Raw genomic sequence first — 133570 nt, forward strand, 5'->3', positions numbered from 1 at the left:
AAAAAAAAAAAAGTTGAGCAAGTTTTTCACCTAGTGAGTTTAAAATTCAATGGAAATAAGTATTCAATCAGAGTGAACATTAGTCACTGGGTATGCCTTTTTATTTTCATTACGTCATCACAAGAATACATGCAATAGTTATAAATTTCGTGCATTTGCAAACCTGTTTTGATGCTGCTGAGGACACAGTTAACATTCTAGATTGGGGTGCAAATTTAGTGATGCTGGGTTTGCGTTTCTGTTGGACACTGTATTCTTCCAGAAGACATTAATTCTTCTCTTCTGTCTCCAGCAATGTGCTGCTGACAGAGTACAGTAACCGACTCAAAAACAGCAGAAGTTTTTCCTCAGCTTGTGTCTTGGATGGATTGTTTTGAATCAGTAAGAAGGGGTTCTACTGTACTACCTGTAAGTAGATGTCCTAGGTTTTCTAGCACAGATCTATACAGTTCTTTAAATATTTCTTTATATATAAATATATGTATTACAAAACTTAACAAGAAGAATGATTTTTAGGGTGTTTGCTGTATAACTATAGTAATGGTCTTTTTCTAGGGGAGACTCGCTATTTGGTCAGCTCAACCAGTCCTTATTTCAGTCAATTCCAGCCAGCTCAGCGGTCCTTATGCTCACCAAACACAACAAGCAGTAGCAGGACTGCAGGGCTGGAACAGGGGAAGCGCGAGGCTTTCCCTTCAACTGTTGTATTGGACAACTAGTTTGCTAGTTGCTGCAGCTCAGACACTTTTCCCCTGGGTTGTGGGACACTCACCCACACACAGTAGTATACTATGACTCCACCACTTGCTTCGAGAACGACTTCACAGTCGTTAGCTAGCCAAAACCAGGCTTACGCAGCATTTTGGCTGCGGACAAGTGCAAAAGGCCGCGGTTCCGCATCTCGCCCCAGAAAGCGGGCAGCACAGCTCTTGTGGTGCGCTCCACATGGCTACCAGGGCAAAGTGAGAAGCACCACCACGAGAAGAAGCACCAGCCGCCCGTTCAGAGCCGCGGCGGGCGGGGGCTGGGCTGCCGTTCCGCGCCGGGCCGGGGCTCGGTGCCGCCGCGGGCTCCCCTCAGCCTGCCGGCCCCGGGGCTCTGCGGGGGCCGCCCGCGGGGTGCGGGCTGTGCCCACAGCGGCTGCCTGGGGGGGGCTCGGTCCCGAGGCGAAGCTGCTGGCCGAGAGCAGCTGCCGCTCGGTGTCACAGCCCCCCGGCCCGCCGCTGACCCCGCCCTGCAAGGCGCTGCACTTGCTTACAGACGCCCTGCCGAGAGCAACCGAGCTGCCCCTGCGAGCGGCTGGCACGGCGGAAAGCAAATCCTCGCCGGAGGGTACCCGCTGCCGGGGGGCGGGGGGCGGGCGGCGGGTGGGGGGGAGGGAGGGAGGCAGGAGGAGGAAAGACCCCGCTCCCTTGTCCCACCTTTCAGCCCTGCCGCGTGCTCTGCACCCCTTCACTCCGGTAGCGGCTCACTTTCCCGTCGCAGGGAGCGGCTCTGAACACAAGAGGTTAAATCGTGCAACAGCTCATAATGGCTTACTTGTGCAGGGGAAAACCTCCTAAGCTACACATTCACACCACTCGCTTTTTCCCAGTCAAAAAGTGCACTCCTGCAAAATCTCTCCTATTTAAAAAAATATACATTTAAAATTGCTGTTACTAACAGATGCTTCCAAATGCAAACAGAGCAAATGCACCCCTAGTTCCCACAGCAAAACGGAATGCATCATACGGAAAGGATTTAACAGCTTGAGCCACGTGGGTGCTTTTGCATACGGAGGCAATAAGTATGAATGCCCGGGCTGCGAGTGGGCAAAGGGCAGGGGGAAGGGCACCCCGCAGCCGCAGCGAGCACTCCCGGGGTCCGGTGGCGTAAACTGGGCTGTGACCCGGCCCAGTGCTCGCCCAGCCAGTGCACCGCACAGGGTTGGTGGGCCGTTGCTGCCACCTGGCGACCAAAAGCGGCTACTGCACCCGCCCGGTTGGGGGAGCGCTGCTGCTGTGACCCGGCGGCCAAAAATCGGTGCTGCGACGCGCATGCGCGGTGGCGCCTCCCCAGTCGGCGCTGCCGGCCGCCGTTAACGGCACCGCGATCCCGCGCAGCCTGCGGGGTGGTGCCGCGGCGCCCGCTGCTGCCTCCCGGTAAGGAGGCGCCGCTGCCGTCCCCCGAGCACGTTGCCAGAGCGTGCTTGGCACGGGAGTACGGAGCTGCCGCGCCGTTGCAACCCCGGGACAAACGCAGCCCGCGGGTGCTCGCTGCTGCAACGGCCCCGCCCCTGGCGACAAGCCCCCACCTGGGGACCGCGGGGTGCAGAGCGGCTGCGCCCCTCCACGGTTTAATTTCCCCCCCACTCGGACACGCTCCGACCGGGACCGCGACCGGGACGCCCGGGAACGGGACCCCCGCGGCTCGAACCGAGACCGCGACCAGGACGCCCGGGAACGGGACCCCCGCGGCTCCGAACGGGACCGCGACCGGGACGGGGACCGCGACCGGGACGCCCGCGGCTCCGACCGCGACCGGGACCCCCAAGGCTCCGACCGTGACCAGCACCCCCGCGGCTCCGACCGGGACCTAGACCGGAACTCCCGCGGCTCCGACCAGGACCGCGACCGGGACCTCCGCTGCTCGGACCCGGACCGGGTTCAAGAACCCGGCGACGGGACCCCTGCGGCTCATACCAGGGATCGGGACCGAGACCCCCGGAACCGGGACCCCCGCAGATGGGAGCCGAGACCCCGGGCACCGGGAGCCCCGCCGCTCGGGACCGAGACCCCGGGCACCGGGAGCCCCGCCGCTCGGGACCGGGACCCCGGGCACCGGGGACCGGGACCCCTGTGGCTAACGACCAGGACCGGGACCCCCAGGATCGGGATCCCCGCGGTACAGGACAGGGACCCCGGGCACCGGGACCCGCGCAACTCGAGACCTGGACCGGGACAGGGACCCCACAGACGGTGACGCCCGCGGCTAGGGACTGGGACCAGGACCCTCGGAACCGAGACCCCCGCGGCTCGGACCAGGACCGGGACCAATACCCCTGGACCGGGACCCCCGCGGGTCAGACCGGGACTAGGGCCAAGGCTCCGGGACCGGACCCCCGCGGCTTGGACCGGGACCGGGATTCTCGCAGCTCAGGACTGGGACTGGGACCACCGGGACCCACGTGGCTTGGACCGGGACCGGGACCAAGACCTCCGGGGCCGGGACCCCCACAGCTCGGGACCAGAACCGGGACCCCCAGGCCGGGACCCTTGTGGCTTGGGACTGGGACCGCGAACGGGATGCCCAGGACCGGGAACCCCGCGGCTCTGACCGGGACCGGGACCAAGACTCCTGGGACCGGACCCCCGCAGCTCGGACCAGGGACTGAAAAGGGGACGCCCGGGAAAGGGACCCCCGGGCCGAGACCCCTGTGGCTTGGGACCGGGACCACGAACGGGACACCCAGAACCGGGACCCCCGCAGCTCCAACCGGGACCGGGACCCCCATAGCTTGGGACCGGGGCCAGAATCGGGACCCCGGGGACCAGGACTCTAGCGGTTCGAGGCCGGCACCAGGACCCCTGAGACCTTGACCCCCACGGCTAAGGACTTGGACAGGGACCCTGGGGACCGGGACCCCCACGGCTCAGGACCAGGACCGGGACCCCCAGTCCGGGACCTCTATGGCTTGGGACCGGGACCGCGAACGGGACGCCCAGGACTGGGACCCCCCCGGCTCTGACCGGGACCGCGACCGCGACGCCCAGGACCGGGACCCCCAAGGCTCCGACCGGGACTGAGACCAAGACTCCTGGGACCGGACCCATGCAGCTCGGACCAGGGACTGAAAAGGGGACGCCCAGGACCGGGACCCCCACGGCTCTGACCGGGACCCTCAAGGCTCGGACCGGGACCGGGACCAAGACTGGGACCGGACCCCCACAGCTCGGACCAGGGTCTGAAAAGGGGACGCCCGGGACCGGGACCCCTGCGGCTCCGACCGGGACTGCAACCGCGACGCCCGGGACCGGGACCTACGCAGCTCGGACTCAGGTCTGGGTCCGGGAGCCTCGGCACCGGGACCAATGCGGCTCGAACTGGAACCGGGACCGGGATCCCCGTGGCTCGGACCCGGACCGGGATCAAGAACCTGGGGACCGGGACCCCCACGGCTCGGACCGGGACCGAGACCAATACCCCTGGGACCGGGACCCCCGCGGCTCGGACTGGGACTGGGGCCAAGAATCCTGGACCAGACCCCCGCGGCTCGGACCAGGGACCGGGACCCCTGCGGCTGGGACCGGGACCAATACCCCTTGAACCGAGACCCCCACGGCTCGGACCGGGACAGGGATCCCCGCGGCTCGGATCAGGGCCCAAGACTGGGACCCCCGCGGCACAAACGGGGACCAGGACTGGGACCGCCAGAACGGGGAATCCTGCAGCTCAGATCAGGGACCAGGACTGACTGGGACCTCCGAGGACCAGGACCCTCTGCGTCTCGCACCAAGACCAAGACCTGGAGCCCCGGGACCGGGACCCGCACGGCTCGGGACCGGGTCTGGGTCCGGCACCCCCGCAGCTTCAGGCTGGGACCGAAACCAGGACCTCCAGGACCGGGACCACCGGGACCGGGACCACCGCGGCTTGGGACAGGGACCCCCGTGGCTCGGGATCAGGACCAGGACAGCCGGGACTGGCACCCCTGCGGCTCAGGACCGGGACCTTAGCGGCTCAGGCCAGGACCGAAACCAGGTCCGCTGGGACTGGGACCACCGGGACCACTGCGGCCTGGGACAGGGACCAGGATCCCCACGGCAGGGACCGGGACCCCTGCGGCTCGGGACTGGAACTGGGACCGGGACACCCATGGCTCAGGATATAGACGACCGGGACCGGGGTCCCGTGCGGCTCAGACCAGGACTGCGACTCCCAGGACCGGGACCCCTGCGGCTCGGGACCGGGAGCAGGACAAGGACCCTCGGGCTCGGACCAGGACTCACGGGACTAGGGCTCGAGACTGGGACCGGGACAAGGACCCCCGGGCTCGGACCGGGACTCACGGGACTAGGGCTCGAGACCTAGACTGGGACCGGGAACCCCGGGATAGTGACCCCTGTGGCTCGGACTGGGCCGGGACCGGGAACCACAGGGCTCAGACCGGGATCGGGACCAGGACTGGGACCCCGGGACCGGGACCCCCGGGACCGGGACCCCCACGGCTTTGTTAAATGAATTGTAAAGGCAAACCAGCTCGTTTTGTCATGACTTGTGGAAATGCATCCGTATCCTGTGCTGACGTGCTGTTTTGTTTTGCTGCAAACCACACAAGTCTGCATCTAGAGAGGACAACGTATTAGTCATCACCAGTGTCCTTACACAGCCTCTTCACAGCCTCACTGCCGGGACTGCAGGCGTGCTCTTGCCTTTTCCAGGCATCCGAGTGATGGGTTTTGCCTCAATATTGCCTCCACAATATTTTATTTTTCTCAGTATTTTCAGATGACTCCTAATATAGTTTCGCATACGAAGCACTTTACTCATTTGTGTAAATCATTAAAAACAAAAAAAACCCACCCACCATGAACAGTGTATCTATGTATTTTGCCACAGTGCAGGTATGTTTTTTAATTATAATTTCCAATTCAGTACCAGGGTTAGTTTAAATAATTTAATTCCTCTTCTAAATGCTTTACCAAAACACATAGAGCAGGGGTCCTCAAACTACGGCCCACGGGCTGGATACGGCCCCCCAGGTTCCTCAGTCCGGCCCACCGGTATTTACAGACACACGCCCGCCGTAGAACCAAGAAGCCAAGAAGCCGCAGATGACTGCCTGCCCCTTCATCCATGCCGGCCTCCGTAGCCCGCCTCCTCCTCCTCCTCCTCTGCGGTGCGCGGCGGGCGAGAGGCGCGGGCATCTCCTCTGCCGGGCAAGCTCAGCCGGCAGCCTCTGCACTGCGAGGCCCAGCCAACTCGGGTGAGTCGCCAGAGCCCCGGCGCGGCAAAGTCCCTTCAGTCCCTTCTGGCCACCCTGTCCGGACTGCGCGGCCGGGCTGAGGAGGGGGGCGGCTCCCCCGTCTCTCCCTCCCTCCAGCTCCCGGGCAGGACAAGCAAGCCAGCACCAGTGGGAAGCGCGCGCACCAGCATGGCAAAAAAAAGAAAAATTGAATCCGAGTGCGGGGTGTTCCAAGAAATGTGGACTTCTGATGTCAAAAAAAAGAAAAGTTGACTCCGAGTGTGGGGTGTTCCAAGAAATGTGGACTTCTGATGTCAAAAAAAAGAAAAGTTGACTCCGAGTGTGGGGTGTTCCAAGAAAAGTGGACTTCTGATTATTTTTTCACGGAGTACAAAGAAAGAGCTGTTTCAGAGCCCAGAATTCAGTGCCTGTGTTCAAGGAATACAATTTGCATCGACACTACGAAACTCAACATAAAGATAAATATGATTCTTTGGTCGGACAAGTAAGAAAAGATAAAATATTAAGAATAAAACATGGATTGACAACTCAGCAAAATACTTTTGTGAAGCAAAAGCAGCTCAATATATCATCACTTCGAGCAAGCTATCAAGTTGCCAAGCTCATAGCGTGCACTTGCAGAGCATTCATAGAGGGAGAATTTGTTAAAGAATGCCTTCTTTCTGCGGCTAAAGAGATGTGTCCAGAGAAGGCGGATTTATTTAGTACAGTGAGTCTTTCAGGACCTACAATTACACTAAGGATTGAAGAAATGGGGGAAAATTTGAATCTGTAGTTGCAAAACTCCTCAAAAAAACTTTGCTATTTCTCATTGGCACTCGACAAAAGCAATGATGTTCATGATTCTGCACAACTTCTAATTTTCATTTGTGGGACAAATGATTCTTTCGAAGTCACAGAGGAGCTTGCTGCACTGAAAAGCATCAAAGGAACAACTATAGGAGAGGATATCTATGAGAAAGTTTGCCAGACTATGAATGATTTGGAGCTGGACTGGGGTAAACTATTCAGTGTGACAACTGATGGTGCTCCTAGCATGGTGGGGTCCATGAAAGGAGTGGTTTGCACACATTAACAAAGAGATGGACAAACGCAACCATTCACATCCAATAGCCATAACACTGCATCATCCACCAACAAGCCCTGTGTTGTAAATCACTGAAGCTGGACTCTGTCATGAAAATTGTGGTTTCTTGTGTTAACTTCATTAGAGCTCATGCACTAAACCACAGACAGTTTCAGGAATTTGTCTGAGCTAAATGTTGCCTATGAAGGTATTCTGTACCACACAGAAGTCTGTTGGCTGAGTCGAGGGAGAGTTTTGACACGATTTTATGACTTCCTTCCACAGGTTTATGATTTTGTGCTTTCTAAAAACAAAGAAGTACCAGAGCTCAAAGATGCAGAATGGAAATGGCACCTTGCGTTTCTGACAGATGTAACAGAGCTACTCAACAATTTCAATGTCCAACTTCAAGGAAAGGGGAAGCTCATCTGTGATATGTATTCACATGTGAAAGCGTTCCAAGTCAAATTAGACCTGCTCATTAACCAAGTAAAGGAGGAAAACTTCTGCCATCTCCCCACAACTCAAAACCTGTCTGCAGAAAAACCAGCAGTTGCATTCCCAAACAAAACATGTATGGATGTACTAGAAATGTTGCAAAAGGAGTTTCAAACTAGATTTAAAGAGCTTCGTCTCCATGTACAGCACATACATCTTATCCAGAACCCATTTTCTGTTGACACTGAAACTGTTGATCTGATTTACCAAATGGAATTGGCCGAACTACAGACTTGTGACTCGCTGAAAGATACATTCAAATCAAGCAGCCTTACTAATTTCTATGCATCTCTCCCCTCAGAGACATATCATAATCTCAGGAACCACGCACTCAAAATTGCAACCATCTTTGGCAGCACCTATGTCTGTGAGCAGACTTTTTCCCGAATGAGACATCTGAAATCTCCAATCAGATCCAGACTAACTGATGAACACTTGCATCACTTGCTACGACTAGCAGTGACAAATATGGAACCTAACATCTTACATAGCTCAGGCTGCTATGGCTCCTCTACAACTGCTAGTACAAAGCCTAAAGAGATGAAACATCCACCACTTCCAAGCACAGACACCCTCATGGCCCTGCCTGTCTGGCCGCGGCACTTACAGCTTGTCCACCCTCGAGAAGCCGTGTCCCCAACAGCCACCCAGCGCCAGCCCCGCTCCAACTGGCCGCACAGGGAGCGGAGCATGTGCACAACGCCTGGGGGTGCCGTTGCGCCGGGCTCTGCCCTCCGCCCCGGGAGCCCCGCACCCTGCCCCGGGGAACCCCGCACCTTGTCCCCGGGAGCTTCGCACCCTGCCGCGGCGAGCCCCGCACGTTGTCCCCAGGAGCTCCGCATCCTGACCCTGGCGCCCCGCACCCTGTCCCGGGGAGCTCCGCCCTTCTCCCCCCGCCCCTCCGCTTACCGCGCAGAGGCTGCCCGTTGCCGTGGCGACGTGCCCTGGGACCCCTCGCGCTCGCGGGTCCGCCGGGAGGGGGACGGCCAGGCCGGGCCGGGCCGCCGGGGCCCGGGATCCCACGCGCGGGCGGCCGGTCCAGGCCAGTCGCCCCGCGGAGCGGAACCGGCATTCGGAGGCGGGGCGGGGACGGGCGGCGGGCGGAGCGCGGCGGGCCCGCCAGGGGGCGCGCGCCACCGGCAGCTCCCCGCCCCCGACGCCCCGCGGGCGGGCGCCGCGTCACCGGCTGCGCCCGAGCGTCAGAGCGCGGCGCCGCGCGTACGATGGGCCGCGGGCGGCCGGGCGGCCCGTGCCCCGCTGCCGTGAGTGATCCCCGGGCGGGCCCCTCCGTAGGCGGGGTCCCGGCCCGGGTGGCGGGGCCTGGCCTGGCTTCGGGGGGCGCGGGGGGAGGTTGGGACGTGAACGGGGCTCGGCGGCGCCGGCGGGAACTGCCCTTCCCTGCGCTCGGAGCCCCCCTGGCGCCGCCTGGCCCCACCGTCCCGCCCCGGCGGGCCCGGGCGCTTCTCGGCCCGCGGTGTCGCCACGGCCTTGCGCCAGCGCCGTGTCCTCCTTGTCCCCCGGCAGGTGCAGGGCACCAGCGGCAGCAGCGCCCTCAGCAAGTGCTCGGCGGCGGCGCGGGGCTACATCCAGGACCGGTTCCTGCCCCTCCTGGTGGGGCGGCGGCGGCGGCGGGCCCCGCTTGTCCACCGGTGAGGAGCGGGCGCGGCGCGGGGTGCCCGGCTGGCGGCTGCCGGGCCCCGGTGCGGGCGGCCCGCAGCCTCCCCTGCCAGCTGCGGAGGGGCTCCAGCGGCTCCCCAGGCTCCTGGCGCTTCGGTTGGAGGCACAACTCCATGAAATGCGTTTTTAGGACACGGTGACAGAGTGGCAACTTGCCGAGCACTGACTTTCAGTGATGTCACCTTTTTAGACAGTATAATTTTACATGGCTTACGGGCAAAAATTGAAAGCTTTGTCCTGAGTGAAATGTGTCACCGGACTGGTCCCTAATTCCAGTATTCAATGCTGCTGAAAACTGCTTGAGGTCTGAAAACTAACTTACCAAAAATCTTAGCACGTCAGTAGTTTTCTCATTAATTCTTGTGATAAATAACTTAGTCCCAAAATAGGATTACAATCAAAGTTTGCAATTTATTAAGCAAACAGGCAAGCAAACAGCGCTGGGTGCGCCAGGAGTCTCTGCTTCACCAAGATGCACTCCATACAAAATTTATTTTTGGTTTATATTTCCTAAACTAATACATATTCATAGCTATTTCTAAGAAAGGTTTGGTTTATGTAAATGGATCCTTGGAATAGGCGTGTACTTCATGGCACATGCTCTTTCTGTCTCTGAGGGTCTTCTTAACCCCTGTCTGGCGGTCGGTGGATGAAGTCAGCAGTCTTCCTCGGCTCACCCTTAGGATGACCCTAGATTTTACGCATGCGCCCTGTAAACTTCTCTTACTTAACACTGTGCTGTTAGCAGCTCAGCCTGCATATCAGGGTGTGTAACCAGATGTCCTTTGTAAGGTACAGGAACTAGGTATGTAGCCAGGTGTTCTTTGCAAGATACAGGAACTATATACATTGATCACTCTGTTTTTCTTAAGCGTGTGGTTATACAAGGGTATGTAAGACAGAAGGTTACATTTCATCGTGCGGTCCAAGCATTGTTCCATATCGACACGAATCAATTGAACACATTTCACAATTCTCAAGAACATTGTAATTTGGTAAGGTATTTGGTGGCTCAGGGTAACAATATTATCTTTTGAGTCAGTGGTATCTTACCAGTAGATCTCTGGAGCTTTGCAGGATACAGGCATGAATGTTTTAATGTGTATGTGTGGAGGGTTCTATGCTGATATGGTAGTGGAGTTTACTTAATACAAGACTAATAGTTTAATGCAATCAAATGGCTGCCCATTGCCAAAGGAGTTTCATTGTGAGGGGCGAAAAAAAAAGCAGTATTCGTGTGGAAGCTTGCAGGCCTATGGAAATGAGTGTTGCTCACCAGGAAGCTGAGCCTGTGTTGACTTGTTGCATGACATTGGCAAGCCAAACTAAATACTAAATTCATAGAGTTAAGTATTGCAGTTGTCAACACTGTCATAATGAGTTCTGGGACATCTTAGAAAAGCTAGTGAAATCTTTAGCCCTTTTGAGGTGTGGGGACGATAACATGCTTGTTAAAGGGGTTGATAGGAACTGGTAAGCCTGGTGGGGATGTGGTGAAACTAACTAAAAGACAGTGCCAAGGAAAAAGAGGTGCTAGTCGTGCTGGACTAGGCAAATGGTAAATGCTTTCCAGGAGTTAGACTTACTTAGTTCCATTCATTCAAAAACCAGAGAATTCAAAGTAATCTCTGCAAGGTGTATGACTAGGCATAATCAATACAGAATTTCATTATAATGTTTCGATAGTTTAAAATTTAAAATGTGGTTTAACGTTACTCTTAATTGAGTATAACATTGAGCAGACATTATCATGCTTCAGTTATAGATTTTTTTTCCCCTTTGCACTGAGTCTACTGATCACATGCTTTGAAAATCCTTCCCTGACTTTGCTTCTCTTCCTTTTTTGTTCCCCACTCACTGCATTTGCACACACTGTCATTCGTTTTGATATACCCAATAGCCCCTTCTAAGTAAAGGAGTTAATTTCATATTGTTATGGCATATGATTTGGGGCAGGAACTGGCACTGGCCACCCACATTGCAGAGGAGCATCCTGACTATATGGATTCATACTTTTTCACCCAGTGATGACTGATTTATGCAAAATGGAACAGGTCCAACTAGGATGACTGCATGTTTTCTCTGGGTTATCCGTAGTCTTGTTGGTTAGTACACTTACTGAATACAGGAGATCTGTATTTATTAACAAGCTCTAGATATGACGTCATCAGACATCTTGCGGTGCAGTTCTATCAATGTGGGGTTACTGGGTAGAGAAAAAAAGTTTTTTGAAATGCAGGGTGCCAGTGGTGGAGAAATAGGGTTCTTGGACAGTGATTACAACTGAATTTCTTTCCACAGGGGTTACTACATCCGTGCCCGTGCTGTAGATCACTGTGTTCAAGACTTTCTGCTGAAGACCCAGAGGTACCCTAGGACACAGGTACATTTTCTCTTTCTGGGTGTACTGGCAGTTTCCACTACATGTGTGAAAAGACTTTTTGGGATCTTGGCACAGCAGTAGCATACTAGTGCATCTGTTCGGATCCTTTCCCAGAAGAACTCAGAGAATTTGACTGGCACTACTGTGACTGTCCATTTGTCACTTTGTCAGAAATATCTGGGAGGGGGCAATACCTACACAAATTTCTTCTACCTCGTGCAGGGGATTGCCTGATTTTGTCACTATAGATGATGTTATTGAATATTTTTCACACCTAGATGCTCAGGATGCTGCTAGAGATGAGTATAACTTTTTCTGATACTTTCTCTGCAGATCCTGTCTTTAGGTGCTGGCTTTGACTCCTTATACTTCCGTTTGAAGGACGTAGGTCTTCTGCATCACACTGTGGTATACGAGGTGGATTTCCTGAACGTGGCATGCCAAAAAGCTGCTCTGATCAAAAGAACGAAAGAGTTGTCAGCACTGGTGGGAGATACCGGAGGGGAAGGATTAGGTATGGTATTTATGGAAGGTGTTCTGGATGCTAAATGTTTAGAAGAAGCAAACAGAACTTCAGCCTTTAGAAAGTGAGGTATAATGGTAGAGGAACTACAAAGTTGTAGACAAAAAGCATGGTTTTGCTGAAAATTTTTGGCACAAACAGATAATTTGTAAGCATTGGGAGGTGAAAAGAAGACATGTAGGTGCTGGAATGGATTTGTCAGGAATGGATTATATCAAACCAAGTTCAGTTTCTTTCAGTTACAGTTTCTCAAGTACTGCATCTGGCTTTGGGATCTTTAATACAAAGGCAGTGGCATGTCCAGTGAGAGGTCACAAGAACGATAAAGTGGTGGAGCACATGACATACGAGGGCAGGCTGAGAGAACTGGGTTTGTTCAGCCTTAGGAACTGAGGTGAGGCTTACTGCAGTCTTCAGCTGTCTAACAGGAGAGGAGAAAAAAGGTGGAGCCAGACTTTTCTTGGAGGCACAAAGCAAACAGTCAAGGGGCAATTGTTGCAAGTTGTAGCAAAGGAAATTTCAGTAATGTGTAATGAAAATGTTTGTTTCTTGGGTTTTTTTCTGCCACATGAGTAGTAAAAAATGGGAACAGATTGCCCAGAAAGGCGGTAGAATCTCCAGCTTTGGACATAGTTAGAGCTTGACTGGACAAAGCCTCCAGCAGCCTGATACAGGTAACTGCTGTGAGCAGGGAGTTGGACTAGATGACCTTCAAAGGCCCCTTTCAACCTAAATTATACTGTGATTTATGGCCTTTATGGGTAGGAGAAAAGGTATGACTCTTGGGTGTATGGAATGTAATAAAACATCAGTTGTTATGTTACCTGCCTTTTTTTTTTCTTTTCACTCTCCAAGGCAGGAGAAAAATGAGCCTTATGAAACTACCATAGAATGTAAGTAAAGCTGAAAGGATTATTATGCCAGCTAAATACTAAGGGGCAATTCAGTGGAAGAATGGAGGAATGTAAAGTATGGGGTTCGCCAGAGATTTCTCTTGCATCTGATTTCCTTCAAGGTTTCCGTTAATGTTCTAGATGATATGCTGTAGTAGGTGAAAATGTAATAAACCAGCAAGAAACAGGGAGAGCTGAATATGGTGGATGAGAGTAGGATTTTGACAAAGTACATGAATGGTCTGGAAAATCTGGAATGAGATACAGTAGGGACAGTAATGAAATACAGTAGGCTGCTATGCTTAGACTGTAATGGTTAGTTTAAATACAGATGGAAGACAGCTACAGAGACAGGTGCAGAGCACAAGTCCCTGGCTGCCATGAACATCTGAGTAAGTCTTTGTGAGTAGCTCTTCCATGAGCTTGCTCAGTTTCGTCCTGAATCCATTCTTGTTTTTGTGGTTGGTTTTGAATCCATTCACTGGCAGCATCCTGTAGCAAAGAATTGTGTCCATACCAATAATCTTCAACTACTTCAGCTGAAAGGTAGGTGTCAAAAGAGTTGGGAATATCCTATTTTCTGTGCCCAGAGGGCAGGAAGCGATGTGTAGATCAGTTAGTTTTCAGAAGAAGTTAATAGGGAACATGGAGATGGGCTTCTAGAGAAGGCTGTTTTGCCTCCAGTAATGAATGCCTTTGAGAAGTGTAATTAACAGTTCTCAGGACAGGTGTAGTTGTTGGATTGCACTGGTACAGAGACATAGAGTAGGTAATTTCTAAAGGTACTTTACAGTTTGTTTCTGATTTGGTTTTGGTTGAAACAGCTTAACAAGCTATAGCTTACGGAGTACAGAGGTATGGTATTATAATCATAGAATCACAGAATGGCTTGGGTTGCAAGGGTCCTGAAAGACCCCCTGCCACGGTCAGGGACGTCCCCCACCAGCCCAGGCTGCTCCCAGCCCCGTCCAGCCTGGCCTTGAGCCCTGCCAGGGATGGGGCACCCACAGCTGCTCTGGGCAGCCTGGGCCAGCGCCTCGCCGCCCTCACGGGGAAGGGTTTCTTCCTTATATCTAATCTAAATCTAATGCTTACAAATCATAAATTGGAACTTATTTCTGAGAGCAGTGATCTGGAAGACTAGTATTGCAGGGAGCTAGCATGTGCTGGTTCAGGATTCAATGCAATTTTACAGAAATGAAATCTTTAAAAAACAAACCTCAAAAAACCCTTGAGAATTGTTTTATGGTTGTTAGGCAAACCATTCAAATTCTGTCAAAGCAATGGTACTTAGCTTAAACTGAAAGGTCTGTAAATGAGAGCCCTTCAGATTTGATTCTGAATTATAGTGGCTCTATAAAAATGTTCTTAAAGTAAATATGATAAAGTTTTGTTGTTATACTAAATGTGATAATTCTGTGAGACATCTATAGGTGAAATTTGCATTAAGAATAATGGAGTTTTCAATCTGCATTTAATGGATTGCTTCTTGACACTATCCCTTTATGGTTCATTTAGTGATGGGGATTTTCTTGTACATGTCCCAGAGAAATTGAGTTGATGGGCACAGGCTTGTGAGCGATTGCCTGTGGGGCTGATATTCCTGTTTGTCCCCTTTGGTCTCAGTATTGTATCAGCACTGTAGTGAGGCTGGATATTTTTTGTCTCCCAGGAGTCATTACCTTTTCTGGAGAGGATTATAAATTACTGGGAGTGGATTTATCAGAGCTGTCTGAGCTGGAGAGAGCCCTGGAGGAAGCAGGACTGGACAAGGAAATTCCCACCCTCTTCATAGCAGAGGTGGTGCTCACCTACATGGAAAACAGCAGGTCAGTTGAGTTATCTGCTGTTAACTAGGTGGTAAAATGAAAAGAACAAGCTTCTTTTTATGTACGCCACTCATGGCTGGGAGACCTGCTGTCTTGTAACTAAAGCTTCAGCAATTCTGTGGAAGTCCCAAACAGCTCCTTACATCATAATTGTGATGGGATAATTTGTGTCCGTGACATCCTAAAAGGGAGGAAAAATAAGAAGAAAAACCTTGAACAAGTGATTTTGAGGTTTTTGTTCTGCTCATCCCCTGAATTCTCTGCACAGATGGGAGAGGAGAGGTTCATAAGTTCCCGGCACAGGATTCTCTTTGGTATATTACCTGTGTCAGGATGCCTTAGTAGCATGCTTTATAGTGTTGCAGGAAGATAGATTTTGTCTGCCCCTCAGTGATTTAATTCCTTGTACACGATCTGCCTGACAGGTCAGATGCCTTGATTCAGTGGGCAGCAGAGCATTTCTCTCAGGCATGCTTTCTGCTGTATGAGCAGATGCACCCAGAGGACCCTTTTGGACGTGTCATGCAGCAGCATTTTAGCCAGCTGAACTCTACACTTCATTCTTTGTCAAAGCACCCTGATTGTGAGGCACAGCGGAGGCGCTTTTTGGAAAAGGTAAGTACCTGCAGCTCTAAGGAACACATGAAGTGTGTCTTATCTGGGAAAGATTGTAGCATTAAATAATTTTGGAAGTCATCAGATGTGTCAGTTATGGGTTGAAGAAGACAGGGACACTGCCTTCTGTAGTAGCATGACTAGTCATTTGAAGGTCTTTCCAACCAACTTGCAGTCTACTTTCTGGTATGGCATTAAGGCAAGATGGATTCCTCTGAGGCTTTTGATACAAAAAAATTTAAGTTCTTAGGAGCTTTACAGGTAAGAGATCTATTCTCACTAGACTCTAGGCTGCTGTTGTTCCAGCTAGAGAGTCTTAAAGGCCCATGCGGATGTTTAATTTAGGGTCTTCATTTTCTTGTGAGAAGTGAGTTTATCCTTCCAGAGCTAATAATTTTGAGGGATTTCTCTTTTAGGGTTGGACTGAGTGCAGTGTCATGGATATGAATACGTTTTTCACCTGTTGTACTCCAGAAGATGAGCAGCAAAGATTGCAGGCTCTGGAGCCTTTTGATGAATATGAGGTAACCCTTCTTTATTCTGAACACCAATGACCTGGTGTTGATATGATGAGGTGTCTGCAACTTCTTATGGTCATAGTTCTGTACAAGAGTTGCTGAAGCATAGGTGTTCATGGAGGCAGAAAGGATGTTGAATCAGGCAGTTCACGCAGAGCCCGCAGGAAGCTCCACTTGACGCTGGGTCAGGTAGCACTGGAAGCAGACTCTTGCTTGTTCCTTCCCCAGTGAGCGGTCTCTTAGGGAGACAGCCTTAGCATAGCAAACTAGCTGGTGGTATAAAAGGTGCTGTTGATGCTAAAAGTTTGCATGGGTTCAAGGGGCAATTATTTTAATGAAAGAGAAGTGTATTGAGGATTACTGAATAATATAAAAATAAACCTGTTGTGAGTTTCCTGACTGCAAATGGTTGGGAGCCTTCCTGGGGGAAGTAGTTGTACTTGTCCTGCTCTTCTGTGTTTCTGTAGGCTATTACTGTTTGTCATTGTTGGACTCAGGTTACTAGTTTCAGATGTTTTTTTGGTCTGATGTTGTGCAGCCATTTCTATATTAATGACTGAAATTTAACTATGACTCTATTCTTTGCCGTTTTTGTGTTAACTGCTAGCGAAGTCTGCAACTATTTCAAGTGTAGAAGAGAAGTCAAAGATACTGAGTAACTTCAAGATAAAGATCCTGTAGGGCACTTACTAGAAGTTTCCCTTTCAATTTTGTGATTCTCTGTTTATAATTCTCTCTAGAAATCGAACAGTATGAAAACCAAGTTAGCATGCTTGCATTTATTTTTCCAACATGGAGGATCTGCTCTACTACATTAATGCAAAATTGATCACTGAAAGATGCTGGCAGATTTGCAAAGTGGTGTAGAAATGCCTGCAAGAATTACTGTAGATCAAGACAATTGCTCATACAGTGAGAAAGAAAAGACATTTTATCATTTTTTTATAGAGGAGGTTTACACATACGCAAGTCCGAGCTGAAAAATGTGCACAGGAGTAAGATATGTGGTAACAGAGAGCTCTACAATTAGCCTGTGAGGTAAAGTAAGGTCCAGGTCTTACTATAAACAAGCTTTATCGAATTAGGTAAGAAATGTAAAATATACACTTAGTGCTGAGGACAATTAATTTTTAGAATAATTTGCCTAGGGGTAAATAGTGGATTCTTCAATTCTTCAGTATTTACATTAGTTTTTGGATATCACTTTTCAAAAGATGCTTTTTACTTTGGTAGGTGTTTGGGCAGTGATGCTAATATTGTGGTTTCTTGTGCCTTTTAAATTCATATTTATGCCTTCTAGTCACATAGTTGGCTGAATATATCCCACCCCATGGGAATGAACATACTAAATTCCCTGATGTCCGTAAAAGCCGGGGTGGACCCTAGTGTTGCTCCTGACTACCTGTGCAATCCTCTTGCTTGTGCTTCTGCCTCTGAATGATTCCAAGGCCAGACTGGAAATCGTATTTATGTATCATTGGCCAGCTGAGACCATATTGCACCTTTGAACATTTGCAATTTCTTTGGGATCACTTCTGTTCCGTGACCTTTAGGAAACCTTAATCCCTCTGGTATACAGCCCTCACTCTTTTCTGTGATCTGAACTGGGAAGCATAAAGGGAAGCTGATTCCAAAAAAAGAAAAAAGTTCCTCATGCAACATGTAATTATTCTATGGAACTCCTTGCTGCAGCAGCTTACAGATGATAGAAGTTTATGTTAGAGTTCAAAGAGCAACTGAATAGATTCATGGATGGGAAATCCATCAAGGATTGTTCTGTACAAAGACTCAGCTTCTTGCTTAGAAAATCCCTGAGCTGTACATTTTTGAAGATTGAGGTGAGGAAGGTATTTACACACTTGCTCTTTCTCAGATTCAGCTTTAGTCTCCTGATTTTGGCCACCATTGGAAACCTAGGCTAGGTTTTGATCACCCTGACCGTTCTGAGGTCCTTACTATTGCTTTAAGATTTTGAGGAGGATTGTTTGTTTTTGTTTTTTTTCTTTGGGCTTGCTACAGGAATGGCATCTCAAATGTTCCCATTACTTTGTCTTGACTGCGTCAAAGGGGGTGGAACCTTCCTGGACACCATTGTTATCCAATATGACAGGTACATACTGACTGGTTTTCATAGTATTCTTTTATCTCATGCAGGCTTCACTGAGAGATTTTAGGAGACAGTAAAACCCTGGAAGGAACAGATGGGATGCTGCCATCTGAGTAGCTTTCTCCATCCTTCTAACAATGGTTCTGCTGTCCATAGTGAGGCCAGGGCCACCTCCTGACTCTAATGGTTCTGATCAGTTTCATTCTTGTAGTTTATTGAACCTTCCAGTCTGAACAGCTCTTCTTTCTGTTTACATGTGGGGCCTTCCAGTGCATGGCTGCAATGCCAGTCTACCATGATCCTCCTCCTATTTTTGGTATCCCACAGACTCTCCCTTTTCAGTTTATTCCTGCTTGCCTCTATACATGGTCCTCTGAGCCATTCTATCCTTCCAGCTTCCAAAAGGTTGTTATGTTTACTTACTGCACTATCAAAGTATCATCCAGCAGAGCATTCAGGAGCATGTCATGAAGTTTGTGCTTTGTTTTGTTATCCCCTGTGGGTGGAATTGCACATGTAGTATTTCTGTTTTTAAAATGTTTTTAAATCCGTACGTTGCTTTTTTTTAGGTGGGAGAAAAGTGGTACAGTTAGGGAAAAGCCAAGAGCAAGACTGTGTTTCTGTGATTAAAAGCACTTGGCAGCAGTAGCAATCTAAGAAATACCTGCTTTTGGCTGTTTGCTTCCTTTTTGAGGGTGGAAAGCAGAAGGTTATTTTTAAGCTGTTTCACATCACTAGTCTTGTTCACAGTATAGCACCACAAGTAGATCTGTCTGTAACTGAAAGTCAAAATCCATGTTCTAGAGAGCAGGAAAAGCAGCTGGAAGAGGATAAGGCAGGATGACGTTCGTTAACCTAACAAGGCCATTGTGTTGTGTCTTGATTCGATCTGAAAATGTGTAGTGAAATTGAAGCTAAATGGATGTGGGTGTGGTTAAATATATTGTGTGATTGTCACTAGTCCTTATATTAAAACCTTAAAAGCTCCTAAATGCGTAGGCTCTATCCTTAAGTTAAAAAAAATCTGGCATTTGCTTAACTGACATGAGTACAGTGAAGACACTTGATTCATTAGAGACAGGAATAGGGTCTTTCTGCTGTTGACTATTGTATTGAAAACTGATAGCAGGGGGTTTGAAAGTCTGGTAAAGTATCCATTCTTAGATATTTTTTTACTGGGAATGGCAAAAGGTATGTCTCAAATACCAGTATGTGCCCCCAACTATCCTATCAAATAGATCTGGGTCCCTCTTCAAGAGAGTTGCAAGTACTAACTAAGCCTTCTAAACAGAGCACAGTAAGTATATTTTCTGAAACGAAAACCCCCATCAGTCTTTAAAAAAATAATCTGTAGAAAGACATATAAGTCCAAGAAGATGTAATTTTTTATTTCATCAAACAATAGAAAGTCTTGTACTAAGCAGCATTCAGTAGACACAATTTTTCTGGGTATGGCGTACAAAAAAATAGACTGAGAGCTGCTTTTCCCGCACCTCATCATCTCTTACAACACAAGAGTAAGGCACTTGCTTAAAACAAAGAAGACACAAATTTGAAAGTCATTAAAACAATTTGTACAATTTTTGCTAGAGTCCTGTGTTTAAAGCTTGTTTCACACTAAGGGATGTAGTATTTAGAGAGAAGGTATCTAGATAACTGAAAATATTCTCTTATAGTAGGGCTGTTGGAATTAACAGAGATTATTCCTCATGCTTTAGAATTGTATTTCAGTGCTTTTTTGAAGGTAGGATCCAAATCTATCAAGAAACTTTGACATCCAGCTTCCGGGTCTTTGTCCTTTGCTATTCAACTAGCCAAATATTGTCTTCATCAGAAAGGTACTCCCTTTGAAGGTATTGCAGTGATTCCTCTCTTGCTACAGCAGTTTAGGATACTGCAGTCTCTTAATCTTACTTCCACCCCATTAAAGCAATCTCAGAACTGTGTCAGGAGTTGAGGGAGCAGTAAACAGAAGTAAAGCTGGCACAGTGGTAGTTCCAACCATTACAGCTTTATTTCTAGGGCATGTCAGGTTGTCTGTGTCCTCTGTCAAATTGCTTCACAATTTTTTTTTCTTGAAAAGCTGTACAGACTTGCTCAATCTCTCATTTAAAACGTAGTCCTTGATTCTTGTTTGTGCATAAGTTCTTTGATTCTCTTTGGCTTGCAGTTCCTCATCATGAGGGTCCTGTCAGGATGGCTGGGAGTATCACTGCAGCAGTGTGTGCAATGCACTCTGAAGTTTCTGGCCTGAGACGTTACGGTCACCACTCTGTTCTTATAAAACCCAATGTGGTTCTCACCACTGGAGGCTTTGGGGAGGAGGATGGACAGCACTGCCGTATGAGAAATTTTCATGTGCTAATTAAGCATGCAGGCTACTGGAAAGCTGGCTGCGTGAAAAAGAAAAACCCTGATAAAAAATGGGGTGAGTTCCCATACTGATGGCAAGTATGTGGAAGTAATTTTTGTGCTAACAATGAAATAACGTCTAGTGGAAAAGTGATGTCACAGCATGGTTATGCTGGCAAAGACATCTGAAGGTTCTGAATGCTAAGTGCCAGGTCCTGCACTTGGGTCATAACAACTCTGTGCAACACCACAGGCTTGCGGAAGAGTGGGTGGGAAGCTGCCCAGCACAGGAGGAGTGCTGGTCGACAGCTGGCTGGATGTGAGCCCCCAGTGTGCCCAGGTGGCCAAGTCAGCCAGCAGCATCCTGGCTCGTGTCAGCAGCAGCATGGCCAGCAGAGCCAGGGCAGTGCCTGTCCCCCTGTACTCGGCACTGGTGCGGCTGCACCTCGAGCCCTGGGGTCAGTTTTGGGCCCCTCACGGCCAGACAGACAGACATTGAGGTGCTGGAGCGTGTCCAGAGCCAGGCAGGGGGCTGGGGAAGGGTCTAGAGTACACGGCTTGTAAGGACTGGCTGAAGGAACTGGGGCTGTTTAGCCTGGAGAAGAGGAGGCTGAGGAGAGGCCTTGTCACTCCCTACGACTACCAGACAGGAGGCTGTAGGCAGGTGGGGGTTGGTCTCTTTTCCCAGGTAACAAGTGGTAGAATGAAAGGAAAGGGCCTCAGGTTGCACCGGGGAAGGTTTAGGTTGGATGTTAGGAAACATTCCCTGAAAGAGTTGTCAAGCACTGGAACAGGCTACCCAGGGAAGTGGCTGAGTCACCGTCCCTGGAGGTATTTAGAAAGCATGTAGACATGGTGCTTAGGGATATGGTTTAGTGATGCAGTTGGACTTGATATTAACGGTCATTTCCAACCTAAATGAATCAATGATCCTATACATTTCATGGGAGAAAGACCAGTGTGACCTGTGATGTTCTGTATCTCCACAGATGAGCGGTTGTACCATACTGTGTCGTGTCTCTCAAACAGCCTGGCCCTGGTAGTAGGAGGACGAACATCCCCAGCGAGTGCAGGCTTGGGAATGTTGTGGCTAAATTTCCCTGAAACCTATAATGCCTCTGACCTAGGTGATATTACAGTGGACCTTTTAAGTGTGCAGCCTGCTGCTGAACCAGCTGCTTTGCGTTGGAGACACAGTACAACTGAAGTAATGTTCAAAGGTAAAAAGCCTGGAAAGAGTGGAAATGGCTGAAGGTATGCAGAGGTATAGAAATTCCAGAATACATGGGGTAGTCCTGGCCAGAGAGTGAGGTCTAAAAGGCAAATTGTCATGATATAACCTTACTTTTTATGTAGTACAGGCTATGCAGTTAATGTTGGTGCATTGTATTCGTTTGAAACAATAGCTTTTTGCTGAACATTTCCGAAAGCATATGATCTTGATAGATTCATCACCACTTTAGAGAATCCAGTTACGTTTTGTAAAGGTTTTGTTCCCGTGGTGATTTTTTTCCCCTGGGCTTAAAAGAGTCAAGGCTTAAACTTCGTGTGAAAGTATTCTTATCATATCCACCCTGTTCTTGTTGTGCCTTTTTGTTTGTCAAGCCCAGAAGTATATCTGAGAGGCTTTGCTAAATCTGACAAAAGGGACAGACTGAGTAGTCTCAGCTGAGTTTCATGAACCGAGAAACTGAACTGCTTGATCCAATGATTTGGCAGGATTTCCATTATCTATGCCATTAATACATGGTCAATTCATTACAGAACCTATATGACAGATACCTTGTGATAATGACATTTATTATAGATGAGCTGCAATCTTGTTAGTTTTCCAGATGCAAGGCAGGAATCAAAAAATAGAAATGACTGTATAGTGCTGAAAAAAAGTTCATTAATGCATTTTTTAAAAGTGCTACGATACACACTTGCAACTGCAGTTTGATTGGCTCTGCTCTCACAAACATACCTACCACAAATGAAAAGACTCATTTCCAGCTGTTCCTGTTTAAGATGCAGGATGTGACCAGACAGGCCTACTGACCAGCAACCTGCTTACATGTCACTAGCCCTTTTTATCCTTTTATCCCTCTGTTTTCCTGTGTTCGTACCTCCACAAATCATTGATATCCATCCCTTTTCCTGCCTCTGATTTCTCTCTTGAGTACCCGGTAAGTCTTATGCAAACCCCAAAAACTCTTTCCCTGCATCATATAACATGTCCCATACCCCTGTAGGCAGTACCCACCTCCAGAGAGTTGCTCCTGTTTGCTCATTTTGATGAGTTTCACAGCTGGTAATGGGGCTGACAGTTCCCTTTGGACAGCTCTGGGAGGAGCTGGGACATATCGTCTGATTCTATAAGCATGTGAATTGGGGTTCTCTTGCCTGCACACCTGCTACTGCCTCTCTGTGCCTCCTCTTGTGTGTGAGAAAATGAGCCTTTTATGGCTTGATTGCTCTCCTGGAAGCAGCTGAGGCAGGATATTATTTGGGTTCTGCCACCTTGTTTTGCCTCTGTGCTCCTCTGACTGTGCAGGTGAGCTTTTTAGCATGTAACCTAGCACTGCAAGTGAGTGAGGCTTTGTATAAACAGATGCTTATAAGAAAAGCAAGGCAAATGTTAAGAATTCTTAGTGTTAAAATAATTGCTAGTAAAGGAACAAAAACCAGAATGGAGAATACTGTTCTGCCGTTATGTAAATCATAGAATTGCAGAATGGTTTGGGTTGGAAAGGGACCATAAAGACCATCCAGTTCCAACCCCCCCTGCCATGGCCAGGGACACCTTCCACTAGACCAGGTTGCTCAAATCCCCATCCAGCCAGGCCTTGAACAGTGCCAGGGATGGAGCAACCACAGCTTCTCGGGGCAACCTGCCCCAGTGTCTCGCCACCCTTATAGTAAAGAATTCCTTACTTACTCCAATGTAAATCTACCCTCTTTTAGTTTAAAACCATTACCCTTTGTCCTGTCACTACAGGCCGTGGTAAAAGTCTCTCCCACTCTTTCTTATAAGCCCCCTTTGAATACTGAAAGGCTGCAATAAGGTGTCATGGGAAAGCCTTCTTTTCTTCAGGCTAAATGACCTCAACTCTCAGCCTTTCTTCACAGGAGAGATGCTCCAGCCCTCTAAAAATTTTTGTGGCCTCCTCTGGACTCACTCTAAGATGTCCATGTCTGTCTTGTGCTGGAGACCCCAGAACTGGATGCAGTGCTCCAGGTGGGGTCTTACCTCCCTGGACCTGCTGGCCACACTTTTTTTTTGTGCAGCCCATGGTACAATTGGCTTTCTGGGCTAAAGGTGCACATGGCTGGCTCTTATTTAATTTTTAATCAAACGGTATCCCCAAGCCTTCCTTTGCAGGACTGCTCTCAATCTATGTATCCCACAGCCTGTATTGATACTGGCAGTTACCCTGGGCCATGTGCAGGACTTTCTCATGGCCCTGTTAAGCTTCATGAGATCCATATTGTCCTACTTCTTAAGCCTGCCAGTAGAAAAGAAATTAAAAGAGGCTTTGAGATTTCTTCTTGACACTTGAAATATGATAATTTCCTCTTTTGTATGCTACATTACCCAGTGGTAAGTAGAATTGAAACCTAGGGACATAATCTGTTCTGGAAGACTGGGTCTTGAGATCATTTATGGCTAAAGTTATTCATGCTTGATCACACCAGAAAGAAGTTTCAGAACTTCCTCTCTGAAGGATAATATTTTAATTTTGGAGCATTATGGAGCAGGATCCCTAGCTCTTTATCCAGGAGAAGTGCCTCAGAAGAAATGTTACTCTTCTAGTAGCAACTGGCAAATATTTAGTAGTTCTGAATAGGTCTAGAATCAAGCCCTGCAATGGCATGCTGAAGGTTTGTTTAGTAAAATATATTGACTGTACGGGGCAAAAACTTCAGCGCTTATTAGCAAGTCAGTGGTGTGTCCTAGTGGAATTCAGGGAGCGAAAGCTGTCCTTTCTTCAACTGTTCCATTCTCCACTAGCTGGCAGGGAGCTATTGAAGGGGAACACCAGGGGAATTGTTAAGCAGTCATTAGTCTAGTCTGGAGCATACTTTGAATTTGTGGAGCAGTGTTAATTAACACTGTAATGTAATCTAGAGTTCAGCCTTCCAGTCAAAATTTTATATCAAAGAAGCAACTGCTCAATGGGTAAATAAAATTTTATAAATGATACATCGGTTTTTGTTTTTGTCGGACTGTATTGCATCATTTTATTTTTGCCCTGATTTTGCTTTGTAGCTGAAGTGACCAACAATTGTGTTATTTACCCAGTCCATTACGAAGAAGTAAGCTGACAGTACATAGTGCAGTTAACACACATCCTTGACAGCTACCAAGAGTACTTTTGCACACTTTGTACTTCCTTTGTGAGGCTTCTCCAGATTAACTCCTACACACTTAAGTTACCATTATCTCCCTTTTGCAGGAACAAATACACGTTCTTGTTGCCTTATGAGGATTTATCTGTTTTCTTGGGATAAACAGATGTCATTGTGTTGCTATGATTTATGTATTTAGGGTTTTCTAGTTTTATTAGTTCTACAGGTGTAATCTTCCCATTGCCTAGTTTTCATTCCTTATGTCCATTAGGTATATTAAAAAACATGCTTTCTCCTTTTGGTTTTGAGACTATAGTGTATGATTTCCATTCAGACTTTACATATTCAGAAACTACATAATATAAGTGGGTGATGGGGGTCTTCTTAATGACCACAAACATGAAAAATGTTAATAAAAATATTTAGTCTTCCATGTGTCTTATAAAAGATCTAGATAGAAGAGTAATTCCTGTATCTTTGAAACAATTTCTTGCATTTATTGCTAAAGTCTGGAAATGTTTGTCGGATTGCGATGTCTTAATATAAATAGTATGTAAAACTACTGCCTGACTGCATTAATTTCTGTCTTTGGTCAGCTTTCCTTCTACACAAACGTAAATTTTTGCTTTTGTGACATACCAAATTCTAACTTCTCTTTTCACCTCCTTGTCTTTTTCCATAGGTGAGAAGTATCTGTTTCTGTATGGTGGCCGCTCTGCTATGGAGCCTGTGCTAGGTGATTGGTATTTCCTGCACACTCAAGAACTTTCCTGCACTGTGGTAAGAACTTAGGGAGGCCCTGGGGAGTAGAAGTTGCCTTCGCATCATAGGTGCATGCTGCTGTATTGGAAGCCCAACTAAATCACAGTGGTATTACCATACTCAAGTGGGTGGCACTGGCAGTACTGTCACACTCCACAGTGATTAGAGTTAGAGCTAATGTGTAAGCACCTTGCTCTTTAACAGAATACAGTCTTCACAGAATAGCTGAGATTTGAAGGGACATCTAGAGATCACCTAGTCCCTCCCCCTTGCTTAAAGCAGGTCTAACTAGAACAGGTTGCTCAGGATATTGTCCAGTTGGGTTCTGATTATCTTGGAAGATGGAAACTCCACAACCTCTTTGGGCAACCTATTCCAGTGCTTGACCACCTTCATAATAAAATGTGAGGAGTTTTTATCTTTAAGTGAATATTTTTGTATTTCAGTTTGTGCCCGTTGCCCTGTTGCTGGATACTACTGGGAACATTCTGTCTCTCTCTTCTTTCATTTCTCCCACTGGGCATTTATGCATGTTGATGAGATTTCCCCATGAGCATTCTCAGTCACCAAGGCAAGCGGCTCCAGTGCCGACACAGTCTGTTGTGGATGCTGTAGTGTGTGGTGCAGGGGAGGTTCCTGAACTGGGAAAACCTCAGGGGAGTGCAGAGATGGGGGCCAGGAGCAACTGCGGCCAAGCCCCCCACACCTCTAAAAGAAACCCCTGGGGAGCACTAGGACCAGGGCAGGCAGACAGGGCCTGGTGTGTCAGCCAGGGCGTGTCATGGCGGTTTGCATGGCAGGGTGCTGTAACTTGGCTGGCTCGAACAGGGAGCCGTGGTACCTGTCTGGTAGAAGGCTATGTCTGCAGCTGACACGGCTTCCCAGGCAGAGCTTCCATGGGAACATGCTGCTACCCAGCCGTCAGGCTGCAGGGTGTGCCCCACTGTGGTACCAGTCTACTGGAATCCTACCTTCCCTGGGACAAACCTGTCAGGCAGACAAGACACGTGATATGGAGGATTCCCTGTCCCCTCTGCCCAGCAGATTTAAGGGACAGAGGAGAACAAGTCTCTTAAACCAGTGGTGGGCTCTGGGACCTCCAGAGCCTACTGTTGGAAGACCATGACTGGAAGAATGATGAACTCCCAGCTGACTCTGAATTTGTTCCAAGACTTGCTGCCTCAGCTGAATGCGCGTACATCTATGAGGCCAATGGGATTCATACGAGGGTACTGAAAGAGCTGGGTAAAGATATCACAGGACCTCTTTCCATTATTTTTCAACAGTCTTCAGTCTAGAGAGGTCCCAGTCGACTGGAAGCTGGTGAATGTCCCAATTTTCAAGAAGGATAAGAAGGAAGACCCTAGTAATTACAGGCTTGACAGTCTCACTTCATTGTCTAGTAAAATTATGGAGAAGGTTTTTCTGGGAGTTATTGAAAAACATGAGAGACAGTGCAGTCATTGGTCATAGCCAGCATGGGCTCCCGAAGGGGAAAGCCCTGTTCAGGTAACATAATTTCCTTTTATGACAAGGTCACCCTTCTTGTTGATAAAGGGAAACCAGTAGGTGTGGGGTTTTTGGATTGTGGCAAGGCTTTTGATACTGTCTCTTGCAGTATCCTGGACAAAATGTCCAGCATACAGTTAGACAAGCCCATAATATGATGGGTGAACAACTGCCTGACAGGTCAGGCTGAAGGAGTTAGTAAATGGAGTTACGTCAGGCTGGCAGCCACTCACCAGTGGGGTTCCACTGGGCTCAAGTATAGGGCCAGTGCTCTTTAATGTTTTTATAAATGATCTGGATGCAAGAGTTGAATGTACATGAAGTAAGTTTGCTGATGATACCAAATTAGGAGGAGCTGTGGATTCCCTCAGGGACAGAGAGGCCTTACAGAGAGATCTGGATAGACTAGAGAGCTGGGCAATTGCTAGCCATATGAAATTTAACAAGAGTGAGTGCCAGATTCTGTACATAGGATGGAGTAATTCTGGTTATACATACAGACTGGGGGATGAGAGGCTGGAGGGCAGTCCCACCAAAAGAGATCTGGGGACTGGGTTGATTGAACGTGAGTCAGTGGTGTACCCTGACAGCTAAAAGGGCCAACTGTGTCAAGCACAGCATAGCTAGCTGGTCAGGAGGTGATTGTCCCACTCTACCCTGCACTGGTGCAGCCCCACCTTGAGTTCTGTGGGCAGTTTTGGGTGCCTTTATTTAAGAAGGACAAATTAGAGTGTGTCCAGAGGAGAGTGACCAAGATGGTGAAAGGTCTCGAGGGCAAGATTTATGAGGGGTGGCTGAGGTCACTCGGCCTGTTCTGCATCAAGAAGAGAAGACTGAGGAGTGCCCTTATTGCAGTCTTACAGCTTCCTCAGGGTAGGCAGTGGAGCAGAGAGGTGTTGACCAGTGACAGGACATGAGGAAACAGAATGAAGTTGCATCAGGGGAAGTTCAGACTGGACATCAGGAAAAGGCTCTTCACTGAGAGTGGCCAGTCACTGAAGCAGGCTTCCCAGGGAAGTAGTCACAGCACCAAGCCTGTCAGAGGTAAAGGAACATCTGGACAATGCTCTTAGTCATATGGTTTAGTTTTAGATACTCCTGTGAGGAGCAGGGAGTTGGCCTCAATGATTCTTATGGGTCCTTTCCAACTTGAGATACTCTCTGATTCTGTGGTTCTATGATTCTTTCCTTGAAGGCAACCAACATGGTGAAAGGCATGGAGTGCAAGACGTGGAGATGCATGCTCACATACATGCAAGGTTCAGGGAAAATACAAACACACAAGTCTGCCCTCCAGCAGCTGGCATCCAGACACATGAGTGCCGTAATCCGTGGTCTTATTCTAGCTGCTGATGCTGAGCTTCTCACTTGATTCAGTTGCCCCAGTCACCCAAGCAGTTGCCTCTGGGACATGCACAGGTCCTGTGACCTGTGATGGTCTTGTCTTCCACTCATGCCACAGGCCCAGGAGTGCTTGCATTCCCAGTTTGACTCGTTTGTCCCAAATTCACTCACACTGGCCCCTCCAGTAGCTGGCACTCTGGAGGCAAAGTCTTTGAGAGGCATGAAGATGCTCTCAGGATCTGTGGCCCCTCCAACTCCTGATGCTGAGGCTCTTGCTTGCTCTAGTTACTGGCACAAAAGGCCCAGGAGTGTTTTCCCCTGCTGCTCTGACTCCCGTTTTCTGGTTCCATATTCATTAATGCTTGTCTTTGCAGTTGCAGGCACCTAGTCCATGCATCATTTGCCTGGGGTAGTGTGATATTACACAGAAAGGTAGTTAAGAAAGGCTTTAATCAGTAAGATAGATTGATCAGGTGCAGAGCTCAGTCAGACAAGTGTACTGACCGGTGACTGTTTACATGCGACTGACCCCTTCTGTGCCCTTTTGTGTTTGTTTCCCCTCTGTTCCCCAACGATCCCCTTCTAAACGTTTCTTAGTAAGTTTTGTTTAGTCCCACAGGGCCCTTTCTTGAGTCTTCTGAATCCTCTTGTTCCTCACTTCCACCTTCTTATCGGTTTCAAAGTTCAGGTTGACCCTCCTCAAGCTGTGCCTGGAGTTTCTTAATGGCCCATGAATTAGTGATGGGAGACTTTTGATCTTTGGTATTGTCTCTGTTGTCCCTTGTCTGTCAGGTTTGTGTCTCTGGTTTTGTTTTATCAATTCCCCCTTTACTTATTCCATTTTTGATTGAAAGTGACTGTGATCCAGTAAACTTAATGAAACAGGTGCTCACCCTCCACATATGCTTTGAACTTCTACAGTGTAGAAGCCAAATCAACTGTATCTCAGGTCCTCAAAAATACAGAAACTGATAGTAACAGATTATAAATATCTGGAAGATAATTGGGAGATAAGTGACCACCAAGAAGAGTTCAAGAAGTGATTTGTTTAACATTATTTGCATTTCTGTGGCATGGCAGTAGATTTTTTTTCTGAAGAATGCATATGTATCAAGACTTTAGTAGGACTTCACCTTGTGTGACACATTCATAACATACTAAGAAAACATGGTTTAAAGATGAGTATTGCAGGGCAGTGCAAAATTATTTGGAGGTCAGACTTTGAGAAAATTTAGAAATGACACTCCATGGAAATAGTGGTGTGTCCCACAGGATCAGTCCTGGGGTCCAATTATTAATGACAAAAATGATGAAGTGAAGAGTATTTGTATTTTATAGGTAGTTAACATCAGGCAGAGTAGTCTCAATAGTACCTTAGCGGACAAGATGAAAACTCAAAATTACTTTGACATGGAGGAAGTACTTCTGGAAAAACAAATTGCAGGTTATTAAAGATAGACTAAGTTTTAAAAATACTGCATAGCAGAACTATGTGTAATTACAGGGGATCACAGGCTAAATAAGAGTAAGCAGGGTCATGCTGTTGTGGAGGGCCTAAACAGTGTGTTCAGGTATGTAACCAGTAATGTTATCTCTAAGACACATGAATCGGTCCTTCTGTTCTCTTCAGTGCTCTTAATCTCAGCAGGACCCTTGTAGAATACTCGGAGCTGATTCCAGAGAAAAAGGGATGGACGGGGTATATACTATATACAGCTCTATAGAGGTATGCAAGAGAATGACCAGACCACATACCCTTACAGCGGAAGATTTTGAAGGACTTGTGGCTATTGAGCCTGGAGAAGTTTCAAGATAGAAAGAAGTGTTCAAATATGTAAAATAAAACTACAGAGAGGACAAATTGTTCTCCATTTTTACCTTGAACAGTACAGGAAATCTAGAAAGGGCAACTTCAACAGGACACTGAGAGAAGCTGTTAATTATGAAGATTGTAAAGTGCTGCAGTAGACTGCCTAAAGAGATGAAAAGTCGCTGCAACTTTCAGGAATTTTAATAACCATCTCTCCAGAGGATAATAGCTATAGTTCCATCCATTTGCTTTAGGAGAAAGGAATGGACCAGATGGCCTCCAAAATTTTCTTCACAGCTTTTTTGATATGATATTCTTCAAATCCCTCATCTTACATTTTTTCATTTAGTGCAAGCACTAAAGGTTTGCTTTCTGCACATTAGTACTGCAGTTCAGCATTTGACCTTGCTCTGTGGCTTGAGCACTTTGCTGGTCACTGCATTAGTCCCTGTGTTTGTAAACTTGTGGTTCTCAGGTGCATGTCTTGAACAGAAAGCAGCATGTAAGAATGCACATAAAGTTGCCTCTAATAAATGTGCAGAAATAAAACCCTCTCAAGACTGAATGGTACTAAATACACTGAGGGCCAGAGACATATCGGAGATAGTCTAAATGGAAACACTTCTACTCAGCAGTCCCTAGGGGAATGTGTGTTGGTTGGGTTTTTTGAATTGTTCCCTATCGTGGTTACCCTGTTCCCCTCCAGCAACTGTTCCTATCCTATGGCAGGAAGGACTGTTACATCCCACAGGACATGCAACAGCAAGAGATTTAAGAGCCTTGACATGAAGGAGACGTTTAGCTTGCCCAACTTGACCCTTGGACTTACGTTTTCCTAGATTCCTGTTGAGGGTCCAGTACCAGAAAGCCGTCACTCTCACAGTGCCTGCAGCTGGAAGGGAGGAGTGCTAATTGCAGGAGGTCTGGGAGCAGCTGAGCAGCCCTTAGGTTCAGTTTTCTTTCTGAGGGAGCTTGAACATGGCTTTCAGTGGCAGACAGTAGAGACACACCCTTCTCTCATCCCAAGGTAAGTAGAAGGCATTCAGCAGTGAATCTTCAGCCTGTATCTACCTACCTCTCTGACTAATGGAGTTTCTCATTTTGAACTCACAGGTATTCACATACTGCACATGTGCATGATGGAAAACTTCTGCTTGTTGGTGGAGTGTGGTTTCACTCATCCTCTGTGCCAGGCATCACTGTTCTTGACTTAATGACTGGTCTCTGCTTGGACTATACGATTAATGTGGTAAGCACTGAAATTTTTCTTTCAGGGTAAACAGTGTAGTGTGAAGGAATGTTAACTGTAGGGGTATTCCCTGAAACAGAGTAGGGAATGCAAAACAGGCAAATCTGTGAGTGGAATAAACATTCCTTGTTTGAGGTGGAATCTAATTTTGAAGTGCTCTTACCAACCCAGAGTACAGAGCAGTGTTAAGAGAGGGAGAGTCTGAGTGTGCAGAAGACTGGAGGGCACAGAGCTGCTCTGTTCCAAACAGGGGGAGCAGAACTGAGATAGGCACAAGCCCAGTAATTTCAGGGTGCCTATGGAAGAAGAGAACAGATCAAACCAGAGCCTAAGTTAGTCTTCATGGAGGTCTGTGGTATAATTTCATTAAAAACTTCATGGTGGAAATGGCTATGTGCTATAGCTGCTTCCTGAAGTATAAGAAGAAAATTGCATGGATATAGTGGAAAGTGCACTTAAACACAAGAAAACCTCTTACTGTAAAGGTGATTGAACTCTGAACAGATTCAGAGAGGCTGTCGTTCCCCGTCATCGTTGAAGATACTCAAAACCTGACTGGGCAAGGTACTAAGCAACCTGCTGTAGTTGAGCCTGCTTTGAACAGGGGTGGTTGGAATAGGTGATACCCAGATGTCCCTTCCAACCTCATCTATTCTGTGATTTTGTTCTGTGATTCAGTGAAGAACAATCATACAGGTGATGTCACATACCAGGATTTTGGCATACTCTGAGCAAAACTTAGTCTAAATCTGTGAGTAGCCCTCACCTGTGATAATGCCCCCTGGAGTACAATGAAAACATGGACCTGTTGGAGTGGGCCCAGAGGAGCGCCGCAAAAATCATCAGAGGCTTGGAGCACCTCTCCAGTGATGACAGGCTGAGAGAGAGTTGGGGTTGTTCAGCCTGGAGAAGAGAAGGCCCCAGGGAGGCTTTATTGTGGTCTTTCAGTACTTAAAGGGGGCTTATAAGAAAGATGGGGATGGACTTTTTGATAGGGTCTGTAGCAGCAGGACAAGGGGGAATGGTTTGAAACTAAAGGAGAGTAGCTTCAGACTAGATACAAGGAGGAATTTTTTTACAATGAGGGTGGTGAAACACTGGCACAGGTTGCCCAGAGAGAGGTGGTCAATGCCCCATCCCTGGAAACATTTGAGGTCAGGCTAGGCAGGGCTCTGAGCAACCTGATGTAGTTGAAGATGTCCCTGCTCATTGCAGGGACACTGGACTAGATGACCTTTAAATGTCCCTTCCAATGCAAACCATTCTATGAGAAAACTTCTGTTGCTTGACAAGTTTTTATTTATCTTTTACTTAAAGAAACACATTTCTTTTAGGTATCTGTACATATGGTTCCTGTCCTTGGTGAAACTAGAATTTGTGACAGGTCTGTTTTTTATAATAGGCAGCATGTGTGCATCTGGCTGACCTTGCAGCATTTTCCTGAGGGCATAAAGCATGAAGTATGCTTGAATGTAATTGAGTTTTTTCTTACTCTGTAGTAGAAGTTATAAGTGGCCTAATATCCTTTAGATAATATAGGCTATCCTTGTTGGATAGTGCTGAGAATGGATACTGTGATAATAAAGTTGCATCTGAAAGAACAGAACTTCTTTGTTGACATTGAGTAAGTGGATGCAGGTGAATTGGTAGCTGCCTTTGCTTATGAGCTGTTTGCTTGGACTTAGGTGAAACTCTGTAGGCTTTTGGAACTACCAGTACTGTGCTAAAATACTGATAGTACTGTACAGTATATGTGATTGGTCCCAAGTTTTGAAAGACTGGGATTGTCAGTGATTTTCTGTGCAGTACTGGATACAGCATTGATACATGCATTAGAAGGTGACAGCACCAAAACCATTGGCTGGCAGCTTTCTCTGTGCTTGAAAAAGCCATGGAACAGTCACCATGGGCAGATACATATCTCTTAATCGTTAACCTTTCTTCAAGAATATAGATGAAGGTGCTGTCATGAAAATTGCCTTCTGTCTGGAATTTTACAAGGGAAGCCTCTACAACATGTCCTCTTCAGGTTGCAGTGGCCCCTACAATATCTGAATTGCCAACACAGCAACTTTGTTACTGCTGCAGTCTGATACCTGCAACAAGTGTGTCTCCAAGGTTCGCTTTCCTGAGCTTTTGAATATTGGAAGTCATCATGAAAGAGCTTTTCTTCAGGTTGTCAGATATACAGGTTCTAAATCAGATGTTTCTTGGACCTCAGATGTGTAACTGTGTACTTTAGGCTGTCTCCTTTGTGGTGAAGGGGGCACAACTGTTCATTGCTTCCTCTGATATAAGAACTAGGAGACATTAGAAGAAGCTGGCAGGCAATACACTTCAAAAGAGTGCTTCGTGTGAAACATAGGTAAGCTCTAACTCCTTGCCATAGGACATGGATGCCAAAGTTTACATAGATTCAAAAGTGACAGGCTGTGTTCTTGGAAGAAAAAAAAATAAGGTTCAGGAAGTACATTCCCTCATTAAAAATCACTGAACTGCAAGTTACTGGGTGAGTAGAGTATACTACAAGAGTGTATCATGTTTTCCTTGTTCCTCTGTTCTCTAGCTATCTATTTCTACTCACATTTGTGGGTGGTATAGTGGACTAAATGGTCCTAGGTGGGACCCAGTGTGGCTGTTCTTAACTTTCTAATGAAGGTACCATATGAAGTATCTCTGCAGCATTATGAGGTACCCACATGTTGAAGTCCTGTACATTCAAAATCTCCTTTGCTTTCTTAGGAGCAGCTGGAGTGGCCATTAATGCTACATAATCATAGTAGTGTCTTTCTGCCAGATGAGAAGGAGTTGTTGATTATTGGTGGTGGTGGGAACTGCTTCTCCTTTGGGACACACCTGAACCCAGAGCCTGTGTCTTTAAGCCTCAGCAACATCCTGATCAGCCACTGACTGGGACCAAACAGGACTGAAACAATGCTGCTGCACTGTGGTGAGACAGCTATTCACCCGTAGGTCCAAGAGCAACAAAATATTTCTGCAAAGATTTTCTATCCAGAATGCATTGGGGGGGGGGGGGGGGGGGGGGGGGGCAGATATTAAGAGGGACAGTTACAAGTGGTTGCGTATCTTACCAGTCTTTTTTTTTTTACTGCTCTTTGTGTTGCTGTAAATAAAAGTATCTTCAAAAGTAGCTCTGTGGTGGTAGTGGTAGTCCTTAGAGGAGAAGTGAGGAACAGTGCTGTGTTCAAAAGGGACATGACTTTGCACAATCATTGGAAATGCTCAGTCAAGCAATTAAATAAGTGAAAGGAAGTGTATCTTGGGTCATAGTTGTGGTTTAACCCCAGCTGGCAACCCAGCCCCACGCAGCCGCTTGCTCTCTCCCCCTGACCCAGAGGGATGGGGAGGAGGATCAGAAAGGAATGTAAAACTCAAGGGTTGAGATAAGAACAATTTAATAGGTAAAGCAAAAGCCGCGCACACAAGCAAAGCAAAGCAAGGAATTCGTTCGCCGCTTCCCATGGGCAGGCAGGGGCTCAGCCATCCCCAGGGCAGCAGGGCTCCGTCACGCCTAACGAGTACTCGGGAAGACAAACGCCATAATGCCAAATGCCCTGTCCCCCCACCTTCTTCTTCCCCCAGTTTATATACTCAGCATGATGTCATATGGTATGGAACATCCCTTTGGCTAGTTTGGGTCACCTGTCCTGGCTGTGCCCCCTCCCATCCCCTCCAGCTCTCTCACTGAGAAACTGAAAAGTCCATGGCTTAGTATAAACATTGTCACTTCCTGGCATTACAAAGGCAGGGACCTGTGTCTCTTTGTCCCTTCCGAGGTGTGTCCTCCCGAAAAGCTTGCAATGTTATAAGCCTGTAACTTCAATAGCTGAGACAGCAGAAGGGAAAAGATGTGCTCCTTGCCTTTCTTCTGCTTGGTTTTTGAACAAGGGAAGGGAGCAGGACTGTTGCCCTGCAGCTTGTCACTCCAGTAAGACACTCCTTAATTCTCAGAAGCCCAGCAGAAGGGCTTAATGGATGGCTTTGGAAAAGCACCAAAGGAGCAGACGGCAGGCTGCCTTACCCTTCCTGTGCAGTAGTCTGCCGGCCCCAGTTTTACAGTCTTGTCTCCTCCAAGGTTAGTTCAGATTCCCTGGAAGCTCTGGTTTTGTAAGCATCCAATTCTATCTTTGGGAATGCAGCAGGGCCTGGAGTCAGTAAGAGTCAGGATAGTTGCTGGGCAAAAATGGCAGGGATCTGTTCTTCCCAGTTTGCCCTGTGGGCTGCAGCAGTTCAGCTAGCTGGACAAAGCAGCAGTGTGAGAAGAACTGAGCCCTTTAAGTGATGATGCATTCTGTTCCCCTCCAATGGGGAAGATCTCCACGTTTCATTTCAGTAGTTCAGCCCTGCAGCAGCTGTAATCTCCCAGAGGAGATACCATGGGGCTGTTCCCATCGGTTTTTGCCAGCTCTTCACTCGGTTACACTGACGAGGGGCAGTCCCTGAGAGTGATGGGAGCTCAAATGTACAGCAGCAGAGCACCAAGGACTTGTGATTGTCACTGGGTCTTCCCAAAGGCTTGCAATTAAAGAGTTTAATTTAGGCAGGTTTTTTTAGTTTTAATCTAGGCAGTTTCTCGATGGGTAGTTTTTCCATAACACGTGGGATCTCCAGGTTTAACCCTGGTGCCGGAAAGCCCCAACAACTACACATATGCCGAATAAAGGTTTGCAGCTCTGGGGCTCACCAGGTGTCTATTGGGTGCCACAGTAACGATTTGCAACTAATTTTTCATGAACAATTCCTTAGGGGAGTATTCTCATGGGGTAGGGGATTTATTACCCACGTTTCAACTTTATTATCTGGATTGTTTAAGGACCACGTTTGTTTAACGTTTAAGGGACCACGCTATGAAAGTGCTTGATTATGAAAGAGCGATTATGGTGGACGTACCTTTTTTGTTAAGAATTTGGATATGCCAACTGGGGCATAACGGGACGTTATATTCATGGTGTATGGGTTCACCATGGGGTCTCGATACATACTGGATCCCCCCTTTCCAAGGGGTCTGGGTCCCCTGCTCAATAGGCAGCTTGTAGAGTTAGCGACCTCTTGGGTCATCAGCAGTTAGGAAAACCCTTGGAACCCAGTAACCCTGGGCCTCGTCTTCCAACAGCAGGACTTGATAGCCTCCTGTCAGTGATACTCTCCATACATACTCTGTCTCAGTTTCTTGAGCTAACCTGGTGTATTTTTCCTGGAATTTCAACACTTTGGCTGTTGAGTGCGGCACCGTCTGGATAGTAACTTGTGGAGCTTCCCCACCTTGGCTGCTATCAGTGGTCTCAGCTTAATCATCGGCCTCATTACCACTTCCTCACTGTCGGGGTAAAACGTTTCTCGGTCCATTTCAAACTCCTTAGACAAGTACAAAGGTCTTGGGCCCTGTTTTTCTTGGCCAGCCGTGCCAGTCTTGTAAATCCCAGCAGACTATCCAGAACAGAATTAAGATCTGTCTGATCAAGAGATTCTTGTCCCCCTTCCTCTCATTCGGACCGTGAAGTTTGTTCTCCGTCCAGTGCATCTGAGAGAGCGTGTGGAGTCGCTGAGTGCTGTTACGTTCAGCACTTAGTTGGCTCTGCAGGGTTTTTACTTGTTCTTGCAAGGGTTTAACCATTTCATCATGAGTTTGTTTAATCAGGCGCCTCTCCTTCTGGGCCACCACTCGTGCGGCTCCCAACACAGCACGTACCGTGGCTTTTGCTGGTCACACTTCTCATTCCTTCCTAAGTGGTGTCATTCTGTCTGCTACAGCCTTTGAATCGTGCCAGCTAACATGGCCCCGTGCCATCCCTGGTGAGGAAAGGCACGCCTTACAGTCCTTCAACTTTTCAGTAACAGGGGAGCAGTCAAGCACCGGCATTTCCCAGGCAGCCATGGCTTGCCACTGCTCAAATGTCTCCCGGCTTACACGGAGAGGTCGCTTCCCTGCTCTCCCTGCCCACCCTCACCGGGTGGAGCATCACCGTCACTTAGGACCTTCCAACACTGAGGGGATCCTGTCCATGACGCCAGTGTATGTCACATCCCACCTACGGGAAGGGGAGAGTGACTGAGCTTCGCAAATCCCTTCAGTGTGGATTAAGGCAAAATAACACTCGAGGTCCGTACATGAACATGCATTTTAATGGAACAAACGTTCAGTGAACGCTGACCCTTTCACAATTATACCCCCCTAAGCTATGTGGCTTCATGAGAAATTGACATAGGCCTCATCTTACTTAACAACTTTAAGAGAAATAAAAGAGAGAGAGAGGGAGGGAGGGAGATCACCAGTCCTGCACCCAGCGTCAGACCTGCCAATGGGGGTATTCAGTGCAGAGAGCACTTCAGAGGCTTGTACCTGCTCCTACTTACTGGCCCCAGTCCCTGGGCTTCCGGAACCGCCTCTCTCCCCAGCTCCAGGAGTGCTGGAGACACCCGTCAGTCAAGGGAAGGGACACCAGGCCCCACCTCCCCGTGACTGCCTGTTGCTGCCTCTGGAACCTTCTCTCGCAGCGTGGCCCTGGCTCACAGCACAGTCAGTTGGGCCACGTCCCTTACAGTGGCCAGCAGCTCAAAGCCCCACATCAGGGCTGCTGTGGGGTGTCACCCGTTTGTGGGGTGCCCAGTGCCGGGGTTGCTCGCTGCTCTGCTCCTCCACCCGGGCTCTCGCCATGCTCCTCCGATGCTTTGACTTCTTCCCTCGGCCCTGCAGGACCCCCAGCAGCTGGGTGAGGAGGTGAGAGCATCTCCCAGCCCCACGACGTATCCCAGATATCGAGCGCTGAATAAAATCAAGTACATGGTTGGTACCTGAACAGTTAGGTTCAGTTACAGGCATTTTGGTATGCCCTGGTAAGCGCTTTGTAAAGCACCAGCAAGTCGTTTGTTTAAAGAATGAACTTAAAGAAAGAAGAAAGTAGCATCACGTGATGAATGAGCTGGCTGGAAGCTTACCACAAGAAATGAGCTCAGCAAAACTAAGCGCTAAGTAGGGGAAAGGTAATTGCGACCCGGGGAGATGGCGACCACCGACTCAAGAGACGCCCTGGCCCAAAGAGAAGCAGAGGCTGAGCATGCAGACTAGTTAACATAAAAACTGAGAGACTTGGTTAGCAAATAGGAAAACAAGCCAAAAATACTGAGAGAAATATGTAACTTGTCACCAGTGAAGGCTGATGTCTTGGTTTGCCAAACTGTATAAACAGCATAAAGTTTAGGCAGCCGGGGAGCTAGGCGTTTGTGGGTTACCACCCAGTGCCCTGCTTTGCACGAACTGGAACACAGGGATGGAAATACCTCGACTCGTGTGTGAATTGGCGCTGCGCACCGGTCACGGAACTCGCTACGGCACAAAAGCCCAGCAGGTGCCACAGCTCTCCCCAGGCACCGTCCTGCCCAGCCGTGCCCTGGGGCTGCCTGGCCACGTGCCCGGCCCACGGGTGCCCGGTGATGTGGGCTCTGCCAGGCTGCTTGTGCCTGGCCCCACGGGGATGGTGCTGGCCGGGCCCATGGAGCTGCTTCTGTGTGGCCCCGTGGGGCATCTCCTCGTCACCTCCATCGGGCTCCTGCTCCGCAGGAACAGGCCATCCCCATGGGCCAAAAGACAAGCTGGCGGGGAAGAGGACTGGCCTGGCTGTACAGAGAGCTTTGGCTGAAAGTCAGGGAAAACAGAGAGTTTCTGACCTTGGGAAGAAGGGCAGGACACTCGGGAGGACCACAAAGATGCCGTGAAATTATGCAGGCGGGAAATCAGAAGGGCCAAAGCTATGAGCCAAAGCTCATGGCTTGGACAGGCGTATTCTACTCTGGGTTAAAAGCTGGCTGGCTGGCTGAGCCCAAAGAGTGGTGGGGAATGGAGTCACATCCCGCTGGCGGTCGGTCACACCGGCTGCTCCCCAGGGCTTCCTGCTGGGGCCGGTTCTGTTTAATATCAACGATCTGGCCAAGGGGATCAAGCATTCCCTCGGTCAGTTTGCAGATGACACCGAGCTGGGGGCAGTGTGACCTGCTGGGGGGCAGGGGGCTCTGCAGGGGGTCTGGGCAGGCCGGGCCGAGGGGCCGAGGCCAGTTGTATGAGGCCCAACAGGGCTGAGTGCCGGGCCCTGCCCGTGGGTCACACCAGCCCCCCACAGCGCTGCGGGCTGGGGGCAGGGGGCTGGGAACTGCCCGGCGGGGAAGGGCCTGGGGGGGCTGGTCGGCAGCCGGCTGGGCATGAGCCCCCAGTGTGCCCAGGTGGCCACGGCGGCCAGCAGCGCCCTGGCCGGTGTCAGCAGCAGCGTGGCCAGCAGGGCCAGGCAGTGCCCGTCCCCCTGTGCTGGGCCCTGGTGCGGCCGCCCCTCGAGCCCTGGGCTCAGCGTTGGGCCCCTCACCCCCAGGCAGACCCGGAGGGGCTGGAGCGTGTCCAGAGCCGGGCAGGGGCTGGGGAAGGGGCTGGGGCACAGCTCTGGGGGGGCGGGGGGAGCTGGGGGGGCTCAGCCCGGAGAAAAGGGGGCTCAGGGGGGCCCTTCTGGCTCCCTACAGCTGCCTGGCAGGAGGCTGCAGCGAGGGGGGTCGGTCTCTGCTCCCAAGGAACCAGCGGCAGGACAGGAGGGAACGGCCTCCAGCCGCACCAGGGGAGGTTCAGGGTGGGCACTGGGAGAAATGTCTTCCCCGACAGGGTGGCCAAGCGCTGGCACAGGCTGCCCGGGGACGGGGTGCAGGCACCGTCCATGGGGGGGTTCAAAATACACGAAGATGTGGCGCTTGGGGACATGGTTCAGTGGTAGCATTGGCAACGCTGGGTTAACGGTTGGACATGAATATCTTAAAGGTCTTTTCCAACCTGAACAATTATATGATTCTATGATTCCTGCCTTCTAACCCCCTCCAAAGTCCATGGGTTGTGGACAGGGGCTGGCCCACCATGGCTGCCCCCACCAGTGCCACTGATACCTCCATGCCATCTGAGCCACAACCTGCCCCATCCTCAGCCACATGATGAAGGGGGGTCAGTGCAAGAATGGTGTCCCAGGTTGGTGGGGCTGGATCCGTGTTAGCCCCTGCAGGAAAAGGCAAAGCCCCCGAGGGGATGGCACCTGCACCAAGTTAAAGCAAAGGCAACTTTTCCCATGGGGATTTCCTGACTGTCCCCTGTAGCCACGCTGCAAGGCAGAAGGGGCAGCAGCTGAGCTGCTGTGGGTACTCAGCACAGGGACGGTAAAAATAACAGGAAGAACGGAGGTGGGGGCCAGATCTGGGCCCAAGGGATCCCAGCCAGCGCTGCTATATAAAGAAAGATCAGCTGCTTCTCGCCTCTCCTGCCAGCAGCGGGTGGGCTCCGAGGGGCTGCATGCTGCAGGAGCCGAGGAACAGCACCCCGACCCCACGTCCACCACAGGGAGCAGGTAACGCTTCTCGCTGGGGCTCCTGAGGGGTTTGCTCCTGGTGAGCGACATTGCGGGCTGCGGGGCCACGCTTCCAGGTGCTAGGGCCACCCACCTGTTGGCAGGGTTGAGTGCAAGGAACAGGACTGGGGGCTCAGCCGGGGCTGAGACGTGTGCCACGTGGGGTGCCCCTGGCTGGGGATGCAACAGGGGGTGCTTTCCACCAGCCTGCCCTGCTTCTCTCAGCAGCCCCCTCCCATGTCCTGCCACCCTCCCCAAGCTGATCCTGCTCTCGCTCCCCCACCTCCCCAGCTGCTTGCGGAGGAACTGGCTGCTTCCCTGCCCGTGACACTGTGACATCTAGGGGCTTCCCTCAGGGCGGCTCTGCCCACCATGGAGCATCTGGTGCTGGGCTTGGTGCTGCTGGCTGGGAAACTGGCTGCTGGCAGCCCCTTGCACCAGCAAGACCTCGACCCTGTCAAGGAGGTGGCGCTGGACATGGCCCCCACCTCCTTTGATGACCGGTACCAGGGCTGCAGCCACATGATGGAGGAGGAGCTGCAGGAGCTCAACCGCACTGAGTTTGCCAACAACAGCATCTACGCCAAGGCCTGGACTGTTGCCACTGCTGAATGGCGGAGCCGGCGGGGACGTGCTCCTCAGACACGAGCACTGACACCAGCGCAGGCGATTGCCCTACTGGCATATACGGAACAGGGCCCCCTGCACCAGGCGTTCAACACAGCTGTTCGCAAGGCTGGGCACTCCCGCAGGGAATACCTGGGTGCCTTCCAGTTCAAGGTGCTGCATTTCCTCCTGAGCGAGGCCCTGTGCACTCTGCGGGATGCCCAGCCCCACCACTGCCACCACGTTTACCGGGGCATCCGTGGCATACGCTTCACTGCCCAGCGCCACCAATCCATCCGCTTCGGCCACTTCACCTCCACCTCCCTCCGGAATGAGAGCACCCTGCCCTTTGGCCGGGACACCTTCTTTTCAGTGGAGACCTGCTACGGTGTCCCCATCAGAGACTTCTCCTTCTTCCCTGAGGAGGAAGAGGTCCTCATCCCACCCTTCGAGACCTTCCAGGTCATCGACATCACCCATGATGGGGACAGAGCCCTCATCCAGCTCCGCTCCCAGGGTGCGCTGAGCACCTACAACTGCGAGTTGGTGAAAGGTGATGTCCCTGTGTGATGGTCCCTCCCTGCCACTGGGGTGCAGGGGGCAGGGGGTGGCCCCTTCCCACCAGCTTTAAGGGGAAAAGGGGCTCTTGATCATGGGGGGGGCAACATGGGGAGCTGGCCTTCGGGTGTGCGCCCTTGCACATCTCCCATATACTCTCCCCCAAATTTCACAGCAGGGACCCTCAGCAGCAAAGCATGGCACAGCACAGCATGGCATGGTGAAGGACAGCATGGCACACATGGCATGGCACAGCATGGCAGGGTCAGGGTGGGGAGTGGTGCAATGTGGAGCCTGCAGCAGCCATGCAGACAGAGTTGGTTTCTTTGACAGAGAAGAGATGCAAGAGCCAGCCGTGCATCTTCAGCGCAGGTGAGCCAACAGCCCCCACTGCAGCCGGGGAGGGTGGCACCCTGCTGGGCCCCCTGCCTCTCCTCGGCTGCCCCTGACTCCCCCTCTCTGGCACCCTCAGGCTGCAGCATCCCCGGGGACCCCCGACACCTCTGGGAGCTCCTCCTGGCAGCCACAGTCCTGGCAGTTGCTGGTGGCCTCTGAGCTGCCAGGCCACCGCTGCCACCACACCATGGCGAGGGAAAGGGGTCAGGAATGGGAGCCACCAGCTTCACTGAGATGGCAGGATGGGATGGGACACCAGGAGGGGCCGGGGGCATGGGGATGGTCCCACTGCAGGGTCCTGCAAAGCCACCTGTGCCCAGCTCGGCCCTGCCATGGTGTCACCAGCATTGGGATGTGCTGGCAGCCCCGGGACACCAGTCAAGCCTTGATGAGGCCTTTTGCAGAGCTGCAGCTGGGGCTTTTGGATGCAGCTGAGTGTGGGGTCTGCAAGGGGCTGCCCCAGGGATGGGGGTCAGCACTGATGGGAACTGGGGGGATGCAACAGAGCTGCTTTTGGAGGTGCCTCTGCCTGGCTGGCTGCTTAGCTGCTTGCCATTCCCTGACTCCCAGAGGAATAAAGACTTGCTGTGGGACCATGGTGTCCCTGGGGGTTTCCTGGGGGCAGCTCATGGGGGCTGCAGACGGGGTCTTCTCCAGCTCCCCCACATTTCCAGCCCTCCCACACCCAGAGCATCCCTACAGAGAGATGCACACACCCCAGGTCCTGCTCGATGGGTCCAGCAGGGGATGTCTCCTCCCGGGGTCTGTTCCCCTGACTTGTCCCACAGCTGCCTGCAGCTCAGGGTGGTCGTTGCCCCCACCAGCACCCAAGGGAGCACAATGGGGGCTGGCACTGGCCACGCCAGCCCCAGTGCCCGTGAGAAGAGCCCTGCCAGGACAAGATGGGTGGGAGGCTGCCCCATGGAGCAGCACATGGGGCTCAGCAATGCCATGCCAGGGGAGAGCCCCAAGCCCCCTGGGTACAGAGGAGGGATATGAGGGCTCTGTGCCCCAGGGCTCCCCACTCCCTTCAGCAGAGGGCACAACCATGGGGCTGGGCATCCCTAGGGCAGGACCAGGGCTGTCTGTGGCTCTCCAACCCCTCACCAGGCAGCAAGGGCGTCAGGGATGGATCCTGCCCTCTGTGGGCACCCAAGCCATCCCCTCCTCCTCACCCCACAGGTGCCCTCTGCACCCAGGAGCAGCCCCATCCCCAGGACACAGGTGACACCGGGCAGCCTTGATGTGCTTTAATAAACCTCGGGGTCCCACAGCCAGCTATGGGCAGGTCCCTGGGCTGTCCTGGGCAGCACTCCTAGCTCCGTGAAGGGCAGCAGGAGCCCCACGCATAGAGAAGCCGGTGCACGTGGGGCCATGCAGACCCTGTAGCAGGGCACGGAGACAGGCCTCCATGGAGGCGTCACATCCCCATGCAGCAGTGCAAGGCTATCAGAGCAGGGACCCACACCATGGGGTGCTCACCCATCAGGAGTTGCTCCCTGTTCCCAGCCCAGTCCTCCACTCTTGGTAGGGGCCGGTGCTGGTGCCAGGGGCAGCCACTGCACCTCCCTGGTATCAACGCCGAGGGGGCTGAGCACCACGCAGGTGAAGTTGGTGTGCAGGTGCCACACGCTGAAGGAGATGAAGTGCAGGTCACGGTGCAGGACCACCCCTGAACCCTGTGGCTCCTCCCTGCAGACCCAGGGGGGGCACATCAGTGCCAATCCCTGGCTCTGTGACACCCCCTCAAGGCTGGGGGACCCTGAGTCCCTGTCCTGGCTGAGGCTGCTCCTCCCTGCCAGTCCCAGAGCAGTCCCAGGCAGCCCTGCTGACCCTCAGGACCCACTGGTCATGTACTCACAGCACCATCCCTTCATGCACGGCCCCATCCGGGTGCAGTTTCTCCACGAAGGAGCTGTTCCCCAGCCAGTAGAGCAGCGTGAGCTCGGGGAGGCCACTCACTGCCTCACATGAAATAGTCACGTTCTCGCCTGGAGCCGGAGAGGTACATGGAGTCAGAGGGGCTGTGAGGGTCCCCAGTGCCCCCTGGGCCAGGCTGCCTCTGACCACAGGCATGGCCCACCCCCTCCTTCCCCCAAAGGGGAACGTCCTCCACCTCACCAGCACCCCGAAATCTCAGCTGCAGGTGGAGGACGCACCTCGCGTGTCTGCCGGGGCTGGTGCAGGAGCTGACCCCCGTGCCTCCCCCAGGGTGGGGGTCCCACTGCAGCACCCCCCATCCTCAGGCCACCCTTGCCATGGCCCCAGGGTCACTCACCTGGGTGGGGGGGCTCTGCTGGCATCCGCAGGATAGTGATTCTGGGGGGCTGCAGGGCCACAGCACCTGAGGGAGCAGAGTGGGGTGAGGTGGGGGGACAAGAGCTGCCCCTCAAGACCCCACATCTCTGAAGTGGGTAGGAAGGCATGGTCCTACAGAGGAGACAGGGGCACAGGCCTCTTGGGGTGGCACAGAGCCCAGAGCTGGCTCTGCCCCCCTGCCCCTGCCCCCTCAGCAGCCCCCACTTACCTGTGCAGCAGGAGGCCAGGGCCCAGCAGAGCAGGGGCAGGAGGAGCTGGGCAGGGCAGGGGGGTGTCCCTGTGGGCAGAGATGGGGCTCAGTGCTGGGCATGCCGGGATGCTCCCCCCAAGCCTGGGATAGCTCCCCCCAGCATCACCCCCGCAGCATCCCCCTCAGCTTCCCTGGAACTGGTCATGGTATCCCACCCCAGCGCCTCCCAAGCCTGGGATGCTCCCGTCCCCCCAGCACCCCCCGAGGTGGCCATGGACCCCTCAACGGCCCCCTCCAGACCCGCAACGGGCCCCCCTAAGTCCTAGGCATCGGGCTGGATCCCCCTCCCGGGGCCCCCCAAGTCCCGGCTGGCGACCCCCAGGGGTGCCCCGACCCCCCCGCCCGGTCCCGCAGCAGCCGTACGGGCGGGGCACGGCGCAGCCATGGGACAGCGGCGCTCGGAGCAGCGGCGCTTTATGGGGCGGCCCGAGGGGCGGCGGGCGGGAGCGCCGTGACTCACCGGGACCGGGACCCGCACCCGCCCACGGGCCCCGTGCCCTGCTCCACCTCCCGCCTTTCCCCAGCCCCCCGGTGCCCCCAGGACATGCCCAGTGTTACCGTGTCCCACACCTCCCTGTGCCCCAGTACAGCCCCCCATGCCCCCTGTAGTCCCGTACGGGACCCCATGCCTCCCTCTGCCTCCCCACGCTGTGCCCCATGTCCCCCAGGAGCCCAGGCTGTGCCCTGTGCACACCATCTCCCTCTGCCTGCTGTCCCACCTCCCTCCACGTCCCCGTGTCCCCATGCCCCGTGTGCCCCGGTACAGCACCACACGCCTCACTACGTCCCCTCCATACTCCTTCCCATGTCCCCCGTGTCCTCTGTCCTTCATGCCCTGTGCCCCACACCCCCTGCGCCTGGCTGTACACATCCCACAGCCGCTCCATGACCAGCCTCGCTGCACCCCATGTGCCCACCCTGCCTACTCCCCCCCCCCCGCCCCCCTCCCGGCGCCCGTGGACGAGCAGCCATGTGCACCCCAGGGTTGTAGGAGCGGGGCTCAGCTGCGCACCCATGCCCATTGCATGGGGCCCTGAGCCAGATGGTGTCACAGGGCTGGGCAGATGGTGTCACAGGGCTGGGGGACAGTCCCCGAGGCTGACAGCCCAATGCCATGCCCTGCCCATATTGAGCTGGGCCACGCCGCAGCCAGCAGTCCCCATGCCAGGGACCAGTTTGGCTCCCCACACTTCAGGGCTGGCCAGGGGCAAGGCAGGGTCTGGGCAGGGGGAGAGGGAGGTGGGTGAAGCCCCCTGGGGACTGAGCACCAGCACTGGGTGGGGGGAGCCCTGGGCGCCGGGCCGTGTGCCAGCTGGGGCAGCCCCACAGCTTAGCGCAGGCCTCCCAGCTCCAGAAGATGGAGAGAAACCCACAGGGACCTGCCAGGGCTCCGCTCTGGTGCTTGACCGTGGGGGAGCCAGCCCCGGGGGGCAGCGAGGAGCCTGAGCAGGGGCATGGGGACCCCGGACCAGGACCCAGCCCCTCTCCCCGTGGCAGAGCCCCCTGGGGCCAACCCACAGCAGCAGGAGAGCAGCAGACATGAGGGTTCCAGTAACCCACCAAGATCATGCTGCAAAACCAGGGGAAGCCCCCGGCGCCTGCTTCCCCAGCACGGCCAAGGCAGGGACGCAGCACAGGCACAGCCACGGGGCAGGAGGAGCCACCCGAGCCTCACGCGCTGGCAGCTCCTGTGGTGCAGGCACAGGACCAACGCACCGCATGGAAAAAAGCCCCTAAAAGCCCAGTGAGTTTCCCGGCTGTTGTTATCAACAGTTCCCAGAAGGGCAGGACCACAGCTAGAAGGGTTCTCTCAGGGACATCTCCAAGCCTGCCAAGCACAACCCGTCCCCTTCCTTCCCACCAGGACGGGGACAGTGGCCGCATCACCCCCACAGCACCTGTGGGGATCTGTGGCCAGGGCTGCAACGGCACTGGCCCAGGGGCCCTGTGGGCACCGAGGGGCCAGAGGCAGCTCATGTATGGGGATAGCCCAGCACCCTCCGCTCCTCCACCACGTCCCTGATCCCCACAAAAGCCCAACCCAGCTGAGCTCAGGCTACCCTGATGTGAAATATGTGGGCAGGACCCGTGGGGAGGGTGCTTTGTCCCCAGCCACTTTTGGCATCTGTCCCCACTGAGGGAGAGCACAAAGGCAGAAGGAGGAACTGTGGCCTCACTCTAGAGCAAGGAAGACGATCAAGAAAAACCCTGGGCCGCATCTCCATTTCCAGGACTCTATTTCTGTGTTTGGCACAACATTGTGATGTGGTTTCACCCCAAAGAAAACCAAAAGGACTCAGCGGGGCACGTGGCGCAGCCACGCCAGGTCTCCCCTGGGTGACACAGCCTACGCTGCGCCCACAGCCGAGCTGCCACTGTGGCCACTTCCCAAATCCCCTGCACAACGTGGCACAGTCCCTCACACCAGGAACGGGGGTGACGCTGCCTCATGTGTCTCCGTCAGACCCCAGCACCCTCACGGGACACAGCTCAAGCCCTCACACTGCTGAGAGGGCTGGCTCCTGACCACCCCCAAAATGCTCCCAATTTCCCCCAGAGCCTCACAGCTGGCCCTGGGGTCAAGCACCTTGCTCCCACATGCTGCCATCACAGGCTGTACTCACCCGCTGCCAAAAAATGAGCCCAAAGCCCCTCGCACAAGATGGATGGGGGCACGGCTCCTTGTGCTGGCATGGCGAAACACCAGCAGCAGCCCAGCCCTGCCCACGCCCTTTGCTCGATCCCTTTTATTACAGCGCCAAAAAGAGCAATCCCCAGCGGGGCATCCCCCGCGCCCTGGGGCAGGGGCAACCCACTCTCAGGCTGCTCTTGACATACCGTCACCATCACAGAAAGAGGTGCAGGGAAAGAAACGGCACAGCACGCTCTGTGCCCTGGCTGGTCCCCGAGCTGCAGCAGCTGGGTGATGCCACCAGCTTCCAGGCAGGAATATAGAAAAAAGGGGGAGTGTACAAAAGGGTTAGCTGAGGCAGGGCACAGGCAGAGCCCACCACCACAGCGCGGGAGAGGGGCTCGGTTACTCCCCATGCACCCACGGCACCAGGGACCTGGCAGCCAAGAGTCTGGCCCATGGCAGTCAGTGCCAGGGCAGCAGTGTCCCTCTGTCCCCTCTTCCAGGGTGCTGAGCTCCAGCCCCCGCAGGCAGCCTCTCCTCTGCAGCCCCGCGCAGCAGAGGGGCCCAGCCCCGACCCTGCTTCCCCATGTCCCATCCTCGCTGCTGGGAAGGCTGCTCCGGGGAGCAAGCGTCAGAGCTGGCAAAGCCTCAGCCCTCTCCCTGTCACCTCTTCCGGCAAAGCAGCAGGAGAGGGAGATGGAGAACAGCCCCCAGTCAAACGCTCAGCACACCGGGGCCATGTGAAGGGCCAGAGAGGGGCTGGGGCAGGGAAACGGGACAAGCGTCTCTTTTCAGCTGCAATAGAAAGTTTTCAATATGCTCATTAAAATAATTGCTTTTTAAAAAAAGACTCCCCCAGCCCTAGTGGGAGGGGCCTCAGGGCAGAGTCCTCCTTCGGCCCCCAGTGCTGCAGTCCTTGGGGACGGCTGAGGTCCTGAGAAGTGACAGAGAAAAGCCAGCGTTTCCAGCCAGCTGCTGTCCCCTGCCCTGGGCACGTGTCCTCTCGTGGCTCCACGGCTCCCCACCGCCTGCCCTTACTCCAGCCCCAGGATGTAGTTGATGCCCTGGACCAGTCCGATGATCACCGGCTGCCAGGCCACCAGGTAGCGCAGCCAGTCCAGCAGCTGCCCATACATGACATGAGGCCTCTCCCAGCTGGGTAGGAAGGAGTTAAAGAACCACGGGGACAGGGACAAGAGGAGTGTAGCCCACCAAGGAGCCACTCAAAGCTGCCACACCACAGGGACAGGGGGAACAAAGCCTCAAGCCTCTGCAGCACTGGCTCCCTGGGGAGGGGTGGCTCTGGCCAGGCTGGGGCTCACCTCAGCTGTGCCTTGGCAAGGAGGGCGTGGGGTGCAACCAGGTGTCCTGCAGGATGTGGGGGTCCAGGTTGACCATCTCCTCCTCCCAGGGGACCGACACGACTTGCCTCAGAGAGGGGGCAACACACACGCTGCACAGGCAGCAAAATCCAGTGCCCGGCTCTGCGGGAACTCACTTCCCACAGGAACATCCACAGGCGGAAAAGCAAAACATGGGGCTTGAGCCATCCCTTACAGTGGTGCAGGGAGGGGGATGAGGGCTGCTGAGCCCTCCCATGGTAAGCAGGGGCTGTGGGGCTCAGCCATGAAGGGCTTCATGAACATTTTCATCTCTCACCGGAGGGAGCAGCACCCTCAGTGGAGCCCACAGCCTCCCAGCTCCCCAGACATGCCCACTGCCCCGTGCCAGGCAACACGCCCAGCTCACGGACAGATTTTGCAGTCTCTGCCATTGCTGTGGGCTGGTAGCCACCTGCCTGGGGGGGCCTGGCGAGCCCAAATGAGCAGCCAGCAGCTCCCAGGCATGGCCCCGAGCCCCTCATGCACCCTACCCACTGTTCCCCTTCACAAGGAGAAAGGATACGGGTTACTGAACATCCTCTTGAGATCCACCTTCTCTTTGCAGTATGGACACGTCTGCTTCTTCCCGACGATGCACCAGCCACGGATGCAGAATTCGTGAAACCTGGGGAGGGGCACGTTAAGGGGAACTGCTTCATGTTGGGGCAGGGGGAAACAATGATGGCACACAACTGAGCATGGAGGAAACCACTGAGCTTAAAAAAAAAGTCATCCCCATGCCACTGCACAGGGGATGGGGGAAATATCAGACAGGCAAGGGTGTCCACATTGCACAACTGCAGCCCTTTCCTAGAAGGCACAGCACCTTCCAGGCACAGAGGAAGGAGCTCATGGGGCAGTGGGCTGGGGAGGCATCATGAGGGCTATGATGAGACGGTGAAGAGTCTGTGTCTCGACAGTGCCCGGCACACATGTAACCCAGCACATGCTAACACCAGAGCAGGGTTAGACCGACACGGGTGGCTGGGGGAAGCTCCTCAATTTGAGAGTGGGAGCTGGCAGCAGAGGACTGGCAGGGATGTGTCTGGCTGCGAAATGCTGGGGCTTTGAGTGCTGGGAAGGTTTGTACAGCCCAGGAGAGCTCTGCAAACTTGACTCTGTGTGTTACACAAAGGCTTCTCAAGGATTAACAACGTATTTAAGGGATTTCTCCCAGGGACTGACTTGCAGGTGCCAGCTACGCTCCATCATGGCAGATGAGTAACAAGGATTTACTCAACCTGAGCCCAGCCCTGAAGAAGTCACAGGGAAACATGAGGTGGCTGCAGCCACCATGACACAGCTCTGGGGTGAGGCCGCTTGCCCTGTTGGGGAACTCTGCCATGCATAAGGGTGTCGCTGAGCAAACAAACTCCCCCAGGTAATGCCTCTGCTGCTCAGACCCAGGGTTAATGCCAGAGCAACAGCAGGAGCCACTCCCCCCAGGGGATTACCACAAGCACAGACTCCTTCAACAGCCACAACCCCCCACCAAGCTGCCACAGGGTGCGTGACAGGCAGGCTCAGGCCCTGCACGGGGTCAGATGCTGGGGCCAGGCTGGCATACACCTCGTAAACACTTTACAGCGATTAAATTTAGGTGAGTTTTGCCACCATGACCTTTGCTCAGGCCCAGTTTGGAAAGCACCTCGCAGCCAGTAACGCAAGCAGTGCCAGAGGACATCCCATCTCCACCGCTGAGTCACTGCCAGAAAAAACCCTGAGCCCTCCCCTGCTGGGGCTGAGCAACAACCAGGACTTCCAGTTTCAAAATCAGCTGAAGGGGAAGGGTGAGCAATTCCAGGGCGCCGGAAACCCCGCTGAGGCCAGAGTCGCTGGAGGATTTCTGGGGAAGGAGGAAGCTGCTGGACTGTGGCTGGAGTCGGCAGGGCAGGCACTGACTGGCAGCACGAGGCTGCAGGGGCTGTTTTCCAAGGGATGCTGTGTGGGGCAGGCAGTGTTTTCCCCCAACTCTTCCCTTCGGAGGCTCTCAGCCAGGACTTGCAGCAGTAGTTCTCCAACAAGGGGCCAGTGTGACACACAGAGCGCTGCTCGGCTGGACCAGGGACGCTTCACGCCCCTACCTCATGCTGACGGGAGCTGGCATGGCAGCAAGCGCTGGGCAGTCAAGTCCCAGCAGATTTAGCAAAGGTAGCTGGAAAGCAAGGCACAGCTCCACAGCAGCACTGCCACAGCAGGGGCAGCTGGAGAGGGGAAGGAAGAACAACCACTTGTAAAATGGAAGCAACGAGGCATTGATTTCAGGGACATGTGGGACTTTGCCTCTTTCCATGCCAAGTCAGCGATGACACAGGCAAGGATCACATGTAAAATCAGCAGAATGGCCCCAAGTCCCAGGACAGGCGTTTCTTCACCCCACGCTGGAGAAGGTGCAGGGCAGGAGCTCTCTGCTGCCAGCCCTGGCAGGGAGCCAGCAAGGCAATGGGCTGGCTCCCAAGGAAAAGGATACACGTGGTTGCAGGAAAGGCGGTAGGTGTTCTCGATGATCCCCTCCTCATTGACATCCACGAAGATCTGCTGGCCGCAGACAGCGCAGACGCTGTCAGAGAGGTGCTTGGTGGGCATCCCCGAGGCGCTGTAGAACTGAGCGAGGGCAGAGCAGAGGGAAAGCAGTGACAGCAGGAGGGCACGTGTCCCATGCCTACGTCAGCACAGCTAAACTTTAAGGAGGGCTGGGGTCAGCACCTGGAGTCCAGCCTCAGCCTTTTGGGCTTAAAAACCTTGTTACAGGCCCAGCTGTGGGAAACAACTACAACAGGACAGGGAGCTGCTCAGCCATGTGGTGGCCCATCACACCCCAGCCCCTCTGCCAGCCCCACAACCCCCTCCCCATGCCGGGGACCAGCCCCCTTCACTCCCCGATGGCCTGGTCAGTTGTCAGCTGCCTGCTGGGCTGGTGCACCCATGCCAGGCAGCAAGGGCAGAGGCTGGGGGTGAGAGCAGGACAAGCTGGAGGTGACAGCTTTAACCCAAAATGGCAGCCTTGGGCTGGCAGTTGAATATGGTCCAAGCCTCCAGCCCCACGGGTCCCTGAAGCTCGGTCAGCTGAAGAGCGAAGCGCAGAGCAGCCACCCCCCAACCATTTCCAAGCCTGTTGGCTCAGCATCAGCCTGATGCAGCACGCAGGAGGGTGCAGGCACGCAACCACATCTCCCTGCGTGCAGCTCTGGTCCCACACGCTCCAGGGGTGGCCACGAGCCCTGGGTCACTCATGCTGTGTCCTGGCTAGGAGACACAGAATATCTCAAGTTGGAAGGGACCCATAAGGACCACTGAGTCCAACTCTCTACTCCTCAAAGGATTACGTAACACTAAACCACATGACTAAGAGCATTATCCAGATGCTCCTCGAACTCCTGACAGGCTTGGTGCTGTCACAACTTCCCTGGGAGTCCATTCCAGTGACAAGCCACCCTCTCAGTGAAGAGCCTTTCGCTAACATCCAGTCTGAACTTGCCCTGATGCAGCATTACCCCATCTCCTCGTGTCCTATGGCTGCTCACCAGAGAGAGACCAGCAGCTCCCCCTCCGCTGTCCCTCTTGAGGAAGCTGTAGAATGCCATGAGGTCACTCCTCAGTCTTCTCCAAACTGAAGAAGCCAAGTGAACTCAGCAGCTCTTCCTAGGTCTTGCCCTCGAGACCTTTCACAGTCTTGGTCGCCCTCCTCTGGACACACTCTAGTAGTGTGATGTCCTTCATACATGGAGGCACCCAAAACCGCACACCGAATTCGAGGTGGGGACGCACCAGTGCAGTGTAGAGTGGGACAATCTCCTCCACCGACCAGCTCACTGTGCTGGGCTTGACATGCCCCAGGACACAGTTGGCTCTCTGGGATGCCAGGCCACGCTATTGACTCATACTCAACTTGTCATCAGCCCAGGCTGCTCTCCAGCCTCTCGTCCCCCTAACCAGGATTACCCTGTTTCAGGTGGAGAATCTGAGACTTGCTCTTGTTAAATTTCACACAGTTGGCGATTGCCCAGCTCTGTAACGCCTCTCTGCCCTCAAGGGAGTCCACAGCTCCTCCTAGTTTAGTATCATCAGCAAAACCTGCCTCCAGCAGACCTGGCACAGCTTCGCTCTGACCACCCAATGGAGTGGCACCCTTGGGCCGTGGTGCCAACTAGCAGCAGCACCCTCCTGGCAGTCCTGCAGACAGGCCAGACCCTCGGGGAGTGCCTGGGCTGCTGTAGGCCTGTCCCGGGTACCCACCACCTATGCAGGGGGAGATCTGAGCTCTGCCAAGGTGTCCCAGTGTGAGTGGAAGGTGGCTGGTGAGGGGCTGGGGCTCCCCAGTCCTGCCAGGCAGAACCTCCAAGGAGCAGCAGCAGAAAGCTCTGAGAGGAGGAGGAATAAATAAAAGTCCAAGACCTTAAAGGGCTGCTGCAAAGCAGCAACATGACCTACTGCATGTAATTTTTGGTGGACTGCGGTTTTGTTTGGTAGCAGGTGAGTGGGCCACCACCGAAGGCACATGGGAACATAACCTCTGTCCACAGGGACAGCACAAGCTGCAGCAGATACAAGCAGCAGAAGGAAGCCCATGGTGTGAAGCCTTAAGTTCTTAAGTTAACACACCTGCCGCATGGTCCCAGAAGCAGGAGTGCTCTTTGGTACTGGAGATTTTAAAGACCCAGAGAGAGAATATTTGTCAGTTTAGAGAGGGGCTGAACAGATCCTTCCATTCCTTATTTCTTGTGCTTCTGGAGACTAGGGAACACCTGAAGAAGCTCTGCTCTTAAGGAAAGGTCTCGGAGCAGCTCTGTTACGCCAGAAACCTCCCAGCCTTGACCATGGCAGCGGGTCCAGAGAGAGCACAGCGGGAAAGGCAGCAGCCTCAGAAAGCCCTTCCTCAAGTCTGATGCACTTTCCCATTTGGGGGAGGCAAAAGCTATTGCTGCAACTGACACACTTCAGGCCCTCCCATAATGGGGCAGGACTCTCGCCTGGGGAAGAGCATGGCATTAACTCACCCCGATCGTTGAGGCCATGTAATCTGCACACATCTCAGCAAAGTCCCGCTCCAGAACCCCGTAGTAAAGACCATAAAAGAGGAGGGAGATGCCAAAGTCCATCGCATCTTCTGGTTTGATTCTACAACAGAAGAGCCAAAATGACATCAAGAGCTTTTTTGGGGGGGCTGCAGGGGTGCTGACATAGCACACAGTGCTAACTCCCATCACAAGAGCAGCAGACACATGTCACCCAGAAGCATCACCTGCAGAGGTCTTCTAGGTGCCTGCCCAGAACAGCCCCAGCCCCTGCTTCTGGGACACTTCTCCTTGGATGTCAAAAAGCAGCATTTGAATGGAGATGTGGGTGTAACACCCAGGTGTCTCGTATCTGGTGCCCACCACCCTCACCAGCCTCTGGAATGAGCAGCTACAGTAATCTCCCAACTGTTTTGTGCACCAGATCAGCTCCCAGTAAGCCCCCAGTTAACACTTCCATGTCTGTGCAGGCAGCTGCCAGGTCTGCTCATATACCAGAGAAGGAATCAACCTCTCTAAAACATGAAGGCTTGGGCTAGGGTCCTCTGCTACCACACCTGGGCTGGCTGCCTGTTGCAGGTATCCCTTTGTCAGGGTAGCAAAGAAAATGCTACTCTTTATCAGGAAGCAAAGAAAATCCCACTGCTGCTCCCAGGCCAGACACAGGCAGAGATGGAGGAGCTGCTGCCAACACAGCTGAGTTGGAAGCAGGGCTCTCCAGCGACCCTGACCAGTTCAGGTAGCACCATCTTACCTGTGATCCTCTCAGCAAGAAAAGGACATCCCTGGAGTCTCTTTGGTCCCACTAATCAGATTGCTAAGACAACTGTTTTTCCAGAGTCGCAGCCTTACTCCACACAGTGTGTTACATCCCTCGCCCCAGGAGTGGGACCCAAAAGATTCACTCACCTGAACAATAAGTTAAGACCAAAAAGCGTAAACATCACAGCCATGTACCCTACAATTCCAGTGGCATAGCTGATCTTGTATATTAGTAGAAACCATTTATAAACCAGCCTGTAAAGAATTAAAACAAGAATTTAACTACTTCATTTTTTCCTGAAAGAAACTGCAGCAAGTACTTTGTAAACCTGGATGGTGGTGTCAGCAGACACTTCAACTAGCCACACACATGAGCTTTAAATTTCTATTTCAAGCCACAGAACCATCCCTGCCACAGGCCACTTACAGTCTTGACTTCCAAACCAGAAACCTCAGCATCTCCAAAGGCCACAAGCAAGTGTGCTTCATACTGGGAATGCCCTCGGATGAAGTATCTGCCTTTCCACCACCCACTCGCGTACCACATGCATTGGGCTGGCTGCCAGCAGCCAATTAGTGCTTTACACCGACTGACATGGGCAGCACGGGCAGGGGTTGAGTGCTCCCAAGGTACAAAGTTTAAGACAATGATCTGTGGCAGCAAAACTGGAAAGAGCGCCTTGTAATGATTCCCCTGGGGCTGAGGAGTTTTCCCAGAAACACATGTACTAACCTGGGTGTTGTCTGTACCAGAGGTTTTCGAGTTGCCCTGAAGGTGACAAAAGCTGTGACTGCTGAGAATAGCACCCAGATTACCAGGAACCGCCACCAATACAGCTTGATCGTGAAATACAGAGGCACTACCCACATCTGGAAGAGGGTCACCATCTGCAGGAACAGAGGAAAAGCATTTTGAGCTGGCTCTCTGCTCATCAGAAACACCCTGCCACTCCTGGCAGCTGTTCTCCCTGCATCAAAGGGCTCTGAATAGCAACCAGGAAACTCAGGAAGTTTGGTCTGTGGCACCCAGAGAACAGGCTCAGAGCCTGGCTGAAGAAGTTTGGGGCAGCAGCCACGTGATCCTTGGTAACAAAGGACTAGAGCCAGAGGGAGAATGCACAGGAAACATATCCAGAGGAAGGTACAGGAGATGACCACCTAACTAGTTGTAAGGCTGCTATATAAACCTTCACCTTTCCAAGGACCCGAACACAGCAACCATACAAACATCAGACGAATATTAAACAAGGAGACAGGTGCAGCGGAAGGTTTCAGACTCACCTCTGCCCTACAGCCTATTCCCAAAAGGGATCTACAGCCCTGCAGCTGAGCTCCTGTGGTGCTGCGGGAGGGGCAACAGGCAAACAGGTTCAGTTTAAAGTTCATAGAGGATTATAGGTATCGCCTGGAAACATTACTTCTGATACCGAAATCAGAGTGAGGTCAGTTAAGGTAGAATAACAGTCCCTGACAAGCCAGTGGCATCAGCAAGTGGCAGGTCTGCTCAGCAGACAATGCTGCCAGAACTGTCAAAACCAGGGGCCCAGCAGCAAGAAGTCCCCATTGCTTCTGAGGAAGCACCCAGAAAAAACAGCTTCTCTTTGCATTACCCTCAGGACAATACCGGAGATCTGTTTCTCCGATCACCTGGTGTCAAAGCACTATGAAAAACAGAGTTATTGGCATCACTTGTAACAGATGTAACCTCATCCCTAGCTAGAATCCCTGCAGGCTTCTGGGAAGACAAGGGGTATCTCAACACCAGCCAAAAAGAGAAAACCAGGAGCATACTTCTCATCAGCTAAAGGACAGCATCACTCAGCACTCACACCCAGCCTCAGAGACAAAATGGTTGCATGGGAGACACTTACGTTGTAGGAGCGAGGGTGCCTCTGCTTCCACTGAACCAACAGGAGCTGTGCCACCACCAGCGTGGCAATAAGGATGAGGACCATTTCGGCATGCATAGCCTCGTGACCACGGTGCTTGGCATGCATTCGTGCATGCTCCACCCTGCAACACAGGGAAAAGGTGGCTGAAGAGCATGCGGGCACAGATCACATGCTAACAGCACCGTGGGGCTGACAAACACCTCGGCACGGGCAGCCAGGAAGACCAGACTGAGAAACACCACGAAGGAGCATCGTGGAGATGGGTGCTGCATTGCAATCCAGAGGAGAAAAGACAAAAGGCTTCTCTGAGACTAGCTCATTCTTAAACTGTGAAAGCTAAGACTGCCATTCAGCCCACCCCGGTATGAACAAGGCAGAGAGAACTCACACTGACATATCTGAACTAAGGAACGTGGAGTACACGTTTCACGTAACTCACTCACCACTGCAACAGCATCAGCTGAGTGGCTGTTTGACGCCATGAGTGTGCACCAGCTCTCAGTACCAAACCCTCAGCCCAGTTTCAGAGCCACCAGCACCATCCTTCCTCTCACCCAGCAAGGAAAAGGCTTGGATGGGCAGGGCACAGTCTATAGCCAGCAAAACCCTCTGACTCCAGCAAATTGCTTCTCTCTGCCCTGGATAACCCCATGCGTATCCTGGAAGAAGAGATTTCCAGACTGATGCTCTGCAGACACACGGGATTTCTTTGCAGCTTGTGCTGTTTAACCAAAACCCAAGACAGAATTAAGACCTCTTACATCCTTACATCTCTGTCTCAAGCTGACAAGACAGTTCAACTTAGGGGGGAAAAAAAAAAATATCCAAACCCAACAAATATGCCAAATTCTCTGATCTGAAGCCACCCTGTATAAATCCATACTGAGAGACCAGCCTTACTGTGCTTTCAACAAATGTCTGGCTGAAATGGGTTTGACTAGAGGAAAAGGAGGAGTATCTAGTCAGCAATTTAAAGGAAAAACACATTAGTATTGCCTTTTAGGACAGTTCCTACTTCCCTCTAACAAATAACGCTGTCCTCTCCCATCATGAAAATGGGCTGTGCTGCTGGTAGCTCTGGTCAGTAGCAGGAGCTCACTCAAGCTGTAATCGTCAGTTCACCTCACAACACAGACTCACCTCCATCTCTCTTCTGGGGACAAGTGTGAAAGATCAACCTAGGGAGAGAAAAAAAACACCACAGAAATCAGCTATTGAAGTACCAGCCTAGAACAGATAGCTGATTTCCTTCATCTGCCCAATCGGCACAGATGCTGGTTTATGTCCCACAGGAGCAAGGCTGTGCCTCGTCTACACCGCCTGCTCATCGCATGAAACACGGCCGCAGCACCTGGCTCCTTTATCTCCCGGTGAGATGCGATCAGTGATGACAGCAGCAGCAGCTGCAAAGGCATCCTGTGAGACCCCCAGGACTGCTCTTTGAGAACTTTCAGAAGGGGGAAACCCTAGATTCAGCAGCTTTAAACAACAAACCCTGGACATGCCGTCGTGACACTGCAGCCCAGAGCTGTCTTTTGACCCTCCAGGCAGCACAGGGAGAGCCACAGGGTCCCCCTGCTCCTCCACCACTTGCAAGTACCTTTCCCCTCATACTCCCATATTTCACTGCAGCTCACCGTCCTAGAGGAATTGGTTCAAGTCCCATGTTCAAAACCCAGCCAGGCGTCTCTGGGCACATAGGGGCGATCCCAGTGCACATCAGAAACAGGACAGAGAGGGGAATCCCAAATTCCACCAGTGTGCAGGACAGGGGTTGGTGTCTACATGTCACCCACAAATCATTGACAAACAAATTTTCAGACAGAATCACGGAAGAAGAAAGATTTAGGACTTCCTTTGCTGACATGGCTGGGTGTCTCTCCCAGGTGTTACAGGCAGCAGGTTTTGCCCAACAGGAGAAACCAAGAGCAACAGGAGTTGCTGTTATTACCAACAAGAGATGATGAACTGGTGTAATCTGTGCTTAATGCAAGCTGAAACTGCCCAGCTGCACACAGAGCGTCAAGGACATCCTTTGCCTGACAGGTTTAGGGGACAGAAGGAACCAGCCTAAGTGATTTAGAAGGCCCCCCCTCTGCAGAACCATGACCCCAGGCTAACCTTCTCAGCTTGCAAGCAAGCAGCATTCAAAGGCCGAGTCTCACAGAATTCCCCATTTCCCCCAGCAAAATTTGGCATGAATACTCTCTCCATGAGGCATTTGGACTGGGCAGCAGTGAGGGGACCTTTGATACTGCATTTCAGCTTTCTCCTGGAGCTTTATATCTTCACATAAGAACTGAAGAGGCCTCCAGCACCAGTCACATTCCTGCACAGGCTCACTGGCTGGGCATCCCAGCACCAGCACAAACCCTGACACACAGTGCTGGGGATGCAGCAAACAAAATCCCACTGCTCTGACTTCATGTCACCTTTCCTCGGCAAGACACAAACACAGATAAAACCTACAGCAGCTCACCTGGGGCTGGGCATATAAACATACAGTTTACAACCCCCCAGCTGGCTGGAGACCCTCCAGCACAGCCGAGGGGCTGGCACTCGCCCTGGCTGCTAACTCTTCCCCAGCATAGCCACAGCCGAGTGCATGGCTGGCCAGCCCAGAATGACCCACACCTGGATGTTTACCAGCAAGGAGGTGTGGAACCATAAGAAAAGGTACCAAAACCAAGGCACAGCAAGGACTTTATCATCACGCTTTCCTGTACACACTGGAGACATGTACACAGGAACAGGCTCCACCTCAGCACCACCAGCCTTGGATCACTGGGTACTGAACCACAGGGATATCCCTCAACCTTGGGACTGTTCCCCAAACCGATGCCTTGCAGGCAGCACCTCCAATTACACCTGGGCTCAGCTGAGGACACACATAGCTGCCTCGCTTCCTCTGTGGCACCTAATTATATCCCAGGGTGAGGAGGCAGGAAAACACGTGCGTGGCAGCAATCCGTCTGTGTGCTGTTAGACATCTGCTGTGCTTCACCCTAGAGCAACACTTGCGAGAGGTTCAGTCCCCAAGGCCTTCAAGAAGTGCTTCAGTACTTAGGCAAATGCAAAACACAGACCTATGAAAACCCCTGTTCAAGCTCACTGGCCTGCCTGCATAGGAAACAGCATGTGACGATCTGACATTGACTCCAAGAAGTATGCTTGCATTGCCCAAATTCCCCAAGCTCTTCTGTTCCTAAAACATCCAGATTAATCAGTTCAGTCACTGCTTTCCCTTCAAAAAGTCAGCTACCCAATTCAGAGTTGGAACAACTGCTCTGATAAACAGTAAAAAAAAAAAAAAAAAAAAAATCATTCAAAAATGTTCTCAAATCACTGCAAGCAAAAGCTGATAAACTCCAAGTGCTTGTTGGCCCAGCTCAGCTCTGGCATAGGTCAACCCCTCTGCAAGCTCTGGGAAGTCACCAGGGGCTCCCACTGCCACTCCCCAGGAGATCCCTGCTCCCCCCAGGCTCTACCCCTGCCCTCACTGCATGAGGACATTTTACGAGCACAGACAGTCCAGCACCTTCCAAACACATCAATTATTTCTCCCCTCAGCATACAGCAGCTTGTGGTCACTCCTCTGTGGCACACCAGCAGCTGGTCCATCCACGCTGCTCTGTCCCACGCTCAGGGAACACTTTTCAGCCTCTGTCCTTCAGCATCTCCCCCAAATCTACAAATTCTTCCAGCAAATGAGCTAAAGCCTTCTCTGCCCCATACCCTAAGGCAATCCTGCATTTCACAGAGAAGAACGCTTCCTACCTAGCCATCCTCCAAAGCAGCAACTGCCATGTAAGCTGTCCTTGCAGGTGCAAGAATCCACAGCATCAGACACAATTTTCACTCAATTACAGGGACTGAGCTTCACCAGATTCCCCAGAGCTTAAAGCTCCTGAAATAACTTTGTTAAGGGGGGGCCAGGACGTGACAGACGGGATGTTCAAGCAGAGACAGAGCGATCTGATGACTGTCAGACACGACTTGGCAGAGCAGCCACTGCAAACTGAACCTTCCAGTTAACTCCTCCTTGATCTGCACACTCTTTTACCAAAGAAATCTAGCTTTGGTTCTAAAAATGAATAGCAATGGTGAATCCAAGCGTGAGAGACGGTGCCAGGAAGCACCTGCTCTTACCATTAAGTGTTTGTTCTATTTCTAGTTTGGGTCTGTCATTTTAACACCCAGGTTTTGGGTCCCTTTCTATCCCCATCAGCTAGGCTGAAGAGCCTCTGCTCATAAGTCTCCCTTTACCAGAGCAGAGAGGGGTTAGACAAGAACCATGACAATGACTGAAGTATCTGAAGATACACTCCACCAAGCCCTGAGCACCAAACCACTCCTGCTGGCAATACCAGCACAGGATGCCCTCTGTCTGACAAACCAGAGCTCTTAGAACAACTATTTTTTTAAAAAAACATAAGGAATTAAGAATTATATATTCTGCTAGCTCTCTCCTCCAGAACTCACGAACCACTCAAAAAGCCCAGCCCCCTCAGCGTGACAGCTTGGCGAAACTGGCTATCTATGACTAAAGTCCAATTCTCTCCTCGCACACAGTACCATGACCCTTGGAAGAAACTCATGCCACTCTTCAGTTTTCAGCAAACTTGTGATCCCCATCACCAGGACAGTCAAGAGAACTCCTCTCTAGGAAAACACAAAGGCTGCGGTTACCTATAATACAAACCTCATAACCGCCTGTTTCTCGCAGTCCAGAAGCAGGGAGACAGGAAGATCTCCAGGCACACGTACCAACCACCCAGCTGCAAGCTGGCTGTAATCTCCTTACGCTCTAAATCTGGGAAGGAGGTAAGGAGAATGTCTTGAGGACAGAGAATAAGCAGCTGCTGATTTCAATTCCAAGCTACAGACCAGCCTACAGTTCATGTTGCACAGCTCCACAGTATTTTGGCCATCAAAACCAACAGCAGCCAGCATCTGCTACGCACAGCACCGGGCAGAGGCACAAGAGCCGAGGGTCCAGGATGCCCGGGACCTGATTTCATCTCTCCCACAGCCCCAGCCTCAGTATATATTTCACATCACTCACTAGGAACAACCTGAAATAACTGGAAGATAAATCTCAAGAGAAATAAATACCTTTCAAGAGAATGCCCAGAGTGCAGTGATTCACCTGAAGCAGATTTTAAAGAGGCAGGCTCTTTAGTGAAGTCTGAGAAAATTTTGGAATCTCAAGTCTTCATTTCTTCTGCTCGCAAAACAGCACAGTAACAATCAGCAGGGAGTAAAAGGCCCTAACTGATCAAATGCTTCAACAATCGCAAATTAAACCTTTGACAACAGCCTGAGTTACAACCAGGCAGAGCCAAAGCCACATGACACTCAGTGTTTATCCCACACGGGTGCACCAAGTGAAACGTTAAACTCCTTTCAGATCTCCACCGTGCACCAGCTCCACCGTTAACTGTTCGTCAGCAATGTGCTCAGCCCACAGAGCTGCCAAGATCTCAAACACAAGCACATGGATTTTGTCCTGATGGATGTGGATTTTGTGGAACCACAGCACAGAGTTAAGCACAGCCCGTCAGTTGCCTCCTCGCAACGCCCTCTCAGCCAGTCCCAAAAACAGTTTTCTGTTGGACTGAAAAACAGGAATTTCACTTCTAAGCATCTTCAGCTCTTCTATGTTTTTACATGGAAAAGGTTTCCCATCTACTGCTGGCACTGAACTAAAGAGCTCATGAGTGCAAGAGCTTACTGTTTACTTACTAGTTTGCTTTGAGTCTCACTTATCACAATGGAAGAGATTCACAGGGGGATGCCAGGGTTGCTTGTTCAGAGAGGAGTTCAGACAGCCTGGTTCCAGCATGCACACATACACCTTTGTGTTCTTCAAAGCCTGGCTGGACAAACACCTCTCTGGCATAAAAAAGCCACCAGTGAACATCTTAAAATATAACAAGAAGTAACGCAAGAGTGACCAACTTGTGGCTAAAGACATTTGGTCACTGGATTTGAGGCTGAATCCTCCTGTCATCCCACTGTACCTGCTCTTTGGCAGCAACACATGGCACAGGAAGGATGCACAAGCTCTTACTGCGCTTCAGGCAGACTGTCTCACCTTGCTCACACAGCTCAGCCATACAGGAGGGAAGTTCCACAAGTCAACCCTGCCAGTAAACTTCCCAAATACAACCTTCAGCACCTGAAAAATTTTAAGCCAAACTACCAATTCTTGAGGAAAAGCACTGAAAAACCCCAACTGCACCAGCCAAGCATCTTGTACCCCTTGTGTTGCTGCTCCAGCAGGGCTGCCAGCTGCACGCACACAGAACCACTCTGCAAGCAAAAGGAAAACTCCTGAGTACAAAGTGCCATGACGAAGCCTAGGACAGCAGTGCCATTACAGTGCTGTGGTACAGTGGCACACATGCCGTGGCAGACACAGATGCCACACTCCCGTTGTGTAGAAGCAGGCACGCCCCTGCTCTCAATTCCAGCTTTTTGAGCAGATTTTTTTTCTTTTTGGCTTTATAATTTTTCATCTCCGGGAATGCTTGAACACCATCATGGGAACAGTGGGAACTTCAATTAAAGCCCTCTACCTCACATGGCTTCAATTCCCCAAGAGCAACAAGGGCCACTGATTATCTCAGCACGGAAGTTCACACGGCGCAGCACCAAGGTGACAGGCAGAAGTCGCTGCCAGGAGAGAACACTACCCGTGCTGCCGGCATCCGAGGGCACCGCAAGCAGCCCCGCGTCCTCCCGTGTTCTCTGAAATGCAAATCCCACCCCAGTCTCGCATGGCTTTTCCAGCAGTGAGTTTTAAAGTCAGAGAATGAATTAACAGCAGAGAAGCTTCGCAGGTGCCAAAGGACCCAGCTAGTGTTTCCAGGGCCCCTCTTCAGCTGCTCCAGCTTGGGGGGCCCTGTCTGGAACAGGCACTTTGGCCACTTCAGGGATGCAAAGTCTTTCAGAGGCCCTTGTTGCCAATTACCTGCCATGTCCCAAACTGCCAGTTTCTCACACAGCTCAAAGGTTGCTCTGAGCTTCCCCTCCACCACCGCCCTCCTCCCCTGCGCTCCTCACAGCTGCCTCCAGCCACATCCAGCCTCTCACCCTGCACTCAGGACGGCCGCCCACCCCAGAGGCACATTCTCATCCATCTCACCCTTCCCCAGTGCCTCCGAGACCCACAGGGACCCCAGAGCCCTCCAAAGCCCCTCCTCCTGAGGCCCTGCAGATCCACTGCAGCTCACCAAAAAAAGCCCAAAGGCGCCCTCACCCAGAACCCCCCAATGCCCCGCTGCCCCAGGGGCCTTCAGATGCTCCCAGGGCCCTCCTGCCCCAGGGACCCCCAATATCCCCCTGCCCCAGGGGCCTGGAGATTCTCCCGGGGCCCTCCCGCCCCAGGGACTCCCAGAGCCCCTCAGCCCTAACGGTCCCCATACCCCCCCGCCCCAAAGCCCTGGAAGCTCCCAGTGCCCCAGACCCCCCTCCCCCGCCACGCCCCAGGGTCCCCCCAGGCAGCCTCAGTGCACACACCCCCACACCCGCCCGCCCCGCCTCCCCCGACCCCAGCACCCCCAGCCCCGAGCCCCCCGCAGCCCCCGCCGCAGGGCCCTGTCCCCTAGCCAGTGCGCCCAACCCGGTGTCCCCCGCCCCACAGCCCCCCTTCCCTAACCCTCCCGGGGGCCCCCAGCCCGCCCCGGTCCACGGCGCTCCCGGCCCCCCGCTACCTCCTCCACATCGCGCTCGACGGGACCCCCAACCTCCACCTCCAGCACCGCCGCCATCTTGCCCCCCCCGTCCCCAGCGGCCAGCTTCTTCCGCCACCGTCCGCCAATCACCGGCCACGCCGTCGCACCTCCGCTAATCGCTTGGCGCGGCGCTGCCCCGACGGCCAGTCAGAGGAGAGGAGGGGTGGGACAGCCGCCAGAGGCGCCGCTACAGGCAGAGGGAAGGGGCGAGCTGTCACGGCCAGGGATCTTCTGCCATTTCCAGTCCCGAAGTGGGACGCACAGTCCCTTCCGGTGGACCCGGTTACACCGGCCGCCTCGCACCGCGGGGCTAACGATGTCACCGCCCCCTTACGCTATTTCGGAGGGAGTGCACATGGCAGACGGTTCCTTAGGGCCGCGGCGCGGCAGCGCGGCCCAGCCAGAGGACTGCGTGTCCCGTCAGGCACCGCGGCCGCGGGCTCAAGCGAGGGGGGAGTGACAGGCCGGCGGGGACTGGGCCTCTGGGTCACGGGTCGGAGGTCAGGGGTCACCGGGTGTGAGCGGAAGATTCGGGCGGCGGCTTCGGGATCGGTGCGCCTCGGGGGGGAGGGGCTGGGGGGGCCGTGGGGCAGAGCCGTGAGGGGGCTGGGGGGCGAATGGGGAGGGGGCGGCCTGGGGGTCACTAGGGTGGTGCGATGGGCTAGGGGGGCTGTGGGGCCGGGCTGTGAGGGGGCTGGGGGTGCAGTTGGGGGGTGGGCTGTGGGGCGGAGGGGGCTGTGGGGCACTGGGAGGTTGAATGGGCTGGGGGGGGGCTGAATGGGTAGGGGGGCTGCAGGGCACTGCGGGGGTGTAATGGGATGGGGGTCATGGGGCAGAGCTGTGAGGGGGTCATGGGGTGGAACGGGGGGTGAATGGGGTGGGGGCTGGGGAGTTAATGGGGCTGGGGGGCATGGGGCAGAACTGGGGGCTACTGGGGTGGCAAAATGGATCTGGGGGGGTTGTGTGTGTGTCTGGGGACACCGGGGGGTGGGACTGGAGGGTCTGAGGGGAGTTGTGGGGAAGGACTAGGGGCACTGGGGTGACAGAATGGGGCTACAGCTTGTGGGCTGTGCGTGGGTGGCACCAGGGGGGTGGAATGGAGCCGGGGGGGTGGGTGGGGTTGTGGGGTGAGTTAAGAGCAGAGGGGTGGCTGAATGGGGCTGGGGGGTTGTGAGTCAGTTGGGGAGGGGTTAATGCTGTGGCAAAACAATGCCGCAAGGTCAGGGGGCAGAGCTGGGAGGCACTGGGGCTGGGGGGTGAGGTTGGAGTCAACGGGGACTAATGAAGAGGCTGCCCCAGAGCCCCCCACTTTGCACCATCTGAAAGTGGGGTGAGCTGTGCTATGGCAGGTGGGGGGCAGAGGCTTGGCTGGAGCCCCAGCTCCTCATTGCCAGGAGATGCTCAGTCCTGCCACAGACGTGCCCTCTCCTCACCAGGTGCTGGAGGGATCCAAAAGGAAGCTCGGTCCCGACAGAGAGTTGTCTCCAGGGGATCTCAGATGGCTCCAGTCAAAATCAGCTATGTTGTGTCCTTCTCGCAGGTCTCTGGGGTGTTTCCTCAAGGTGGGGGGCTCGATGGGAGGTTTGCAAAGCCCAGGTTTCCCTCTGAGTTGTTGAGGTCTCTGAAGAGGGAGGGGGGGTCTCGGTATGGGGTGTGACAGGGTGCAGCACCACAGCTCTCCTTGTTAAGTACCAGCTGAAGCTTGCTAATTAGTGCTGAAGGGCAGGAATTGCGTGCAGTTCTTCCTCTCAAAAAGTGGAGTGCAATTTCTGTGCATTGCCAGAGAGTCCCCCGCACCCAGAACGAGGTGGAGGGGAAGGGGAAGGCAGGCAGGGAGGGAGCTGGTGTGTGACATGGCATCTCTGCCGTCACGTGCAGGACCCCAAGTACCCGGTGGAGAACTTGCTGCTTGAGGACAGCCTTCGTCCCTGGCTCAGCTGCCCCCAAGACCGCAGCAGGCAGCTGAGATTGGAGCTGCAGCTGGAGAGAGCCAGTCCCATCGGCTATGTGGATGTTGGTACCTTCCCTGCCGCCAGCTCGGGCAGGGCTGTACCCAGGATGGGCTCGGCAGCCCTGAACCTCACATCCTTCCTGCTTTAATACAGGCAACTGCGGCTGCGCCTTCCTCCAGATCGAGGTGGGACATTCCTCATGGCCACTAAACCAACCCTATCTCACCCTGGTGCCCAGTGTTGCGCTGATGACACCAGCTGACTCAAAGCTGGACCAGAATCGCTGCAGGGTCCGGATGCTTAAGGAAGGTAAGTATTGCCCGATATGAAGGAAAGAGGCCCGGAGCAGAGAGGCTGGGGGGCTGCCGATGGGCTGCAGCTAGCTGGGGGTGGTGGAAAGGGAAGGAGAGACTAAGGAATGACACGTAGGGATGGAGATCAGGGGTTGTGGCCATCCTGTTCACTGTGCAGCCTCAGGAGGGTTGTACCAGCTCTGATCCCATGCCCTGGCCTCTTCCCATACCCATAATCCCCCAGTTGTCACCGTGTCCTGGTTCTGCAGGGGGAACAATGACACAAGGTGACAAGCCGAGGTGGGAGCGGTGCTGGGACAGTGGTATCCAGTATGCCCCCTCCACCCTAATTGCTGCCCCTCTGCAGCAGACTTCCTGATGCTGGCAGTGGGGCAGAAGTGGGACCGCCTGCGGCTCACCTGCAGCCAGCCCTTCAGCAAGCACAGCCAGTTTGGACTGTCCTTCATCCGTGTGCGCACGCTGCTGGACCCTGAGGACATCCAGCCACCCCCTCCTTCACAGCAAAGCCTAGTAGGTGCCCCTTGTGTGCTCCTCATGCGGGAACCCACTGGGAGGTAGCAGTGATGGGGCTTCCACTGCTTCTTCCACTTCTGCTGCTCGTGCTTCATGGAGAGGGCAAGAGGTTGCTCTCCTGGCTGGACCAGGGGCTGCACCCGGGGTGAGGGTCACAGAGTGCCTGTCTCGATTCCCTAGGGCATTCCCTTGTCCTGCAGGAGGATCCCGAGCCCGCGGACAGCCCCTGGCGCTCCAGCCCTGCCTTTTGCTGGACTTTCTTTCCAAATCCATGCTCGTATGTAGCCCGCTCTGGTCCATCTCCATCCTTGCCCTGTGCAACCAGGCCTGGAGCCACCTTGAGGTGTTGCCTCCAAGCCCCCAGGTGCTTGGAGCTCTGGCTCCTGCCAGCCTGCCTGCTCTCACCTCCCCACGGGGCTGACTGTCTGCCTCCAGGAGCTCAAGGGAGGAGGAGCAGCTGAAGAGCCGCCTGCAGCAGCTAGAGCCAGCTGCCTGTAGCCCAGCCTGCCTCAGCCAACCAGCCCAGATGGTGCTGTCAGCAGTGCGGAGCCAGGCGCTGAGGCACAGAGCCAGCACAGGAGCCCGGGGGGTGACCCGGAGCTGCCAGCTGAGGACCCAGGTAAGCCAGAGCTGCCCATGGCTGGTGTAGGGCATATTGCAGTGCAGAGAGCCTTTGCATAGTTGGTACGCACCCCCCAAAATCGTCCAAATGGATCTTGTCCTGCTGAGGGCTCTGCCCGTGGCTGGAGTGATCCCACCTGGGGCAGGCTAGGGTGAATCCACAGCTGCCAGGGTGCTCCCCATGCCTGGAGGGATCCCATTTCTTCTGCCCCACTGGCTGCAGGCTGTGTCCTGGCAAGAGTGGCCTTCCTCTGTGCAAGTCACCCTCCTTACTGGCATGAGAGGAGTTCAATGGTAAATCCCACAGCCCACCGAGAAACCTCCTGCGTTCCATTTAGTGTCCGCAGCAAGGCAGCTGGAAGGGGTGATTGTTATTTTGTGTCACAGGGGTGGTTTTGTACCCCTGAATACTAGTGGTTCAGTTCTCACCCGGCCCCTTCCACCGCAAGATCTGGCACTGTCGGGCAGAGGGAACGATTACTTCTTGTCTGCTGTTCCCCAGGCTCTGCACGAGATGTCCCTGCAGCCCCCACGAGAGCCCACAGGCAGCCAGGCAGCAGGCAGAGACCTCCCAGCCCGGTGGGCAGGTAATCCATCCCTCAAGTCACCGTGTATCCCCTGCCCTCACCCCGGTGATTTGTCTGCTCTGAATCCCTCCTTGCCTGCTCCTGCTGGGCAGCTGGTGCACTGCTCCCTTCTTGCCAGATCTGGTCCCTGGCTGGGGTAGTCTTTCACTGCTTTGGGCAGGGCACAGCGGAGCAAGCCCTAAGCTCACGCCTGCTCTTGCAATGCCCCTGTAGGTCTCTGCCAGCTGCCTCAGGGCAGTCCACATCAGAAGGAAGAGCCAGAGCCCACAGCCGATGTAAGAGACAGGCCAAGAGGGGTGACAGCAGTCATGACACGGGCATTTGCCCCATATGCTCAGGTGGGTCCTCTGGCCTGAAACAGCCTCCCTGTAAACACGGAGTCTGCACGGCTGACTTGAGCAGGGAGCGGGACATGCTTCTGGGCCAGAGCACACTGTGTTTGTCTGTTCATCTGTCCAGCTGGTGCCTGAGTCCCCTCAGGCAGGCTGGGAGTTGAAGCGATGGTGGGAGAGACTTGTGGGGGGTGAGCCCAGAGCTCCATCCCCAGGAGCTGGGGCAGGTCCTGGCCCCGCCATCCCAGGCAGCAGCAGGATGGTGCTTGGGTGAGCTGTCCTGTGCTGTGGGAGCCACGGAGGCCAAGCTGAGCTGCATGAGAGCGGCTGTGGAGCTGCCACAGCATTGAGGTGGGTTCCAAGTGGAGGCAGCTGGGTTTGAAGAGAGGTGAGGGGACACCTGTGGCTGCTGCTGGCTCTGCTGTCCCCACATGTGCATTGAACCCCAGCTTTTCAGGGAGAAGCAGTGACAGCTGCACAGCCAGGACATGTCACTGCCACACATGCAGGGCACCCTGGCACCAGCCCTGTGACAGGCAGAAGAGGGATGATACAGCATATCAGGCATGCCAGGCTGCCACAGGAACCTTGAGGGAGAGCATGAGGCCCCTGTGCTCACCCCAGCACTGCAGAGCCTGGGACAATGGCATCACCTCCCCTTTCTGCAGGTCACTTCAGCCTGGATCTCCTTGCACACACCTCCTGCTGTGGAGAGGAAGATCCTAATCCAGCCTGGCCTTCATCCTTGCAGGCAGAGGCATCCTGCAATGCCTGGGTGTGCTGCCCTATCTGTGAGCTGCCCTTTGATGTGGTGGAGGTGGAATGACATGCCAGCACTTGTGAGGAACAGGCAGGGACACCAGGCACCCTGGCCTCATCCTACCACCTGGGGTAGGGCTGTGAGCACAGTGCAGAGTGGGGACAAGCCCCATGTCATGGCACTCGGGGACTGAAGCAGTGCTGCTGCAGTGGCTGGAGACACTGACCAGAACCCTGCCTGCCCCATCCGGGCAAGCTGCTGCTTGCGCAGGCAGAGCCACAGGGCTGGACTGAGTTACACCATGGCAAGGCACAGGATTTGGGGAGGGAACAAGCCTGCCACGCTGGCAGAGAGGCAGCAGCCCTTGTGAATTTGTGGCAAGGCTTCTAGCCCCACAGCCAGACTTGGAGGAAGTGTGGGGGCTGCATGGGTGGCAAAACACTGTAATGACAGGAGCTGGTGCTAGAGAGTAAGTTAAAGGAGGGGAATCATGGTTTTCCACTCTTCAGGATGCACCCAGGTTCCCTGTTGCTGGCCTGGCTGCCCCTACAGGCACCTGGTGTAGGAGCCAGCAGCCACACATGGGCCATGGGCACAGTAGAAGGAATGACCCAGGACATGGAGAGCAGGAAAAAAAAAAATACAATTTATTTTACAAATAGAAAATTTGCAGTGTCTAGCCCCATCCCCCCTGGGGATGTATCCACAGTGCTGGGTGGGCAGAGGGAAGTGGGGGGTGCAGACTGGGTCCAGGGCAGAGCGAGCACGGGGGAGATAGGAGATACTTCCCCCCCAGGCAGGGCACCTCAGGACTTCTTTTCTTGGTGACTGGCCTGGAAGGGACAAAGCAGAGAGGAGACATTAGTGACTGTGAACCATGGCCACTGCCCTGGAGGTGGCTGTGCCCACACTTGGACCCTGCTGCCTCTGTGGCACTGCAGGGACTGGTTCCCCCCCCCCCTTGCCTCCATGAGACCAGGGCAGGGGTTTGGGGCACTGAGGTGAGCATGTGCTTCTCCTTACAACGCCCCCCACTGCAGAAGGCTGGGGAGCTTGCTGCAGGGGGTTGGCTGTGCCTACCTTGTCCTTGGGGGCCTTGGCAGCAGCAATGCGGGGTGAGCGGCGGGTGCTGCTGCCAGATCTCTTGGATGAGGTTTGCTGCCAAGCCGCCCGGCGCAGCAGGCTGGTCCCCAGCCTCTTTGGCGTGTTGAGGATGCTAAACCCCAGCGACTGGTGCTTTCGCGCCTGTGGAAGAAGGTGCGGAACACAACAGGATGGTCATGACTTTCCCCCCCACTTTCCTTGCCAGAGCAGGCTGCTCCAGGCCCGGCTACTCACCTGCCCGCTGGGGCCTGGCTGCCCGCTGGGGCCTGGCAAGCTGCACGGCTTGCTGAAGTCCTGGGGTGGCTGATGCTTCTCAGCCTGTAGAAGAAGGTGCAGAACAGGATGGTCATGACTTTTTTTTTCCCCCCCCCACTTTCCTTGCCAGAGCAGGCTGCTCCAGGCCCTGCTGCTCACCTGCCCGCTGGGGCCTGGCTGCTTGCTCGGGCCCTCAGAGCTGCACGGCTCACTGCATTCCCTGCGGGGCTGGGGCAGCAGGAAGCAGCTGCTCCACTTCTTTGACTAGAATAAAGATGGGGGGAAACACAAGCTGGAACCATCATCTGGTGAACAGGAGCCCTGGTCACCCTTCCTGGGAGCTGTGGGGAGGGGAAAGCAGAAGGCTCAGACGTGCCAGCTCTGCCCTGGGGGAGGCACCAGCTCAAAAGGTCCCACTGCTGGCGTGGCCCAGCAACCCCCCTAACATCTGGAGAACATCTGTGGCTGTCCACCAGCCTTCATGGCCCCTCATCCCCAGCCCAGCTCCCAGGGAAGTTGTGTACCAGCCAGGACACTTGTGACAGGCTTAGCTCAGCTCACCTGGGGGGTGTCAGTCTCCTGGTAGGACTCATCCAGGAGGTGCTTCCTTTGCTGCCAGCTGCCAGCCAGGGTGCTGTGCCAAGTGGCCCTCTGAGGGGGCTGCATGCTGAATCGTCGCAGTGTCTCCTCTGGGTCACCAGTCTTCACCTGCTCATCGGTGATGGTCCCGCTGGAGGTCTGCGGAGGAAATGCAGAGGTGTCATCACCAATGCTCTCCATGCCCTTTCCTGTGGGCAGTTTGGGCCCAATGTGGCAAAGGAGCAGCCCACTTGCTGCCCCACCTTACCCTCTCCAGGGGGTAGCAGCTCTTCAGGTGGGGCGGGCAGGCCTGGTTACGCTGCTGCAGCTCTGCAATGCGCTGCCAGTCCAGCTGCTCTGGCTCATCCTGGCATGTACCCAGGTAGATGTTGCTCTGGTCTAAACCCAAAAGCAGAGAAGGCTGAGGTGGGGATCCCAAGCAAAAAGTGGCCACCCCAAGCCAAGCCTGCCCAGCCCACAGCCCAGCCCGCCCCCTGCCCACACGCACCAAGGCTGGAGCTGTCCCTGCTCTGCAACTGCCTGGCAGAGCTGCGAGTGACCGGCCGGTAGCCGGGGAGGCCCAACAGTGCTGGATTGCTGGGGGGCTCCTGTGGGGAGGAGGTTTCCTGCTTGATGAGGGCCTCCCGGGAGGGGATGCTGGTGAGAGACCCTGTGGAGGTGCCAGGAGCAGCATTTGGGGGCTGAGCTGCTGAGGTGGTACAGGAGATGTCAGCACTGTCCAGTTGCTCAGTCTTGGCCTGTTTCCAGGAGGGGGAAATCCAGACATCACAGAAGGGTTTGGGCTGGAAGGGACCTTCAAGACCAGCCAGTCCCACCCCCTGCCAGGGGCAGGGCCTCCTCCCCCCAGCCCAGGCTGCTCCCAGCCCCGTCCAGCCTGGCCTTGAGCCCTGCCAGGGATGGGGCACCCACAGCTGCTCTGGGCAGCCTGGGCCAGCGCCTCGCCGCCCTCACGGGGAAGGGTTTCTTCCTCATGTCCAACCTAAATCTCCCCTCTCTCAGCTTCAAGCCATTCCCCCCTGTCCCACCACTCCCTGCCCTTGCCCAAAGCCCCTCCCCAGCTTTCCTGTCGGCCCCTCCAGGCACTGGGAGCTGCTCTAAGGTCTCCCCGCAGCCTTCTCCTCCCCAGGCTGCACAGCCCCAGCTCTCCCAGCCTGTCCCCACAGCAGAGGGGCTCCAGCCCTCTGACCAGCTCCGTGGCCTCCGACGGGCCCGCTCCAACAGGTCCGTGTCCCTCTGATGCTGAGGACCCCCGAGCTGGACGCAGCGCTGTGGGGGGGTCTCAGCAGAGGGGCAGAGCCCCCTCCCTCGCCCTGCTGGCCACACAGGGTGAGGGACATGCAGGGACATGCTGAGTCTCTCATCCCCCAGCACCCCCAAGCCCTTGGCAGGGCTGCTCTCCATCCTTTCATCCCCCAGCCTGCATTGACATGAGGGCTTGCCCCCCCACCCCAACACCCAGGCACCAAAGCCCGTAGCCCATCCCAGAGCCGCCCTTGCCCGGGGCTGGAGCACCCCTGGGGTGCTGTGCCCTGCAGCTGCTTGGCTGCTGCCCCACGGGGTGAGAGGCAGAGGGGAGGAAGCGGATAAAAGGCTGCACCTCCTGGGACCCCCTGTCCTCTCGCACTGCCCACTCAGCTGCCACGCCACGGGTTCTGAAGGGCTGAGCGGTCCTCGGCACAAGGGCACGTAGGGGGCACAAAGAGCCCCACAGCAGCTCAGGCTTCCTCGGGGTGGCCAGGCGATGGCTGCAGCCCCAGCCAGCTGCAAGAGCATTGGAAGTAAGCTCCCCCAAGCCACCCCCTGTCTTTCCCTCCAGTCCCCAGTGAGCCCTGGGCTGCAGGGCACAGCAAACCATATCTCTTTCTGCAGGGGATCCCTGTCCTGCCCCACACCCAGGGGACCCACCACTCACTTTCAAGGTCGGTGGGGTCTTGTCCCCGGAGTGAAGCGAGAGGTCACCCAGGGAGTGGGCACTGGTCCCCAGGTGGAGTTGCCTGTGGCTGTGGCGAGGAGCGAAGTGGAGGCTCTCCAGGGATTCTGCCTTGCGGGGCAGCTGCTTGGATGCCAGTGACTCTTCATTGCCTGGTGGCACCGAGGCCTCCAGCTGTGGGCAGCCAGCCTTCCTGCAGATGGGGCATGACAGCAGCACGGACAGGCTTACCAAGCCCTCGGGGAACAGCAAGAACTGGGGACACTGGGGGTTTTAGCAACGCTGGCAGCAGGACGACCTCTGCTGAGCTGCAGTGTGCTGGTACCTGGTGGCATTAAGTGGCTGTGCTTCACCAACGCCGAGGTCAAGGCTGTCAGTGCTGAGATCAGCAGGGTTCTGGCAGAAAGTCTCCTGGCCCTTCAGCGTGTCTGCTGCCCCCTGGAACTTGCCAAGCTCCTGTAGCTGCTGATTGGCAAGCTCCACCTGGATGGGAAGGAAGGGATGGATCCTCAGAGAGCCAGCAACAAAGGGGAGAAGGAGGAAGGGTGTGGAGTCCTGCTGTGCTGTGCCCACCTGAGCCTCCAGACTGCAGACCTGGCTGGTGAGGTTCTGGCAGCTCAGTTCTGACTCCCTGACCTGCAGGATGCTCTGCTCCAGCTCCTTGGCCAACCTCTCTGACTCCATCCGCAGCTCCGCATTCTCTTTCTGCAGTTGCTCCATGGCCTTCAGCTTCTCTGCCAGATCCTGGTTCTGCTGCTTCTCTGCATCATAGCACATTTTTGCTTTCTCCATCTAGGATGTCAAGGAGAGAAAACCCATCAAGCTTCCTCATGGGGCACGGGGGCAGCAGGGCCATGCCAGCCCCTGCCATACCTGCTCTTTGTAGTGCTTGGCTGCCTGTTCCTTCTGGGTGAGCTGTGCCTGAAGCTCTGCCACCTTCTCCTGCTGGCGGGTGGCCTCTGCCCGCAGTTCCCCTTCCAGCACCTGTGGGCAGGGAAGAAATTGCCTTAGAGGCACCCCACACCCCTGCCTCCCCCAGCTGAAGCCCCTGGAGAGCCACCAACAGCTCGAGGGCTGGCCAAGAGCTCAGCCCTGCAGGATTTTGGCCCCTGTTTACCTTAACTCTCTGCTCCTGGGCTTGGACAGCCTTCTCGTGCTGGGTCAGCTTTTCATTCAGCTCCTCCACCTGAAAGTATGGGTCGGTCAGACCAGCTCCAGGCACAAGACTCCCATCTACAATCTTCCAGTGGAGGAGCATGTCCCTCCCCTCCAGCTCCGGGAGCAGGACACCGGAGGTTTCCTGCCCCGGGGGGCTGTTCAGCCGTACCTTCACGGAGCAAGCTCCCAGTACTTCAGGTACCACACTTGAGGCAGGCAAACACAGCTGCTCCATGTTAGTCTTTGCAGGGAGGAGGCTTGCACTACCCAAGTGTAAGGAGCAGCTGTGCACTGGAAGCAAAGCTGAGACCCCTTTAGGCCAAAGGGCGAGGGAAGCCAGCACAGTTATGCAATAACCAGTTGCCAGAGCAGGCATCTCCACTGCCAGCTGTTTGTTACCAGGGTAAAAGCAGGAGGCTCATCCCAATGTGGGCATCCTCTGTGCCAAGCCTCAAGCCATACAACTTGAGGGGAGCCTGTGCCCACTCAAGGGGAGGCATCCTAGCCCCAAGGGGATGCTTCTGTGGCTCATAAGTGGGGAGTGGCTGCTGGCAGCTTGTCCTTACAGACACGTGGGATGTGACACCATGGAAGAGCCAGGAAACCCTGCCAGGCCCCCAGACACAGCAGGAGCCCCAGGAACAGGCAGGCAGCTCATAAATCCTTCAGCAGTGGGTGTGCTCACTGCCTGGATGCCTGCAAGCTGCAGTCCCATGGGTCAGCTGTCGGTCTCAGCAAGGGGAGACGGCTGCCAGACCCTGGCTGCTGAGAGCTCCTGCCCAGCCAGGCTCTCCCTGCTCTGGGGGATGCTCAGGGAGCCCCCAACCCACCCCAGTCACAGCCACGAGGCCTCTGCAGGGTCCCTGGGCAGAGAAATGGGACTTTTCCAGCATTGTTTCCCCAAGTGCTAACCCATGCTCTGTCTGAGACCAATGCTGCTGTAAAGCGACCCACCTCTGGCCACATCTGGACCACCCGGTCTGGGAACACAGCCCCCTCCTCCCAGCAGCAGCCATTCCTGCCAACTGGGTGAGAAGCTGAAATTCAGTTCAAGAGAGTGGGAAAAACCAGAAGGAACAGGGTGCCCCAGCTCCCCCCAAATCCCTTTCTATCTGTGGACAAGGTACCACAGGACAAATGATCCTTTGTCAAGGAGCCCTGGATACTTTTGGCAGCCGGTCAGTGCTGGTGCACTGCCTGCCACATGCCCCATGGCCACACCAGGAGCATGAGAATGAGAAGCCATGCCAAGCCACGGGCACCCTTGTGAGTGGGCAGGAATGGCTTTAAGCTGAAAGAGGGGAGATTTAGGTAAGATATAAGGAAGAAACCCTTCCCCGTGAGGGCGGCGAGGCGCTGGCCCAGGCTGCCCAGAGCAGCTGTGGGTGCCCCATCCCTGGCAGGGCTCAAGGCCAGGCTGGACGGGGCTGGGAGCAGCCTGGGCTGGGGGGAGGGGGCCTGGGTGGTTGTGAGGTTCCTTCCAACCCAAACCCTTCTGTAATTCAGGTGTGCACAGAAGACCAAACATACCCATTTTCCTGGGGAGCTCCCCCAACCCACAGCCCACCCAATTGCAGGAGCCCCTACCTGAGCAGTCATCCTCCTCTTCTCCTCCAGAGCCACTGCCTTGCTGGTCTCATACTCATTAGTCCTTATCTCCAACTTGCGCAATACCTCCTCAGCCTCCTGCTGACTGCTGGCTGCCAGCTCCTGCAGCCGCTTCATATTCTGCGTATGCTGCTCCATGAACCGGCCCAGCTCCGCTTCAAGCCACTGCTGCCCACGGCTCCAGGTCTCCTCAGCCTGCTGCAGCCCTGCCAGCCGTGCCGCCTGCTCTGCTGCCTCTACCTGCAGCTGCCGGTTGGCCCAGTCCTGCTCTGCTAATCGCTCCCGCAGGGATGGCACTTCAGTCGCCTCCAGCCTGGCCTTTGCCAGCTCTGCTTGTAGAGCAGCCAGGGTTTTCGCCCTCTGCTCCAGCTCCTGGCAGTGCTGGCTCTCCAGGGAGGCACGCTCCACCTGGGCACTGTTAAACTCCCGCTGCAGGGCAGCAAGTTGCTGCTCCTTCTGGAGGCACTGGTCCTGGCAGACCTTCACCTCCTGACGCAGCTTGTCCTCCCGCTCTCTCTGGAAACGGTCTCTCTTCAGAGCCTTGATAGTCAACCGCTGCTTCTCCAGCTCCTCTTTCCAGCTCTCCTCTGACCAGCCTTTCTCCTGCACTGCAGAAGAGAGGGATGCCAGCTCCTTCTCAGCAGCTGTGACAGCTGTTTTGCTCTGGGTCAGCTCCCTGCCCTTTTGTAGTTCCTTCTGCAGCTCCAATGCCTTCTCCTTCTGCTGGGCTGCTTCCCTCAAAGCCTCTGCCATTTCCGCCTTGGCTTCCACTTGCTCAAGGGTGGCCATAGCCTCCTGCTGCGCCAGCTCCTCCACTTGCAAACTAAGCACATGGCTCTCCTTCAGCTTCCCCTGGTAAAGGTCTTGGCTCAAGCCAGCTTCCTGCTCCCTGTCATGAGTCTTCTCCTCCAAGCTTTTGAGGGACATCTCTTTTGAGCAGGTAGCCTTGATGTTGTCCCCCTCCACATCCCTGCTCTGGGTGGCCTCTGAGAATCCCTGCAGTTTGTCCCCTTTGGGCACCCGCTCCTTGGCCATCTCCAAAGAAAGCTCTCCTTTCAGCTTGCTGACAGTCTTCTGCAGGTCCCTCAGCTCTTCATCCTGTGAGATGTTTTTCTGGCGGAGCTCATCCAGCTCCCCATCCTTCTCCTTCATCAGCTCCCAGCATCGGGCCAGCTCCTCCTGGTGCACCCTCTGCTCATTGAGCGAGTTTTGCAGCTGTTCCTCCAGCTCTGCCTTACAGGCTCGCTCAGCAGCACAGTCCACCTTGGCCCGTTCCACCTCCTGATGCAAGCATTCAGCTTCCTCCTCCCGGCGTGCCATCTCCCGCAGTGACTCCTCCAGCCTGGTACTCAGCAGGGTCAACTCCCTAGACAGTTTCTTTACCTCCACTTCCTGCTCCTGCTGCCTGCTGGGCTCGCTGGCCTCCCATGCCTGCAGGTCCTGCACCAGCCTCTCCCTGGCCTGGTGGCTCTCAGAGAGGGAGCTCTGAAGGCTGGCAACAAGGCCACTCAGCTGCTGCTTCTCCTCCTCCAGCCGCAGGATGGTGGCCTGGAGCTCAGCCCCTTTAGTGACAAGGCTGGATACCTCCTGCTTCAGCTCTTCCAGCTGGCAGAGCAAAGAGGAGGGAGGGGAAAAAACAACACACAGGTGTTACTTGAGCTGCATCCTACACTCTCACTGGAGAATCATGCACTGCATCCCAATGGGAGCTGCCTGGCACCTGCCTGCCCTCCCAGCACCCCCAGTGCACCCCAACACACCCCACCTTCCCCTTAGCCTTGGGCCACTCTGCTCTCTCAAACCAGAAGTCTTTTCCCACCATGCAGAGCCACCCCCTCCACAACAGATCAATGCTATGGGAGGCTGGGGGTGCCAGCAGCTACCCAGGAGCAGTATTTCTAAATTCAGCACAAAAGGGGCTCCCGCAGTGTGCTCAGCCCCACAACCCCCATCCAATAGCAGAGAGCAGCTGGCTCTGCCCTGCATGGCTTTGCCATGCATTCCTCCAGCACCTGCCACTCCCTCCAGATAGTTTTGCATCCAAGCACTGCCTGCCCTCACTGTGGGAGCCAGAGGCTCTCTCAAGACCCAGCTGTACCTTCAGTATGTCACCCATGACCTCTCCCTTCTCCTGGGTGCTGCAGTCCTCCAGCTTGGCCAGCTGGTCCTCCAGCACAGAAATCTTCCCCTGGAGAATCTCGATCTTCTCTTCTAAGTATTTCTGGTGACAGAGACATGGGATAGAGCACAGTGCAACACAAGGGAACCAAGCAAGGAGAGGCACAGTCACCCAGCTTTAAATTGACACCAGGTCTTGGCAAGCTCAGGGTTTCTCTCCTCACTGGGAGGGCAGCAGCCTGTCACATGGCAGGGAACCCTTCCCAGGAGTAGCAAGAGCAGGAGGCACTCACCACCCAGGCAGAACCCCCTCACCTTCTCCTGCAGGGAAGCACACAGCTCATCCTCCAGCTGTCCCTGCTTTTCCCGCGACTGTGCCAGGGTCACGTTGTGCTCCTCCGAGAGCTCATTCAGGGCTTCCTGCACCCGGACCATGCGGCTGGCAATCTCCCGCAGCTACAAAGAGAAAAAACCCTTATCCCAGAGGAGGGTCAGAGAGCACCCACACTGCCCAGCTGCCCTCTTCTAAGCACTAAGCACTGCAGCATCCACAGGCATTCCAGGTCCTGGGTGCTCATGCCCTGTACCAGCACTGCATGCCAGCAGCTCTGCCTAGCCCCTATTTTTCCCCCACCATGGTTCCCCTTCAGATCAGGATCTGGAGCCCAGAGCAGACTCAGTCACTTGGTCAAGGTCACGAGGCCAGTGGCAGAGCTATAAGCAACCCAGCAGCCATCACTGCCATCAAATCCTTCCTCCTGCATCCCATCACAAATGACTAGGCTATGGGGACAGGGAGAGGACACAGCATCCTGCACCTTGAAGGAAAGGTCCCCGTTCTCCTCAGAGAGCTGGTCGATTTTCCGCTCCATCTGGCCTTTTTCAGTCTTCAAGTCCTGGCACTGCTTGAGGGTGTTGTGCAGGCGCACCGTGAGGCTGTGGGAGAGGAGCCAAAGTTAAAACAAGGGGTGTGAGCCCAAGGCAGGTGAGGACACCACTGGGAACCAATGCTGCTGAACATTACTGAAGTACAAAGGTATCTCTATGCCATGGTGCAAAACTACCATAAATTCAGCTCTAGACTGGGTCACAATATGTCATCGAGTGGAGCAGAGATAAGCAATGTCTGTGCTTTGGAGGAGCCTGACTGCTCTGAACCGAGGGCAGAAGCCGCTGCAGGACTCCAGTCACCTCTCTGCAAAGTGAAATAAGTGAGGAAAGGACAAAAAAAAGGCATGGCACCTACTAGCAGAGGCTAGGCATCCTTCCCAAGTAAACACATTGCTGCACAGGGACAGGGCAAAGACCAGGATGCAGTGTGACAGGCAACAGAATTCAAGCATGTGACACCACCCAGTTCAGATCCAAACAAACTGGATCAAATTGGAGGGCCAGCAGCTGGGGAAGTGGCTCTAGTATCAGCCTTAGAGCCCTCAGTGACAGGCAAGTCCCATGCTAGCAGCACACTTTTCCCATAACAAGCATGCCTGTTCCCATGCAGGGTTTAGGGTAGGGAGTGGGGTGTTAGAACACGCTGTGTGGTTTGGGACTTGCCCCCTGCAATAAAAACAGGCTACAGGCTGCAACTGTCCTGACCACAAAGCACAGTGTGTTTGCTGGCCCAAACACACCCCAGGCTGCACTGCTGGCAGTGTAGCCAGCAGGGCGAGGGAGGGGGCTCTGCCCCTCTGCTGAGACCCCCCCACAGCGCTGCGTCCAGCTCGGGGGTCCCCAGCACAAGAAGGACACAGACCTGTCGGAGCGGGCCTGTCGGAGGCCACGGAGCTGGTCAGAGGGCTGGAGCCCCTCTGCTGTGGGGACAGGCTGGGAGAGCTGGGGCTGTGCAGCCTGGGGAGGAGAAGGCTGTGGGGAGACCTTAGAGCAGCTCCCAGTGCCTGGAGGGGCCGACAGGAAAGCTGGGGAGGGGCTTTGGGCAAGGGCAGGGAGTGGTGGGACAGGGGGGAATGGCTTGAAGCTGAGAGAGGGGAGATTTAGGTTGGACATGAGGAAGAAACCCTTCCCCGTGAGGGCGGCGAGGCGCTGGCCCAGGCTGCCCAGAGCAGCTGTGGGTGCCCCATCCCTGGCAGGGCTCAAGGCCAGGCTGGACGGGGCTGGGAGCAGCCTGGGCTGGGGGGAGGGGGCCCTGCCCCTGGCAGGGGGTGGGACTGGCTGGTCTTGAAGGTCCCTTCCAACCCGAACCATTCCATGATTCTGCAGCTGCCAAAGCCATCTCCTCTCCAGGGTGCAGCTGCAGAGGCGGCAGAGAACAAGAGGAAGGTTTGCCCTCACCCATTTACTGCACTGCTGGGGAAAGAGACAAACACAGACCCTGGGGACATGGGAGTGACAAGGACCTGCCTAGCAGGAGGGAGCAGACGTCCTGGATTACCTCTCATTCCTCTCCCTCAGCTCCTCCATTTCCTTTGGCTCCAGCTGGTCTGCAGCTTGCCTCTTGTTGAGCAGAACTAAGTGATCAATCCGCTGCTGCATCACGGTGATCTGAGCCTCTGCGGAAGGTGGCAAGAAAGGACCAGTTACCATCTTTTTATGACACCTGAACCCCGCCAACAGCACAGCGGGGGATGCGTTTCCTTCTTCCAAGCTGGTGAGGAGCCGCTGCTTAGAAAACCTTTGCAGCAGGAGAGGGAAGAGCCAGGCTGCCAGCACTGGTGCTCAGCATGGGTGTTGCTTCAGTCATGGCTCTTGTTGCCCAGGATATATAAGGGAACAGGAGAGGGATCCTGGAGGCTCCATGTGTGTCTGGGGAAAACCCCAGGGTGGAGACAGCTTTAGATGCTGATGGCAAGACTCCTACACCTGCCAGCCTGCTCCAAATCATTTGGCAGGGGGACCAACAGCCATCTCAGAGTTGCAACAACAGCATCAGAGCTGTCTTGGCTCCCATCAGCAAGGCTTTCAGCATCATGCTTGGCTCCAGATTAACGGGGAAGGGTCCCCTTGGTCCACCATGGGGCCAGGCACAGCAAACCCCAAGCTGCCCTGTCTGCTTTGGAAAGCAGAAAAGCCCCAAAGCCACAAGCTGTGCTCACTTGGGGTCTGGCAGGATGGACCATGCACAAGCACAGCTGTGGTGGGGTCAAAGCCATAATACAGTCAGAGAAACCAGGCGAGGTCTCAGCCCCAGAAACCCCTCCCCACACCCCAGCATGGCCCACTAGCAACTGACCCTTCTCCATAATGAGCTTGAGATTCTCTGCCAGCTCCACCTCCAGCTCATCCCGGTTCTGTCTCTCAAAAGCCAGTTGCTTCTTCAGGCGTTGCAGCTGGAACTGAGGGGTCTGCATGACTCCCCCCACGGGCAAGAACGGTGTGCTGGGCAGCGGTCTGCCGAGAGGCACACCATGTAACTTACCCAGGGCTGACCACAGGGCAATGTCTCTCCCCGCACAGTCAAACCCGCTCTGGTTCCCCCATCTCAGAGGGGGTCACAGTGATAACTTCGAACCCACCCCAAGACAGGGGAGGACCACAAGCTGCTCTGGGAAGTCTCTGGGCCCATTAGGCTGAAATGAGCTGGGCTAAAAGGAGCCAATTACAGCCCAACCTCAACTTCACACCATAAATCCCCATGTCAAGCCTGAGCAGTTTGGAAGAGGACAACACCATGGCAGAAAAGGGTCTGTCAAGTCAGTGTGCAGCCCAGCTGCATCTCCAGGTCCCAGAAGGTGTCATTGGTTCCTCCCTCCCCTTGCTCCCCCTCTGCCAGCCAAAAGCTGAGGACGTACGAATCTGAGGAGGACACAATATTCTTCAGCTCCAGAAAACGCAGTTCTTGCTTGTGTGGGAAGGAGAACAGCAGGGAGTGCTCCTCGGAGCTGCTGCTGGATGCAGACAACGGTGCTGCAAAGCACAAGCGAAAAGCAGGCTGTGATCTTCACATAATACCAGAAGGGAGGGTTTAGCAGCTGAAATCCCAGGTGCGCAGGAACAAATTCCAGGCCAGGGAGCCATAAACCTGCCTTACAACCCTGCCCCGGCACTCCACTCCCACCACAAAGCTGCACACATCCCACCTGCCTCACTCCTCCAGCAAAAGCAGCTTGTGCCACAAAGGCTGGGATGCTGCCAAGAGCCTGGCAGGCATAAGGCAGCCCTGCTCTTACAGAAGAGCTTACAGGGGACAGCACTCAGTCCTGGGCTGAGGGGATCTGGATGGTGTTGCTGCTTTTATGACTTGGCAGCTACAGCAGCACAAACAGGGAAAAAACCACAATGTTTTTATGCTCTAGAAAAGTGTCATCCATGCCGGTTTGGTGCTTTTGGCACAGGAGCCGTACAGGAAGATACAAGCAGCACTCAGCACTCAGTGTGCCGCAGCATTGCCCTCTGCAAGGTTATGGACTGTCTGTCCCACTCAGAGTTGGCACTTGGACATCACCACAGCAAACACATTAACCTCCCATCTTATCAGGCTGTTGCACTGGTGCCAGCCAGGAGAAAAACATGCCCAGTGCCTGTTATGCCTGCACAAGGCTTGGCCTGTTACTCCAGGCTGGTGCCACAGGACAGGCAGCCAGAACCTGGTGCTCACCTTTCCTCTGCAGAAAGATCTCCAGGCTTTCATCCAGGCTTTCCTCACTATCCAGCACAAATTTGAGGATTGATGCCAGCTCAACCTGTGTCAGAGGAGCCACAGGGTCAGCAGCTGTGCTGCAGCAGCTGCGGTTCACGGGCAGAGTGGGGCCAGCCAGGCAGCAACCACAGCAGGCTTGGGGCAACAGGCAGCTCCCTGCCTGCCCGTGCCTGCACTGGCAAGTGCCCACACTCGCAGTTAGAGCATTTGATTGCCCAGATGCCCTGGCCAGCACTGCAGCACCCATCCCACACCATCTTTCAAGGGAACCCAGAACAGGAGGGCAGGTCTCAGAGGGCCCCCCAAAAGGCATCTCTGCTTCCCCCCACACCCCTGGTCCACAGCAGGAATCCAGAAGGGATTACCTGGGTCTCATAGTCAAACTCTTTCCAGTCCTCAGGGCTCTTGCAGCTCATGGAGGTGTAATACAGGAGCAGCACAGTCACCTGAAACGAGGCAGGTAAGCATCACCAACCCCAAGTCAGTCATCAGTGCCAGCTAGGAATAAAGCATGCCCTGCAGTTACCTTGGCCAACGCCAGCTCCTCTCCCTCCAGGAGTTTCTGTGACAAGACCAGGTTCTCTGCAGCCAGTTTGTGCTTGCAGTACTCTGCAATGTGAAGCGGGATTCCCATTCACACAGGAGCCCCTACCACTAAGCATGCTGCCTGCCAGCCCGTGGCACATGTCCACCCCCTGAAGTGATGTGTTTGGGTTGGGGGACACCAGGATGCATCCCCAGGTAGAAGGGGTGCAGGGTGGGCTGGGCTCCAGAGCCAAGCCCCCAGTGCTCAGCCTCTGCCATTAAGTCTGATGGGCTTTTTTCCCCCCTCCCTGGCAACTTCCCCCTCAGTCCCAGCCTCCCCACCTCACCCTCGGCATCTCTTTGTGCTTTTGGCTCCTCCTCCACCAGCAGAGTCACATCTATGGAGGGTGGGATACAATGTCTCCCCTTCCAGGAAAGGGCAAGCAAAAGTGCAAGACTACCCTCCTAGGATTCCTGCTCAGTTTTATGTTTTCCCATGGAATGTGAGCAGCTTGAAGCCAGGCACCGGGCTAGGAATACCACCCCAAAGCAGCATCACCAGAGTAGCCACCAGCACCCTGTCCTTTGCATGAAGCCTGCGCTCTAGCAAGGCTTTCCATTGGGAAGCTTTCCTCACACACGCTGCCACAGGGCCAGGGCAGCCCTGCCTGCACATCACGAAGCTGCCAATGCAGCAGAGAGTCACTTTGGGAAGGGGGAAGCCTGCAGACACAAGACCAGACCGAGCAGGGGCAGCCACTTCCCCCAGGGACAGCTCTTACTCTCCAGGAAGCCACAGATGAAGGAGATCCTCTCTGGCAGTGGCTGCTCCAGCACAGACTCCCCCTCCTTGCTCCTGTGGCTAGAAGAGTGTACAGGTTGCATTAATGCTTTGCCGAGGAATTAAACAAATGGTGCTCCTTTCCCCCACTCCCCCAGCAGAGCTTGCTGAGCAAGAGGCATGATGCTGGCCTGCCCTATGCCCCCATGCCAGGGTGGGTGGTGAAGCAAAAGCCAACCACACCATGCCCAGGAGCAGGCACAGACGCTCCTGGCAGCCCTGGCAAACATGGCTGTGTTTGGTGAACAGCCTGAGACAGGCAGCCAGCCCCCCGGCGCATGTGTCCAAGCACTGCTGGCCTCCACCGCTTCCTCCTCTGCCTGCCAGCCTCAGCATCGAGCTGGCAGCATCCCCACCAGGCAGGGAGGTACCACAGGGGACAGGAGGTCATGCGTGGAGCCAGTTGTTTTACTTGCTATCGCAAAGTGTCACCTTTCGTGGGAAACAGCATTTTGGAGACACGCAAACCCCTCTCCCTTCCAGGTCACTGCTCTGGACCCCACACTGGATGGGGCTTGCAGGTTTCAATTGCCCTGGCTCACAGGCAACAAACACAGCTCCTGACGGAGGCATTTCTCCCACCACAGGTCCCAGGACAGAGCAAGCAGGCTCTGTCATGCCTGTATCATACTCGGAAGCAGTACATAATCTACACAGGGAGGCTGCCAAGCAGGGCAGCCCAAAAGGCTTATCATCCCATGCATGGTGGGTTTATGCATGAAGGAGCCACAGTGTGAAGGCACAAGCCCTGTGTTTCATTGCAGCGGGCTTCAGAACACACCCGACAAAGTGCTGCTTATGCAGGTGCTGTGCTTTGCTGGAACTTCACAGAGGAGCTGGAGATCCAGCATCAGGTCTGCCAGAGGAGGAAGATCCCAGGACTCCCACTCCCACCCTGCCAGACAGGGACCACACTTGCAGCCAGAGGCTCTTGGAGGCCAAGGCCATGGCTCTGGGATGCAGCCCCAAGCATGCTCACTGCCACCTTTCAGACAAGCCAGGCAGCTTGAAGAGTGCTCCCCAGCTCCCCATACTCACATTTTGTTGATGATTCTGATGAAGACACTGCAGTCCTGGAGCTGTGACAGATCATCAAGGGGATGAGTACAAGCTTTTGTGCTGTTCACCTAGAAACAGGTGAAGACAGTCAGAAGACAACACCACACCACACTATGCCACCTCACACTCCTGGCAGGAGACAAGATTGGTCTGCATGTGACAGCAAAGCCAGCCCTCCCAACCATCCCTGCCTGGCCTAGGCAAAAGCTGAACACAATCCCCACAGCCAGACAGGCTGGCACAGGTCTCATATCACGCTGCAATGTTTTGCTCCGGCAAAGCACTGATTTGCAAGGCAGACCCAACAGCCCCTTCATGGTCCAGCTGCTGCTTACATCCCAAGCCTGCTGCCTGCTCCAGCTCAGCTCCAACTCCCAGGCAGTTTCCACAGCCAGACCAAGCTGTTCTGGCATCGCTAGTTACTCAACAAGAACAGTGAGCAAGGCTTCTCCTGCAGACACCCACCTGGCCAGGAACAGCAAGGACTCAGCTGCCCCAAGACCTGCCCCAGCCACAATCCCTCCCTTGACCAGCCCAGACATTGTGCCCCCAAGGAGCTGCCAGTGCCGGCGGCAGCTGGCACACACCCAGGCACCATGTCCCATGTCCCTATGGGGCAAGCTATGGTGGAGGAGAGGGAGGCTTTACCCAAGCAAGGAGAGCCGCAGCTCTCGCTTCGTGAAGAGGCATCTTCGCACAGCTGCCAGGTCACTGCCCAGACCTAGGGATGTCAACAAAGGGGGGAGGGGGATGGTGTGAGGCAATTGAGGCCAAACATAGTAATTACATTAATACATGGCTTGCACACAGCACCGGGCACTCCCTCTGTGCCTGGCTGGCTGTGGGTTGTACGGAGGCAAGCAGCCGGCACCCTCCTGCTTTTCAGCAGTCACCGAGCAGGAAGCAGCACTGCCAAGCAGCAGCCAGGTCCTTGTCCCACAGCCCCCCGGGATTTACCCCTGGAGGTCGGGATCCCAATGAGCAAGGCTCAAGGAAAACCATTGCTCAGGCTCCTCATCACCAGCACCTCCTGCCATGGCTCCTTCCCCCCCCCTCCCCCACCCAAACTTTGCTGAAGTTTAAGAGACATTTAAAAGCACTGTAGGGATGCTGTACCAAGAGCCACAGTGGTCTTGTGGAATGGGCAAGAGCAGGGAAAGAAATAAAATAAAATCCCCCAGTGCTGTGCAGAGAGGCAGCCTGCCCCAGCAGGACGAGGCAGCCACGAATTGTGGTGTGGCCCCTGGGGAGCAGAGGGGGACCAGAGATCAGTGGCAAACAAGCACCCAAACTAGGCAAGATAACCAGCTCCAGCCAGGAGCGCAGTGGGAGCCACAGAGAGCACGGCCTGCCAGGCCTCGGCAGGCAGAGGGATCTCCCGCAGACCTCAGAGCAGAAGGAAGTTTAGAAAAAGAAAGAAAGAGGAGGGAACCCAGGCTGCTGGGGGCCTGGAGCTGGCCCTGCCCACCCAGGAAGGGGCTGAGCTCCCACCGCGGTACTGCCCAAAGCTGCTCAGCTGTCCTCCCAGCTGCATGGCCACTGGCCCCCAAAATGCCAGCAGGGTGGGAACCAGGGCTCCCTCATCCCCCACCACCCGGCTGCTGGGACCCCTCAGGGGGCAGGCTGGCTGCCCACTCTGCCCCCAGCCAGGACACAGCCACAGGGGCTGGAAGGAGCCTGCAAAGGCCACCAGGCCCAAAACAAGCCCGGTGAGGCAGCAGCCAAGCCATCTGAGCACTGCCAGCTCCCCTTCCCACTGACACCAGTGCTAAGGAGAACCACCTGCCAGGGGTGGGGGGAGCCCCCAGGCACTGCTGCACTGAATGGGGGTGGGGATGAGCCCCCCCCATTCCCAGGATGGGGGATCGCTGCCAGGCACTCTCTGGCAACCTCCACCTCCATGCTGGGCATCCCCAGTGTCACCGAGGTAGTCCTCCCGGCAAGGGAGCTGGTGGGAACAGACCTGAACAGTGGCAGAGGCCAAGCAGGGCCCCCACCAAAAATCACCCAGATGGGGAGGGTGCTCCTCAGCTCCTTGCCCCGTGCTGCACCCTGACGGGCCAGGAGCCTGCCTGGGATCCACAGCTTTCCCTGGGAACACCCAGCACATGACAGCCACAACGGCTCTGGGGGACACGGAGCTCCCACTGCCTCTGTCAGCTCGGCTGGGGAGCGCAGGATCCTCGGCAGGACAGGTCCTCCCTGCAATCTGGCTGAAAACCAGTTCCTCTCCCCCACAGCCGTGGCACACGGCCTCTCGGCACGCAGCGCCCCTTCGGCCCCACAGCCAGGGGGGCAGCACGCCCGGGCCGGGGCCTCTCCCCCAAAGCCCTCCCGAACCTCCCTGGCGAAACGCGCGCCCTGAACGCCAGCTCCCGCCAGAGACGGCCGCATCCTGCCGAGCGCCCCCGGCAGCGCCGCGCTGGGCGCTACCCGCGCCGGTCTGCGGGAGCGCCGGTGCCCGGCGAGAGGCTGGGATGAGCGAGGCTGCCCGCTCCTGCCCTCGCCACAGCCCGGCCCGTCGCTGCCGACACCAGCCGCCCCGAGCGCTCGGCCAGCGCCGCCGGCGCTGCCCGGATCCAGGCCGCAGCAGAGGGGCAGCGGCGGGGAGCCCGCTGCACCCGCACCGAGCGCGGCAGCTGCTGCGGGCGCTTCCCAGCCCCGGCCCTGCGGAACGAGCCGCGGCGGCCCTGGCGGCATCGTCCTTCGCCGCCCCCCGCCAGCGCCCGCTCGGTCCCGAACACGGCGCTGCGCAGCCCCGCGGCTCCCGCCGGAGGGACGCGGCCGCCAGCCAGCCCGGGCGGGGGGTCGCGCTGCGGGAAGCGCCCAGCGGCTCACCCAGGCAGGGCGGGCGACCCGCTGCTGCCCCCCCGGCAGGGCCGGGCCCGCGCCCGGGGGGCACAGCCCGAGCGCCCGGACGGTGGCGAACCCCGCTCGGTCGCCCGCGCCCCGATGCGAGTCGGGGAGTCACAGCGCAGGGGTCACGGCGCACCGGGGCGGGAGCCGCACGCTGCGGCTCCGCACCGGGAGACGGTGAGCCTCTGCCCCGCCGCAAGCAAACGAGGGAGCGGGATAAAGTCTTCGTCGGCGCCTTACCGGGGGCGTGCCGGGTTGAATCCGCCATGAGCGCTGGCAGCCGGCGGCCACGCACAGACGTTGTTGTGCTTCTCCTCGGCGGGGCTGGCAGGCGGCGGCTGCCCTCCCTGGCCCTGTGCCACCCACGTCACGGCGCCACGGCCGCGCTCCTTAAAGGCGCACAGCGCGGAACGCCGCCCGGCAGCCGCGGGGAAAGGGCCGCGGCGGCTTCAGCCGCGCTCGCTGCCCGCGCCCTGCCCGCGCCCCGGCTGACGGAAGGCTGGCGGGGCTGGCACAGCCCTGCCCTTGGCCCCAGCGCAGCGGCAGCACCGGCCGCTCGGCAGGGAAGGGTGCTGGGGGCCCCGCTGCCAACGTTCCCCCCCCCCGGCTCCTGCTAACCTGGCTGCAGCCACAGCACGGCTGACTCCCAAGAAACTCCCCCCCCGCCTCCAAGCGGCTGCGGATTCACCCCCGGAGCAGCGCCGCAACCCGCCGCCGGCGGATGCCACAGTCAGCAGCCGGCCCGGGGCGCTGCGGGACCCCTGCCTTCGGTCCAGAGCGGCAGCTGCCACAGCCCTGCCTGCACCCAGGGACCCAGCTGCCGCTCAGCGCCGGCAGGGAGCGGCCGAGGGAGGGACACCTGGCCCTCGCCGGGGGCCCTCGGGAGCCACCCCTGGGGCGTCTGGGAAGGCCGAGGCTGGTTGAGGCCACAGGATGGCGCTGCCCCAAGCACGGCAGCGAGGGGCCCGTACCCTGCAGGTAGCGGAGAAAGTTCTAAACCGGCTCCAGGGGCAGCAGGAGCAGCCCCGGGGGGGCACGGCCATCACACACCGCTGGATAAAGCGGAGTGTGTGTGCGTGCAAGCAGCCGGGAACTGAAGGAAGACCCCCAGGAGCCACCGTACCCCAGCTGGGTCCCCCGTCTCCCGGGAAAGGGACACCGCTGAGCTCGGCCGGAGACGGAGGATCGGCCGCGGGCGGGCGAGACGTGAGAACGCGGCGCGGCAGGACCCCGGCTCGGAGCCGCCGCAGGGCTCTGGCCACGCGGACCGAGCGGGACTCGCCCCGAAGCTTTTCTTACCGGCTGGGGAGGTGAAGCCGCGGTCAGCCGGGGACGGCGCGGGGAAGGGGCCGCAGCAGCCGGGCACACGGCTGCGGGCAGGCTGTAGGCTCAGGTCTTCCTCCGGCAAAGCGCCAACGTGGCTCGCAGCCGTGCTCGGTGCGGGGCTGGCACACGGCAGCGACGGCCAGGGGGCCCTCCACGGAGCCCCAGCGGCAGAGCGGCCAAGACCCCGCCGACGCCGGAACGAGGCGGGAACGGCCGCTCGGCGAGCCGCGCACTGAGCCCCAGCTGCCGCCGCTGCGGTTGAAATACCAGGGCCCGCCCCCGCCGCCTCACCATTGGCTGCTGCCGGGGCGGAACGCGCGGCGGGTGCGAGAGTGACGGGGGGGACTACAAATCCCAGCGGCCGCTGTGCGCGGGCCGAGTCTCGCCTTAGCCGCTTGGAACGCCGGGAGAACGTTGCATGGCAACGGCGGGGGGGGGGGTGGCGCTCCCGCGACGGGTTCGGGGACACCCGCGGGGCCCCCTGCAGCAGGACCGGGGCCGGCGTGAAGCCGCGGGAAGGGGCGCCCCTGTGAGGGTACGGGGACACGTGGGGGGGGGGCTCCAGGCCGATACGGGACCGGGCGTGAGGCGGAGGGGCTAAACTTCAAATCCAGTCTTAGCTTTTCTCCGTGACTGACTTTACAGTATCGCATAAAGTGGGCAGCTGCTGCCAGGGCTCGGGCACGCGCGCAGGGAGCAGCGTTTCCTGATGGTCAGAGGGACCCTCCGGTGTTCCAGGGTCTGCCCATGGCCTCTGGGCCGGGCACGGGGCGGCCACTGATGCGAGGTCCCTGTGAGGTGTCCCTGCGAGGGCTTACTGTGAGGGGTCCCTGTGAGGGTCCCTCTGAGGAGATCCTGTGAGGGGATCCTGTGAGGTGTCGCTGTGAGGGGATCCTGCAAGGTGTCCCTGTGAGGGGTCCCTGTGAGGGGATCCTGCGAGGTGTCCCTGTGAGGGGTCCCTGCGAGGGGATCCTGCGAGGTGTCCCTGTGAGGGGATCCTGCGAGGTGTCCCTGTGAGGGGTCCCTGTGAGGGGATCCTGCGAGGTGTCCCTGTGAGGGGATCCTGCGAGGTGTCCCTGTGAGGGGTCCCTGCGAGGTGTCCCTGTGAGGGGTCCCTGCGAGGGGATCCTGTGAGGCAGAGGGGCCGGGACTCCCGTCGGGGTCAGGGACACGCGTAGGAATGGGCGCCTGGAGGGGGCCCAGGGCTGGCAGGCCACCAGGAGGGGGTTTCTTGGGGGCAGGGGGTCCTGGGGGGCCGTCAGCTCCCAACGCGGATGGGACCCAGGGGATCTCTGGCCTGGGACCCACGCTCAGGGGGCTGGGACGCACAAGGGACCGGGGCAGGGCACACGCCTGCTCTGAACTCCAGATGACCACGCTCTGCTGCAGTGTGTAGCTGTGCGTTACAGAGACCGGGGCACAACGCTGAGGCCGAGCTGACTCTCTAAAGCTGTTGGAAGCGACAAACGAAGGGGCTTCTAATCGAGGGGGGCAGCCTTGGGAAGCAGGGGGGGGGGGGGGGGAAGGAACGGACGGGGAAAAGATCTCGGTTGTCCAGTTTTGTAGGGAACGAAAACAGTGTGGTGTTTGACAGTGATAATGTGCAGCTGTGGCCTTGCTTTGACGATGTGCAGCTCTGATCCTGCAGCAAAGATGTAAATAACTTTGAGGGAGTATGAGAATAAACCTGGATGAGACAGAAACAAGGGGGAACGTGATCTCACCTCTAGAGGATAAGGGAACAGCAGAGTCGCCTGTAGTGAGCAGGGGCTGGGTGCATGGACAGTAGAGCTTCAGAAATAATAAAGCTTTTAGCAGCGCACGTACAGAGTATAAATTATAAAAGCTGTAACTAAGTAACAATAAATGTCTTTGCCTCACAACCCTTGCAAGGTCCGTGCCTCGTATGCCACAGAAGTTATGCAGGAAGAAGCCTCTGAGTGAGGAAGTTCTGGCCCCGAGGGGAGAGCAGCCGATAAGGCCTTGCAACCCCCAGAAAGTTGGTCGAAAGTAGGGCAAAGGTGACTGTGGCAGTGGGAGATCGCGACCTCGGACTCACATGGCCCCCGAGAGAGGGCAGCCCCCGCTTGGGGAGATGCGCCCTCAATAAACACCTTCAGCAGCACTGCCTGAGGGTGCGCACTAGTTTGCACGAGAAGTGAGACACTTGTAACCAGCCCTGTGCGTGAATGAAAATGAATGTATCATGCATGCTGGATGTGCAAGGGCTCTGCTGTATATAACGTGTCCTCAAGCAGCTCGGTGTGCACGCTAGGAGGAAATCTCCCCTGTGCATCCAGCAGTGCAATAAACTGCCATCAGCTTTCTAAACTATCGTTTGATTTGGAGAATTTTCTTGGTTGCAATTTTTGGTAACACACAGAGGCCCAGGGCAGGGTAGGGACATGTGTGGATGTGCGTGGGGGTTACCTGCAGGAACCCCAGGGTTGGTGCAGGCCCACTCTGCCCCATAGCACCACACAGGAAGGGCCCTGCCCCACAGTGGGCGATGCCAGCCCAGGCGGACCCCCTAGCTCACCCCTCCCCAACTTCAGCCGCATCAGCTCCATCCAGGGTGGGTCCAGCAAGGTCCCCGCTCCCCCCACAGGAGCCTCCAAACCCCTTCTGTACTGGAGGACCCTCTCCCCCGAGCTGCTGACAGAGGCAGACAGCGGCTCATGCAGTTGTTTTCTACAAAATAGGACCCTGGGGTAGCCATGGAGGTGGACCCCACCCCACAGATCAGACCCAGACAGCAACACAAGGGCTAGCGGTGGCACAGGACTGCCCAGAGGTATGGGGATGCACTGGCAGCGGTGCAGCCACGCTCAGCCCCCTACCCTATGGCATACCTGGGTGGCACAACCGGACCTTGCAGCTCCCACATGCCGCTCTGCTCAGCCCCAAGAGTGGGGAGAAGCCATGGGGCCACATCTGATCCCACACGCTGGGATGGAGGAGACACCAGAAAGCCCCCCCAGCCTCCCTGTACCACCAGCAGCTGTCCAGAGCTGCCTCCAGCCCCAGCTCACCCTGTCTTGCTGTATGGGGCTGGGGGCATCAGCACACCCTGCCCACCCCCAGAGCATTTGCCAGAAGCTGGTCCAGTGGGTCCCAGTAACCAGCTGGGAGATTAGAGGAAGGCTCCAGGGACTTTATCCAGAGCACAGAGCAAACTCCATAACCAGAACACAGAAAAGCAAGTCCTGTCCCTTAACAGGGGCACATCCTTCCCCAAACCCCCTGTACCTGCTCCCAGGAAGGGCAGGGGGACATGGGTGTCAGCACAGCTCCCCCAGGGCTCTCCCACTGCATCCACGCTGCGGTTGGTGCAGAACAACGGAGACAGGTGCTGGATAAACATGATTTTATCTACTGTGGCCAAAAATAATAATTAAAAAAAACCAAAATAAAGGTCCAAACATGTAAAAATGAGTAGAAAGGGTGTCAGACGCCACTAAGTCCCACGCAGAGAGTCACATCTGCAGCAGCCTGACTCTGGCACCCCTTGGTTCCTGCCCACCCTTCTCAGCGATGCGGCACATGGTGCTGACCCGTGCCGGGGTGCCCCCGCGTTGGCATTCCCTTTGTGGTCATCCCTGTGCAATGTGGCGTCTGGCAAAATGCAGCCCCCTCCCCACACACACCCACCCATGAGGAAGAGGAGGAGAAAGCCTCTGAGCAGCACCAGCAGGTACCGCTGCAGGGCTGACATGCCGGCAATGGGCATCTTGGTGAATAGTAGGAAATCGGGTGTCTGTACAAGTTCTGTTGTGGTGCCATGGGGAGGGAGGGAAGGAGAGGAGAAAGGAAAAGAAACAAACAAAAAAGACAAGGAAGGGGAAAAAACAAAAAGCAACCCAAAAATCGGTGAAGCTGTGGTGCTGTGGGGTGGGCTCAGGGGATGCCAAACTGTACAACCAGTTCTTCTTTGGCGTCAACGCGGATCTGTGAGAGTGCGCTGAAGGCGTAGGCAGCTATCCGGGACACCTGTGGGTGCAAGCGTAGCAGCCAGCGTCAGCTTTGGCGAGCATGGTTATCCCAAAGAAAAGCCCACAGAGCAGCAGGCCTGGAGGCCCCAGCACATGCCACAGCAGCGGGGCACCAGCCCCAGGTGTTTAACATTGCTCAGAAGCAGGACAGGAGGGGGAAGCACCCCCCACCCTGCAGCCCTCCCACCCCTGGCGGTGCCAGCCCACCCGCAGGACAGGGAACATTTGCGCTCCCCAAAGGTCCCTGTTGCCAGGGCTGCACTGGGGCAGGGCTGTGCCCCAGGGAGACACTGCAGCAGCAGCCCCCTCCCCGACGCAGGGCTCCGGGTCAAAATGCTTTCAAAACCCTAAAACCAGGCTTTTGTTCTCAGAGTGGAGGCTGTGCCAGCAGGGCCAGACCTGTCCCTAAGTCAGCCCTGTCCCTGGGAGAAGCCATGACATCTCAGTCCACCCCACAGTCAACGGGAAAGCTGGGCTGCCTGGGCAGCTCCTGGCACAGCGGCTCGCTGCAGGTAAGTACAGGCAGGTGAGCTTGCCACAGTGGGAGAACGTGCCCTCTGAGCAGGACCCACAGCTGTTCCCAAGATCCAGCCTGGCAGAAAGAGCAAGACAGAGGCCGACTGGCAGAATCCTGCCTGCCGGCAGCTCCTTCCTGCCTCCACAAGCTCAGGCCTGGCTATGTCCCACCCTGGGAGGTCCCTTGGCAGGGCTGCTCTGCTTGCTGGGACATGCCTGGATACCAGCCTGTCTGCCTTTGGGAAGGGGTTTTTGGCAGCACAGGGACAGTCTCCTCTCCCTGCATCCTTCAATACTCAAATGCCCCGGGTAAGGAGGAAGCTCGATGAGCAGAACAAGCTGCAGCGAGGTTTTTGTACTGGGCTGCTCCCAGGTGCTGGCAGAAGCCACAACACCTCAGCCAGCCCCACAGCCAGCAGGAAAGCCGCAGCTTTCAAGTCCCGTCACTCTGAGAACTGGCATATGGTTTAAGAACCAGCCCTTGCCAGCAGGGAACAGGGACAGCCAGCCTGCCAACAAACCTGGGCCTCGCCAGTGCTAAAGTGGCAGCTCCTGCCTCTGAGGAAAGAGTGTTTCCCCAGCAGCCCCCTCCTTAAAGCAGCAGGAGGTCTCCCTGGGAGCAAAGCTGTCTGTGCTGCAAAACACCCTCCTGCTGTAAATGATGTTCTGAAGGGACTGGAAGGAGTACAGAGCCGCAACCTGCATGCAGTTACTGCTCTAGAGATGTGTGACTGGGCTTTGCCTTCAGCACTAACAAGCCCTTACAGGGCTGCCTGAAACTTGGGATGTTTCTGCATTGCCCACCAGCACTGTGACTCCCAGCACCACACTCACCGGAGCCCTGGCACAGCCCATGCTCAAGCCCATGGTGCCTGTGCTCCTCTGGCGAAGATGCACCAAGCTAAAGACAGAAGGGGCCACCAGGACCTGCCTGGGATCTCCAGCACAGCCAGGCGGCCGCAGACGAACTGAAACAGTCGCTGCCACAATTGCCAGGGCTCCCAGCGAGTGGAGACAGCACTGCTTCTACAGGACCAGGACACTTCAGCTCCCACATCTTCATGGAACATCAAGGTGGGGCCAGGAAGCAGCTGTAGGGCAGAGCTCCCCCCAGCCCCTCTCACCTGCTGCAGGTCTGCAAAGGGGACGGGGTCACTGGCGAGTACTTGGTGCGGTTGGTTGGTCAGAGACGGCAGCAGCGGGAGCTTCTTCCAGTGAGTCAGGTTGTTGCTCAGCATGGCCAGGCGCGTGCTGCGGTAGGGAGAGCAGCTAGGGTCAGCACTGGCACCGGCAAGGAGCACGCCAGCCTGCCGCAGGGAGCAACGGGACACTGGGAGACCCAGGTTCAGCAGAAGATGCGTGCTGCATTTCCAGGCACAAGCACCACCAAGAGGGAACCAGGGAGAGCCGCGCTGCATCACTCCCAGCATCCATCCCCTCTCCAACCCCCGATGTAGGAGGATAAGGGAGCTTCCAGCTCTCCAACACAGGCGCCTTTCAAGCGGGAGCAATCACATCCAGCTACACGCCATCTGCTCTGAGTGCCAGGAGGAAACACAGGAGCCCTTTGTGCGTGGCTGCCCTTGCCAAGCCCGTAGCCGGGACGAGGCCTCTGCCCACTGACACCGCCACGGGCCTCACCCAGCAGTGCCAGGGGGTGGAGAAGAGGAGCGAGGCCAAGCACCACCTCCCTGGATGCAGGGAGCCCTGTGACACACTGAGTTTACTCTCCCAAAGCCAAACCCCCAAGGCCTGGCCTGGGGACACAGCTTTGAGGGGCTGCAAGCATCCCAAGGGAGCAGGGCAGGTCCCACCTGTACTGCCTGGCTCTGTCCATGTACTCGTGCTGCTCCATGCCCTGGGAATCAGCTGCTGACACGTCGATGATGTTGCTGTGGAGACACAAGACAGCAGGTCCCACTGCAGGCTTGTCACTCCCCCCGAGCCCCCTCCGCATCTCAGGCAAACTAAGCACCCTCCAGTGAAGGTGCCAGGACTTCAGCTCCCTAAGATGAACAGCCTGGGACTGTTAGGAGGCCAGACTCACAGCATGGATGCAGCCAGCTGGACACCAGTGTGCCAGGCTGGAGCAGCTTCTTGCTGGGAAGGAAACACCAAGACTATTTGCCTGCAACTGCCCCGAGGCCGATGCAGCCAAAGGCACAGAGTGCTGGGGGCTTTGGTCCACAGCCTCCTGCGGTGTGGGCTGGCCTGTACCCTGCGGACCTCGGCACACAGCCACATGGGGAAGGAGGCTTCACCATGCCATAAGGGCTATGAGGATTAAGCGTTTGGCAGCCATCCTGAGAGCCCTGGTACCAGGCCCCGGGCTCAGAGAGGAGCTGGACACTCACCCAGGTCCATGCCACAGCCTGGCCGCATGCCCCACACCTTTCCCCCCCACCCACAAGCAGAGTAGCACTCAGGGCTGCTGTGACACCACGTGTCACACACATACCAGTTGCCACTGGCCCCTCTGTGCCAGGCAGGGCCCATACGCAACCCAAAGCCCCCCCGTCAGACAGGCAGGGCACAGCCCCCACCCCACATTTCCCCCACCATGTTCAGGGTCAACCTCCCTGGAGAGGACAGAACACCCCATCCCCAGTGCTGGTGCCACCCAGTCCCCCTCTCTGCATACCCAAGGACTCGCTTTCCCAGCTGAGCAGCCGAGGGGTCACCTCACACCCGAGGTCTCATTTCTGCACCCCCATGGGGCTCAAATCAGAGGTAGGAGGTTGTCCACAGGCAGCCACTGCCAGAGCTCCCCCCTTTCTCTCAGCACCTACAGCCAGTTGCAGGCAGACCCCCGACAAAGCTGCCATGTCCCACAGTCATCGCTAGTTCCCAAGACATCCTGCCTGCCTGGCCACGGCACCTGCCCACCCCATCATGCTGCAGCACTGAGGTGGTTACGGCACAAGGCTTACATGGCCGTTTTGGCGAGGATGGAGGACAGCATGGCCTGCTCATCTGTGCGCGCTGATGGGAGGTTGTGGTAGCTCTGCTCTGCTCCATTCAGCACCTTGTTGGGAGGGCTGGACGCTGGTTCCAGCAGCCGCTTCGTCTCTTCTTCCTGGGGAAAAGGCAAGAGGAGAATCAGCCCCAGCTCCTTTGTGCCAGCAGCTTTCACCTCATAGGACAATGCAAGTCTTGCCATCAGCCTGCCGGGAGGACTCCCTGCACATCCCAGCATAACCCCAGCACAGCCCTGGCTCTGCTAAGGTGACATCCAGGCTCCTCTTTCCAGATCCCTTTGCTTTTTCCCAGCCAAAGCCTCCTGTGCCACAAAGGGAGGAAGCACAGCTGAAATCAGGTAGTGTGGTGGCAGCACATTTAGAGTAGCTAATCCTAGACAGGAGCCTACAGCCCTGCCTGCCCCCTCGGGCAAGCCAACACACCTAGCACCCCATGGCCAGGCAGCATGCGTCCCCTCAAAGGATCCCAACTGCCTGCTCAATGCACCAGCGCTGACCTGCCCAAAACCTGGTGGCTAATTAGGACATGCCCAGCGCATGCTCAACTGGCCTACACAGAACCTACCACAGTCTCATTGCCCAGCTGAGGGCCAGAAAGATCCCTGCCAGACTTTTGTGTCTGCCGGTGCTTATCTGGGCCATGTGAACCCCACCAGCTGCAGCCCAGGGGCACTGTGGGGCTGGGGGTGCCCAGAAGGGGCTCTCAACAGAGCAGAGCCGCAGGGCACATCCCTCCCCAGCTTCAGCCCAGGGAGTGCAGAGTGGTAGCTCAGGCCTTAATCCTCTGGCTTGGCCAAGCAGCAAGGCAGGAACTAGAAGAGCCTGGCAGGGCACTGATAGGCGTAAGTAACCAGGAGAGCAGGATATGCAGCATCCCAGGGTGAGTGAGGAGTGCAGTCACTCCTCTGCATGCCCTGTCAGTGGCATCTTCAGCTCCTCCCTGACCAGCAGCTCTCTCTCCCCTTCCTCCTGCTGGGAAACGCTGCTGCACTCCTCCAGCCAGGCCTCTCCCCTTCCCCACAGCCCATGCCAGAGAGCACCACGGCTTGGTCGCAGGCTAGGCTCCCCCAGGGACAAGCTGTCACAGACGAGCTCCCTGGCAGGGCACAGGCAGGGGCTGCCCACACTGCAGCTGCGGATTAAGTTTCTGCGGGACAGGTGACAGCCCCAATTTTGCAGCAGCTCCTCAGCAAGAGGCACCAGTGGGGACAGTCACACTGTCCCAGGAAGGAAAACCTGGCACCGTTCCCACCAGCACTGTGACTGTTTGGGACCCTGGGCTTAAACCTGCATCGGTACAGGGCATGCAGGGCCAGGGGTGGGGGGCTCCTCTTGCCCCATCCATCAAGCCCCCTACTCCTCCCACGCAGCCCCAGGGACACTGCATCTGGCTGTGTGCACTAGAACAGCAAGAGAAACTCAAGGAACGGGAGACACAAAGATGACTGTGGGCAGGAGAAGCTCCTGTAGACTGTTCTAGGAGAGAGGCCAGCCCTGGCTCTGTGGGGCCAGGGAAGGGCCATACCCCACAATGGGACACCAGCAGGGAGGTAGCACCCACAGGGACAGATGGTCGCAGGCACAGGGGGAAACCGGCCACCACAAATTTACCAGGGTGGAGGGCAAGCACCGGGGCTGCTTCCAAAGGGCCTCTGCAAAGCAGAAATAACGGCAGGAGGGCAGCGCCAGGGAAAGGGGCTGGGCGGCAAGGGGCACGGCCCCAGCACCCCGCAGGTTTCTTTAGGGACTGTCACCCGTGGCTGTGGAACCAGCAGATGCAGCACCGAGGAGCCACGAGCAACGGCTCAGGCCTGCCCCGCACCGGGGGCGGGGTGAAGCCAGGCCAGGGTCACCGGCCTCCCCTTCTCCTGCCGCTGTCACGCCGGCGACATCACCAGGCACCACGCCGGCAGCCTGCCCAGGGCCTGCGGGCCGGGCAGCACCGCAGCGGGACCCAGGCGGCGGTGGGGTCAGACCCCACACACCCCGCAGCGGGGCCGGCAGGAGCGAGGAAGGCTGTCAGGCGCCGGCAGCGGGCCGCGGATGCAGGCCCCACGGCTGTCACGGACTCCTGAGGCCCGTCCCCGCGGGGTGGGGGGGGAGCAGGCGCTGCCCGCAGCCCACCCCGGCGGAGGCAGGCGGACACCCCCAGGCCCGCCCCCCTCGGGACGGAGACCCGCCGTTCGGTCCGGCTCGCCCCGCCCCGGCCAAGGGGAACCCTCCGCTCCGGAAGCAGGGCCGGTAGCGCCGCTTCCCCCCGCCCCGCCCAGCAATACTCGTCTCGGCCCCCGCCGGCCCGCAGACCCCCCGCCCTCCCCCCCCGGCGCGGGGCCCACCTGGTCGGAGGCCGAGGCCTCGCTGCTGTAGCAGCAGCCCATGCCGAGGCGCAGCAGGGCCGCCGCGCCCGCACCCCACCCGCACGGGCCCGCGCCGCACCGATCACGTGAGCGCGCGGCGGGCGGAGCCGCGGCGCTCCCCCGGCCAATCCCGTGACCCGACATCCCGTCACGTGGCAGGAGGGCGGCCAATGGAAAAAGAAGGGCCGAGGACTGGCCCGCCCCGCCTTAAAGGCGCCGCCGTCACGTGAAGGGCAACCAATCAGCGCGCGGGGTCGGGAGGCGGGGGCGGGGACGGAGGAGTGCGCAGGCGCGCAGGTCCCGCCCTCCCCCTCCGCGCCGCGCCCTCCGCCGGGAGCGCGCGCTGGGCGGTGTCACGTCGCGGCGTCACGCGGGCGGGGGCGGTGCCAACCACGGGCACGGGGGCGGGGGCGCGCGCCCCGGGAGGGAGCGTGCCGGGAGCGGGGGGGGCGCGCAGGGCGGCGGGGCTCCTAGTACCCCCAGTGCTCCCAGTGCCCCTAGTATTCCCAATGTCCCCAGTTCCATGCTGTGCCCCCAGTGCTCCCAATGCCCCCAGTGTCCCCAGTTTTCCCCCGTGCCCCCAGTGCTCCCAGTGTCCTCAGTTTCCCCCTGTGCTCCCAGTGCTCCCGGTGACCTTGTGTCCCCAGTTCCCCCCAGTGCTCCCAGTGCCCCCAGTATTCCCAATGTCGCCAGTTTTCCCCAGTGCTCCCAAGGTCCCCAGTTCCCTGCTGTGCCCCCAGTGCTCCCAATGCCCCGTGTCCCCAGTTTCCCCTTATGCCCCCAGTGCTCCCAATGCCCCCAGTGTCCCTAGTTTCCGCTTGTGCCCCTGGTGCCCACAGTGTACCGTTTCCCCCTCTATCCCCAGTGCTCCCAATGACTCCAATGTCCCTGGTGCTCCCAGTGCTCCCCATGCCCACAGTGTCCCCAGGTTGCCCCATGCCCCCACGTGGGGCTGTGGCCATGGCATGCCAAGACTGGGCCTTCCCCTTCCCACTTTGCTCCAGCTGGACCAGGAAATGGCTGGGGTGGCTGCTGGGGTGGGAATGGGGCCACCGGCCCCATGGGGGGGCCCAGGGGTGAGAGGAGCTGGCAGCTCAGCAGGGTGGGGAAACTGAGGCACGGCCAGGGCTGGGCTGGGAGTCCTGCATGCCCTGCCTGCCTGTGTGCCAGGCCTGCCCTGCACGCCCTGCCTGCTATGCCCCGCGTGCCCTGCGTGCATGCCTGCCTGCCCTGCCCACTCATTAAGGCCCTTCGAGTCATGGCTGGTGCCCAGGGGCTCGGCCCACTCCTCCCACTTGGCAGCCCCCTGCCCACACCCCTGGCGCAGGCAGCACCCCGGGCTGAGCCCAGGAGCCTCAGCACTGTGCTCTGCCTGCCAGGCCCTGCTGCCTGCAGCCGCCTGGGACAGCTGGGCAGGGGGCTCTGGAGAGCGTCTGCAGCCAGGATCTCAGTGGGTGTCCTGAGCCCCCCAAAAGCCCCCCAAAGCCATGAGCCCTGAGTCCGCTGAGCCTCCCAAACCACCTGAGCTCCCCAGATTTCTGAGGGCTGTGAACCCTGAGCCTCCCTGAGTCCCCCAAACCCTAAGCTGCCCCAAGGCCTAGACCCTGAGCCTGATGCGAGAAAATACAGTGAAAAGCCTAAAACTGTACAGGCAGGAGTTGCACAGATGACAGGAACTATCAACAGTCAGGCAGGAGCCTCATTAGCTGCGAGAAGGTCTGGAGCTCGGCCTGTGCAGCGCTTCAGAAGGGACGGTCAGTACAGGCGCAGAGGAGCTCCACAAGCATGTCCATCAGTAGCCTTCTGACAAGGACTTGCTAAGTGCTAAAAGAAAAACTGCTGAAGTTGTAAGACTCGAGGACACGAGGTTAAAATAGTTGTGGTAGGGGGAGATCCCGACCTCCTACTCAAGTGGCCCCCCCAAAGAGAGTGAACCCCTGCTCGGGGAGCATGCCCAGTAAAGTTAAAATGAACTGTACCTTCAAATTGAAGCGAGGAAGCAACTAACCAATAATTAGTTAGTAGTTAGTTAGTAGCTGTAGACTTTGGGCAGAACTAACCAACATATGTATAAATATGCATTGTGAGTGTTACAGTTGAATTTGAAATAACTAGAGTTCAAAATAAATTCACTAAGTATTTATTAAGGTAGGAAAGCAAAAAAAAAAAAAACCCCCCAAAAAAAACCCCAAACAGTGCACAGCGCTGGGCCGCCGAGGAGTCACAGCTCCATCCAGGCTCGCAAATTCCGACAAGTAACACAGCCCTTTTATCCTCAGCTTCAAGACCGGTTTAAGCAAACAGTTATGCTCTCAGTCCCGTAGCAAGAAGCTGTATATTACAAAACTAAACTATTTTTACACTAAAGTCTAGACGAAGACAAAGTTGTCATAGTAACATGAGATTATGGTTTAACATTGGCCTTGAGAAGGTACATCTCCACCTCATGGTTAACAGTTAACTCTCTTCTCACCAGACAAAACATTCTCAAATCTGTTGCAGCAAGATCATTCCTTTTGTTAAAAACCCCTTTGATCAGCAAATTACCCTTAGTTACTTATTACAGTGAGTACAACTGGGTGTGCAAGTCAGGAGGAGCGATCCCCCTTGCACCTGGCCCTGCAATAAACACACCCGCTTTATAACTTACCCCAAGTTATGGAGTTTAACTCTGCACGTCAAGCCGAGCTCCTCTGAGCCCCTCAAGCTGCCTGAGCCCCCCAAACTCTAAGCCTTCCAAGCCCTAAGCCCCCCAAGCCCTGAGTCCCCTGAACCCCCTAAAACACCTGAGCCCCTCAAGTACCTGAGCCCCTGAGTCTCCCAAGCCCCCCTGAACCCTCTGAGCCCCCCCAAGACCTGAATCCCCTGAACCCGTGAGCCCCCCAAGCCTGAGGATGTCCCTTTGCCCTCTGCAGCCCCCCTGCAGGTTTGGACATCCCCGTGCTGGGGGGGCTAAGCTGAGCTTCCCCCCTCCTCCAGCCCCAACCCTGCCTGCAGTTCCCTGCTGCTGGTGCTGGCAGCATTGCCAGGCCCATGGGGACCCCACTTGCCTGCACCCCCTCACCCCTTGCCCCGTGCCCACCCCCGCCACGGGGAGCCCTGGCAGCCCTGTGCAGCTTTCTGGGGGCTGCCGGCTCCCCCTGGGCCCATCGCTGCAGCGAGTGCCTCAGTGCTCAGCCCAGCAGGGTATCTCCCTCGCCCCAGCTGTGTGGGAGGCAGCTCCAGTGGGGCTGGGGGGACATGCTGGGGGAGGTCTTCAGGTACCTCCGACCCCCGCATGCAGTGAGAGGCTGGGGATGAGCCCCCGGGCTTGGAGCAGGGCTGGGCAGTCAGGGGTCCCCAAGGGGCACTGCCTGCAGCCACCCCCACCACAGCCCTGCCCCAAGCCCGGCATCCCCTGCCCTGGTCCAGCACCCACCCCCCAAAACCAGCACCCACCCCCTGGCTCCGGTGTGTACTCCCCCAGCCCCAGTATCAGGACCCCAGCCCCAGTACTGGGGCTCGAGCCCCAGTATCAGGCCCCAGCCCCAGTTTCAGGATCCCAGCCCCAGCATCAGGACCCAGTCCCAGTATCAGGACCCCAACACCAGTGACAAGACCCCAGCCCCAGTCCCAGTCCGCCAGTCCCAGCATCAGGATCCAGTATCAAGACCCCAGCCCTAGTAAGAAGACCCCAACCCCAGTCCCAAGACCCCAATCCCAGTGAACCCCAGTCCCGGGACCCCAATCCCAGTGACAGGACCCCAACCCTAGAGAAGGGATCCCAGCTCCAGGACCACTCCCACAGCTCAAGAGCCACCCGCAAGCACCAGCCTGGCCCTGTCCCCATGTCCCCAGCCCCTCAGCCGGGTAACCGGAGCCAGGGCTGGCTGTGACTAAGGTGACACCATCAATAATTAAGTGTGCAGCAGGGCTTGGCACTGCTCGCTGCCTGCTGCCTGTCTGCTGCCTGCAGAGTGGGGACAGGTAGGTGCCACCCCCCCCCACCCTGTCCCCTTGCTGCAGCTGGGGACCCCCAACAGCTCAGGGTGCAGGGTGTGGGGCGCAAGATGTGGGGTGCGGGATGCAGGATATGGGGTGCAGGATGTGGGGCACGGGGGCAGCAAAGCTGGGCCAAGGTGAGTGTGAGGGGCTGTGCCAGGCATTGCCCCCCCCGAGCAGCCCCACAGCCCAACCCCCCAGGACCACTCAGCCCCAGCACAGGGGGCTCCCGGTGCCCCCACTGCCCCCAGAGCACCCCAGGGTGCCCTGGCCCAGCTCTGACCACAGCCCTGCAGCCCTGGGGGCCAGCAAATTGCCCCAGCAGCGCCAGAGCCCAGGGAGAGGCACTCCCAGAAGGTGCAGAGCACTGTCAGCTCATGGCATGAGTGAGAGCTGCAGGGCTAGCACCCTGGGAGGACCCCCCCACCCCAGCATGCCCTGTGGGGGGCCCTTTCCACAGCCTCACCCCTTCACCATGGTGTCACCGGCGATTGCCCTGGCCTTCCTCCCCTTCCTTGTCACCCTGCTGATCCGCTACCGGCACTACCTGGTGCTGCTGTACCGGGCAGTGCTGGTGGGCTGGCTGCGGGACCGGCTCACCGGCGTCCCACGGGAGCAGCGCGCCTTCCAGTACCTGCTGGCCCATGCCATCCCTGGGGACCCCCGGCACATCCTGCAGACCTTCGACCAGTGGTGCTACTGCTGCGAGCACCTCAGCAGCGTAGGGCCCATCAAAGGTGAGTGCAACCCTCACCCGCATGTGCTGCAGGGGTCCCTGCACCAGCCATGGCTGTGGCACCAATGGCATGGCCACAGCACCAATATTACCATGCCACCAATGGCATGGGGCCACTGCACCACTGGGGCAGCCATAGCATCATTGACACAGGCATGGGGTATCATTGGAATGGTTATGGCACCATTAGCACAGCCACACCACCAACGGCAGAGTCATGGGACCATCATCACAGCCATGGCATTGTTGGCATGGTCACAGCACTGCTGGTACAGCCATGGCACTGTTGGTTTGGCCATGGCACCATTGACTTGGCTGTGACACTGATGGTGTGGCCACGGCACCATTGACATGGCTGTGACACTGTCGGTGTGGCCACGGCACCATTGATGGGGCTGTGACACTGTCGGTGTGGCCACGGCACCATTGACATGGCTGTGACACTGTCGGTGTGGCCACGGCACCATTGACTTGGCTGTGACACTGATGGTGTGGCCACGGCACCATTGACATGGCTGTGACACTGTCGGTGTGGCCATGGCACCGTTGATGGGGCTGTGACACTGTCGGTGTGGCCACGGCACCATTGACATGGCTGTGACACTGTCGGTGTGGCCACGGCACCATTGATGGGGCTGTGACACTGTCGGTGTGGCCACGGCACCATTGACATGGCTGTGACACTGTCGGTGTGGCCACGGCACCATTGACATGGCTGTGACACTGTCGGTGTGGCCACGGCACCATTGACATGGCTGTGACACTGTCGGTGTGGCCACGGCACCATTGACATGGCTGTGACACTGTCGGTGTGGCCACGGCACCATTGACATGGCTGTGACACTGTCGGTGTGGCCACGGCACCATTGACATGGCTGTGACACTGTCGGTGTGGCCACGGCACCATTGACGGGGCTGTGACACTGTCGGTGTGGCCACAGCACCATTGACGGGGCTGTGACACTGTCGGTGTGGCCATGGCACCATTGGCATGGCTGTGGCACCACTGGTGCAGTCACAGCACTGTTGGGGTGGCCATGGCCACAACATCGCTGGCACAGCTGTGGCACTGCTGTTATAGGCCACGGCATTTATGGCACAGCTACAGCACTGCCAGCATGGTGGTGACACTGCCACCACAGTCATGGCACCACTGCCAGTGCTCAGCCCCCCCAGCATGGCTGGGGACAGGGGACAGGTGCTGTGGGAAGGGCTGACTCGGGGCACGTGGCACAGCTGCTCACCTCCTTCCTGCCACACTACACCAGACCTGCTGCCCCTCTCAGCGCTGTCCCCTTGCCCAGGGAAGGGGGGTCTGGGGGGTGCAGCACCCTGCCCCGCCCCTGCCCCCCAGTGCTGAGGCATCTGGGCCATGGCAGGGAGGATCGTGGAGCGGCTGCTCTATGAGCGGGCGCCGCTGCGGGTGCTGGAGCTGGGAACCTACTGTGGCTACGGCACAGTGCTGCTGGCGCAGGGGCTGCCTCCTGGTGCCCGCCTCTACACCGTGGAGTTGGACCCCCGCCACGCTGCCGTGGCCGAGAAGGTCATCCGCCTGGCCGGCTTCGACGAGCAGACGGTGAGCGCCCCACCTGGGAATGGGGAAAGGCCGGCTCTTCCCACCACTGCCAGAGAGGAGAGGGGTGGGGGGATGACACTGCCACCCTGTCCCACCTCACAGCTGCTGCTGGGTGGGACAGGGGGGAGCGGCAAGGCGAGATCCTCTCCCACATGGAGCTCTCGCCACCGCTCACTCCCCAACACCCCACGCAGCAGGGTGGGGGGAGGGCTGCAGGTGGTGGGTCAGCACCCCGGTACCACAAGGCAGGGGCTGAAGGGGCTGTGGCACAGGTGGAGCTAATCGTGGGCCCATCGGAGGAGGTGATCCCCCGGCTGAGGGAGAAGCACGGCCTGCTGAAGGCCAACTTCGTCTTCATGGATCACTGGAAGCGCTGCTACCTGCGGGACCTGCAGCTGCTGGAAACCCACCAGCTGCTGGCTGAGGGGGCCACCATCCTGGCTGACAACGTCCTCTTCCCCGGTGCACCCCACTTCCTGCAGTACGCCAAAACCTGTGGTAAATACCGCTGCAAGGTGCACCGCGCCAGCCTGGAGTACTTCCACGCCATCCCCGATGGCATCGCCGAGCTCTGCTATACCGGTAACCGCTGAGCCAGGCAGCGAGCTCGTGCCTTGTGGTGACCACGGGGAACACTGGGTCCCCGACTAACCACGCTCAGCTATAAACAAAGTCTCTGGAGGAAACGTGGTGGCTGCGGTGGTCTGTGGTGGGGGTGTGGCAGTGGGGGCAGTGCAGCAGGTGGGAAGAGGGGACCTCTTCCCGTACAACCTCCTGCCTGAGCCTCTTCCCTCTTACAGCCACAGAGAAACGTCTGCGTGAGACCCCAGGGAAGTGCAGTGGAAAGCCCGGCTCTCCCCAGAGACACAGACCCCCACCCAACCGCATGGCATCCCCGCAGCTCCCAGCACCCACCCCGGTGTGCCTCCGACACCAGATCCGAGGGCTGTTTTCTTGAAAACTGAGTTTATTAGAAAAGACGCTGTGCCGGGCTGAGCCACACGCTCCCCAGCGCCACTCCAGTGCCAATCTGCGCCCCTCAGGCAGCCTCACCCTGAGCCCCCCTGCCCCACGCAGCCCTCGCAGCAGCCATGGTGGGAGCTTCGCCAAACCACACACCAGGGCTCCAGAGCTGCGGAGGGCTCTTCCCCAGCCTCTGGTCTGGTGTGGCCACAGCAGAATTAGATCATCCACTGGTCCTGATCCTGCTCTGCCCCCTCCATGTCCACCTGGGAAGGGGAAAAGTTTGAGACCCTCCCCAGTCCCTGACCAGAGCAGGACCAAGCAGAGGGGGTGGAGGAGACAAGGCCCCCAGGTTCCCACGTGCTGCGCACCGTGCACCCCCCCACACTTTGGGGTCTTGGTAGGGCAGGGACACCAGCCCACACCCCCAGCCCTGCTCTTTACCTCATTGATCTCCCCATCATCAGGAGACTCATTATAATCATTCATCTCATCCATATCCTGCATATCCTCGTCATCCTCCGAGTCCTCCTCACTGTCTTCATCATCCTCGTCGTCCTCCTCTTCCTCCTCATCGTAATGCTGCAGACACACCAGCCCCACTGAGGGCTTTAGGCCATGGCCTGGAGCCACACCAACAACTCAACACCCCTGTGCCTGAACCCCGCGGCTTGCCCCTGCCTCACCGGCAGCATCACACCCACCTCAGATGCTGGCTTTCCAATGGGCACCAGGTTGTTGTCCTTCTCGGCTATGCTCTGGAGCTGGGAAGGGAAAAGGTGTGTGTGTGGGAAGGTGCATCAGCACCCTGACAGCTCCACAACAGCCCAGCATAGCTCCCCACCAGCAAACCAGCCCTTCCCACTTGGCTGCTGTCCCCTCCAGCCCTTGGGCTCCTTCCTAACAGTGGCTGGCAGCTGCTGGAGGAGTCCCACTGCCCCCAGCATCTCCAGGCAAGGGGCAGGCAGGGGAGAGCAGCTGCAGGCAGCTGCCTGCATGCCTTGGCACAAGGCAGAGTGATCCCAACAACACAGCAGCCACCCTGGGACGGAGAGGGTGTCCACATGCATGGCCTGGGGAGTGTGGGCAGGGCTCGAACACCGTATTTTTCTTAGCTTTTTTGTTTTATAAAAAAGAACCCAAACCCAAGGTGTCTGTTCAGCCAGAGACACAGATAATTAAAGCTCAATTAAAACACTTCAGCATCTCCCACCCAAAGGGACTTGAACCTTCTCCCAGACTATGAGGTTTTAATTATTGATTGAAATTATTTAATTGTAACAATTTAATCACCGAGGTTTCTTTTTTAAGCTTTAATCAAGTAGATGGTTTTCCCCCCCATACTCAGGGGCCGCTGTAGGGCTGTGGCACTGAACCGCACTCACAGTACAAGGCACTTGTGGGTTACTGGGATCAGAAATTGCCACTCGCCTTCCTCAGGAGGTTAATTAATTAACTGGGGTCTGCTGGCAGCACCAGCTGTTTAATCAACCCCCACAGACACCAGGGAGCTTCAGGCCGCTGCAGGCAACAAGGGACCAGCCTACACAGAGCCAGCGCAGCAGACAGGTCACAGCGACAAGCCCACCAGCTAGCAGTGCCTGTGACGGCAGCATTGGCTCCGGGACCCTGCAAAACCCTCAGATAAAAGGGAGAAACAGCGAAATCGCTGGGGGAGCGCCCCGGGAACCCCGGCCACTGTTAGCAGGCTGGCGGCAGCGCACATGCAGGCCCCCAGCACTGCAGGTCACCGCGCGGGGAGGCCGGGACTCCCCTGGTGCAACCGGGGTAGGGGGCTGAGGCGCGGCCCCACATCCCTCGGCACAGCCCGGGTTGCGGGGACCCCCAGGAGCCCACTGCTCACCCGGGCCCGCAGCCCCTCCCGGGGCCGGTACTCTGCCCAGCCCCCCCAGCCCCCTAACCCGCCGGCCCGGGGCCCACCCAGGCCTGGTGCTGCTGCTCCTGCTGCTGCAGCTCCGTCTCGTCCACGCAAGGCCGGTCGAGGTTGAACCACAGGGACTCGGTGACGCGGGGCAGCAGAGAGGGGAACAGTGTAGACATGGCGCGGCGAAGGGGTACGTGTGAAAAACCGGGAGCGGAGCGGGCCGGGCCTCCACCGGCTGCCGACCCGGAAGTACAACCCGGCCCTCGCCCTGCCGGAAGCAGTCGTGAAGCGCCGCCCGCACGGAACATGGGAGCAGGGAAGAGCGTGTCAACGGGGCCACGCCTGCAAGGGGCGGGGCCAGCTCCTCGGGGCGAGGCCTGATTGACAGCTGGGGTGGTTGTGTGTGTCACCCAGCCCACCCCCCCCGGGCGTCCGACTCCGGGGACCGGCCTCGGCGGGGAGATGTGACCCCTGGGGGGGGTCTGTGACCCCTTAGGGGCATCTCTGCCCGCCCCGAGGGGCACACTCCCCCCCCCCCCCCCCCATTATCTGTCCCTCCCTGTGGAGCACCTATGAGCTCCAGGGGGGGCACCTGCCTCCCCCGGGGTATCTGTGACCCCCACTGGGGGGCACCTGCCCTCTCCCGGGCATCTTCTGTGACCTCCGGGGGGGATCTGTGACCCCAATGGCAGGGTACCTGCCCTCCCCCCCCCCCCCAGGGCATGTGTGACCCACACTGGGGGGGTACCTGCCCCCCCAGGGGTGTCTGTGACCCCCATGGAGTATCTGCTCCCCCAGGAGTATCTTCTCCCCATGGAGAAGATCTGTGACCCCAATGGCAGGGTACCTGCACCCCCAGGGGTGTCTGTGACCCCCCCACCTGGAGGCAGCTGTGACACCCCCTAGAGGTATCTATGACCGCAATAGGGGGGTAACTGTCACAGTCATGGAGCATCTACCCCCTGGGGGGGCATCTGTGACCCCTTCACAGAGTATCTGTGACCCCCCCGGGGCATCTGCCCCCCCCCCCCCCGGGGCATTTGTGACTCCCCCCCGGGGGTATCTATGACCCCAACAGGGTTGCAACTGCCACTCCCATGTGACATACCGTATCGAGCCCCCCGGGGCTATCTGTGACCCCCTCGGGGGTACCTACCCCACTGGGGACACTCCTTACCCACTGGCGCGTGTCCCCTCCGTGTATCCGTGGGGCCTGTGGGGCACATGGGGGCCACTGCCTGGCCCTGGTGCTGGCGTCGGGGTACAGGGCCAACTCCCCGCCGCAGCTGGCTGCGAGCGAAGGAAAAACAGCAACGAATAGATTTTGGCTGGCCTCGGCCCCTGCCTGGCGCCGCAGGACGGATCCTGGCTGCTGCAGAGCCGGAGCGGCTGGGCTCAGTCGGTCGGGACACAGCAGGGGCAGCAGGGCGCAGCGCCCCTTCCGGTCCGGACCCCTCCGTGTGCCGCCCGACCTGCCATGCCCCCGCGCTGGTGACAGGTGACGTGCCGTGATTGGTGGCCAAGGGTTGTGCTGCGCCGTGACCTTTGAGATGAACCACCCTCGTCCCGCAGCACCCGCCACCCGGTACCCCCCCAGGTAAGCAGCCCAACCCCCCCGCCGGTGGTCCCAGGCTGAGGGTTGGCCGTGACAGTGAGGTTGGGGGGGGGGGGGAACGACGCAGACGCGGGGGACTTTGTCCCTGCCAGTGCCGTGTCCCCGCGGGGATGAGTGACAGTGCTCCCCCCGTGTTGCCATGCTGACCCCGCCATCGCTGCCAGCAGGACGATGGCAGCTGCGTGGCTACTGCTGGCACTCCTGGCTTGGCCAGCTGCAATCACCACCGCCGCGCGGGATCTGCTGCTCAATGTCTGCATGGATGCCAAGCACCACAAAAGGGAGCCCGGCCCCGAGGGGCAGCTCTACGGGCAGGTAGGGTCCTTCACCCACCGCCCCCAGCACCCCGTGGCATCACCCACCCTGGGGTCACCGGGCCAGACCCCAGCGGTGTCATGGGGGACCACCTGCGGTCTCCATTACCCGGTGCCACCCCCCCGTGGGTGTCTGTGCTTTCCATGTGCCGGGAAGGGCTGGTGAGTCCCTGCTGAGCCCTGGCTGCCTTGGTGCAGTGCGCCCTGTGGAAGGACAACGCCTGCTGCACCGCCAACACCAGTGTGGAGGCTCACCAGGACCAGTCCTACCTGTACAGCTTCAACTGGGACCACTGTGGGGCCATGCCAGAGAAGTGCAAGCGCCACTTCATCCAGGACATGTGTCTCTATGAGTGCTCCCCCAACCTGGGGCCCTGGATTGACCAGGTGGGTGCAGACCCCCCCTCCCCCCTGCCTCACCCTGGTGGACGGCGAGATGCCTGGGGTGAACTGGGATGAACTGGGGTGCCCCCATAGACGGACATCAGCTGGCGGAAGGAGCGGATCCTGTATGTACCACTGTGTCGGGAGGACTGCGAGCAGTGGTGGGAGGACTGCCAGGACGCCGTCACCTGCAAGGTCAACTGGCATAAGGGCTGGAACTGGACCACAGGTCAGTGGAGGGGCATGGGGACGCCCCCAAGTCACCACCTGGAAGGTGGCTGCATCCCCCCCACCCCAATGGCTTTGAGCATGTTTGGGGTGGAAGGTGATGGCAGGGAGGCTGGCAGTGGGGTGGGTGTCCCCATGCCACCCCAGGGTCAAACCCACCGGGGAGACCCATCAGGATCCTGACACCTCCACGATGCACAGGGGAACAGCACCTCCCATCCCAAAGACACCCCCTCCCCCCCACCTCACACCCCCTTCCCACAGGCACCAACCAGTGTCCCCAGGGCACCATGTGCCAGAAGTTCAAGTACGTCTTCCCCAAGCCGGCCACACTCTGCGAGGAGATCTGGTCCCATTCCTACAACTACAGCTCCTACCACCGCGGCAGCGGCCGCTGCATCCAGATGTGGTTCGACCCTGTGCAGGGGAACCCCAACGTGGCTGTGGCGCAGTACTATGCCCATGTCGCTGCTGCCTGCCCCACGCCCCCACTCCCAATGCTGCTGCTTCTGCTGCTGCCCACCCTCCTGTGCCTGCTCTGAGCAGGGGGAGCTGCAGGCAGGAGCAGGCAGTGGGTGGCCACAGGGGTGTCCGGCCTGTGCCGTGCCCCCCCAGGGGACACCCACGTGCTGCTGTCATCCCCAACTCGCATGCAGCTGCGGAATAAATGCTCCTGCTCCGCTCAGCGTTGGGGTGCCATGGGGCTGGGGGTGATGGGATGGAGAGGGGAACGGTGGGGGGTCTCAGTCCTGCCCCACTTTGGAGGTGACGCGGGACCTCAGCCCAACTTCTCTGTGTCGCATTGTCCCCCCGAACCACTGTGCCCAGCAAAACGGGGGGCACGGGTCTCCCTGCCACTGGGACATGGGGGCGATACGACAGGACCCCTGAAGGTATACCGCTGCCACGCTGGGGGCCCAGGGGTCACCGGCACCCTGGGGTGCGCAGGGTGGGACTGGGGAATTGATAGGGGAAAAGGGGGGACAACACCTGGGGACCCCCAGCGCCAGCTCTGCCAGCCCCAGGCTGGGGGACACTGCTGTGGTGGGGGTCCTGCCGGGCCGCATCCCACCCCCTGCCTGTGTCCTGCCTCGGGGGGCCCCCACAGCTCCAGCTCTACGCCCCACGGACTGGGGGCCGTGGGGTGCCCCCCTCCCGGCAAAGCGGGGTACAGCCTGCCCGGCCCCCGCAGCATGGGGGTGTCCCCAGCCCCGGGGCAGCCATTCCTGGGCCAAACCCGGCCGTGTACCGCGCAGCTTTGAGCCCCTGGCCCCGGTCCTGCCCCCGCTGCAGCCCCCCGTCCGCCCGGCTCCCCCCCCCCGCTCCACGTTCCTGCCGCGCTGCCTCTCTCCCCCTCCCGCCCTGCCCCGTGCCCCCGCCCGTCCCCCGGTGCGCGCCCCTCGTGGCCCCTCTCGCCTCCTCGGTCTCTCCCCGGTGCCCCCGCTCGCCCCCCCGCTGCAGGCGCTCGCCCCTCCCCCGGTCTCTCCCCAGTGCCCCCGCTCCCCCCTCCCCCGGTGCCCACGGTCACCCCCCCCCGCCTGCTGCCCGCCCCGGTCCGCCCCCCCTCCGCTTCTCCCCGCCCCCTCCCGGTGCCCGCCCCCGGCGCTCCCCCCCCCCCCGCCAAGCGCGGAGCGCAGCCCCGCGGCGCGGCCCCGGCGGCGGAGCATGGCGGGCGCGGGGGGCTCGGGGGGGCCGGGGCCGCCCTGGTACCACCGGGACCTGAGCCGGGCCGCGGCCGAGGAGCAGCTGGCGCGGGCCGGGCGGGACGGCAGCTTCCTGGTGCGGGACAGCGAGAGCGTGGCGGGGGCCTACGCGCTGTGCCTGCTGTGAGTGCGGGCACCGGCACCGGGGGGCACCGGGGGGGCGCGGGGGGGCTGTGCCTGCTGTGAGTGCGGGCACGGGCACTGGCACCGGCACCGGGGGGCGCGGCGGGGGGGCACGGGAAACGGGCTGTGCCTGCTGGGAGTGCGGACACCGGCACCGGGGGCACCGAGGGGGCGCTGGGACCGGGATGGGCTCCGGGGGCGTGCCGGGGAACAGGCTGTGCCTGCTGGGAGTACGGGCTGTGCGGCGGGTCTGGGGGAGCACTGGTGGAGTACTGGGAGGGCACCAGGGGGGATCTGGGGGAGCACTTCTGGGGTACTGGGGGGGCCACTGGGGGCCACCAGCACCCAGAGGGCAGCAGGCATGCGTGGGACACAGGGGGGACCTGCTGTGTCCCAGGGGGACGTGCTCAGCACGGGGGGCAGCAGTGCTGGGGCGGGGGGGAAAGGACGGGCAGTGGGTGCCCATAGTCATAGGTGGGAGTTGGAGGGGACACACGGACAGGCACAAGGAGACCCAGGGGGTACAGGGAGGCACTGGCATGGCTAGGGGACAGGGCGCTGGGGGAGCTGGCACCTGTTCTGGGCTGGGGGACCAGGCACTGATAGACTGGGTGGGACTGGGGGTCCCCAGGCACTGGGGGACACAGGGCAGTGACAGGGGACAGGGACTGTGGGGAGCAGGGCTGGCTCCAGGGGGTCGGGACACCCACCCTGCCACCACGGGGGTCTGTGAGAATGGGGGCCTGGACCTTGCCCCATACTCTTGGGGTCCCAGACGCTCACTCAGAAGGTTCTGCCCCCATGCCTGGGGAGTGATAGCGCTGTCCCCTTGGGTCATGCTGCGGGGCTTGGTGGCTGGTGCCAGGCCGTGGGTGGGTGCTGACAGCCCTGGGGGTGCTGTCACCCCCTGCCTGGTGGCTGTGCCATCACGCATGTGGTGGCCCTGGGGACCAGGCCACCTTGCCATCCCTGGGGCTTTGGTGGCACCTTGGCCTGTTGGCAGCACGGCTCAGTGCCTTGCCCAGGTGCTGCTGGGCTGTGCCGCTGGCTCCGCTTGGGGCTGGCTGCCTGCGCCGGCACCAGCACCTTGATGTGGTTTGCGGGGCAGGCGGTGAGGCACGGTGGCGAGGGCACCTCGAAATGAGGCTTTTCCGCTCCCCAAAGAGCCTGTGGGTGCCGGCAGCTGCTGGCTCCTTATGGCAAAGGAGGGAGAAACCAGGAGTTCGCCTCGAGCCAGCCTGCCCTGCCCAGGGCTGTGCCATGTGCCGTGCTGGTGCGAGGTGTGCAGCCTGCATGGTGGCACCATCCTCCTTCCCCGCAGCCGGTGGCTCGTGCAAATTCAGGTTCCTGGCCACGTGGCCACAGCGTGGCTGTAGCCACCAGCTCCCCACTGTGAAACTGGGGTGGCGAGTGGCACAGGGGGCACGGCACCAGTGACACGGTGCAGGGGGAGCATGCTCTCCCCCGTGAATACCAGCAGCCGCTGGTGACACAGGGCTGGGGGACACATAGGGGCACCTGGTGGGTGGCAGGGGGCTGCAGCCAGGGTCTTGGCACAGGTGGCTGGGTAAGGGGGTTCTGATGTCTCCCCCTGTCTGGCCTAGTGCTTGTGATGGTAACGTGGCATCCCCGCCACAGGGCTGGCTCGGAGGCTGGTGTTGCCCCACGCTGCTGGCCCTGGCAGGCTACCAGGCCTGGCTACGGGTGTCACCAGCTCTGGCCTCCACCACCAGCTCCATGCTGGTGCTGTGTGGCCGTGTCGAGGGCTGGGATCACACAGTGGGGCAAAGCTCAGCAGAGGGATGGCTGCGCTGAACCCTGCTGCAGTGAGGACCGGTGGGGGTCCTTGCCTGAGCGGTGGGCAGGAGTGTGCCGCAGTCCCACCGCAGGGATGGCCAGGCAGGGGTGGCCTGGGCTGCTGGGCCCATGGCAGCAGCTAAAAATAGCTGCGGGGGCAGGAGGAGGAAGGGGAACTGCGCTGGGATGCCGGCAGCGAGCGCCTTCTTCCTTTAACCCTCCTGCTGACGCGCCGTGGCCTCTGCCGGGCTGGCCACGCACACCAGGGCTTCGCCAGAGCCAGCGGTGCTAGCACACGGTGGTGGCACCCGCAGCATGTTGGCGTCGCTGGTTGGTGGGCAGCGCTGGTGGGGATGGTCCCACCGTGTGGTGTCACGTGGGAGGGTGGGGGGCCAGAGCCCCCATCCCAGCTCTGCTGGTTCATGGGGGTGATGGCGGTGGGGTGGTGCTGGCAGGCACGTGGTGCCCCCCTCGCTGGGATGCCTGCACCCCGCTGTCAGCACATGGCAGAGGAGGGTGGTGGGTGCCCCCCACCTCTGGGGGCTGAGGGCAGCCGTGGGGCAGGGGGTGGGTGGGTGGTCCCCACTGTGCCGGCGGGGCCGTGGCAGGATGCCGACAGGGAGCCCCGCTCACCGGTGGCTGAGCTCCCACGTAATGGCTCTTTGTGCCGGCAGCCAGGCGTGAGCGCGGAGCTCCCCGGCCCCCTGGGGTTACTCACCAACCGCAGCCGCAAGCGGTGTGGGGCTGGGCAGCCGGGGGGGCGGCCCCCACAGGGTGGTGGCCATGGGAGTCCCCTGCAGCCCCCCGGCGCCCCTCCAGCTGGGGTCCTCTGCACCAACCCCAGTGCCCAGGAGCCCTGTAGCTCCCCCTGATTACCCACAGAGCCCCCGCACCGTGCTTCCCCTCCAGCTGGGGTTCCTGCTAGCCCCCCCCTTTCCCCTCCAGTTCAGGGTTCCCCATACTGGCCCTGTGCAGGGGTTCTCCACGTGTTCCTCCCATCACTCCTCCATTGGGGTTCCCACTGTGGAGCCCCCAGCTGCGCTTTAGGGCTTGCCACAGAGACCCCTTGTGCCTCCTCCCAGCTGGGGGTCTCTGTGCTGCGCCCCCCCCCCCCCGCCCTGATCCCAGCAGCTCCATGCAGAGCCCTCTGACACCACTTTGGGGTGTCCCCTGTTGACCCCTCCAGGACTGCGTTGCGTTAGGGACCCCTGCAGGGGTTTCCCACACGCACCCCCTTACCCCCCGCAGCGGGGTGTCCCATATAGCCCCTCATAGCACATTCCCATTCAGCCCCCCACAGCTGCGGGGTTCTCCATGCCCCCCCATGACCCCTGGCTGGGCACTGGGTCCCCCAGGAGCAGCACAGGTGCAGCAGGAGTGTAATGCCAGCTGGGGGGGTATGTCGTACCTGCAACGGGGGACAGAAATGGGGGATCCCCTTTCTGGAGCTCATGGGAGGATGCTTGTTCTGTGCCCCCGCTCACTGTGGGTCTGGGAGGGGTGGAAGGGGGGGCATGGGGACCAGAACCATGGGGAGCTGGGTGGCACCAAGGGACCCAGTGCTGTGGCAAGCAGGGAGACAGCAGGGGACCCATTGCCGTGGGTTGGCACCAGGGGACCAGGTACCATGCGGTGACACCAGGGGACGAAGTGCTATGGGGAGCAGGGTGGCACCAGGGGACTTGGCACTATGGCAAGTGGGGTGGCACCAGGGGACTCATCACAGTGCTGTGGAGAGCAGAGTGACACCAGGGGACCCAGCACTGTGGGAAGTGGCATGCCCTCCATGCATGGCATGGTGGCAGGGGGGTGCCACCAGAGCAGGGGACACCACAGCCAAGCTGACAGGTGGCTCTGGCATGGTGACAACTGCCTCTGTGTTCACAGTGACCTCTGTGAGCACCGTGGCCGGGGGCCAGCCCAGGAGCCACGGTCCCTGCTGTCGGCACCCGGGGAGGGGGGCGTGAGGTCTGGCTGTGCCAGGGGTCCCCAGCTCCTAACGTCCCTCTGCCACAGAGGGGACAGGGACGAGATGTGCTCGGGGTCCTGGTCCTGCTTCGCGCGCCCGCTGGCATCAGCACCCCATCTCTCAGCGCCGCCCATCACCCCCTGCCCCGGGATTGTGTCCCCGGTTCCTGTGAGCTTCCACTGAAAAATAAATTACTTCCTGGCCTCCCGGCTGCCAGCGGCTGCCTGCTCCTGCCTGCTCCTGCCTGCAGTGCGGGCAGGGGACACCCGCTCCGGCACACCGATGGGCACTGGAGCTGGGATCGCTGCATGGCATGGGGCAGGCTGCAGCACTGCCTGGGGACACGGGGGTGTTGATTGTAGGGTCCGCCTCGGAGCAAGAGGGGTGTCACTCTGGCAGCCCCAGCATCCATCTGGGACCCCCAGCACCCATCCTGGAGGCTTTTAACTGTGGGAACGGGGCTGAGACCTTGCAGCTTGTTGCATGCCGTAGCTAACAGCGGTACCGGAGCTCCTTGCCGTGCCCAGCTGGTGCATGGGGGTCCCACAGGATGGGTGCTTGGTGTCCCCCCTGGGCTGCTGGGGGCTGTGTGGGGGCTGTGCTACTGCTGCCCACCCCCAGCATCCTCTGCCTGATGCTCCCCCGGCTGCTCGCAGGTTCCAGAAGCACGTCCACACCTACCGCATCCTGCCTGACGAGGAGGACTTCTTGGCTGTGCAGGTGGGCAGTGTGTCCCCCCCTCCCCGTGACATGGGCCACCCCCCTGGCTCTGTGGGAGCGGGGGCTCCCCCTCTCTAGGGGGCAAGGGGGGTCCTGGTGCAAGCTGCAGAAGATTGGGGTGCCAGAACCCCCCCAGCCTGCCCCTGGCTCCTGCTGGTGGGTGCGGGGGGTGGGGTGGTGCTGGGTAGGCGCAGCAACCCATTTATAGCCCCGAGCCCCCTGTATGTGCCAGGAGCCCCCACGTCTCCCTTGGGGCTGGGAGCTCGGCCTCGGCACTGCGCCACGTGCGTGCCCGGCTCTCCGGCACGGCCGGGCGGTTGGCAGCGCCCATCTTGGCTGGCCGGCGCCGCCGAGTATTTTTAGAGCAACAGAAACCCCTTTGTGCCGTCCGGGCAGGCAGGAAAAAGCCGCCCCCGGGAGGGAGGAGGCCGAGGGTGGCTGCGCTGCCTGCGCCCTGCCGCTGCGGCCATGTGCCATGGGCACCGTGCCCCGCGCTCCCCCTGGAGCTTCCCCCCGTACCTGCCTGGGGGTCCTGGGATGGGGGGTGCTGGGTGACCCTGCCAGCGGGTGCTGAGGGTGCCCGTGTCCCCGCAGACGTCGCAGGGGGTGCAGGTGAGACGCTTCAAGACGCTGAGCGAGCTGATCGCGCTGTACCTGCAGCCCAACCAGGGGCTGGTCTGCACCCTCCTCTTCCCTGTCGAGAGGGAGAAGGATAAGGAGAACACGGAGGACCGGGACTATTCGGGTATGGCAGGGGGAGCCGGGGAGCCAGATGGGCTCCCGGGACCCCCAGTCCTTGGGGAAGTGGGGGGGGGGGGGGGGGGAGTGGGCTGTGCCTGACATCCTCGCATTGCCCCTTGCAGATGGAGAGGATGAGAAGCCGCCATTACCGCCACGCTCTGGCTCCACCAGCTTCTCCAGCACCTCAGCGGGGCTCAGCCCCACAGGCCTGGGGCTGGCCGTGCTGGAGGGGCCGGCAGAGAGGTGAGGGTCTGCACCCCTGCCCGTCCCCTGCCCGTCCCTGCCAGCCCCTCACCCTCCGGCCTTCCTCCCCGCAGCACCAATGGCCTCAGCAGCATCTCCCACGAGTACCTGAAGGGCAGCTACTCGCTGGACCTGGAGGCGGTGAAGGGGGGGGCCAGCAGCCTCCCCCACCTCAACAAGACCCTTGTCACCTCCTGCAAAAGGCTGCACAGGTGGGCGCCGGGCGCTGGGGTGGGCACTGGGATGCCGGCCATGCCGCTTGCTGAGCCTGCTCCTCTCTCCCTCCCCAGCGAGGTGGACAAGGTGCTGGCGGGGCTGGAGATCCTCTCCAAGGTGTTTGACCAGCAGAGCTCTCCCACCGTTTCCAAGATCCTGCAGCAGGTGAGGGGGACATGGGGACATGCCATGCCACCCCCCCACCCCCCACCCCCACCTTGGCCGCTGTGCCCATGCACCTGATGTGGCAACCTGTGCCGTGGTGGGACCACCACTGGGGAAACACCCACCCATCCTACCCTGGCCCATGGTGCTGGGAGGGGTCCTGCCCATCCCGGGGGGCTGGGGTGGATCTGGGGTCCCATTGCGGTGTGGCAGTGGGGCCAGGGCCAGCTGTGACCTGCCGTGGGGTTTCAGACGGCGGGACAGAGCGGGGAGCAGGAACTGGAGAGCCTGGTGCTGAAGCTATCCGTGCTGAAGGATTTCCTCTCCAGCATTGAGAAGAAGGTGAGGCCAGAGGGGCTGGGCTGGGGGTCCCGCCGGGGGTGTGTGCTGTGCTGGCTCCTGCACCGGGGTATGGCCAGGGCACGATCTGTGTGGTGCTGGGGCACAGAGGGGACCTTGGGGGTGGGGGGGGACTGGGGGCATGGTGGGAGGGAATTGAAGGGGCTGATGGGGTTGGTGGGGTGGAAATGGTGGTGGGACTCTGGGGCAGCTGATGGAGCTGAGGGGGCTTGGTAGGCTGGGGGGGCTGATGGAGCTGGGGGTCTGGGAGCACTGGTGGAACGCGGGGGCTGATGGAGGTGGGGGGGCTGGGGGGATTGGGGTGCTTGGTGAGCTGGTGGGGCTGATGGAGCTGGGGGCACTGCAGGGGCTGATTGAGCTGGTAAGGCTGGGGGGACTGGGAAGATTGAAGGGGCTGATGGGATTGGGGGAGCTGGGAGTGCTGGTGGGACCTGGGCAGCTGATGGAGCTGGGTGGACTGGGGGGCTTGGAGGGCTGGGGGACATTGGGGAGGCTGGGAATCTGGGAGCACCAGTGTAACAGGGGAGGCTGATGGAGGTGGGGGGGCTGGGGAGATTGAGGGGTTTGGTGAGCTGTGGGGCTGATGGAGCTAGGGGGACTGGGTGGACAGGAGGATGGTGGTATTGGGGGGGCTGATGGAGGTGGGGGGGGTTGGGAGTGCTGGTGGGGCTCCGGGGCAGGTGATGGGGTTGGTGGGATTGGGGGAGCTGGGGAGTCTTCTTGGTGAGCTGAGGGGGCTTGGATGGGCTGGGGGACTGAGAGCACTGGTGGAACAGGGGAGGCTGATGGAAGTGGGGGGTCTGGGGGGATTGGGGGGGCTTGGGGTCTGGTGTAGCTGGGGGTCTGGGGTTCTGATGGGGCAGGGGGGGCTGGGTGCTGCAGGTGCTTGGCTGATGCCAGCGGTGGCTCTGCCAGGCGCTGAAAGCCCTGCAGGAGATGAGCTCGGCTGCCCCCGCCGCCCCCAGCCAGCCCCTCTCCCGCAAGGCCAAGAGCATCCCGGTGCAGACCTTCGAGGTGAGTCTGTGTGTGTCATCCCACCCCCCCTCCAGCCACCGTGGTTGAAGGGTCCCCTGGGGGGCTGTTGCAGCATCAACCGCATGCAGCCAGTGTAACACCGAGGGCTCAAACCTCTCGGTGTCCCTGGGCGAGGAGGAGCTGAGTGTGGGGGGTGTTGTGTCCCCCCGCCGAGCCTGTGGCACCCGGTGTCCCACCGCAGGTGAAGCTGGATGTCACCCTGGGGGACCTGACCAAGATCGGCAAGTCGCAGAAGTACACGCTGAGCGTGGACGTGGAGGGGGGGAAGCTGGTGGTGCTGAAGAAGCAGAAGGACTCCCAGGAGGACTGGAACACTTTCACCCATGACAAGAGTGAGGGGCAGGGCGGCGGGTGGCCGGGGCGGTGGCCCAGCACCCTGAAGTGGGTGCTGGGGCTGACTGTGCTGGAGCGCCCCTATGGGGCTGGGTGGTGGGGTGAGAGCAGTTGGTTATCCCCACCCTGGGTGTCCCCCCACCCTGGGTATCCCCCAGAGCCGGGGGGGGGTGGGGCACAGTGGCCAGCCAGAGCTCAGCACCCCCCACCGCCTGTCCCTGCTCTCCCCCAGTTCGGCAGCTGATCAAGTCGCAGCGGGTGCAGAACAAACTGGGCATCGTTTTCGAGAAGGAAAAGGATAAAACGCAACGGAAGGATTTCGTTTTCGTCAGTGCCCGGGTGGGTTGTGCTCTGCTGGGACCAGGCGGGAAAACTGATCCCCTGTAGGGATGGGGGGGTGCAGGATTTAACCCCTGGACCCCCGTTGGGCTTGTGGATGGGTGCTGAGTGCTTGTGCCCAATGGCTGGGGGGTGTCCCCAGCGTGGTCCCTGCCCGGTCCCTCGTGCCCGACAGGTGCTGTGTTTGGCTGAGCTGAGTCACGGGCGCTGGGGGGGCCGTGGGGAGCCCCTCTGTCCCCGCTCACCGCCCCCCTCTCTGCAGAAGCGGGAGGCTTTCTGCCAGCTCCTGCAGCTGATGAAGAACAAACATTCCCACCAGGATGAGCCCGACATGATCTCCATCTTCATTGGCACTTGGAACATGGGTGAGCGGGGCTGGGGGGGTCTTGCTGGGGGTGGGGACCAAGCTGCTAGGGTCCCCCCCTGACTGTGCTGCTCCCCCTGCCCCGCCGCAGGCAGCGTGCCCCCACCCAAGAGCATCACATCATGGTTCACCTCCAAGGGTTTGGGCAAGACACTGGATGAGGTGACTGTCGCCATCCCCCACGACATCTACGTCTTCGGCACCCAGGAGAATTCCCTGGGGGACAAGGAGTGGGTAGATTTCCTCCGCGCCGTGCTGAAGGACTTCACGGAGGTTGAGTACCGCCCGGTAGGAACCTGGGGGGCCTGGGGGCTGTGGGATGCAGACACCGGTGGGTGGTGGAGATGGGCAATGCTCAGCATCTCTCTGGCTCCTGGGGAGGCTGCGGGTGCTGCGGCTCTGCTGCCGCTGGGTGTTTTGGGTGGTCTCGTGGTGGTGTGGGCGCTGGTGGCGGTGGGTTTCCCTGGGGAACAGCCCTTGGTGGGAGAGGCTGTGGTGCAGGAGGGAGCTTCTGCAAGGAGCCACCCCCACAGGAGCACCCAAGGGGCACCCGGCACCCAGCTCCCTGGCACCTGTGGCATGGGGGGACAGGGACCCGCTCCCCGGTGTGTCCCAGCAGAAGCGGGACTCTGACGGTGGCCATGGGCCCACAGGTGGCTATGCAGTCCCTGTGGAACATCAAGGTGGTGGTGCTGGTGAAGCCAGAGCATGAGAACCGCATCAGCCATGTCAGCACCTCCAGTGTCAAAACAGGGATCGCCAACACCCTAGGTAGGGGCTGGAGATGTCAGGTACACAGGGGGGACACGTGGCCTTGGCTCACAGGGACTGGGGCATGCAAGATCGGGGTGGATGCTGCATGAGGAGGGGTCCTGGTATGTCTGTGTTGTGTGGGGGTGGTCCTGGTGTTGTGTGTGTTGCATAGGGAGGGGTCCTGGTGTGCGTGCATTGCATGGGGAGGGGTCCAGGCATGTGTACAGCACACAGGGAAGTGTCCTAGACCACATCTTGCATGAGGAGGCATTCAGGCATGTGTGCATTGCACAGGGTGGTCCTAGTGTTGCATACCTTGCACAAGGATGGGTCCTGGAGCACGTGCATCACACAAGGAAGAGTCTGGGTGTCATGTGTTGCACAAGGAGGGGTCTGTGTGTGTGTGTATGTTGCATGGGAAGGGGTCCCAGTGTGTGTGAATTGCACAAGGAGGGGTCCTGGTGCATGTGTGTTGCACAGGAGGAGGTCCCGGTGTTGCATGTGTTGCACGCAGAAGGTGTCTGGAGTGTGTATGTTGTATGAGGAGGGGTCTTGGAGCACACGCATTGTACAAGGAGGGGTCCAGGCACGTGTGTGTTGCACACGGGGAGGTCTTGCTGTTAAATGTCTTGCACAAGGAGGGATCCTGCAGTGTGTGCGTTGCATGATGAGTCTTGGTGTCCACGTGTTGCACAGGGAGGCGTCCCACCATGGGTGCTTTGTGCAGGGAGGAGGGGTCCCGGCATTTGTGCCTTGTGTGGGGAGGGGTCCTGGTGTTGCATGTCTTGTACAAGGAGTGGTTCTGAAGCACGTAAGTTGCATGAAGAGGAGTCTTGAGTGTGAGTGCATTGCACGAGGAGGGGCCTGGTGTGTGTCACACAGGAAGGGTCCGGCTGCGTGTGCATAGCATGGGGAGGCTGTGGGTGCCTGTGCAGGCAGTCTGGGTGGGGAGTGTGCCCCATCACCAGGAGCTGGGGACAGCTGGGTACCCATCCCCCAGGGTGGACAGCCTGTGTGTCCTGGCACCTGATTCTGCCCCTGTCCCACATCCCTGCAGGGAACAAGGGAGCCGTGGGCGTCTCCTTCATGTTCAACGGCACCTCCTTTGGCTTCGTCAACTGCCACCTCACCTCTGGCAATGAGAAGACAGCACGGTGAGCACCCGCACACCAGGATGGGCTTCAGCCTGCCCCATGTCTGTGCCACCCATGTCCCTCTGTCTGTGACATCCCCGTCCCCCTGTGTGTCCCCGGCAGGAGGAACCAGAACTACCTGGACATCCTGCGCCTGCTCTCGCTGGGGGACAAGCAGCTGAGCTCCTTTGACATCTCCCTGCGCTTCACCCACCTCTTTTGGTTTGGGGACCTCAATTACCGCCTGGACATGGACATCCAGGTGGGGGGGGAAGGTGATGTGGCCCGGGGGCGGGGGGAGCTGTGGGTGTCCCCGCCCAGCCCTGTGCCAGCCCCTCTGTCCTGTAGGAGATCCTCAACTACATCAGCCGCAAGGAACTGGAGCCGCTGCTGAAGGTGGATCAGCTCAACCTGGAGAAGGAGAAGCACAAGGTCTTCCTGCGCTTTGGTGAGGGCTCCGGGAGGTCTGGGGGGGGGGGCAGCCCCTGCTGCCGGGACTGTCCTGACCCACTGCTGCTTTTCATGCAGGCGAGGAGGAGATCACCTTCCCCCCCACCTACCGCTACGAGCGGGGCTCCCGGGACACCTATGTGTGGCACAAGCAGAAGCCCACGGGGGTAGGTGCTGGGCTGGGGGGGTCAGGGTCGCAGGGAGAGACCCCCAGCCTGACCCCCCCCTCCCCTTCCTGCTTCCCATCCCTGCCAGGTCCGCACCAATGTACCGTCCTGGTGTGACCGCATCCTCTGGAAGTCCTACCCTGAGACTCACATCAACTGCAATGCCTATGGTGAGCAGCGTGTGTCCCCCTGCCCCAGGACATTATTGTCCCCCCACTCTGGGGAAAGGGCCCTTCCAGCCTGACGACCCCCCCACAATTGTGGCTGGCTGCAGGGTGCACAGATGACATCGTCACCAGCGACCACTCGCCCGTTTTTGGCTCCTTTGAGGTGGGGGTGACATCCCAGTTCGTCTCCAAAAAAGGTGCCTGTGCCCAAGGGGTCACCCCACTCCCCTCTGTGCAGCACCCAGCTCTCCCTGGAGAGAGAAGGGGGGGATCCCGGGAGGGAGGGTCCCGACACCTTGCCTCTCCCTGGAGGGCTCTCCAAGTCCTCTGAGCAGGCGTACATCGAGTTCGAGAGCATCGAGGCCATCGTGAAGACAGCCAGTCGCACCAAGTTCTTCATCGAGTTTTATTCCACCTGTCTGGAAGGTGAGAGTGGGTATGGGGGGTGGTAGTGTCCCAGGGGGCTCAGGGGGTTCCCAGGGGCCTGACAGGGGCTGTGCCATGTCCCACCACCACTGCAGAGTTCAAGAAGAGCTTTGAGAACGACAGCCAGAGTAGCGACAACATCAACTTCCTCAAGGTGCAATGGTCATCTCGGCAGCTGCCCACGGTGAGGAGGGGCCGGGGGCAGGCAGGGCTGGTGACAGGGAGGGGGCTGCAGGCAGGGAGACACCCCCCAGCCCAGTGCCAGCATCCCATCCCCTTGCCTGCAGCTGAAGCCCATCCTCTCTGAGATCGAGTACCTGCAGGACCAGCACCTCCTGCTCACTGTCAAATCCCTCGATGGCTACGAGTCCTACGGTGAGTGCCAGCGCTGGCTACCCCCAGCACGGCGCCGCCCTCCCGGGGGGGTCCTTTGTGGATGCAGACCCCTGACCCCCACCACTGCCACCCCCAGGGGAGTGCGTCATTGCCCTGAAGTCGATGATCGGCAGTACAGCGCAGCAGTTCCTCACCTACCTGTCGCACCGGGGCGAGGAGACGGGCAACATCCGTGGCTCCATGAAGGTCCGGGTGCCCACTGAGCGCTTGGGCACCCGTGAGAGGCTCTACGGTGAGCACCCCCTCCATGCTGGGGGGGGGGATGGTGGGGATGGGAGACCCCCTGCTGAGTCTCTGTCCCTTGGCAGAGTGGATCAGCATCGATAAGGACGAGACGACGGCCGGCAAAGGGAGGGTGCCGCTGGGTGCCAGAGCCAACCAGGACTATGCCAAGTACGCGGGACAGGGCTCAGCAGGGTGGGGGAGCAGGGGTTAGGGGTCCCGAGTGGGGGATGGGGGTCCTGGGGGGGACTGAAGCATCCCCCAGTGCCATGGGAGCATGGGCATCGCTCCGAGCATCCCTCCAGGATGGTGTACGTGACATGCTTGGCGACAGTCCTGGTGCGACAGTCCTGGTGCTGGCTCTGTGCCGCACAGGTCAGGATCGGGTGGCTCGGTGCCTCTGGGGGTGGTGCTGGCCCCGTCACGGGGGGCTGAGCCCCATTCTGGGGGGGCTGAGCCCCGTGGGGGACCTGACACCTCTTGTTTCCCCAAGGTCAGCGGGGCGGAAGCCCACCAGTGCCGAGCCACCCGCTGCTGCCGCCCCAGCGAAGGTCCCAGAGGACCCCGAGAAGGGCAGCACTGCACTGGCCCCCCGGCCGCCCGCACCACACCGTGGCACCGCGAGGGACGAGGCTGCCCTGAGCCGGTAAGGGGGGGATGGGCAGCGCTTTGGGGGACACCTGCTGGCTCCCCCTGCGCCCAGGGGTGCCACACTCCCCCCGTGCCCACAGGTCCAAGGTAGAGGCAATACCGGAGCCGGCGGCGGGGCCGCTGAAGAACAGCTTCAACAACCCGGCGTACTACGTGCTGGAGGGGGTCCCGCACCAGCTGCTGGTGCCGGGGGACCCCGGCAAACCCCCTGCCCCCAAGGCCAAGGTGCAGCTGGTGGTGCCTGAGCGCCGCCGGCACCCCTCAGCTGGGCAGCTGGCGTGCCGCAGCGAGGAAAGCTCCTCGGATGAGGATGGCGGCACCCTCAACCTGCCGCCGCCCGATTTCCCACCGCCGCCGCTGCCACGGGAGCTGGAGCTGCCCCCCGGCCCCTTCTACGGCAGCGCCAAGGAGGTGCCGGTGCCCACCGGGCGCGAAGAGCCCAAACCGCGGGCGGCTGCCGGTGGGGCCGCCTTCGGCGAGTCTCCCCCCCCCAAGCTGCACCCCCGGCCCCCGCCGGCTGCCGGGGCTGGGTTTGCGCTGGAGGGGCCCGGTGGGACCCCCATTACCGGGGGGCTGCCTGCGGCGGGGGGGTTACTGGACGACCGCTCTTGCTCAGTGCTGCAGATGGCGAAGACGCTGAGCGAGGTGGACTATGCCAGTGGGAAGGGGAGGGCGGCCCCCCCGCCGCCACTACTGGCCAAGGCAGGGCGGATGGAGCTGCCCCCCCGCTGCCTGCCCCCTGATTATGGCCGCCCCCTCGCCTTCCCCCCCCACTCCATCCGGGAGAGCATCCAGGAGGACCTGGCTGAGGAGGTGGGTGTTGCGGGGTGGGGGTCAGGGTGCTGGCACCCCCCTCCCCCCCGGTGCCCTCCATCGGGGCTCCCTCTGGGGGGACCTGCGGGGGGGCATGGAGGTGGGAGGCACTGGTGTTCGGGATGCAGCGGTGGTTTGGTGTCTGCCAGGCTGTGGGGCAGAGCTGGGGTGGCAGGGGGCACAAACCCCAGCCAGGAAGGGGAGAGGCTGGGCACCCATCCTGCTTGGTCCCACACCTCTGGGGCCAGGGGCTGCCCGCACCCCCTGCCTCGGGGATTAGCTGGGACTAGTTGGGGGGTCTGGGTATGGCTGCTGGCCCTGGGAAGGGACCCTCCGTCGTGCAGGGGGGTCCCATCCTGGGGTGCAGGGCTGGAGGGATGCAGGGCTGATGGTGCGGATGCTGCCACGCAGGCACTGTGCCAGGTGGGCCGTGGCGTGGGCACCGTGCCCGGCGTGGGCGAGTGGCTGCGGGCGCTGGGGCTGGAGCGGTACGAGGAGGGGCTGGTGCGCAACGGCTGGGACGACCTGGAATTCCTCAGGTAAGCAGCCCTTTTCCCCGGGATGCCCCCCTAGGGACCCCTCAGCCCTGCCTTGCCAGTCCCAGTGGGTCAGTGTCCTCCCCAGGAGGTCCCAGCAGTGCCGGGGTGGGGGCACCCTGCCCTAGGGAAACCCCCGAGGGGGGTACCTGATGCCCCAGGGGGTCCCTGCTGCTCCCCAGGGCTGTGTAGCCCCATGGCGGGGGGGGTGTGTGTGTGTGTGGAGCTGTTGGGGGGGAAGTAGGGTGTCCTACACCTGCCAGGGGGGTCCCTGCCTGGGCTGGGGTTAACCCTCTAGGGGCAGCGGGCCCCATGCATGTGCCCCTTCCACAGCGACATCACGGAGGAGGACCTGGAGGAGGCTGGCGTGCTGGACCCCGGCCACAAGCGCGTCCTCCTGGAGAGCCTCCAGCTCCATAAGTAGCTGCAGCCAGGCATCCCGTGGCCCGAGCATCCCGCATCCCACAGCCGGCATCCTGCAACCGGTATCCTGCACCTGTACATCCCACGGCAGAGTATCCTGCATCCCACGGCCGCGTATCCCACATCCATGCATCCCATCATCACCAGCAGCAGTCGTCACCAGCACTGGTGGGAGCACCGGGACCCCCGTGGCTGCCTCCCAACCCACCCCGGGTGCTGGGCAATGGTGGTGGGCAAGGACTTGGGGGGGCAGGGGGGTGGCGGGTCCTGGTCAGACAATTTCAGGGGGGGGGTCCCACCAATGGGGCCTCCCCTTGTTTAAGTTATTTCTTATTTATTGAGAGAAGGGATGAGCGTTCATCTCGTGGGCCCGGGGGTTCTGTGGTGAAGGGGGGGGTTTAGGGTGAACCCCAGGGACCTCTGGCTCCCACCGTGGCCCCTCGCAGCCAGGGAGGAGGAGGAAGAGGAGGAGGAGGAGGCCCTGAGCATAGCTGTGTCTCAAGCCAAGTGCCTTTGTGATGTCCGGCTGGGCCCGAGCTGGGATGTGGGTCCAGAAAGAATGGGATGGGGGGGGGGGGGGCGCTCTGCCTCCCACCACTGACGACACCGGTTGGAGGTTGAGGTGCCTGTCCCTACCCTGTTGGTCCCAAACTTACCTGGGGGGTCCCACCACAGCAAAGCCGGGTCAGTGCCTTCACCCACCCCCCCTCTCACCACCACTGGTGCCTCTGGGGTGTCTGCCCCTACCCAGCTCCCAGTTTGTCCATTAGGTACTTGTTGGATCCGTCCCCTCCCGGGGGCTGCATCGCCTTCGGTGGCAGTGGGGCTGTTACCCAGATCCCCCTATGGGTGCTCAGCCCCCACCCTCACCAAGTGCTCTTCGGGGGGATCCCCAGGGTGGGGGTACCCGGCATGGTGATCCCCTAGCCATACCTTCCCTGCTGGGGTGACCCTCCCAAGCTCTCCCAGTCCCCGTGGGCTGCGCCCCAGGGGTGATGGGGGGGGGGGTGATGCCCACCCCCAGTCTGGCTCCTCAACCCCACCCCCACCCCCAGACCCCCTGTCCAGGCCCTGCTACTGCCGCTCTGACTGAGATGAAGGATGGGCCGGACCCCCCCCCCTCCCCCCCCAATCCCCTAACAGGGCGTTTGGTGTGTACTTAATCCTACTAAAAATGCCATCGTGTTGTGCTCCGTGTTTTGGTGGATTGTGTTAAATCATGAGCTATTGGGGTTTTTTTAATGTTCAATGCCGTGGTCATTGTACATCTCTCACCTTGCACCAGGGGATGCGTGGGAGGGGGGCAGGATGAGGAACCAAGATGAAGAACTGGGTCCCAGCACTGTAGGGACCCTCCAGGCTGGCCATACTGGTGCCAGCATGGTCAAGGACCCTCCAGGCTGGCTGTGCTGGTCCCAGCACAGTGGGGAGCCATTCCTCTGTCCCCTTCCCAAGGAGCAAGGCCATGCATGGGACTCTCCTGCTGCCCTGTTTCGAAGCCCCCATCCCCCTGGTCCCCAACACACAGTGCCCCCCGTCCCTCACACCCACTGTGGACCTCAACCCAGCACCCCAACACTGCATCCCCAGGGCTCCCTTGTGCTGAGCACCCTGCCTGCACACCCTGCGGCCCCCTGCCCACTCCCTGCCCATCCTGGGAAGATGAATGCCCCTGGCCCCCAGACCACCTCCCCTCACTGCACCCAGGGCTGCTCATCACCACCATCCTGGTGCCTCGGGGACCTGCTCCATCACCCCCCCAGGGCACCGAGTGGCCCAGGGGGCTGTGTGGGGCACCCCTGTCATTGCCCCGGCCTCGAGGGGCTGCCCGCTGGGTGCCACCCCACATCCCTGGGGACTTTCAGGATGGAGGGGTGGACACCCAAAAGGTAGCAGGGCTTGTGGATGGGAGCCTGCAGCACCCTTGGCATCGCCTGGGGGGGTCCCTCACCAGCACAGAGGGGCTCGGGGGGGCAGGGGGGGGGGCTGTGCAGACCCCGCACCTACCAGCAGCACTTGGGGGGGGGTTGCAGTGAGGGCAGGGGGATGGCAGCATCTTCAATAAATTAAGTTTTATTTGGATTAGTGTCATTTGCAAATGGGGTCAATAAATTACAGAACGGTTAAAAAAAAACAAAAAGAAAAGAAACAAAAAGAAAAAAAGTGAAACCCAAACCCACCTCAGCCAGTGGGGGCAGGGGGGGATACCACATGGACCCTCAGTGGGGAGGTGATGGAGACAGGGACAGGGTCCAACCGCCACCACCACACAGACAGGGATGCAGGCATGGCCATGCTGATGCTCACCGTACTGCAAAGCCCACCGGCACGGGTAGCATCGGCACGGTGGGTGCAAGGGGCTAAGCTGCACCCCATGCCCCCCATCAGGTCCCTTTGCAAGGTCACTGCTGAGGGGTGATGTGTCAGTGGCGGGGGCAACCCAGGCTGCAGCCGTGCCAGCTCTGGTGGGAGCCCCCATCCCATTCCCAGTGCTGTGGTGCCAGCTGGGGAGGGGTTGCAGCTCCTCTGAGGGGTCCACCAGCTGTTCAGGGGGAGGGGGGGTCCATCCCATGGCAGCCCCTCTCCAGGCGAGCTGCAGCATCACCGGGGCGGCTCAGCCCTGGCACAGCAAGATGGTGGCAGTTCCTGGCACCTCGTCCCCATTGGCAGCATCCTTGGTGTGGCCAGGGAGCTCAAAGCCCAGGTCCTGCATTTGCTCCCCAAAATATCATGGCACCCCACGGGGGATTCTCCTCCAGTCCCACTGGGCCAGAATGCTGCTGGGGCGGTCAAATCCCTGTATGCAGGCAGGATTTGAGGGGGCATCAACCCCTCCCCACACCAAAGAGGCTCTTGCTGCCACATTCCCTGGCGCTGCTCACCCTGTGGCCCCCCCAAAAACCCCATCCCTAAAGTGCTTCCTCACCCCCAGCATGGAAGGATGTCCTGGGGGGGGCCACTGCAATGCCAGAGCACCCTCAGTGCCATGGGGAGCCCCACAGCTGCCCCCATCCCTGGGGTGCACCGAGACCCCCCTAAAAGCACACCGGAGCAGTGGCTATGCATGGGGCATGCTAGCTGGGCCAGGGGCTGCTGCCCCCCCCCCAGACACCACCGTGGCTCCACAGCACCCATGGCCGGGTGGTGCCGGTGGGTGCCGTCGGTGGGGGCTGCCCCCAGCTCTGGGTCTGTCCCACCAGTGCAGGGTCTGGGAGAGGGTGGGGGTGCCATGGCCCCCTCAGGTGCAGGCAGCCAGGCAAGGGTTGGGGGTCCCCAGTCCATCTCCCCGCCAGCAGCTGTTTGCTGGACCATCATCACTCGGTCCATGGTGGGAGCAGCAGCGCGGCGGGCGGGGGTCGTGGGGCAGCGGTGGGGGGCTGGAGGGGGTTCGGGGCAGCCGGAACCAGCGACCGGCACATCAGAAGAGGTTTGTCTTGAGGGCATTGGGCTTCCGATGGAAGGAGGAGAGGACGCCGGAGAAAGGTCCCGGCACAGCTTCAGCAGGCTGCCAGGCCTTCAGCAGGTCGGCGGCGTTGGTGGTGCCGCTGCTGGTGCTCACACCGGGCCAAATGGGCGCCTTGAGGGTCTGGGGGGGATGGCCGGGTCCCATGGGTGGCCCTGCACCAGGGCTGGGGCTCAGGCTGCTGCCAGGGCTGCCGAGGCTGCCGGCGGCGGGCAGGGATGCCGTGCTGTCAGGCGTCGGGCTGCAGTTGGACTCCTTGGACTCGTCGTCCTCCGAGGAAGAGCGCGGCTCCGACTTCTTGCCAGTGCCACCGGCGGTGCCGCTGGCACCCTTGGCATTAGCTGCCCGCTCTTGTTTGCGGAATTTGGCTCGGCGGTTCTGGAACCAGACCTGGAGGGGACGGAGGGGACGGGAGGGGACAGGAGGACCCTGTGCCACCGTCCCCAGGGCTTCGGGGAACTCATGGGGTCAGGCAGCTCTGCAGCCCCCTGTGCCAGGGAGCTCACCCCAGGGTGCAGCACCCCACTCCCATGGGCAAAACTTTTTCCACAGCGTTGGGAAGGGGGCAGCGTATTTAAAACCAGCTAGGCTTTGGGGTGCTGAGGCCAGGCCTGGCACCGCCGCAGTGCTGTGGCATGGGCACCGGCGATGCTGAGGGACACTGCCGGAGCCTGTGCTGCACCTCTGCCTGCATCTCACCGGTGTCAGAGCCCCCCGATACAGCCTGTGCCCCCCAGCGCATGCTTTCCCCATGGCACCAACCGCAGTGTCGGCCCCCCTCACTGTCCCTGCCTGGGACCCCCCTCTGCGGCAAGGGCTCGGTGGCACATGGCCCCGCAAAGTGGCAGCCAGGGGCCGCGGCTCTGTGGGCACCCCCACTTCACTGCCAGTGGTGTCCCCGCAGGACCAGGCCCACCACGTCCCACCCCCAGCCGCAGGAGGCCTTTGTCCCACAGCCCTGTGGGTCCCTGTGGTGCTGCGGCGTCCATCCTGCCTGTGGGCGGCTGCCAGCCCCACCATATCCCCTGGCTGTGCCACGGCACTGGGGGATGCTACGGGGGGAATGGGGGTCCCGGGGGCCTGTCACCCGCAGAACATCCCTGGTGCTCAGTACAAGGACATGCTGTGGGGTGGCTGAGGGACCGAGACAATCCCTGGGGTGTCAGGGACACGGGTGCTGGCTCTGCCACGCTGGCATCTCCCACTGCTGCCCCCACGGCATGCTGCTGGAGATGGATCTCACTGCTGGCACCCACAGAGGGGGAGAGAGGGGGCTGGGGCACAGTGGGACCCACCAAAGGCACCCAGGGTGGCCGGTCCTGAGCCGTCTCCCTCATCACCGAGCTGTGGGTCACCACAGCTCGGGGTACAGCAGGCAGCCACACCCCAAGAGCAAACCTGGAGCGCTCCCTTACCCTTACCCATGACGTGCCTGCTGCTCCGGTCCTATCCAGCCCCCCTCATCCCTGCATGGCCCCCCATACCCCGGCATGGTCCCATCTCCCCGTGGCACCCACTGAGCACCTGCCCTTCACCCATGGACATGGGGGACCTTATTTTTTCCCCCGTGTGCTGACAAAGTGACTCCCCCTATGGTGCCCGGATCTGTGCTGGGGGGGCAGGAGCTGCCTCACACCACCCAGTTTTCACCCAAACCCAGAGCTGAGCTGGGGCTGAAGCCGGACGGGGACCCCCACCCCAATCCTCATGCATCCCACGGCTGGGCTGGAGGCTGACAATGGGTCCTGCTGTGGGACGTCACCTGCCCCATTGAACCCTCACCCTGAGCAATGTCCCCCTCTCTGCAGGGGTCCCACTGCCCAGGGAGACCCTCAGCCCGCTGCTCCAAGGGACATTGTCCCACCCGGTGCCATTCCCCACAGCGAGACCGGGGGTCTGCACCGACAAAGGCGGGTCTGCGCTGACAAAGGGGGGAGTCTCCATCCCCCACAGCCTCTCACCAAACCCACCCGACCTCGACACATTTCAGACTGGAATAAATCGTTGCTGATGGGTCCCAGCGCAATGGTGCTGTGGCATGAACCAAGCCCCCCTGTCTCTGCCGGCAGCCAGGCTGAGCCCCCCCAGCAAAGCAGAGCTGCACCCACAGCACGGCCACACGGCGCTGCCGCATCCCATCCCCTCACCACTGCAGCTGGGTCCCGGCCCCCTCCCTGTCCCCCATCCCATCCCATCCCCAGGGACCTGCCCGGGCAACACATGGGGAAACGCTCCGGTCCCAGCCAGGGCACCCAGCACCAGGAAAAGACAGGAATGCGTTTGATCCTTGTGGGGGAGGGTCCCCCCATGCTGGAATCCTGCGGTGGGTCCCCATTGCTACCCCAACCTGACCCCAACGTGAGGATCCCACGGGTGGGCTGCAGCTGCCTGTCTGTGCAGTCTGGTGGGACCGGAGCCCCCAGCCCCCACCGCCCCAGGCTCCCACTGTGCCCCCCGGCAGCTCACCTGCACCCGGGCTTCGGTGAGGTCGATCTTGAGGGCCAGCTCCTCGCGGGTGTAGATGTCGGGGTAGTGGGTCTCGGCGAAGACCCTCTCCAGCTCCTTCAGCTGGGAGCTGGTGAACGTCGTCCGGATCCGCCGCTGCTTCCGCTTCTCGTTGATCCCCGATGGGTCCGAGAAAAATTTGTAGGGCACTGGGGAGGGAGAGGAGGGGTGAGCGGGGCCAGCATAACGGGCAGGACCGGCAGGGCCACGGCGGGCAGGGGCACAGGGACCCACCGGGCAGACACCCACCGGGAAGGGTGAGCAGGAGGCACCGGGCAGGATGCAGGGAGCAGGGACACACCGGGCTGGACACACCGGGCAGGATGCAGGGAGCAGGGACACACCGGGCAGGACACACCGGGCAGACGCACCGGGCAGGGCAGGGACACCGGGCAGGGACACAGCGG

At 57.9% G+C, this 133570-nt stretch overlaps 14 protein-coding genes and 1 long non-coding RNA gene across 30 annotated transcripts in view; 9 read left to right on the plus strand and 6 right to left on the minus strand.

Moving 5' to 3' along the window:
- Positions 1–2145: 2145 nt before the first annotated feature.
- Positions 2146–3701, plus strand: LOC119143346 (uncharacterized protein DDB_G0284459-like; the record flags this gene model as incomplete). Its single annotated transcript, XM_037377525.1, has 1 exon — positions 2146–3701. A coding segment is annotated over one exon (816 nt), but the record flags the coding sequence as incomplete, so codon positions are not given.
- Positions 3702–8689: 4988 nt separating this feature from the next.
- LOC119143128 (tRNA wybutosine-synthesizing protein 4-like) lies at positions 8690–34583 on the plus strand. Of its 5 annotated transcripts, none has more exons than XM_037377036.1 (14): positions 8690–8791; positions 9054–9178; positions 11508–11589; positions 11923–12103; positions 14678–14834; positions 15260–15449; positions 15866–15973; positions 17987–18077; positions 20245–20502; positions 21416–21646; positions 25441–25538; positions 31023–31210; positions 31297–31432; positions 34175–34583. In XM_037377036.1, the coding sequence occupies exons 1-14, from the start codon at positions 8753–8755 to the stop codon at positions 34340–34342; spliced, it is 2052 nt and encodes a 683-aa protein (XP_037232933.1). In that variant the 5' UTR covers positions 8690–8752; the 3' UTR covers positions 34343–34583. The 5 variants fall into 5 exon arrangements, with proteins under 5 accessions (XP_037232933.1, XP_037232934.1, XP_037232936.1 ...); XM_037377037.1 differs by having other exon boundaries at positions 11971–12103; XM_037377039.1 differs by having other exon boundaries at positions 31918–34292.
- A 5382-nt stretch (positions 34584–39965) lies between these two features.
- Positions 39966–43622, plus strand: LOC119143711. Its single transcript, XM_037378260.1, has 3 exons — positions 39966–40818; positions 42316–42354; positions 42455–43622. Exon 3 carries the CDS (start codon positions 42566–42568, stop codon positions 43604–43606), a length of 1041 nt encoding a protein of 346 aa, XP_037234157.1. The 5' UTR covers positions 39966–40818; positions 42316–42354; positions 42455–42565; the 3' UTR covers positions 43607–43622.
- Positions 40812–42460, plus strand: ART1 (ADP-ribosyltransferase 1). The gene has a single exon (XM_037378261.1). The coding sequence runs from the start codon at positions 41191–41193 to the stop codon at positions 41992–41994; it is 804 nt and encodes a 267-aa protein (XP_037234158.1). The 5' UTR covers positions 40812–41190; the 3' UTR covers positions 41995–42460.
- LOC119143714 (interleukin 18 binding protein) lies at positions 43615–45032 on the minus strand. Of its 2 annotated transcripts, none has more exons than XM_037378263.1 (4): positions 44906–45032; positions 44657–44722; positions 44240–44369; positions 43615–44010 (listed from the first exon to the last, which is right to left on the minus strand). In XM_037378263.1, the coding sequence occupies exons 2-4, from the start codon at positions 44679–44681 to the stop codon at positions 43857–43859; spliced, it is 309 nt and encodes a 102-aa protein (XP_037234160.1). In that variant the 5' UTR covers positions 44682–44722; positions 44906–45032; the 3' UTR covers positions 43615–43856. The 2 variants fall into 2 exon arrangements, with proteins under 2 accessions (XP_037234160.1, XP_037234159.1); XM_037378262.1 differs by having other exon boundaries at positions 43615–44070; positions 44906–45021.
- A 2135-nt stretch (positions 45033–47167) lies between these two features.
- On the minus strand, positions 47168–64440 carry RNF121 (ring finger protein 121). Of its 4 annotated transcripts, XM_037375710.1 has the most exons (10): positions 64352–64419; positions 61336–61446; positions 57774–57811; positions 56613–56754; positions 55475–55629; positions 54889–54996; positions 53962–54082; positions 51435–51568; positions 49488–49589; positions 47168–48737 (listed from the first exon to the last, which is right to left on the minus strand). In XM_037375710.1, exons 4-10 carry the CDS (start codon positions 56736–56738, stop codon positions 48617–48619), a joined length of 867 nt encoding a protein of 288 aa, XP_037231607.1. In that variant the 5' UTR covers positions 56739–56754; positions 57774–57811; positions 61336–61446; positions 64352–64419; the 3' UTR covers positions 47168–48616. The 4 variants fall into 4 exon arrangements, with proteins under 4 accessions (XP_037231607.1, XP_037231605.1, XP_037231606.1 ...); XM_037375708.1 differs by lacking the exon at positions 61336–61446 and having other exon boundaries at positions 64352–64440; XM_037375709.1 differs by lacking the exon at positions 61336–61446 and having other exon boundaries at positions 64391–64423.
- On the plus strand, positions 64356–69964 carry LOC119142615 (short transient receptor potential channel 2). Its single transcript, XM_037375707.1, has 9 exons — positions 64356–64872; positions 65809–65912; positions 66478–66633; positions 66985–67148; positions 67352–67428; positions 67587–67770; positions 68275–68359; positions 68573–68697; positions 69360–69964. The coding sequence occupies exons 3-9, from the start codon at positions 66573–66575 to the stop codon at positions 69642–69644; spliced, it is 981 nt and encodes a 326-aa protein (XP_037231604.1). The 5' UTR covers positions 64356–64872; positions 65809–65912; positions 66478–66572; the 3' UTR covers positions 69645–69964.
- A 112-nt stretch (positions 69965–70076) lies between these two features.
- Positions 70077–88941, minus strand: NUMA1 (nuclear mitotic apparatus protein 1). Of its 7 annotated transcripts, XM_037375703.1 has the most exons (26): positions 88340–88937; positions 85892–85964; positions 85223–85311; positions 84126–84205; positions 83345–83427; positions 83184–83264; positions 82777–82861; positions 81971–82085; positions 81412–81569; positions 80614–80731; positions 79043–79160; positions 78540–78680; positions 78205–78327; positions 76086–77711; positions 74458–74526; positions 74214–74324; positions 73914–74132; positions 73666–73823; positions 73263–73533; positions 71898–72147; positions 71658–71788; positions 71372–71548; positions 70970–71074; positions 70790–70873; positions 70532–70696; positions 70077–70284 (listed from the first exon to the last, which is right to left on the minus strand). In XM_037375703.1, the coding sequence occupies exons 2-26, from the start codon at positions 85931–85933 to the stop codon at positions 70258–70260; spliced, it is 4626 nt and encodes a 1541-aa protein (XP_037231600.1). In that variant the 5' UTR covers positions 85934–85964; positions 88340–88937; the 3' UTR covers positions 70077–70257. The 7 variants fall into 7 exon arrangements, with proteins under 7 accessions (XP_037231600.1, XP_037231597.1, XP_037231596.1 ...); XM_037375700.1 differs by having other exon boundaries at positions 70532–70699; positions 70811–70873; positions 73666–74132; positions 88340–88936; XM_037375699.1 differs by having other exon boundaries at positions 73666–74132; positions 88340–88936.
- A 922-nt stretch (positions 88942–89863) lies between these two features.
- LOC119142618 lies at positions 89864–93246 on the plus strand. Its single transcript, XR_005102353.1, has 2 exons — positions 89864–89960; positions 91319–93246. It is a non-coding gene; the product is annotated as an uncharacterized LOC119142618 (long non-coding RNA).
- On the minus strand, positions 92778–99380 carry LAMTOR1 (late endosomal/lysosomal adaptor, MAPK and MTOR activator 1). Its single transcript, XM_037375712.1, has 5 exons — positions 99248–99380; positions 96864–97009; positions 95748–95825; positions 95058–95184; positions 92778–93415 (listed from the first exon to the last, which is right to left on the minus strand). The coding sequence occupies exons 1-5, from the start codon at positions 99287–99289 to the stop codon at positions 93323–93325; spliced, it is 486 nt and encodes a 161-aa protein (XP_037231609.1). The 5' UTR covers positions 99290–99380; the 3' UTR covers positions 92778–93322.
- Positions 99381–103544: 4164 nt separating this feature from the next.
- Positions 103545–106515, plus strand: LOC119143401 (transmembrane O-methyltransferase homolog). The gene is made up of 3 exons (XM_037377618.1): positions 103545–103986; positions 105365–105561; positions 105834–106515. Exons 1-3 carry the CDS (start codon positions 103632–103634, stop codon positions 106152–106154), a joined length of 873 nt encoding a protein of 290 aa, XP_037233515.1. The 5' UTR covers positions 103545–103631; the 3' UTR covers positions 106155–106515.
- ANAPC15 (anaphase promoting complex subunit 15) lies at positions 106511–110844 on the minus strand. 2 transcript variants are annotated; one of them, XM_037377617.1, is made up of 5 exons: positions 110759–110844; positions 109587–109699; positions 107229–107288; positions 106969–107106; positions 106511–106790 (listed from the first exon to the last, which is right to left on the minus strand). In XM_037377617.1, exons 1-5 carry the CDS (start codon positions 110811–110813, stop codon positions 106743–106745), a joined length of 414 nt encoding a protein of 137 aa, XP_037233514.1. In that variant the 5' UTR covers positions 110814–110844; the 3' UTR covers positions 106511–106742. The 2 variants fall into 2 exon arrangements, with proteins under 2 accessions (XP_037233514.1, XP_037233513.1); XM_037377616.1 differs by lacking the exons at positions 109587–109699; positions 110759–110844 and adding an exon at positions 108466–109291.
- LOC119143399 (folate receptor alpha-like) lies at positions 109696–111635 on the plus strand. Its single transcript, XM_037377615.1, has 5 exons — positions 109696–110006; positions 110189–110339; positions 110537–110725; positions 110816–110951; positions 111215–111635. Exons 1-5 carry the CDS (start codon positions 109960–109962, stop codon positions 111490–111492), a joined length of 801 nt encoding a protein of 266 aa, XP_037233512.1. The 5' UTR covers positions 109696–109959; the 3' UTR covers positions 111493–111635.
- Positions 111636–112573: 938 nt separating this feature from the next.
- INPPL1 (inositol polyphosphate phosphatase like 1) lies at positions 112574–128434 on the plus strand. The gene is made up of 28 exons (XM_037377023.1): positions 112574–112776; positions 117199–117262; positions 117857–118007; positions 118126–118246; positions 118321–118458; positions 118537–118627; positions 118880–118969; positions 119903–120001; positions 120204–120354; positions 120588–120694; positions 120957–121059; positions 121150–121346; positions 121712–121829; positions 122869–122965; positions 123068–123206; positions 123293–123392; positions 123473–123561; positions 123650–123731; positions 123836–123925; positions 124041–124154; positions 124250–124338; positions 124442–124529; positions 124627–124782; positions 124859–124943; positions 125266–125418; positions 125504–126236; positions 126648–126775; positions 127106–128434. The coding sequence occupies exons 1-28, from the start codon at positions 112616–112618 to the stop codon at positions 127194–127196; spliced, it is 3825 nt and encodes a 1274-aa protein (XP_037232920.1). The 5' UTR covers positions 112574–112615; the 3' UTR covers positions 127197–128434.
- Positions 128435–129271: 837 nt separating this feature from the next.
- The window catches only part of PHOX2A (paired like homeobox 2A), a 5591-nt gene continuing 1292 nt past the window's right edge, over positions 129272–133570 (minus strand). Inside the window, exons 2-3 of the mRNA XM_037377026.1 lie at positions 133125–133312; positions 129272–131048 (exon numbers count right to left, since the gene is read on the minus strand). Of these exons, the coding sequence (XP_037232923.1) occupies positions 130614–131048; positions 133125–133312 (623 nt within the window). The 3' untranslated portion in view covers positions 129272–130613. The remainder of the gene's footprint in view (positions 131049–133124; positions 133313–133570) is intronic.

Source organism: Falco rusticolus, chromosome 2, assembly GCF_015220075.1.
Source record: "Falco rusticolus isolate bFalRus1 chromosome 2, bFalRus1.pri, whole genome shotgun sequence".
Taxonomy (NCBI): Eukaryota; Metazoa; Chordata; class Aves; order Falconiformes; family Falconidae; genus Falco; species Falco rusticolus.

Coding starts and splice junctions, on each gene's coding strand:
- LOC119143714 (XM_037378262.1), bottom strand. CDS start 44,681: ATGCCAGCAGAGCCCCCCCACCCAG. Junction 44,370..44,656: donor AGCAGAGCCCCCCCACCCAG/GTGAGTGACCCT, acceptor CTCCGGCTCCAG/GCGAGAACGTGACTATTTCA. Junction 44,071..44,239: donor GTGCATGAAGGGATGGTGCT/GTGAGTACATGA, acceptor CTGGGTCTGCAG/GGAGGAGCCACAGGGTTCAG.
- LAMTOR1 (XM_037375712.1), bottom strand. CDS start 99,289: ATGGGCTGCTGCTACAGCAGCGAGGCCTCGGCCTCCGACCAG. Junction 95,826..96,863: donor ATCCTCGCCAAAACGGCCAT/GTAAGCCTTGTG, acceptor GTGTCTCCACAG/CAACATCATCGACGTGTCAG. Junction 95,185..95,747: donor GACAGAGCCAGGCAGTACAG/GTGGGACCTGCC, acceptor TCCCTACCGCAG/CACGCGCCTGGCCATGCTGA.
- LOC119142615 (XM_037375707.1), top strand. CDS start 66,573: ATGACACCAGCTGACTCAAAGCTGGACCAGAATCGCTGCAGGGTCCGG. Junction 66,634..66,984: donor GGTCCGGATGCTTAAGGAAG/GTAAGTATTGCC, acceptor GCCCCTCTGCAG/CAGACTTCCTGATGCTGGCA. Junction 67,771..68,274: donor GCTGCCAGCTGAGGACCCAG/GTAAGCCAGAGC, acceptor GCTGTTCCCCAG/GCTCTGCACGAGATGTCCCT.
- RNF121 (XM_037375708.1), bottom strand. CDS start 64,408: ATGGCGGCGGTGCTGGAGGTGGAGGTTGGGGGTCCCGTCGAGCGCGAT. Junction 51,569..53,961: donor ACATGGCCTCAACGATCGGG/GTGAGTTAATGC, acceptor GCCCTCGCTCAG/TTCTACAGCGCCTCGGGGAT. Junction 48,738..49,487: donor AAGAGGATGTTCAGTAACCC/GTATCCTTTCTC, acceptor CTTCCTACCCAG/CTGGGAGAGGCCTCATGTCA.
- ANAPC15 (XM_037377616.1), bottom strand. CDS start 108,717: ATGTTCCGTGCGGGCGGCGCTTCACGACTGCTTCCGGCAGGGCGAGGG. Junction 107,107..107,228: donor TTGGAAAGCCAGCATCTGAG/GTGGGTGTGATG, acceptor GTGTGTCTGCAG/CATTACGATGAGGAGGAAGA. Junction 106,791..106,968: donor ATGATGGGGAGATCAATGAG/GTAAAGAGCAGG, acceptor TCCCCTTCCCAG/GTGGACATGGAGGGGGCAGA.
- LOC119143711 (XM_037378260.1), top strand. CDS start 42,566: ATGGCGAGGGAAAGGGGTCAGGAATGGGAGCCACCAGCTTCACTGAGA.
- NUMA1 (XM_037375699.1), bottom strand. CDS start 85,933: ATGCCTCTTCACGAAGCGAGAGCTGCGGCTCTCCTTGCTTGG. Junction 82,086..82,776: donor GATCTTTCTGCAGAGGAAAG/GTGAGCACCAGG, acceptor TGTGCTTTGCAG/CACCGTTGTCTGCATCCAGC. Junction 70,285..70,531: donor CCAAGGCCCCCAAGGACAAG/GTAGGCACAGCC, acceptor TGTCCCTTCCAG/GCCAGTCACCAAGAAAAGAA.
- LOC119143399 (XM_037377615.1), top strand. CDS start 109,960: ATGAACCACCCTCGTCCCGCAGCACCCGCCACCCGGTACCCCCCCAG. Junction 110,007..110,188: donor GCCACCCGGTACCCCCCCAG/GTAAGCAGCCCA, acceptor CATCGCTGCCAG/CAGGACGATGGCAGCTGCGT. Junction 110,340..110,536: donor AGGGGCAGCTCTACGGGCAG/GTAGGGTCCTTC, acceptor GCCTTGGTGCAG/TGCGCCCTGTGGAAGGACAA.
- LOC119143401 (XM_037377618.1), top strand. CDS start 103,632: ATGAGTGAGAGCTGCAGGGCTAGCACCCTGGGAGGACCCCCCCACCCC. Junction 103,987..105,364: donor CAGCGTAGGGCCCATCAAAG/GTGAGTGCAACC, acceptor GGGCCATGGCAG/GGAGGATCGTGGAGCGGCTG. Junction 105,562..105,833: donor CCGGCTTCGACGAGCAGACG/GTGAGCGCCCCA, acceptor GCTGTGGCACAG/GTGGAGCTAATCGTGGGCCC.
- ART1 (XM_037378261.1), top strand. CDS start 41,191: ATGGAGCATCTGGTGCTGGGCTTGGTGCTGCTGGCTGGGAAACTGGCT.
- LOC119143128 (XM_037377036.1), top strand. CDS start 8,753: ATGGGCCGCGGGCGGCCGGGCGGCCCGTGCCCCGCTGCC. Junction 14,835..15,259: donor ACCTACATGGAAAACAGCAG/GTCAGTTGAGTT, acceptor TCTGCCTGACAG/GTCAGATGCCTTGATTCAGT. Junction 15,974..17,986: donor AGCCTTTTGATGAATATGAG/GTAACCCTTCTT, acceptor GGCTTGCTACAG/GAATGGCATCTCAAATGTTC.
- INPPL1 (XM_037377023.1), top strand. CDS start 112,616: ATGGCGGGCGCGGGGGGCTCGGGGGGGCCGGGGCCGCCCTGGTACCAC. Junction 118,008..118,125: donor GGAGGACCGGGACTATTCGG/GTATGGCAGGGG, acceptor TGCCCCTTGCAG/ATGGAGAGGATGAGAAGCCG. Junction 118,628..118,879: donor TTTCCAAGATCCTGCAGCAG/GTGAGGGGGACA, acceptor GTGGGGTTTCAG/ACGGCGGGACAGAGCGGGGA.